This window comes from Rattus rattus, chromosome 4, assembly GCF_011064425.1.
Source record: "Rattus rattus isolate New Zealand chromosome 4, Rrattus_CSIRO_v1, whole genome shotgun sequence".
In the NCBI taxonomy this organism is placed as follows: Eukaryota; Metazoa; Chordata; class Mammalia; order Rodentia; family Muridae; genus Rattus; species Rattus rattus.
Window position 1 is genome coordinate 116,779,834 of NC_046157.1, and position 106,281 is coordinate 116,886,114.

General features: G+C 43.1%; 1 protein-coding gene and 1 long non-coding RNA gene across 3 annotated transcripts; both read left to right on the forward strand.

The window, feature by feature from the left end:
• Positions 1-18,078: 18,078 nt before the first annotated feature.
• Positions 18,079-71,484, forward strand: Slc9a4 (solute carrier family 9 member A4). Its single transcript, XM_032901018.1, has 12 exons — positions 18,079-18,860; positions 24,001-24,464; positions 41,008-41,267; positions 43,970-44,187; positions 48,814-49,016; positions 49,560-49,646; positions 52,144-52,214; positions 54,005-54,166; positions 61,017-61,113; positions 65,199-65,330; positions 66,005-66,092; positions 71,104-71,484. The coding sequence occupies exons 1-12, from the start codon at positions 18,605-18,607 to the stop codon at positions 71,457-71,459; spliced, it is 2,394 nt and encodes a 797-aa protein (XP_032756909.1). The 5' UTR covers positions 18,079-18,604; the 3' UTR covers positions 71,460-71,484.
• Positions 71,485-77,490: 6,006 nt separating this feature from the next.
• On the forward strand, positions 77,491-104,681 carry LOC116898153. Of its 2 annotated transcripts, XR_004387637.1 has the most exons (5): positions 77,491-77,597; positions 103,688-103,729; positions 103,912-104,091; positions 104,220-104,325; positions 104,574-104,681. It is a non-coding gene; the product is annotated as an uncharacterized LOC116898153 (long non-coding RNA). The 2 variants fall into 2 exon arrangements; XR_004387638.1 differs by lacking the exon at positions 103,688-103,729.
• Positions 104,682-106,281: the final 1,600 nt, after the last annotated feature.

Below are 106,281 nucleotides of genomic sequence, written 5' to 3' on the forward strand. Positions count from 1 at the left end.
GTAGTCAGATCAAGATGTAGAACTCTTGGCTTCTTTTCCAGCATAGTGTCTGCCTGGATGCTGCCATGCTTCCTGCCCTGATGATAATGGACTGAACCTCAGAAACTGTAAGCCAGTCCCAATTAAATGTTGTCCTTTATAAGAGTTCCTTTGGTCATAGTGTCTCTTTCCAATGATGGAAGCCTAACTAAGACAGTGGTATTAGTTAGTACATGGAAGCTGGTTTAAAATTCAAAGTCTTGGGGTTGGGGATTTAGCTCAGTGGTAGAGTGCTTGCCTAGGAAGCACAAGGCCCTGGGTTCGGTCCCCAGCTCCGAAAAAAAGAACCAAAAAAAAAAAAAATCCAAAGTCTTTCCATGGAACCCTCCACTGTAAGAAGAAAAATCCATGTGATCAAATTAAGCAATTCTAAAACGGTATTTGACAAAATTCCCAGCAATCCCTGTAGAACTTTCCAGGTATTGAATTAAACTTACTTATTATGAAAATAAGATCTAAACACAGAAAAGCAACCAATCAAAACCATTGCAGCTGTAGATGAGAGAGAATATGCTTTGTATATGTTATGATGGATTGAATGTGCTAAGCCCAGGGAGTGGTACTATTAGGAGGTGCGGCCTTGTTGGAGGAAGTGTGTCATTGTGGGTGTGGACTTGAAGACCCTCATCCTAGTTTCCTGGAAACCTCTCTTCTAGCTGTCTTCAGATCAGGATGTAGAACTCTCAGCTTCTCCAACCCCATGTCTGCCTGGATGCTGCCAAGCTCCCACCTTGATAATAATGAACTTAACTCTGAACCTGTAAGCCAGCCCCAGTTAAATGTTGTCCTTATGAGAGTTACCTTGGTCATGGTGTCTCTTCACAGCACTAAAACCTGGATTAAGACAGATGTATTTTGTTTTTCTTATCTTGTTGCCATGACAAACTGTTACAGTTGAAGACTGCAAACCATCCCAACAGGCATTTCCTTGATTCCCCTCTCAATAGCAGTTAGGACAAGCATGAGCAAAATAACATGTTAATGTCACTGAGTGGTAAGTATAAATACAGACTATACCAAAATAGTTGTCTGATTCTTTATAAAGTTCAACAACAACTTAATAACAGAGAAAACTCTAAGCACATAGTGTGAGATCAACAGGGTATCACCATGTATTACATACGATGTATTATATATTGTATCTGTAATATGCAAATGTGAAGTCTTTTATATGAAGAAATGAGTCATGCTTCTTACAAGACTGAACTCAACATGAAATAGAGATCTTTTTAAAAAACCTAACTGTATAAAGTTTAGAAGAAAAAACCCAACCCAAGTGTAAACATATAAAGTTTAGAAGAAACTCAGCCAGTATTGAGGCAAAGGCCTCTTAGGTATGACACTAAAGCATGTTTTATAAAAGAAAAGAGGGTGCACTGGAGTACTACAAAACTGAACATTTTATTCTGAACTAATTTTGAACAAGTGGAAATCTTCAAGAGTCCTATATTTAACAGAGGAATGTAGAGATCTCTTCAAATTAACTCTTATCATGAAAACAATTCTTCTTCTTCTTCTTCTTCTTCTTCTTCTTCTTCTTCTTCTTCTTCTTCTTCTTCTTCTTCTTCTTCTTCTTCTTCTTCTTCTCTTTCTTCTTCCTCTTCTCCTTCTGTAATTTTTTGTTTTTCTTCTTCTTCCTCCTCTTCTTGTTTTTCTTATTGTTATTGTTCTTCTATTACTACTATTGCTGCTGTTGCTGCTGCTGCTGCTACCACCACCACCACCACCACCACCACCACCACCACCACCACCACCACTACTACTACTACTACTACTACTACTACTACTACTATTACTATTTGTTTTTCTTGCTCCTCTTGTCATCTTCCTCCTTTTTCTTGCAGATACAAACCTTAAATGAACAATTAACTATAGGCAGTTTCCAAATGGAAAGAAACATATGAAAAAATATATAACACCACCAGGATAATGAAAAACCACCATGACAGAGAAATTCCCCCATGCAGATGCCTAACTTCATGAGATTCAGAAAGGCACCATGGGACAGGTGCCTGTCTTGCAAAACCCATGAGCAAATCTGCTACATACCACAGTCCTTAATATTTGCCCTGAGAAATAAAAACTATGTTTTCATAAAAACCACACACAGAGAGATATTTATGGCAGCTTTATTTATAATCATCAATACCTGAAATAAATTTCTTGGCTGTTATCTGGGATGTAGCCGCTTGTGTCCAGGCAAAGACAGTGCCCTAGTTTTAGTTCTGTGTCAACTTGACACAGGTTAGAGTCCAGCGAGAAGGGACTTAAGCTGAGAAAATATCTCCATCAGATTCATCTGTAGGCAAGTCTGGGAGGTATTTCCTTGATTGGTGGTTGTTGTAGGTTTGACCACCCCACTGGAAGTGGCACCATCTTATGGGTAGATGGCCTTGGCTCCTATAAAAAAGAATGAGTATCTTAGTTAGGTTTTTCACAGATATTGTGACCAAGGCAACTCTTGTAAGGGACATTTAATTGGTGCTGGTTTATACTTTCAGAGGTTTAGTCATCATCATGGGGGGAAGCATGGCAGCATCTAGATATATATGGGGCTGGAGGTGTTAGAAGTTCTACATCTTGATCCAAAGGCATCCTGAAGACTGGCAATGCTCAGGCAGATGGGAGGAAGCTCTCTTCTGAAATCTGTAGAGCATGAGTATAGGAGAGGACCTCCAAAGCCCACCACCAAGTAACACACTTCCTCCAACAAGGCCACACCTCCTATCAATTCCATTCCTTATGGATCAAGCACATTCCAACCATGAACAAGCCAAGAGGAGCAAGCCAGTGAGCCCCGCTCCTCCACAGCCTTCGCTTCAGTGCCTGCCTCCAGGTTCCTGTCTGAGTTTCAGCCCTGACCTCATGCAATGGTGGACTGTGACATGGAACCGTAAACTGAAATAAACCCTTTTCCCCTCAAGTTGCTTTTGGTTAAGGTGTTTTACCACAGCAACAGTAAGCAAACTAATACTTGTAGCAACTTAAAAATAGTACGTTTTAGTCTAAATAGATAGTAATTTCCCTGTGATGAGAGAACTCCAAGGAGACCCTCAGGACTGAGGAACGATACAAAGGCAAAAGACAAACTTAAAAAGAGTTCCTCTCCCCATACTGTACCTTCTACCCTGCCACTGTGTCCCTGGGGGCTGAGAGACCAGACCAACTCCATCTTGCGTTCAAACTCCATCTTAGAAAACGTGACCTAAGGTTGAACTTGAGTTAACCAATAAGCCTGCAGCTAGCACTAGTTTCCAGGTCACTCCCTAACAACCACCAATGAGGAGGAAAGCAGTTTATGGTTTTGCTCCCAGCACCAGCCAATCATTTTAAAGGGCAACAAATTCCAAAATAGTCCCCACCCCAACCAGATGTGTGCCAAGTTGGAAACCCCCTTGCTTGTTTGCTTGCCCCTATAAATGCTTGCTTGAAACTGGGCTCAAGGGTTGGGGATTTAGCTCAGTGGTAGAGTGCTTGCTAGGTGAGCACAAGGCCCTGGGTTCGGTCCCCAGCTCTGGAAAAAAAAAAAAGAAAAAAATGAAAAAAAGAAAAAGAAACTGGGCTCAAGGCTTCACCCTCCTGTTTTGCTGCATCAGTAATGACAGTGTAGCCCAAGCTTGAGCTTAAATAAAGACCCTCATATTATTGCATCAGAATCAGCTCCTTAGTGGTCTTTTGGGGTTCACAAAACATGCACAACAGGGGCCACATGGTGAAGAAGGGCATTCAAACCCACACTGGACTGTAAGGAATGAGAAACAAACTCTGAGTGCCATTGGCTGTGCTGTAGTCTAAACTGACTGGGCCCTCAAAAGATAGAAGTCTCTTCCTTCCTTTATATGCTGCATGCTCTCCCTGGGAAGTTGCCATTGGTTCTCAAGCATTTCAAATCAGGACTTTCATGTTGAAGCAGTTCGGTTTGGGTGCAGAGGGTCCTCAGTTCCCTCCATGTTATTCCAACTTCTTTCTCCTTTCTTTGTGTTCTGGACTACATGCCTGTGTCAGAGCAGCTCTTCAGTAAGCATTGAACTGGGCTGTGCTGTGTGAATGGTACATAGTGAAGATCTTCACAGAGAATCTGGCCACCACATGGTTCAAGGGGTTTTGACAACTTATTTCAGCCAGAGATCCTTCCAACACCTCTCCAGTTTTCTATCCCTTCTCTTTTAAAATTAAAATTAACTTAGTGTCTTCTTTTGGAGAGAGGGGTATAAACAGATATAATAGACATTTTTGAAGGGAATAGAGTGCACTAGAATATTGATAACTGTCTTAGTCAGGGTTTCTATTCCTGCACAAACATCATGACCAAGAAGCAAGTTGGGGAGGAAAGGGTTTACTCAGCTTACATTTCCACACTGCTGTTCATCACCAAAGGAAGTCAGGACAGGAACTCACACGGGGCAGGAACCTGGAGGCAGGAGCTGATGCAGAGGTCATGCAGTGCTGCTCACTGGATTGCTTCTTCCCCTGGCTTGCTCAGCTTTCTTATAGAGTCCAGGACAACCAGACCAGGGATGGCACCAAACACAATGGACTGGGCCCTCCTCCCTTGATCACTATTTGAGAAAATGCCATACAACTGGATCTCACAGAGGGTGGCATTTCCTCAAGAGAGGCTCCTTTCTCTATGTTAACTTCAGCTAGTTGACCTACAAAATCAACTAGTACAATAGCTTAGCATGTTTCTCAGTGGAATGAGATTTGGTGAGTGTGTGTGTGTGTGTGTGTGTGTGTGTGCCACTAGAAACTTTGTCTACCAGTGCCTTGTTTTTTGTCTTCTGGCATTGAGAAATGTGAAGAAAATAATTTTTTTTTTGATGTTTAAGTTACCTTGAGCTAAGATTTCAATGTGAGGCATGGTAGAGTGGAAGGAAGCCTTACTAGGGTGGACAGATTCACCTGAATTGCATCATGGGAAGTGGGAGGGGGCAATGATTCAGCACCAGACCAGCAGATGAATAGTTCCTTGAGATCAGACTGTGATTCTCACATCACATCAATATGTGATTCTCTCCAAGTTTGCCCTTGGAGATTGAGTAAGAGAGGACTAGAACTTTCCTCTGGGTCTCTACTATAGTTTGAATGTCTATCCTCTGATCCTCTTCCATAGCTGAAAATTGATTGCTCTTGTGACAGTATCAGTATGCCATCACACCAAGATTGGATTTAGTGTGATTGGTGTGTGTGTACATGTGTGTATGTGTGCATGCTTATATGTACATGTGCGTGTGTGTGTATGCATGCATGTGTGTGCGTATGTTGTATACTTGCATGCATATACAAGTGGGCATGGAGTGGATTAGAGACTAGAGATAGAGGTCAAGTACCTTCTTTTACTGTGGCACATAACATGGGCTTGCAGGCATGCTGTTGTACTTGACATTTTTCATGGGTTCTCGGGATTCGAACTCTGGTCATTATGCTTGCACAGCAGGCTTTTTACCACTGAGCCAAGCCTAGCCACTTGTTTTATTTCTTTCTGCTTTTCCTTTATCTCTGTCCTTCTGGGTCTACCACAAACTGCCTTCCATAGGTCTAATGCAGCAGGAAGGTCCTCATCAGATGACAGCACCTTGAAGGGGCAATTCATTGAATTTTGGCTCATAAATTGCTCAGGCAGTGATATTCTGATATAGCAACACAAGGTAGACTCAGATAACCACAGTATTTCTCTACACTTCCTTAGCCTATCGGTCACACTGATCCAAACATCAATACTTCTGGGCAAGCAAAGCCTCTTCCCTGTGCCAGGATTTGTTGTCTAACCTTAGGGGGATTCCATGGTCCTTGAACTCCAACATCATTATCACTTTGAGGGGATGGGATACTCCTTCAGGGCAGAAGCAGTAGAAGAAAACCTGCTTGACATTCTTAGCACAGGGGTCATGGTGAAGGGTGGAGTGAGAGGCGAAAGGTAAGGACAGCAACCCTGGGAGAGTAGTAGGAGAACAATTGTGAACTCAGCCATATTGCTGTGGGTGCCACTGTTCTTGTGACTCGATCTCTGAGTGAGGGTGACTGGGAAGAATGTGAGTGGATAGAGTAAAGGGACAGGCTGCATTTTACAACTTTTCTACGTGATGTTTAACTTCAACCACCCAATAGATTTTGGCTGCACTGGGGACAATTAAGGGTGGTGATATCAAGGGTTCTATGGCAGCCTTACGTATATGACATATATTGGACCATGCATATGATGTCTTGTTGTACTATGGACCAAGGATTTTCCTATATTCAGTTTTGCCACTTATCTTTGGCTAACCTTTAGGACAGGTGGCACCACCACCACCACCACCATCAAAAAATGTGACCAAACTACAGGAGGTTTAAAACATGCCTAAGATCACACAGCTTCAAGTTTCTCCTTCTTAATTAAAATAAATAAGTCTACTAGGGAGTTGTCACACAGGATTTGTAAGTTGTTACACAGGTGTTAGCCCTGGTGTAAGGTTGTGCTTTCTTTTCAAATCTCACATTCATGTCCTTCCCACTCACCTTAGTAGGTCCTCTTCTCTTGCTGTTGGAGCGTTTCTGGAGTTGGTTATATCCTTCACCAGGTCTGTGTCTCTCTGAACTGCAGAGGTAAGACTTTGGAATGCACAGACAGAGTTCAGATCTTCTGTCCTGAAGGCAAGGTCAAAGCTCTTGACTCCTCTCCAGTTTAGAACACAGGCTTTCAATTTAGGGAGATAATATGGCAGAAGTTGATCCAAGACCACACAGTTTAATTGCAAGCTGAGGACTTGGAAAGCAAATCAACCTCTGGACTCTGGACAGTGCCAACCGGTTCTCTATCACAGATCTTCCACCCCTCCCCCTTTTTCCTAAAAAAAAAAAAAGAAAGAAATGTTAGCCTTGACAAAGAAACAAGAGCTCAGGGGCAAACAACTGATGGCTTAGACGCAGATACACTGCAAATATTTTCTGATAAAGCCAGTTATGACTGTACATTGTGATGGGGTGCAAAGAGGCAGTGATGGTTGTGTTGAAAGCTATTATGAGAGATGTGCCTTCCTAATTCCTCACAGGGTCACAAAGAAGGTAATGTGAGGCTTCCTCATCTTTCTTTAGGAATATCTCTGGAACAAAGTCACCACCAGGGTTAACAGTTAAGGAAATAAAAAGGAAGACCTCCCCCCACCATAAAAAAAAAACAAAAAAAGCAAAACAAACCCCCAAACCCACTGCCTGTCACTGTATAGTGGAAGCCGTGAAGGATGGGAGTTTTCCTCAGAGTATCCCACCTTCAATTAGCCCCATGAGGGTAGACAGGATATGGTAACCTAAATTATAAGGCATCTAGCAGACAGGCAAGTCAAGTCATTTCTTCTTCACCGCTGGACGCAATGTTTGGACCAGTTTCTGAGAGTATATGGTGAGGACCACAGGGATTCTTAAGACTGGCTCCAAATGGGGTCAGGAAAGGGCAAGTGTGCATGTCTAAAAGAATCGGCTTGACGATTAGATCATAAGCTCTAGGTAGTTGCAAAGCAGATTAAGGTTCAGATATTTTATTTACTGGCTATGTAGATGGGTTGCTGCTGTTAGTTTTTGATTTTTTTTTAAATCGACTTCAGATAGCGGTCAACCCTCATCGCCAATTTAACTGGATTTGGAATCACCTAGGAGACACACTTGTCAATGTATGTGGGTGGGGGGTGTTTCCAGAGTGGGTTAAAGGAGGAACGAAGAAAAGATCCACCATGAATGTGAGTAGATTTATCCCGCAGGCTTGGATCCAGGCTGGGTGAAGAAGGGAAGAAAAGGAAAGGAAGAGAATCAGTATTTCCTCAGTTTATCTCCCTGACTTACAAGCACAAGGAGGCGGCTCTCATGCACCCACTGTGGTAGACGGTACTCTCATACCATTACAGGACATAACATTCAAAGACAGAGAAGAAGAAGGGGGGAGTTGTCCTTTCTGTTGCCAATATGAAAGACATGATTTCATTGTCAGATATTCAGATGTTGACTGATAATGAAGAGGAAAGAGTGAGTAATCGTTCCATGCATCTGCTGGAATTGCTTTATTCTGGGGACTTTCTTCCCACGTCAGCTGACAGTAATCACCTTATGTCTCCATTGAACGAGACAGAGAATCTATGGCTTTTGTTTTTGGACTCCTGAGAGTCACTAGACAGTCACTACACCCCAGGCTTTGCAAGTCTTTTAGTTCAGAGCCCCACCCCCACCCCCATTTCCATTCCAGCAACTGTTATTTGTCGAATGGCTTTGTCTTTCAGAATTCTGAGCCATTTGGATTATATAAGACATTCTAATTTCTTATTATATAAGACATTATTATAAGACATTCTGATTTCTTGGGGAGCATTGCTTCAAAAGCTTGGTGTCCAAAGAGAGTTATCTCTTTATAAAGTCTGCATTCCTGCCCAGACGGCTATGAGCTCATCAACGAGCTATCACTTATATTACTTCTATTACTGAGAAGCCTCATCTGGGGTGCCATGTGTTACAGGGGAGGTTGAGGTCCCCTCTCAATCTTCATAGTCTCATTTATAAAAAGAGACTCAGGAAGAGCTCGGAAAAACCACAGGACAGGCATGCTGACATCTCAGTATCTGTTGCAGGAGGTATGGAGAAGGAAGGCAAAAAGCTGTGTTTCCGAGTCAGACACGGCAGTTCAGCAAACACCCACCCACATGGAAGAAGGCACGCAGTTTTAGAGAAGAGTAAACAAGTCTCGGTCACAGAGGAAATACATGGATTGAGGCTCTGGCTAGTAGCTGAAGAAATAAAAAACAAAGGAAACGTTTTGTCTCTCTGAGTGAAGACTTGAGGAGGCTTGCCAGGGGGTAGGGGTTCATGACTTAAATTTCAAACTCCAGAGGCAGAGGCAGGCAGGTCTCTGAATTTGAGGTGAGCCTGATCTACAGAGTGAATTCCACAGCAGCCTAGGGTCACACAGAGAAGCTAAGCTAAGCTAAGCTAAACTAAACTAAACTAAAAATTAAAAAAGAAAGCCCAATACAACAAAAATAGGACTTGGGAAGGCAGACAGTTTCTAGGCAAGTCTATAATGACTACACCCAGGGTGGGGATGGTGGGAAGGAAAAGTATTTCATCTCATTAATGGGTAATCATTCCCATCTTTTTAGCATACCTGTAGGCAATGAGCCTCCCTGAGGCGTGGTGCATGGCTTGGTGATTGATAGAGCCAGATGGATTAACTCTTCTGTTTTCATGGATCTTGGTATATTAGGCCTCTGCCCAAGGCTGGGGACAGATCCCATTCTTCTAATGAGGATGAAATCATTTTTGCTTTAACAGGGCCTCAATAGAGCCCGATCAAGGGGGCAGTAACGTTTCTCTTTCAGAGGAGATAACCATAAAACCCTTTACAAAATTGACTGAACTTGGAGTAGATATAGAGCCCACGTTCAGGATGAAACCCTAAAGTTCTAATGCTGAAGCTGTTCAGCAGGAAGGATTAGTCTCTGGACTGGAGTCTCTGTCACACCTTAGCATAGCCTCCAGATGGGGGACACAAAATGAGAAAGAGGTCAGAGGCCAGAGAGCTCCCTCCTGGCATCACTTGTCCCAAGCAAGTATACTCCTGTAGCTGTTCCTTTTGGCCTCCTGGCCTTAAGATGCCCGTCAGCTAACGGCCAACATCCTTAGCACTACGCTGCTGTGGCACAGGCCCTATTATGTTTGATGACTCTTTTAACATTTGGTGTTCATCAGGTCCAAAGGAAACTCTCCAAATCTCAAAAGGCAGAAGGGATGAATGTCTACCACGGCACCTATTACCATAACAAAGCACATGCTGGCCTCTAGGCTCCCTCAGTATCATGAGAAACAATAGCATCCTAGTTTTTTTCATTCCCAATCTCCACCCCTTGCACCGCTTACCCTACATTCTCTCCATCTCTTTTGACTTCCCTCCCTGCCATTCTCCTTATAAACCTGCTATTTTTTAATTATGTTTTAACTCTCTTGATCTCCCTCTGTCTATGCCCTCTCCTCTCCTCTCCCCCTTCTCTCTCTCTCTCTCTCTCTCTCTCTCTCTCTCTCTCTCTCTCTCCATGTCTGTCTGTCTGGGTCTCTCTGTCTCTGTCTTACACTCTGCCTGTCTGTCTCTCTTTCTCTCTGTCTCTGTCACTCGGTCTGCCTGTCTACCTGCCTGCCTGTCTATCTCTCTGTTGGTCTCTGTCTTACACTCTGCCTGCCTGCCTGCCTGCCTGCCTGTCTGTCTGTCTGTCTGTGTGTCTGAGCTCTGCTCTTGCCTTTTTCCTGGCCAATTCCAGTGTGCTGGCCATGTTCGGCCTATTCTTCCAGATGCACCTGGCTGTTTCTCTCTCTTCAGTTAAAAACCATCCCCTTAACCATACATGGAGCAGCGATATTGCCATTTTAAACAGTGTTCTGTTGAACTACTTGGGTGAATGCCATAATAGGAAATGTTGAAGTGTTTCCCACTTCTTGTGGCTCTCTTGAGCCATTTGAGATAGAGAAACAAAGGTGTCCCAGAGAACTTTATTGTCATCTTGCTCACCAAGGAAAATAACTTCTTTTATCTTGGTACTTCCTAGGGAGAATGCTGGATAACCAGCCTCTTCCAAACATAACACAGCAAGATGTAAAACTTAATCTGCTTCTAGGAGCCCTGAGGGAAGAAACCTCAGTAGCAAATGTCTGGACACTTGATGTTTACATTTCTGTTTTGAACTTGCTGTGTACTAAAAATACCATTCGTGACATGAATAATTTCTTCAGGGGGAGAAGCAGACCATCTATGCCTTCTTCTAGCTTTCTGTGGGCACCTTCACTCGTCCACACATACCCCTACATACACACACACACACACACACACACACACACACACACACACACAAGAACAAAATAAATCTTAAGAAGAAAATAAGATGGGGGTGAGGATGAGCGCTTGCTGTGAGAATCAGGACCTGGCTCTGGTCCAGGGCACCCACATAAAAAGCAGCCAGGCATGCCTACATGCACTTAGGATCCCAGTATGGGGCCAGTGACAGACACAGGGGGATGGCTGGGACTCGCTGGGCAGTCAACCTAGCTGAAAACTAACAAGCTGCAGGTTCAGTGAATGACACTGTCTGGAAGGGGTTAAGCTGTGAGTGGTAGAGCTGACACTGGATGTGACCTTCTGGGTTCCAAGATGGCCTATGTTTGCACAGGTCCTCTCAGATAGGTCACATGTCCTGTGTGAATGTATGAACATAGTTAGGGATAATCTGGGTGCTATGCTCTTATATAGGAAGCTCTGTGTCTGTTATTTCTCTCTTCCTTTCATAAAGCTGTTTGCTAAAGTACAGATGTTTAATAATTGACTCTAAAATCTGGGATTGAGAGAAACCTGATGGTACAGGACATTGTCTTTGTCAGGCCTACCTGAAGTGTCAACTTGCTGAAGTGCCCCCTTCAAGGTTCTTGTCTGGTGGGATGGTTTAGTTCCAGAAACCTGAAAACAGAGGGTGAAAAGTGCTTGTTTAAGAGATACATGGGCTTCTAAAACCACTATTTTAGAGAGACAATAACATTTAAAATATTACCGAAAATACAGTTTGTTTATTTAAACTGCACATTGGAGTCATAAAATAAGTTTTTAAGTTATAAAATATATACTGACTACATAGAGTTTAAAAAATTGTCTTCTAAAATATTTTTCTAGAAAGAAATTAAATTGGATTTATTTATTGATAGAGTAACATAAAATAAGGACATAAAAATACTTTTGTTAAATGCTCAGAAAATTTGCTAGGCAAATTTAAAATGTAGATTTAAGAATCAATTGAACTGAAAGACTGTATGATTTCAAAGCTTTAGCCCATATAAAATATGTATATGCTTTATCAATGTTGAGATAAGCTGATTTTATTAGGATAATTGATCAAAGACAATTTAGTTGATTAGAAATGATGCTGACCTGTTGAAGGAATCAGAGAAAAGACTGGAAAGAGCTTGAAGGGCTTCAGACCCTAAGAACAACAATGCCAAGCAACCAGAGCTTCCAGGGACTAAGCCACTACCTAAAAGACTATACATGGACTGACCCTGGACTCCTGACCTCATAGGTAGCAATGAATATCCTAGTAAGAGCACCAGTGGAAGGGGAAGCCCTTGGTCCTGCAAGACTGAACCCCCAGTGAACGTGATTGTTGGGGGAGGGTGGTAATGGGGGTAGGATGGGAGGGAACACCCATATAGAAGGGAGGGGGAGGGGTTAGGGGGATGTTGGCCCAGAAACCAGGAAAGGGAATAACAATTGAAATGTAAGTAAGAAATACCCAAGTTAATAAAGATGGAGGAAAAAAAAAAAGAAATGATGCTGAGATCAGATATCTTGATACCTAACTTGGGGCATATGTGTATTGTAAAACTACATGTGTTTGCTTTAAAATAGTTTCCTAGTGATTTTTTTTGGTCTTATGGATGGAAAGATGGCTCAGCAGTTAGGAGCACTAACTGCTCTTCCAGAGGGCCTGGGTTCAGTTCCCAGCACCCTCTTATCCTAGTGGGTGGTTTACAACCTCCCATGGCTCCAGTTTCAGGAGAATCACATGCACCATTGTGACCTCCCTGGTAACCAGGCATGCTCTGGTGCACAGTCACACATGCAAGGAAACTGTCTTAACAGATAGAGGTTCATTTAAGTTTTTGTTTATGCTAAGGTCTTTCAAATGGCCAATTTTCAAGCAGCTATCTTAAAATGACTTTGTTAATATAATTATGCACCTGTGACTAAACATGTATAAAGCTCTCGAAACTCTATTATGTAATTTTATATTATATAAATGATGGACCATGTAAAGTCATCTAAGTTTGTTTGCTTGTTTTTGAGACAAGCCTAGAATTTGCTATGTAAATAAATCGGGTTGGCCTCAAACTCACAGAAATCCATTTACTCCTGCCAACCAAGTGCTGATATTATGCCCACTAGATCTATAATGTTAATGTATGCAAAATCGTCAATGAATGCTGTTTATTCAGGATGGATTACGTGTAGAGTGTCAACATATCAAATGGATGATACATTTCTTTTCGACAGTTCTGCTTAAAAAAAAAAAATCAGTACCATTCAGATGCCATTTGAACAATCTTGCTATTTATGACCTTAGGAACAACTTTGGAAATCCAACTAGGCATCTGGATTTTCACGGTGGAAGTGGGTTACATTTATCTTCCAGTTTCAACCCATCTCCTAAATGATGTTAGGGTTACTGTGGTGTCTGAACCCCTCTCCCCCTGCCCCAGCATGACTGTAGCCATTTGTCCCATGCGGGCCAGCTATTTCATATAACATGCCTGCGGGCCATTGACACAGAGAAGTGACTGGACTCAGAGCAAGGACATGCTGACCACTCACCTTGTTTTGTTCTGCATGTTCTGAGTGTTCTGTATGAGGTTTGCTAATCTCAAGAAATTCCACAAAGCTTTATGTAGGAATGTGTCAAATAAAAGGTCAATATGAGCTGTTATGGCTAGAATATCTTGAGTCAGAGCTGGCCACCAGGCAGCTCCTCCTGCACCTTCATATGAACTCATTGTGGGCTTTGTGGATTTTTCCTTTACAAGGTGACAGGGAAAAAAAAACCAGATATCCATTGTCATTGTTCAGATAATTCTGAGCTATGTCCCTGGTCTCACAATTATTAAGGTGTGCTTTCAATAAACCATTCTTGCTTAACTGAGATAAGTGTTCACATGGTTTGTTACCTCTTTATAGTGAAGAATGGTACTCTAGTCTTTGCAAAATTAACTTTTATTCATCAGATGTAACAGAGGTCTGTTCTAGTGAGACTTGGGTTTATCCTATCTCTGACTCATTCTGTCAGATCTTTCTCTGATTCATCACTTTGTCTGCCCCTCAGTTAAAAGTCACTTTTAAACATGGATGCTTCCATCTACAAACTGACTTTGCCTCCAATGTATGGGATTAAAGGTGTGTACTAAGGGTTTGTCTATATTCTGGGCAGAGGGATTAAAGGTGTGCAATCCAGCTGAATCACATAAACTTAGAAGGTCTTTGGATGTGATCCCTTGCCAGAGCAGCCATGTTGCTGGATTAACATTCCTCTACAGGTCTTGAAGGATATCAGGGCTCTGTTGAGGACTTTCGAGGTAAAGCTGTTTGCTCCTGCTCAGAAGAATGGAATCTGCCTCTGTCTCTGAGTTGAGACACCATTATCTCCTCCTTTGAGAGTTAATTTTGGGCTATGCTCAGGGGCTAATAGCACTTGCCTTAAAGCCTGAAAGACCTATGTAGCGCAGTAAAAGCAGAGAACAGACTCGCAAATGTGTTCTTTCCTCTCCACATGTGCGCTGTGGCAAATGCACATTAGCACCACTCCACACACAATAAATAAATAGTAAGTACATCAATAAATGTGATTCTTTCCTTTTCTTTTTTTTTCCTTTGGAGTTGGGGACCGAACTCAGGGCCTTGCGCTTGCTAGGCAAGCGCTCTACCACTGAGCTAAATCCCCAACCCCAATAAATGTGATTCTTAAGTGTTAATTTATCTGGGACTGTTAGTTAACTGACTGATCACCCACCAATGGGCCAGATCTCTGGAGGACTAATTCACCTGAACTCATGCTGAAGAGATGAGAGGAACGATTACTTTCACGAGATAGTGTTCTCTCCCCATTACAGAGATACTGAGTGGCTGAATGTGGATACATTTCTTCTGAATTCTGGGCTTCCTCCTTCTTTCTCAGAAGAAACTCCCCAGTCCCCTCCAGTTTAGCATGCAGCGGCTTGTCCACCATGTGGTTTTCTGCTGAACCTCCGTTGCTGAACGTACCATCCTAACTCCAAAGCATAGCGTCTCTTCCTCTTCTCCAACTCTTTTGTTCTGGGCAGCTGCCAAGGTTTCAGACTTAACTTTCCTGTTGTTTGTCTTTTAAACACTAATAACTTTTTTCTCAAGCTTCCTTCTAAATCTTTCCTTAAACGCTCTTATTAATGTGACTAAGAACCAGAAGAGAGAACCGCAATTTTCTTGGTAACATGGGGAGACCTAGATAGAATTTCCTAAACTTCCTGGTGACTCCAATTGTTGCTAGCTCTTTTTCTATGTATTTATGCCTCTTGTATCAAATAATTCTCCTGTCATATTTCCGAGGCAGTACATAAAGGCAGAAGGCAGAAAGAGACAAGAATCTGATCTTAACAGATGAAGCTGTTTATTTCAAACAGGAAAGGACAGTCTTCTATGGCACGTAGGCCCAATGTAGAGAAAAGGATAGTAAAGACCCTTTATGTGGGTATGGGGTGTCTTGGAAATGAGAACATTGATGCAGCTGCTACTTGTGGTCATCTTGGGAGAAAGGCAGTCTCTGCATACAGTCCTCTCTGGGTTGAGCAAGGTCAGCTGTAATCTCATAGGAACCCTGGTTTTACAAGGGTTTTAAACCATCACCTTCTATAATGCAGAGTGCTTGAGGACACCTAACTAAGCTGAAGCTTTCCCAGGCCTGTGTTTATGTGTTCCTGGTGGTATCATAGTTAATCACACTAAGCATATAGAGTCAGACATGGCCTAAACATTACGAACTCCAAATAGTGCCCCAGAAATAAATAATTAAAAGATACTAGACACTGGCCATCTGAGAACTCTATCTGTAAACAGGTGTGAAGGCATTCTATAGAGAAAATTAGTCCTCTTTCTTCAGCCACCAGCAATTGGAAGGCATTCTGAAGAGAAAATTAGTCCTCTTTCTTCAGCCACCAGCAATTGGAATTTCCCCCAGGAAGCTTGAACTTGGGGAATAAAATGGCCAAATCCTGCTTTCAGGAAAAGGAAGCACTTGCTTCTAGGAAAGAGAATTTCATATGTCAGGGCACCATCATGGAGAGCCTAGAGAGGAGACAACTGTCAGGTGAGGCAAAGGATACCTCGATGGAGACTGCTTAGTGATGCAGCCTTTGAGTCCTCTGTTAAAACCAAACATCATGTCAGAACCTCTGAAGATGGATGTGGTGGATGGTGGAGGTGGGTCGCTGGATCTCTGTTTTTTCCCCAACACGGCCACATTGAATCCATCTCCTCTCTCTGACATCGAATCTCCTCCCCTCTCTGTTTATCTCATTGGTATAGTGGGGCAGGTGTCTTGAGCTTAGCTTGTCTGGCCTGCCAGGGCCCAGGAACTGGTTCTGACTACTCTGGTAGCAAACTCCTTAAGTAGATCTAGCAGATTCTTAGTCAATTATTAATGATTTCCCATTAAAAAGATTATATCATATGCAGATAGAAAGAATTTTGCTTTCTCAAACCAACTGGAGTATCCTTTATTGCTTAACTGCCCCACCCTTCATGGGGGTGGTCAATAGAACAGCAAGATTGGGACAAAATGCCGACTTTTGACTAAAAAATAAGTTGTGGCCTGTGTTATATCAAGGAATCTCCCTCTTCTCCCGTTTTGGTGGCTGTTTTTTCCTATTTATTTATGAATTTATGTATTTATTTATTTTTATTTATTCACTTTGCATCCCACTTCCTGCCCCCTCCAAGTCACTCCCTCCCACAATCCTTTCCCCATTCCCCTCCTCTTCCCTCTGAGTGGGTAGGGCTTCTCCTGGGCATCCCCACCCCCTGTCACACCCTGGCACTTCAAGTCTCTGCAAGGCTAGGCACTTTCTCTCCCACTGAGGTCAGCCCAACTATTAAAACATATCCCATGAACAGGTAACAGCTTTGGGGGTAGTTGGTGGATGTTTCTGCAAAATGAAAGCATGTTGGTTTGGTCTGTTTCTTTTTCTCAGTTTACTTAAATGGTCTATATGACTTTGACTTTCATCCTATCACATTAAGTTATGTTGAAATTAATCCAACTTCTCTCCCTGGAGTTACTCTCATCTTGAAAATCCATGGTTGACACTGTTACCTGTCTGCTTGAATGACTGACACTTTCCTTTGTCTAAGATAGACCCTGTACGCCCAGTGAAATTCATTACATCAAATGCTACTTAGTGGTTATTTGTAAAACTACTCCATCTCTCTGTCCCGGCTGTTGGTGTGCTATATACTTTCCCAAGCTGTTACTTTCTACCTTCTGTCTTAAAGAATTTCCATTTGTAAATGGAATCAGAAGGTGGTTTTCACAAGAGAGGGGTGCTAACACAGTAAGGTTTGAAGTGATACTGTGGCCTCAAGCACAGCTCCTTTGTTGTTTTTAACATCCTTGCTTCAGTTGTCTTTAGAAAAATACATATTAAATCTGTAGGCAATTTCAGCCTTTTGAAGTTTTCCTCTCCATCCTCTTCCCCTCCTTCTTTCCTTCTTCCTCTTCTTCCTCTTCCTCTCCTCTTCTTCCATCCTCCTTCCCCCCCTCCCCCTCCCTCCCCCCTCCCCTCCTCCTCCTCTCCCTCCATCCTCCTTCCCCTCCCCCCCCCTCCTCCCCTCCCTCCTCCTTTTTTTTTTTCTTTTCGATTTTATTTACTGTTCTATCTGCTCCATGAGGTGAATGCAACTATCCACCTGCAGACGAAGAACCTTTGACAAAAACCCACTCTCGACCTCATAGACAGTCCTTGTAGATACACACTTCTTTTGTACAGCTGGACCACAGTGACAAAATGGTTAACTCTTGGGTTTGAGTATCTGAGAACATTTGAACAACTGGGTTTTCAGACACATTCATGAAGCTTCTCATTTTGGTTTCTTCCCTTTGCAGAAATTCTCTGTGGAACTTATAGACAGCAAGAGCCTTGTTCCTTCCATAATTTATTGACCAGGAAATCAAGTGTTCATTATCCTCCTTGCTTTGCTGCTTCCTCCTCCCTTGTCTGCGAAGACAGTCTTACGGGTCTTCCAGGACAGTCCTATTTCGTTATGGCCTGGCGCAATTCTTAACAGCTCTTCATTCCCCCAAAGTACTTTGGTTTGAGTGCTAACTGCAAGGTCAGCTACTTGTCCTTATGGACTCTCAAAGGCTGCTATGTTGCAGGTGTCCACTAGGTGTCAGTAGTGTAGCCTGCTAAGAACCTTTTGAGGCAGCATTTCATTACAGAAGTCAAATCAGAGCAAATAATTAAAGTGCAGTTCAAAAGGGCTACCTGCAGCTTTGACCGGTTCAAAACAGGTGAGGCAGAATCGGGAGATGAGGAGGCTCAGGTACAGGGCAGGAGGCTCCTTCCTGGGATCCAACAGGGCAGAAAGGATTCCTTTCCTTATTAAAGGACTTCGGTGTTTCACGGAATGAGTGCTCTTCCCAATCTACACTCACAAGATGAAACCAGTGTTCAGTGAATGAGGAAAACAGCTTCGAATGAGGAGGGATTTCTCTTCATAGATTTCTCTTCAATTCACAATCGGATGATGGTCCTACAGGTAGATCCCGCTGGAAGCCCACATCTGAGGCCAGAGCTAAGCTGTCTGAACACAGCAGGTTTTTAAGAAGATTTGAAAGGCTGCACCTGCACTCATCGCACTGGACCTCTTTGGCAATGACTTCTGGATTGCAAATAAACTACCCCTCGGTTGGGTAATGCAGCTGGAAACTCACCCTGCCGCAGAGGCGTGGCTCACATCAGGACCCAGGTGCATAGTGAGAGACGCACAGCCATGGGTCCTGCAATGTTGATAGCTTTTAGTTCGTGGAAATGCTTGCTATTGCTGATGGCCCTTACATGTTTGGAAGCATCATCTTATGTTAATGAGTCCTCCAGTCCCACTGGCCAGCAGGCACCCGATGCTCGGTTTGCTGCTTCCATCTCAGACCCCGATGAAAGGATATCTGTTTTTGAATTGGATTATGACTATGTTCAAATCCCTTATGAAGTCACCCTCTGGATACTCCTCGCATCTCTTGCAAAGATAGGTAAGTCCTCAAGCACATGCTTAGGGAGGATTGTTTCTTACCTGAGTTGTCATGTATGAAAGTCTCTCACATGACGGACAGCGATGAGTTAAGTAGACAGTAACTGTTACTTGTAGTGCACTAAGATTACATTCCCTGACGTCAAGAGAAACTGTGGCTGTTTAATGCTTCAGGATTGTGTTTAAAATTTAAATGCATCCTTCCGGGTCCCGAGTTGTTTTGATTTCATATTTCAAGAAGATAACCCCGTGCTTTCTCTGTCATGTACAAAAAATCATATGCTATATGTTTAAAATAATATAAAATGTAAAGTGTACAGAGTTCAGGAAATGCTGGAGACTGCATAGCATTTCCTTTGTAACAGAGTCTTCATTCATTCCTAGCCACAGAACTGTAATTTTTTTAATGGCTCTAATTATTTATTCTTTCTAAGAGGATCTTGCTTCTTGTTAATGACAGGAAGCAAGGGGGGAAATGAGCACAGGTAACTCTTACACCCAGCAATGACTTGTGGGGCCTACTGAGTCAGTATGCTTGTGATGTATGGCTCTCCTCCTGCCTTAAATGGAGATGCTGCCCACCTCTGCCTTCCTCTGTAGACCAAAGTGAGCTCAAGTGAGTGGATTGGGTTCTAGTCAGTTACTCTTCGCCTGGAAGCCCCAGAAGTGGCCCACATTTTACGACTAATCTTCTAGCCCTTGTCTCCTTAAAACATATTATTTCAAAGTAGAAAATGTATACAAGGTTGTCAGTTACTGCACATAATATTGTCTTTGCCTCCTCTATGATAAACTGTAGATCACTTGGGCACACTGATTGCCTGACTGATGTAAAAATCTTTCAAACATTCTTATTTTCATACACACACATATGACAGATATGAAGTGCAGATTGAGCCATGCGTAGTATAATGTTTAAAGCCGCATGTCTACCCGTGTAACTCCTTCCTTCCTGGGGCCATGGGTATATTCAGGTGTCTCTTTAAAGCAGTTATGTATTTTAAGCTACTAAAGTATATTACAATGGTAAGCTGGGAGACATCTATTGCAGTTTGCTAAATGGTTAGCTTACTCAGATAGTATAGAACAAAAACAATTAAAGTCACTTCTGACTTTGTGAGTTATTTTTCTTCTTGGAATATTATGGGAACTGTGCCTGGACCCATTTGGAAGAATGGCATTGAAATGACATCTCCCACTTCTGGGGACATTATTTCTTCGAGTTTCCCTTCAAGGCACTGGAATTACCCGAGTCACTGCCTCTGCGACTCTGCTGCCCTTCATGAAAGTGGGCAGAGGTTTCTAAATGTAAAACGCAGTAAGTCCTCCTTACTGCAGTGTGATGAACACATGGCCTGTTCCTGCCACGTCTCCACAGGCCTTGAGGCAGTTAGATCCTGGATCCATTTCGGGAACCCCGGTTCAAGGAAACAAGGCCAGAATGGTGAAAGCACGGGCCAGACAAAACACACTGCGGGCTCTTCTACTCCATGGCATAATTTAGACGTTAGTTTTGATGAAAATAAACACCAATTCAAAGATGAAAATAAGTCTGGCGGGGAAGAATAAAGGAGGCCAAGGAAGTTGTGATTAGAAAACGGAGGATCCAGGGCTTTAGGAGGCCTTGAGCTGGCCTTGACACCAGTGAAGTCTCACCGACAGTGACATCCTTTGATGATAATCATACTCGACTGCATCAACCTGCCTATGTACAGTAGATAAGTTCACAAGGGTGCTGAGGGAGGCCCGCATCTTCTTTTTATACAGCTAAATGTAAAGTTCTCCAAGGAGACATTCCACTGTTTTCCCCCTAGTCTACGGAAAGAAATCTACCTTAATTAATTTGGGAGTCAAGTTCTTCCCTCTATGGGACAAAATCATCTTCCAACCTCTACTTAATAATTTCCCCAGCCACTGTTTGCTAAAGCCAGGTGGATCATCTCTGAGTGAGGGAGAGAAGGGTCTGCCAGGACCGTTCCCACCCCAAGCGCCCCTCTCTACCATCCTTCTCATTCTATTACCTGATTCTGTGAGTCTTAGCATTTCCCAAGGCACCCAGATAATGTCCATATGGAAGCATCTCTGATGACCAGTTAGTTCATGCATCCAGTTGTGCACTCTTACAGCCAGCTGTCACACAGACAGAGCTGTGGATATTTGCTGAGCAGTGTAATGACATAAATCGTCTACTTAAGTTTGGGGGGATTTATAGACTAGTGCAGGCGAGCAGTGTACAAACGTTGTAGATTAGGATCATTGTTACTGAATAAACATTGTAGAGATAAATTGTCCTGGTAATTAGGAGAAGGACATTGAGTCCTCTGGTGGGGAATGGGAAAGGCTTAGCATCATGTTCTGAGTGGGACATAAAGCTAAATGAGGACAATTCAAGCAGGAAAAGCAGAGGAATAAGACAGGGAAAGGGAACCTAACTGCAAAGGGTTTTGATTGGCAGTATTGAAGGATGGACGCACTCCTGGCAGGAGCACCGAAGTGCCATGTTGCTTTGGGAGCCCTATGATGAACCATTGAGTTTGTGTCTTTCTATTTGTAGTGTGTTTCAGCTCTGTCTAAGCTGGGGTTTCTGTTGCTGCAATGAAACACCATGACCAAAGAGCAAGTTGAAGAAAAAAGGGTTTCTTTGACTTTTACTTCCATATTGTTGTTCATTATTGAAGGAAGTCAGGACAGGAACTCAAACAGGGCAGGAACCTGGAGGCAGGAGCTGATGCAGACGGTGGAGGGGTGCTGCTTACTGGCTTGCTCTTCATGGCTTGCTCAGCCTGCTTTTTTATAGAACCCAGGACCACCAGCTCAGGAATGGTTCCACCCACAATAGACTGAGCACACCCTTCTACCACCAATTGATCAATAATTGAGAATATGCCTTACAGTTGCATCCCGCGGAGGCATTTCCTCAACTGAGGCCCCTTCCTCTCTCATGACTTTTACTTGTGTCAGGTTGACACACCAAGCCAGCCAGTACAACGTCATAAGTCAAACTATTTCAATCTTCTCAATTGTTTATGTCTCACTGTTAAAACTTTGCCAAGAGTAGGAGCTGCAGCATATTCTACGTCTTTGGCTTTCCACCTCATTAAATCCAACAGCATGCTGGTCTTTACAATAGAATGCTCAATAAACACCTTCTGTTTAATCCATGGAGTGCTTTGAGTGTCTTCCGCACCTTAGGGGGAGCTAAGAATGAAATACACAGGATTGGAAAGCCTAGCTCCTTAAACCACGGCTCAGAACCTCACCCCGTGCTTGCCCAGTGGGATGTGGCGAGTTGTGGAGAATGTAGCAATAACGATAAAAAATGTTTTCTGAAAAGGTAACAAAATCAAGTTGTTTCTCTCTGCCCTTGAGCATGCTTCATCAGAGACTTCCCTGCAGCCTTGGTTGTGAGCACACAGCAGGGACAGAACTGTTTGCACACTGAATACTGCCTGAATGGTTGGCTCTTACTTGAGAAGGCTCTACTCTTTGAACCACGGTGTCCTGCCTTACCACAAGATTTCTCATCTTATCGAAGTGCAATTATTTAGTATAGAAAAGAGAGACGGGTGCTATTTCCCTACTGCCATTCCTTAACATGTCAAATTCCTGCCTTTGGATTGCATTGTGTTGGGTTGCTTGGCTCTAAAACCGCTGTTTGAGTTGCTCACATGAATTCTACATGTAAAGTAAAATTTATGTGCATTTTGGTTTGGGATTAAGGGAGAATTTATGATGATTTCTGAAATATCCTTAACCATATTTCTGCCACTTGGTACTCTGTATTTTGCAAAGTGATATGAGAATTGATGATTATCAATCTAAGTTTTCATTTTACTTATTTCCTACAAGCATATAATGCATTTTAAACATATTTACCTCCCCACTCACCTCTTCCAACTCAGATATCCCCAAAGCTCCAAAGACTGCTTCCCAATCTCTCTCTCTCTCTCTCTCTCTCTCTCTCTCTCTCTCTCTCTCTCTCTCTCTCTCTCTCTCTCTCTCCATGGAATTCAACTAAGTCCATAGGACTTGGCCACCTCCTAGTACATGGTCAATCCACTGGGGACTCCTAAAGAAAACTGACTCTTTCTCCTAGCATCCATCAGTTCTCGATAGCTCACGCTTAGGAGTGGCTCTGGTTTGTGTCTCTCACCCACACTAGGATGTCAATTGGCTTGATCTCTTGCATGTCTTGTGCCAGCAAGCATAGCTCCCATGACATTATAGGTGCAGTGTTCTTGTCAGTAAATGTGTTTTCTGTCTACCAGTAGCACATCCTCAGACACTAATAGATGGATAGGTTTTGGAGGATGTTTTAGATCCAAACCATAGCAGGAGTTAAAGAATGATCTGCAATCCATAGCAGGAGAAATATGAGGACTTCAGAGAAAGACCTGGCTATAGAAACGGAGAGGAAGGGATGGACTTCAGGGACAGATCATGAGAAGAGTGACTGAGGTGATTATGTAATTAGCAAAAGTGACAAGGGTGTTTTAGGAGAATAGGACCCTATTTCTTTCTTCAGTTGGACCAATTGGCAACATTATTAATTAAGTAGGGAAGACAAATAAAGATGCTTTATTTCTGTGACATATAATAAGTGAGACTCCCTGAGCTGTGCACTGGGCTTTTCATGGTGCACACACTTTTACCCACTTTTCCTTATGTGCCTCTGGGAACCGCCTCCCCCAGCCCCTTCCCCCCACCCAGGAAGCAGGAAGCAGGAAGTAGGGAAGAAGTGGGCTCACAGGCTGTGACTGTTGCTAGTGATGCTAACACGTTCTTATCTGAACCCCCCAAGTTCCTGCAGTAGAGGGGATGCATAACTCTTGTCCACCATTCCACATTTCTGTTTTTTTTTTTTTTTAAAAGACCAGTGGTTCTCAACCTGTGGGTCGCTGCCTCCTGACGAAACTTAATAACATTGCGATTTTAATGGATTTTAATGTTCCCATGTTACAATGACTAACAGTAGCGAAATTACAGTTATGGAGCAACACTGAAAATAATTTTATGATTAGGGTCGCCACCATGTGAGGAACTGCATTAAAGGGTAGCATTAGGAAGGGTGGGCTAGACCAATCGGGCTAGACCCAGCCCTGTTCATTGGCAGATTATGGTCCCACCCTCTGTGTTCCCAGGTTTTCATCTTTACCATAGGTTGCCGCACCTCATGCCAGAGAGCTGCCTCCTCATCATCGTGGGAGCCTTGGTGGGCAGCATCATTTTTGGCACCCACCACAAATCGCCTCCGGTCATGGATTCAAGCATTTACTTCCTCTACCTCCTCCCACCCATCGTGTTGGAGAGCGGCTACTTCATGCCCACCAGGCCCTTCTTTGAGAACATTGGCTCCATCCTGTGGTGGGCAGGCCTGGGGGCCCTGATCAATGCTTTTGGCATTGGGCTCTCTCTCTACTTCATTTGTCAGATCAAGGCGTTCGGCCTTGGTGACATCAACCTGCTACAGAATCTGCTATTTGGCAGCCTGATCTCGGCAGTGGACCCCGTGGCTGTGCTGGCTGTTTTTGAGGAGGCGCGTGTGAATGAGCAGCTTTACATGATGATCTTCGGGGAGGCCCTGCTCAATGATGGAATCAGCGTGGTGAGTCGCCCAGGTCATGTTTGCGGATGGGGTGGATCTGGGGTGGGGATTGGCCGGTGCCGTAGAGGCCAGGATTGCCTTGGATCTACTTGTATGGTTGTGGCCCGAATTCTGGTAACATTCTGAAGGATTCACCCATGTTCGTTAGTTGCTTTATGGAGAGAAAAGGAGTAGAAGATACATAATTCAATTTACATTCCAATTCAAGAACATGTTTGTATTTAGTATGGAGAAACTACTATTTATAACCATTCTGAGTATTCCTGTTGGCCAATGCAGTACTTTTGTTTCTAATAAATGAATATATGCACACACACATACAAACTTACAGACACATACATACATACATACATACATACATACATACACACACACACACACACACACACACACACACACTTACCTGAAGCTCTAGATGAAGTTGAAAAAATTCCACTGGTCATTGAGACATGACAGAGGAATTATGTGATGCTACGAAAAGATGGGAATGAGGGCTCTCTGCTCAGGAATTCTCTAGAGAATCTGAAGAGGAGGAACAGGCTAGAAAGAGCAAGATGTGGCACCAAGACCCAGGAAATGCCCATACCTGGACCCATATTCTGGACAAGCTAAGTTCATTGATCAAATTCACTTAAAATGACAGTATTTATCAGTGGTTGGCTCAGAAGGCATTTATACATACTTTGATGGCATTTCACTTTTAAAACTTAGATTCCTGCACATAAGCAACACTGGAATTCTTTTCAGTGTAAAAGAGTTGAATAGTATAAAATTATGAGGCAGAAACAGAAAGTTTCCACTTTAACCTGTTTGCCCTTTTCCCTTCCAGGCTTCATAGCATGCACATACACACCTGCATAGCTGTATAGCTGCATAACTACATAGCTGCCTAGCTATATAGCTGCATAGTTGCATAGCTGCATAGCTGTATAACTACATAGCTGCATAGCTGCATAGTTGCATAGCTACATAACTACACAGCTGCACAGCTGCATAACTACATAGCTGCATAGCTGCATAACTACATAGCTGCACATAGCTGTTGTATAGATTTAAAACTTGATACATGCAGCTATTTTAATCACTTCCTATTGACCCTATTGGTAATGAAAGGTTAACATTCTAGAGTTGTGGAGATGGGCAAAGATATGATACTTGCATCACAGTTTCTTTTCCATTGTCACGTAATAAGGTGTTGGGCTTGTGGTTTCGTAGGGTTAGAGTACATGAAGGCAGAGCAAAGGAAGTTGAGAGGTCACATCTTGTTCCTCAAGTAGGAGAGAGAGAATGTGCTGGGAATGGCACAAGTCTTTTTGAGACCCCAAAGTCCACCCCCAGTGACAAAGTTCCTCAGACAAGGCCTCACCTCTTAATCCTTACCAAACTGGTCCACCATCCAGAGAACAAGTATTCAAACCCATGACCCTACTGGGGCCATTTTCATCCAAACTACTACAATGGTACAGACAGGTACAAAGCCAGGTCATCAGAAAGCATACACATAGTCCAGGGGATTGGGACATCAAATAACACCCAAACCACATAGACTGCCCTAGGGAAAAAAACACAACGGCAGAGGTTAAAGGGGCAGACATAAGGCTCAGAGATTGAGGGGAACAGTTTAGGGAACTAAAGAGAGCAAGCAGAAGGCTGGAGTCACTCTGGTCCTCAGAGAAGATGTGTATGAACTGTGTGGAGAATTTACAGACTAGCACGGATATACAGGAGCCCCTCCTGCCATGCTTGCCCAGGGTAGCTATCTGGCTGGGGCTGTTAAAGGTGGACCAGCAGAAATAAGGGGAATTTGCAGCTAGGCTGGGCACTTTTGGATTTTTTTTCCAAGTGCCAAAGTAACACATGACATTGAACTTGGTGACCTTAGCCGCCAAGCTTTTCCAGAAAGACTTTATCAGCTTCAGCTACTACAGATAGGCTTGACTTCTTTAATTTACCTGGAACGCACGGCCTCTTTATCAGGAGCACAATCACGCAGTGTGCAGAAATTCTCGCTGAGAAGTCATCTGTGTTTATTACCAAAGCAAGTTCTTGCCTACTGCTGCTGAGAGAGGGTCAGATCTCACCTCGAGGTTTCTTTAGCTGTCTTGTCCAGAGCCAACCCCGGGTTGTTAATTCCATCATCGGTGACATTTGCTTGACTTTCTCAAGGCTAAAATTGCTTCCATATAGATGTTTCTAAAGGATGATCGTTTTAAAATAAGATTATAATTTCTGAGTGACTGTAGTGTCTGCTGTTGTGACCTCTGCTGGGCAACACTGCTGTTGTATTGGCTCTGGTGAGGTTGCCCACATGGTCATCTTTGGTCTCCCACAGCACAGTGAGTATTAAGTGTGTGTTGGAGCGCTGCTGGGTCCCTAAGTGAAACCAGAGAAGCCTAGGGCCAGATTTAGAAAGCAACTGAAAGCAACTGGTACTTTCCATCGTCCAATGGTATTTTGAGCCGAGGGCTTTGAGCTCACCCTTTCATTGAGCAAAAGGCCTTCCCAAGGGCAGCAGTCACAGTCACCCAGCAGTCTGAGTCACCTAGGCCTGTGGTCTAGGGCTCCATGTGATGTCAGTACAGATCTTACTTCCAGAACAATTGGATTTATTCATGAATCTGATTCACCAAGAATCAACCGTGTCAGGATTTCAGCTTGTGGGTTTTATTTCCTTTTGCTGAATTTTCAGGTTATAGCGTTGCTAACTAGGACACACCTTCCACATCTGACAAACAGAATAGAGGCACAAGCCGTGTAGGTCTGCACACCCAGAACTGCTGTGTACACTGGAAATGGTGCTGGGGACTCGTGGAGATTTACTATGAAGGTGGATTTCGAGAGAGAAAGGTGGAGGGAGGGAGGGAGAGAGCGGGAGAGAGAGGGAGAGAGAGAAATTCTTATTACCGAGTTATTCAACAAGAATCATTTTATCAGGATGTAGACACTGAGGTGTGATAGTGCATGACTTGAATATCAACAACTTTCTCTTAAAAAGTAATATATATATATATGTAATTTTATTATTATACTTTCATCTTTTTTGACAGTCCAGTTGTTATCTCCCTCCAGGTCCATGCTCAGGCAGTTTCTCATCCCATTCCTCCTCCCATGTCTCCAAGAGGATATCCCCATCCCCCACCCCAAAAGATCCCCCCACTCCTTGGGTACTCAAGTCTCTCTAGGGTTAGGTTCTTCTTCTCTGACTGAGGCCAGACCAGGCAGTCAGTCCTCTGCTGTCTATGTGTTGGGAGCCTCATATGTGCTGATGTGTGCTGCCTGGTTGGTGGCTGTATGTCCGAGAGATCTTGGGGGTGCAGGCTCATTGAGACTGCTAGTATTCCAATGGGGTTGCCCTCCTCCTCAGCTTCTTCCAGTTTTTCCCTAATTCAACCACAGGAGTCCCTGGCTCTGTCCATGGGTTGGGTGGGTCTGCATCTGACCCTTTCGGCTGCTCTTTGGCATTGCTAAAAACAATACCCCAAGATCTCCAGTGCAGTGTCATGGTTAAGATCTCAGAAGAAGCAGAGACAGAATTAGTCCAGGACCCATAATGGTCGGCTTTACACTTGCTACTTTATCGAATCTGTGGAGCTTATCATGAAACATGAAAAGATACCGTCCATTCGAAGATGAAGAGAGTCAGGCGTGAGAGTTTAGAACACCCCGGGTTACAGGGCAGACCTGGGTGCTCAGCTCTGTGCTTGGCTCTGTGTCTTCAGTTCGCTTTCCATTTTCTTTCTGCCAATTGAAATTTCAATTCTAAGCTGCAGGTGAAAGAAAAATTTAATCAAGGTCAGTGACGCAGCTGTCCTTTCCCTTGTATCGAAATGGCTGACTTAGTGATTGCCACACGAGGCTTTAGGCAAGCCTATTCACTCATGTCTCTTTTTGCTGTAGAATTGGAGTAAGGACATTCTTAAGCTCACAGGGTCTGGAGAAATCATAATCAGCCTTTAGTACAGTAAGTCCCTGGCCTGGAAAGGGTGTTGAATAGCTCCTGTCTGCAGCTTTCCCATCAGCTCATGGGCACTCTGGATCACCATGGCTAGGCACCGTATTTTAAATATAGACTCACCATATTGGCTGTAGGGCAATGTCTTCCTAGCTCTATCAATCTCTAATTGCTGTACATCAGCTTGCCCGATAAGCGACAGGTAATTATATTCCTATTCCTATCTACTCCACCTCTCCTCCTCATCTCTTATTTACTCTTCCTCATCTGGAAGGCTAAATGCCAGAGGACAGGGCTGAGCCTAGAACCCAGGCAACCTTCTTTTGCTTTCTGTGCCCCACCTCATCACATTGCTTCTCCCGCTCTGACCCTCCCTCCTTCCTCTGCCTTTTCCCCTGGTTCCCACCCCACTTCTCGAGGCACATCTCTAGGGCTTCTTGCTGCAAGTTTGCCATCCTATAGGGATGCTATGGTGGAAGGAGATGAGCTATATTTCTAAGCTTTGGTTTGAGTCAATCTCACTGATGAATGGGTTATCAACTTTTCCCACTTATGCCTCATGGAACATCATGGAGTGAGGAATTCCTATCCTGTCTTGCCTTATGAAGTAATAGTATATAGTAGTTTGTGGTAGAGTGCCCTTAGGTCCAACTCTTGAGGCCCCTGGTCCTATTCTTTTTTAAGACAAGCACTAAGTTGACTTAGCAGACCTCTATGTAGATACATTTCTTGGTTGTCATTTATGAAATGAAGATAAATTCCCAGCAAGACTGAGCCTGTATTAATTGAGTATAATCTAGTTTTGTGTGGTGTAATATCCAAAAGACAGAGTGGCCCTCTCCTTACTTTCTTGGAGAAGTCAGCCATTTCCTTCAGCTGAGGGGACCAATGAAAGTCTGTGGTAAAAACTTTTGCCTTCTCTTTCCCTCTGTGATTGTATCCTCTCTGTATACACAATCTTGTTTCTAGCACATCATCCTAAGTTCCCCACCCCCCATCTAGAGTTCATTGCCTCTCTGTTTCCTCGTCTGTCTCATATGTCTTCCTTTACTGAAGGGATTCCTGGAAGCCTTCTTGGTTTCTATTCCAGATTCCTTTTGGCATCTACACCACAGAAACCATCATTTGCTCTGAGCAATCAAAGGGTCCCCAAGGGTTCACCCCTTCATCATTACCATGTGGAAAAAGACACCGACAATGGATGCAGGCCTCAGGGGCTGATGCAGCGTGCTATGGTCCTGTTTCCGAATATTGAGGAGTAGCATGGAGCCACTTCCTCAGTCAGCCCCCTGTTCTTGAGAGGAAATTATGTTCTGCTGTGCACTGGGATGCTGAACTGGGGTAAGGGCTAGAAGAACTGAATTCTGTGCACCTTTGTCATGATCCTTCCAGCTTATCATGAGTTTATGGAGGTGTGTTTCACCAGTTCTTACAAGAAACCATATGAGGGTTGGTGTATGAGTGGATATAAACCTATAAAGTGATGGTTCGTGAGCAAAGATCTCAAGATAGTTTTCTTATATATGAGATGGGATGGACTTACCCAATCTGAGAAGATATCTGTGAGGTCACAAAAATGGACTTGTGGATATCTGGCACATGGTAGGTGATGGTCAAATATCTCTTCACCCTCATAATCCAGAGGAAGATCCGTAGAAGAAATATAACCTTCTTGGTGTGTCCAAGCCCCAAGTCCTTCCCAGAGCACTTCTAGTTCACTGGAGGCAAGGAAGGAGTCAGACCCACTTACAGGGTCCCAGCATTTACAAATGTGCTGTCAGCCAAACAATTAGAGGTTTATCTGGTAAGCTTGCCCTCTCACAAGACATGGGACTGGTGTGTGTGTGTGTGTGTGTGTGTGTTTGCACACTCATGCATGTGAAAAAGAGGCAGGGAGTAGCAACCAGCAGCCAGGCTGGGAAGGTAGCAGGAGCTACCATGAGTGCGGAAAGCCAGTCGAAGTCCCCAGGAGTGTGTTTCAGAGTTTTACTAACTTAGAGGAGACACTTCTAATCCTCATGCCCCCCACAACTGGGTAACAGATTGCCTCCAATATATCTATTGTCTGAGTTACAGACTCACCAACTTGCAACAGGAAAGACTTGAACCTAGCAAGGGACAGCCCCTTAATGGCATGCTAGAAAAAACATATTGTTAGATAGGGATCTTCAACCACAATTTTATGACAGTTTCCCAAATTTGACTACAAATGTTCATTTGGAGCATCTGTTTCTTCTTGAAGGAAGGGAGTAGCTGAGATTTGAATTTTATTCATTGGGTATTTCTTTAATCATAAGACACTTATGAGCCCTTTGGGGTAATGGGCACTCACTTTAGCCCCAAGGGTAGGACAAAGAGAATACATCCAGCTAGTCACCAAGATGCCCTTTCTCTGTTGGGAGGTGGAGTAGAGCATCTGTAGAAATTGATTTGGAGGGGAAGGAACACTAAGGAAGAGAGCGATGGCCCTTTAACTCTTCAGGGAATAATGAGAGCCACTCAGAAGCAATTCTGTCCATACTACTATGGGCCTGCATACTGTCCATACCTCCTACCTTGGATGGGAAAGCAAGCAATTCTGTATGCTGCCTTGAATCCCGACATTGTAAGCCTTCAAAGTTCTATAATCTACAACTATGTGCCTGCCTAGTCTGTACTTTCTTAGAACCTGTCCCAGACAGAAAGGTTCCCTAGATTATATAATAATTTCATAGAAATTCCTGCCTGGGGAGGACACCCTGGCATGCCAGGTATAGCCAAGCAGACTTCCTCCTCCTGTGGTTATTTGCCAGACCAACCTCTGCCAACACTTGTGCCAGTTGGGCGTGCTGGGCTGCAATATGAAATAACAAGCTCAGTGTCATGTGAAAAGCCCTGTGAGGTGGGTTATGGGAGGAGGCATTGCTGACGGATGAGTACTTACTTTCCCTATGGCTTCTGCGGTGGTTATGCAAATGGCCATCCCTTAGTAGAACTCGTTGTACAAGCCTGCAGGAAAGCAGTAAGCCTTTGATTCTGCCTCTAGGATATGGTAATCTATATATTCCTGAGAAGCTTTCAGTGAAAGTGAAAAGATTCCTCCAGGAAGACTGGGTATCCCTACCCAGGGTGCCCCTGTAGGCCTCATTCCCTTCTGAAAAGCCCTACTTCTTAAAGACTTCTTCATCTTCTCACTGTACCACAGTGGTACCAAGCTCTAGGACATGAGAACAGTGCAACCTACGCCACACCCAAGATAAACAGTGAGCAAGAGACTAACACTACAGAAAGAATCGAGGTATGACCAAAGGCAACTTCTTAAAACATTTTACCTAAAATTTTTGAGTTCATACATGAAAACTATATTTACTTCATCTCTACTTCCTCACTGCTACTATTCCTGTGTTCCCTCAGTTTCCTCTCAAATCCATAACCTCTTCCTCAGTAATTTTTGTTATATATGTACATATATATTATATTATATATAATAATATACATACACTCGTATATATGTATATAATATATACGAATGTAGATTCTATTATGTATATGATGTATACATATGTGTATTTGTATTGTGTATATTGTATGTGTATATGTGTACATATATGTATGCAACCCATTGAGAGTATTTAGTGTTGTTTAAATGTATTTGTGTGCAGGACTGAGCTTTTGGAATTGGATGATCCTTCAAGGGTCTTATCCCTGGAGAAACCGCATCCTCTCTCTTTGAGCAGCCATGAATTGTCTAAAGTTCTTAATCTAGTGGTGGAACCTTGTGAGAGCCCCTCCATCCTAGTCAACAGGTCAACAACTGTCATGGAGATAGTCTTGTTTAAGCAACCATGTCGTTGAGATTTCATGGGTGCAGCTTCCCCGGACATGTATAGAAGACACTATCTCTCAGCCAACGGGTCCTCTAGCTCTTAGAGTTTGTCTTATTCTTCTCTTGCAGTGTTCTTTAGGTCTTGGGTATTGGGGCTGTGCTGTGGAAGTGTCAGTTGAAGTTGGGTAGTTCATAGTTAGCTATGTTTCTTCAGCTATAGTTAGCTTCATTTTCACTTGTGTTGGATTTCAATAATGGTTATCACACCTGCTTCAAAAGGAAGTTGTTTTGATGAGGGGTGAGAGCTGTACTTTTCTGTGTAAGGATAGGAGTTTAGACTACAGTTAGACATTATTTTGGTTTAGGAAAGTAGCAGTAGTAAGTTTTCCTCTAGGGTCTATGCCTTTACTCGTCACAGGTAGTTGGTTTATGGTACTATGTGTAGATTTCTTTGAATCAAGCATGCCTTACATTCAATTAGGCAGCTGTTGGTTACCCCAAGTTATAAATACCCCTGTCTCATTCCTGTGAATATCTCCTCATGCAATCAGTATTGTGGCTCATAAAATTTACACGTGGGTAGGACTATTGGTTGCTTTTCTATCCTGGCATCTTGCACAGCAGTTTCAGATACCATCAGAGATAGTCCTTAGGGAGGAGACTTCCAGATCAGTTCCTGCTTGTGTTTTCCAAGTCCTGTGTCTGGAGTGTGTGCTGTCTTCAATGGTAGCATCTAAACTTCAGGTTCTAGCAGGCAATCAAGGGCTTCAGCAAGGCCATATTGTTTGGGGGAGGGGGCGTCGCTTGGACTCACCCAACCAAAAACTCAAAGGAAAGATTTCTATACACATGCATAGTGTCTTAGTCAGTGTTTGTATTCCTGTGCAAAACATCATGACCAAGAAGCAAGTTGGGGAGGGAAGGGTTTATTCAGCTTATTGCTGTTCATCACCAAAGGAAGTCAGGACTGGAACTCACACAAGGCAGGAAGCTGGAGGGGCTGATGCAGAGGCCATGGAGGGATGCTGCTTACTGGCTTGCTTCCCAGGCCTTGCTCAGCTTGCTCTCTTATAGAACCCAGACCACCAGCCCAGGGATGGCACCACCCACAAGGGGCTCTCCCACCCTTGATCACTAATTGAGAAAATGCTTTACAGCTGGATCTCATGGAGGCATTTCCTCAGTGGAGGCTCCTTTCTCTGTGATAACTCCTGCTTGTGTCAAGTTGACACAAAACCAGCTAGCACACATGGGGATTCCTGTACTAGGGATTTTGAGATAATGCCCTCCCCTCACCAAATTCATAGACTACACTTTGATTTTCAGAAAAAAAATAAAATAGGTTTAAATTATGTAGTCATATGTAGAAATATACGTGTGGCTGCAAGTACCTGCAAAAGCCAAAAGAGGCCACCATTCTGCGATGGTGGTTTGTACTCTTAAACCAGGAGCCATATCTTTAGCCTGCAACACTCTTATCTTAATGACGTAATTCACTTGTCTCAGGTGGAGTCAGACGTTCTGTGTCCCCCTCATCTACCTGTCCACCTGTCTATGTCCATCCATCTTCTCATCTACTTCCTCATATCCAGTCGTCTGTCTACTTATATAAAACCACCACTGAGCAGTCCCTTTTTCAGACACTACTCCTTCCAAGGTGTCAACAGTGGCATTTTCAGAAGAAAAAACCACAGACTCAGTCTTCAGTGAACTTAGATTGACTGGCCACTGTTGATGTTTGCTTTTACAGTTGAAGGCGCAGTGCAGGGTTTAAGTGACTCTGTATCATGAGATGAGGATGATACTAGTCACTAAAAGTATTTCTAAGCATTTGCTCCAAGTTGGTGCAGGAGCTCAGAATTCCATTCATTCCTTTTGAATGGAGAGGAGTTCCTTAAAGGACTCATTGGCAGTTCTTCAAGTGAACTAGCACCCAGTTTTCCCTCTTCCCTAATATAGCCTCTGACACCTTTGCATTTTGCTAGCTCGACCCTAGTTCTCTGAGCCTACGAACAAATGCTAAGGAATTCCAACCCCAGGAGATTAATAGATCCCATGTCCAGGTCTCTGCTACTAGGCTGCATGTCGGCCCCTTTGGGGGCAATAGGATTGTCTCTTTGTGGTAGTTATTCAAGGTCCTGGACCTTTTGACTGTGAAGTAGCTCCTTAGGAAACCATAGAGCATCTAGTGTATTGACTACTACTGGCCACTGCACTACAGGGAGGAGGGTAGTCTCATATCAGGAAGCAAGAGACCCATCCTGGAAATGAAACTCTCTTCTCCACTCAGAATGCCACTCTCAAAACATGACCAGTGAGGCTGTTGATGAGCAGTGTCAACAAGGCATGCAGTCCTAAAATGTGTCTATTAGAGGGGAAAACTCAGGGTAAATAGTACTGATGACTGTCACCCCAGAACTCCCCCAAGGAACATATTTTGGTCATTAATCTATACTCTACTGCAATAGATCTTTCCATTTCTCTTCCTCTTCTGATCAGCTTTACAACACTGAGCCATGAAAATGCTGGCACCTAGTGTGAGGATGCTGGTGCAGTCATAACAGTCACCAGAACAAATAGCTATAGCAATAGAAGCACAGCACATGTAAAGAAGATTATATCATTATGACGATAAAGAAGGTTATATCATCATGGTGGAAAAGGTACTTCATAAGGATACCCCATACTCATATGTGAGTAAGTATCTACTCATAGCGTCCACGAGGAGGCAATAACTGTTCTTCAAGCAGTGGAGGAGATTCTAGTAACTCAGTCTTGGGAGGCGATAGGACAAGCTAGAAAAATACTTGCAAGACATGGAGGGTCTGAACTCTACCAACCACCTTGGCCAAATTTTTGTTTATGAACACCACATCTGACCACCTCAAATCAGACATTCTATTTTTTTCTTTTCTTTTTTTCGGAGCTGGGGATCGAACCCAGGGCCTTGCGCTTGCTAGGCAAGCGCTCTACCGCTGAGCTAAATCCCCAACCCCCAGACATTCTATTTTAATACATATGGAAAGTTACCACCGTATTCACCCATAATAAAACCCTCATGAATTTAGAAACCTTCAGTCCTTCCAGAGTGCTTTCAGTGCCCACCCACACCAGATTAAAACAAAAATAAAAATTCCAATAATTAGAAATTAGATGATACATTTCTTCAAACTTTGTAGCCCAGAAAAAGAAACCATGAAGGAAATTAGGTAACATTTTGACAAAATAATAAAAACACAACATTTATAATTTATGTGATATGTGCTTTAAGGAACATTTACAGCTTTCAAACCTCTATATTAAAGAATTGAAAGATCAGAACCAATGATGTAAGGCTCTGCCTGTAACAAGAAGTTAGAATCAAGTGAAAGTAAGCAATAGTAAGACAATAATAGTAAGGATGGTAATAATTAATAACTTATTATTTTAAAATAATACCTTGTCTATACCTAAAAGGAGAAATAATGTCTATTCCTTATAAACTCTTTCAGATATAATGGAGAAAGGACCAGTTTCCCACCTTCTTATGAAGCCAACTTTGTCCCAACATCAAAACCAGGCAAATATATATTAAAGAAAGATACCTGCAGACCAATATTCATCATGAATACTGGTCAAGACCTTATTAGTAAAATATTATAAAATAAAATTTAACAACATATATAAAGCACAAAAATTATGACCACAGAGAAATACCTTTGTGAACTCAATTCATCTCACAAATAAAACACATGATTTCATTAACAAAATAGTCAATTATTTGGCAGATTCCATCACTCATTTTTGACAAATACTCATGACAATTTAGGAGGGATCAGTAACTTTTTAGGTCTTGATGTTTTTATTTTAAAAGATTTTTTCTAATTTGTATTTTATGTGTATGTATGTGTTGCCTGAGTATATCTGTGTACCATATACATGCGTGACATTCACAAATTGCTTGGAACTAGAGTTGCAGATGGCTGCAAGCCACCTTGAGGTGCTGGGAACTGAACCTAGGCCTTTGGAAGAGCAACAAATGCTCATAAACACTGAGCCATCTCCCAGACCCATTTCTTTTTCAGTCATATCAGATAGAGATGGAAAACTAGCACTTGCATCATGCTAAAGTTTAAGAATTGAACACTTCCCCTCAAGGAGGAAGATCAACCAGAAGATACCATTCTCAAAACTTCTGCTTATTAGACTATAGAGAAAAGCATGAATCTAAGATCACTAAGATTGTGTACAGTCACCATGTGGCATGGTGGCTTCTGACAATGCTTGGGAATCCATAGCCCTACTAGAATGGAGCACTCTTTTGTGAGCTCACCAAGGTCATGGCATAGGCGCCACTTTGCCCACCTACCCTGAGATGGTTAGTGCTAATGAGGGAAGATTCGTTCAAGCTCAAAGTATCAGTTCATGGTCTCTATATATTCATTAAAGTGGTAGTTTGTTTTATGAATGTGTAGCATGGGCCCAGAATCCACACATTTCAGTGGTGCATCATGTAGAAATTAGTCCTTAAGAAAAATTGATAAGACAGGAAGTAATATTTGTATTTGGAACCAACTCTCCACTTCAATGCCTCAGTGTGTCAGCTGAGGATTTTAGTCCTCATGTGAGGGTTTGTGTGTGGGGGTGGGGGTGAGGGAGAATGGACTTTATACATATTCATGGTGGCCTTGGTTGTAGTCATGGGAGGCTGGGAAGATTTGTCAAGAGTAACAAGGCCCTTTCCTTGAGGTAATGAGTCAAGAGGGACAAATGAGTCCCTCAGATATATATATTTGAAGTGAGTCCAGAGACAATCATCCTTTGTCTTTATAATGACAGCCAGAGACTGCCATTTTGAAACTTAAAGATTTTTTTCATGGAGTAGTACAGAGCGTGTATAAGCTCAGCTTTTTAGTTATGTGACCACTTAGCTTCCCTACACCTGCCACCACTGGAATCCAGGGGCAAAATAGGCCCAGGTGACTATGTAGCCACTGGTAGTCTGGAAAGCTATGTAAAAGAGCTTGTGTTTGAGGCCACAATATACAAATATTTGAGCTTCAATCATGCTCTCCAGATTTCTTCTGGATTTGAGAGTCAAATGAACACACTTTACCTCAACCAAACCTACTTCTTACGGGTTTCTGGAACCATCCTCTGATCCTGTTTCATCCCTTTGTGAATCCAGCCCCAAGGGCCAATAGCCAAAGGTCTGAAGACCCACGTGTGGATTGCTCCATGACCAGGTAGAAAGCGACACAAGGCTAACTGAATTCACAGGGTCAGAATATAACCTCACAGGTTTTTGTTTGCTTTTCTTTTTTTCTTTTTTGGGTTTACTCAGAAACCACATATGACATGCAACCTTCTAATGCTCAGCAAAGCTCCTCTCCAAACTTGCCTTAATAGATTTTGCATGCTTAATAAATTTTATAAATATATTACATATGGCTGGTGCATGCATGCAACTATCCATAGATATTGGTTAGCTCACCCACAGATCAAGAACACAGAAGGTATCGGATGTGTAGAGAATTTACTAGGGAGGCTCCCATGTCAGGAAGCCAGGGAGCAGGGAGGGATAGCCCTCGGGGCCAGATACAGAGTGATCAGAATGAAACAGAGAAGGCAGGAGGGAAACTGGCTGGAGCTGTCTTGCTGCCCAGCCCCTGGGGAGCATCAGACTGAGGACAGCCATCAGAAGAGTATTTGCTTCCTGGAAGTGGCATCCCTCAGTGCCATGTCACCTCAGTCCTCACTGGAGAACAACTGGTAGAGATTAAGTATGGGGTGGCTGGGGGTTTTCTCTCTCTGTAGCCTGAGATCTGAGGGACTCTGAATGCCATAGACACAGAAACTAAGGATCTGCATCACAGACAAAACAAGCAGGACCAAGAAAGAGAGATTTATAGTGTTGGCAGTGGTCTCTGTGGGAGGGGGTGTGAGCTCACAGGGAGGTCACCTGCTGCACTCTCTTTTTTCAACATTTCTAGATTTTAGTACACACACACACACACACACACACATACACACACACACACATACGCACACACACACACACATGCAAATCTGGCTTCAAAGTTCTTAGGCAAATCTTCCATTTTTTTTTAAATCTTCCATTTTTAAGTAATTTTCCTACTTCAGAAATTTGCTACATCCATCCAGGTGTATGTGCACATACAAATGTGCACGCATTACCTCCAGCAAATTTGCACAGTATTTCCTCTGCCTCCATAATCCTCAACCCTTTCCCTCCAAATGAGTTAAAACTTATCTTTGGGTAAAGGAAGAAAGCTTGCTACAATCTCTCAGTACTTCTACATCTTGCCGAACTTACTGGATACCATTTATGAGATTAGCAACAAACCAGTGATGCCCACACCCTGACGTGTGCCAGGCACTTCCCTTGTGTCTCTGTTCTTCTGTCAGCACTGTTCTGTCCATGAGGCATCTGGTGACAGACACCTGAGCTGCTTTGAAGAATCACCTGCTCTGCCAGCTCACATTCTAAATCTAAGGGCTATGCTGTAACGTTTTTTGGTATGACACAAGTGCAGGCAGCAGAATAAGTAAATACATGCACACACATATATAGATATGCATTCATACATAATACATACATTTATACATACATATATACATGCATGCATGCATAAAGGGATACCAGGAAACACAGCACATGGTGACTCCAAGGTCCTCAGAAAAGGCTTTCTACCCTTTCGAGTACTTGCTACTATTTCTGCCCATAGAGGAACCTCTTCTCAAAGTGAGGCTCTCCTTAGAGTGGGACTAGAAGAGAGCATGGTTTTCAGTGTAGTTATTCATAATTACCCATGTGGTCAGATAGCAGTCTAGAGGTGACGTTGGTGTGATTGATCAGAGATGACTCAGTGGTTAAGAGCACATAGTATTCTTGCAGAAGACCTGAATTAGCTTCCCAGCACCTCATCGAGCCCCGCCCCTCTTTCTCTCTCACTGCACATACACAGAGACACATATATGCATGCACACATGCACATCTGCAATGCACTCGTGCACACTCCACATGTAGTTGCACTCACATGTGCATAACCACACAGACAAATACCTGGATACGTAATTAATAATAAAATCATTTAAAAAAACCAATCATTGGTAAACGGTCATTAATTGTCAAGCTCTCGGTGTGGGAAATCAACATAGAAAAGATCTTGAGAGGTCAGAGTTGGGAAATTGGCCATGGAGGAATGGCTGATGTGGCCTGGGGACTGTGGCTGAGCTGTCAGGATCTGCAGAAGAAGCATGAAGTTCTGGCAAGCCCTGCAGGTAATGCCAAAGCCAGAACGCAAAAGCTGTTGGATTAGGATGAAGAATGGAGGTTCCCGGCCTGGTGGTGGATACTTGTATCCCCTGCTATGAGGGAAGTAGGTGTGGGAGGGCTTTAAGTTTAAAGCCTATGAATTAATTACTTTTCATTTTTCTGTGGTTCATTTCCTGACAAGAAACAAGGGAAGAGGGGTTATTCCAGTCAGAGGTCATACAGAGCATCAGAGTAGCAGGAGTGGGAGGCAGATGGCCACTCTACATCTGCCATCAGGAAGCTGAGAGAGATGCGTGCTGGTGCCAAAGTTCTTTTCTCCTTCTCATGAAGTCCAGGACTCACAGCTCAGTCACCTCAGTTAACTCAGTCTAGAAACTCCCTCTGACACACCTAGGTACTAGTTTCCATGGTGATTCCAAATCCCATGGGGTTGATGGTGAAGATTAACTATCACAGCCTGCTTTGACTATAGAGTTTCAAGGCCGAATTAGGCAGCTTATTAAGATCTATCTCAAAATAAAATAAACTAAAAAGTGGGATAGAGACATGCTAGCTAGATGCTCACTAGTGGATTGCACGCCTAGCATGTACAAAGCCTTAGTTTCCCCGAGTGTCTATGTAAGGAAGAATGCAAAAGTAGCAGCAAGCAGGAAGTCCACGCCTGGAGAGGCAGAGCAGTGTGTAAAAACCTGCCTGAGATTCTAATGAGATCCTGATGTACTGGGGAATATGTGGACTGACCAGTGATTAGCAGAGAAGTTGGCTGATTCAGTTACGCTAGACCTGGCCAAAAGGGACTGCACAAATTAAATGTCCCTTTCTGAAAGACAAGCCTGACCAGACTTGCTAAATCCTCAGTGCTGAAAGATCCTGGGCTCCAGCATGAGCAGAAGGTCGTCAGAATAGAGGATTGGACACAGGGAAGGAAGAGAATCTGCTGCTTGGGTTAGACCCAAGTGTGTCTCCTGCTGGGCCCTTTCCAGAAAGCACCTTCGCACTCTCTACTGAGGGAGCTTAACGTTGAGTTCACTTTAAAAGAAAAGCTGAAAGGCATTGTAGCGTTTATGACACAGCATCCTGAGAAAGGGTCAAAGCAGAAAACCAATATGATAACCGAAACAGGAAGCGTGGTAGAGAGAAGGACTTACAGGGAATCCTCACTTTTTATAAGCATTTTCCTTTGGTGGAAGAACTGTTCTTGTGCATGGGGTGAAATAATCATTCAATATGTATACAGTATGTAATAATCAAATTGAGACAGTTTGCATCCCTACCTCCTTAAACATTTGTCGTGTGCTCAATTATGAAATCCAACACTTCCTCTTTCTTCTGTGAATCTGGATATGTCTGAACAGGTCGTCTGTCTAAAACTTGGGTAGCTGTGTTAATATCTGTGCCATTGACTCCTGTATTCTGTATAATTGAATGTGAAGTCGAGCGAGTGCACGTGGTGCATGTAACACATTGTAACTTCTCCTTCATGTTTCTTTCATGTGTACTTCTCCAGGTCTTATACAACATTCTAATCGCCTTCACTAAGATGCATAAATTTGAGGACATAGAAGCGGTGGACATTTTGGCCGGATGTGCCAGATTCGTCATCGTGGGGTGCGGGGGAGTATTTTTCGGCATCATTTTTGGATTCATTTCCGCATTTATCACACGTTTCACTCAGAACATCTCTGCGATCGAGCCTCTCATCGTCTTCATGTTCAGCTATCTGTCTTACTTAGCAGCCGAGACGCTTTATCTCTCCGGAATCCTGGCGTGAGTGCAACCTACGGATGGAGTCACGTGGGAACGTGTGGATGCTTTAGGGGGAAGCTGGCCTGGGTATCTGGGAAAAGCCTGATGCTAGTCCCCTGAGGCGCTGGGGGGTTTAGGATTTCTTCACTTTCTGAAAGCTGGCTCTGGTCCTTTGCCAAACAAATGTTCTCTCCGACATTTGCCTGAGGAACGTCTAGCAATCAGGATGCCAATTAAAAATGTTCAGGAAAAGCTGGTGCGAAGCAGAGCTGGGGACGCTTCAACCTTAAAGTCCATCTGAGCAGTTTCTTCTCTTTCTGAATAAATGGAGAGCCATTCCTGGGGTGCATGCTTTTAATCCCAGGACTTAGTAGGCAGAGACAGGTGGAGATCTGTGAGTTCAAAGCCAGCCTGGCCTATGTAGGGAGTTCCAGGGCAGCCAGGGAGACGCTGTCTCAATAATAATAATAATAATAATAATAATAATAATAATAATAGTAATAATAATAGCAACAATAATATAATAGATTGTAAAATAGAAGGGAAGCAAACCACAAGGAACTTGCACTCTGGGCTCTGTCATTCTGCCACCAGGCCCATCACACCACACTTACCCCACACTGAGACCCCCGCACCCACACCCCACACCCCCTACCCCACACCCACACCCCACACCCCACACCTAGCAGGAGAGAGGAAAGCTACGCATGAACATCCAGTACTTTGTCCCAGTGAAGACATCTGTTTAGGTGTTAAATCCCCCTCCCCCTAACTGGAATGTTTTTCTTAGAATGAAGCTTCTCAGTTTGGCTCATTAGATCTGGTTTTGTTTTCTTCCAGACATTGTCCTAATATGCAACTATCTGGGCAGAAAGCTTTAATTGTACAGAATTTATTATATGGAAATTTTATTGTATAGAAATCCCGATGAAATACAATAGTATGGACTTTAAGTATCATTATTTTTTTTCTTACTGCGGGGGGTTTGTATGTGCTCGGCCCGGGGAGTGGCACTGTTAGGAGGTGTGGCCTTGTTGGGGTGGGTGTGGCCTCGTTGAATGGGTGTGGCCTTGTTGGAGAAGGTGTGCCACCGTGGGTGTGAGCTTAAGACCCTCATCCTTGCTGCCTGGAAGTCAGTCTTCCACTAGCAGCCTTCAGATGAAGATGTAGAACCCTCAGCTCCTCCTGCACCATTCTTGCCTGGATGCTGCCATGTTCCCACCTTGATGATAATGGACTGAACCTCTGAACCTGTAAGCCAGCCCCAATTATATATTGTCCTTATAAGAGTTGCCTTGGTCATGGTGTCTGCTCACAGCAGTAAAACTCTAACTAAGACACTCACCTTAAAATGACCAACCGCAGCTTCAAGGACAAAGAAAGGGGCTTTCTTCACTTTTTCCTAGGTAAATGGGTCCAGAAAAGGAAAAAGCTTGAAATAGTTGAATAACATTTATGTGAGAAATACTGCTTGGTAGCTGGATGGAGTAATGATGGACTCAGGACAGAGGAAGGAGATTTCTTTTTCTTTTAATTAAAAAGAGATCGAGCTGAGCACTCTATCCATGGAACTGAAGAATGTTTACTTGGCTTTAAGGCAGTCAAGTATTTCCTAGTCAGAGTTGGGGCTGACAAAGCTCTCAATATGGAAAGGGAGGTCCAGACACATGTTTGAAAGACCTGCCTGTGTGTGTATGTGTGTGTGTGTGTGTGTGTGTGTGTGGTGTGACTGTATGTGTGTGGTGCATGTATGGTATGTGTGTGTATGTGTGTATCTTAGTGTAAATGTGATGCGTATGTGTGGTTTGTGCTTGTATGTGTGTGCTATATGTGTGTGTAGTATGTGTACAGTATGTATAATATGTGGTATGTGGTGTGTGTGTATGGTGTGGAATGTATGGTGTGTATGTGATGTGTGGTGTGTGATGTGTGTTTGTTTATGAGTGTAGTGTGTGTATATAAGAGTGTGTGTGTGACTGTATGTGTGTTGAGTGTGATATGTGTATGTGTGTGAGTGTAGTGGGTGTGTATGGTATATGTTTGTATGAGGAGAGTGTGTGTGTGTGTGTGTGTGTGTGTGTGTGTGTTGTATGTGTGTTGTGTGTGTGTGTGTGTGAGTGTAGTGGGCATGTCGGTATATGTTTTATATGTGTGTGTGTGTGTGTGACTGTATGTGTGTTGAGTGTGATATGTGTATGTGTGTGAGTGTAGTGGGCATGTATGGTATATGTTTATATGAGAGTGTGTGTGTGTGTGACTGCATGTGTGTTGAGTGTGATATGTGTATGTGTGTGAGTGTAGTGGATGTGTATGGTATATGTTTGTATGAGAGTGTGTGTGTGTGTGACTGTATAGTGTGTGGTATGTGATATGTGTGTGTTATGAGTGTGGTGTATGTATGGTGTGTTTGGTATGTGTTCGTATGAGAGAGTATGGGTGTGACTGTATGTGTGTGGGGTGTGATATGTGTGTGTTTGTGAGAGTGGTGTGTGTGTTTATGAGTGGGGTATGCATGCGTGCATGTGTTATAAAAACCATGACACACGTACACTTGCTATTTTCATTCACCTGAAGAGGAAGGCAGCAGTCTGCAGTCCACAGACAGAGAAGGGAGTGAGGATACATAACTCCAGACAGAGACAGGTTCTGCACACAGCCTTGATTACCAGGTGCCTCTGGTGTGGCAAATGTTGTTTCTTTCTAAGCCTTTGCCCCTCTTGTAGCATCACAGCTTGTGCAGTGACAATGAAAAATGCGTGGAAGAGAAGCGTGTCCCAGGCGTCGTACCCGACCATCAAATACTTCATGAAGATGCTGAGCAGCGTGGGTGAGACCCTGATCTTCATCTTCATGGGCGTGTCCACCGTTGGGAAGAACCATGAGTGGAACTGGGCTTTCGTCTGCTTCACCCTGGCCTTCTGCCAGATCTGGAGAGCCATCAGTAAGCAACACCGGGGCCCCAACACGATGCTGCTTGGCTTCCTACCCACGTCTCTTTTCCCCTCAGTTTGACCACAAGCAGGGAGCTGATCTGTTTTCCCTGCATTTGGGGAGTGCATGCACCTTGTCCTTACTGACACTTGCTGTTGGCTTCCTCAGCAGGCTCAAAGTCACCGCAGAAGTTGTCCTCGGAGGCAAGGACCGAGCAGGGAGTCTTGTGTTTTGTTGAGAGAGAACACTTTTGCATCTACACATTTAAATATAACTCAGTAAATATATCGGTTGCTCTGCTTCCTTGCCAGTTTGTAGCCTCTTGTGTGTTAAGTCGGATGTAGATTATAAACTGTGGGCGTTTACACTTTTGATCCAGGATAAGTGAGATCTCACAAACTGTCTTCTATGTGAGACAAACATTGTCAGGAAACATTCCCATAAATAGTGCAGCCGCTCTAAGGGATGGATGGGTGGCGAGGATAAAGTCGGAGAAGGACCAAGGAGTGAGTTGTTGCTTTAAAGTGCTCGTTCCTGGGGACTGAGATTGCTCAGTCACTAAAGCGCGGGCTGCCCTAGAATGCGGGCCTGGGTTCAGATTCCAAGAATCCTCATAAAAACCAAGAATTACTGCCCATGCTGTGATTCCTGGGGAGAAATGGGCAGGAGGATTTCTGGGGCTTATGGTCAGCCCATCTGGCCAATCAGTGAGTTTCAGTTTCAGCAAAAGCCTCTCTCAAAATAAGGTGGAGAAGAGAGTAAGGAAGACATGCCCTCTGGCCTCTGCATGAGTGCTCACACACACACACACACACACACACACACACATGCTCACACTCACACACACACTCACACACACACACATGATCACACACACATGCTCACACACACACACACTCACACACACACACACACACCACACCACATGTCACACACACACACACACACCCACACACACACACACACCACACACCCACCCACCCCAACACACCCACCCACACCCCCAACACACACACACTCACACACAATGCTCACAACACACACTCACACACACTCACTCACATGCTCACACACACAGTCACTCACACACACTCACACACTCACACACATGCTCACAAACACTCACACACACTCACACACACATGCTCACACTCTCACACTCACACACATACACACACTCCCACAAACTCCTACACATATACACACTCTCTCATACACTCCCACACACTCACATACATACAACTTGCACACAGGAGAACACAAGAGATACTTTTGTGTGTGCCCACATACAGGTATAAACAGAAGGAAAGGGTGAGCACTGTTTTTCATTAATTTATTTATTTGTTCACCTTACATCCCTATCACAGCTCCCTCAACACCTCGCCACCTAGTCCCACTCCTACAAATCCTTGGGTACCACTCCACCCTGGGACTTCCAGTTCTGACAGGACTGAGCACATCCTCTCCAGAGCACATTTAATTATGATATTAATTAGTAAAGGCAGTTATACTATAAATAACCTGACTTCTGGAAAATAACTCCTGTTGTAAAGAATAAGACCCAGTGGCTGTTGTGCACTTCTATTTCATATGTGTTTGTTTGTGTGTTGTCTTTTAATTGATGAATATATATGATTCTACAAAAGGAGCAGAGGCTGAGAGAGAAGCAAGTATTTACTACATCACATGAAGTCCCCACCAATGGCAGGACTGTATGTATAGGTTTCTCTCTCTCTCTCTCTCTCTCTCTCTCTCTCTCTCTCTCTCTATATATATATATATATATATATATATATATATATATATATATATATATGACAGGATATTACTGTGAATTACGATATAACCCTGGCTAGCTTGACACTCACTATATAGATCTTGTTAGCTTCAAACTCACTGAGATTCACCCCCTAATATGTGCTGAGTGCTGGGGTTAAAGGAAGGTGCATGTACCACCATACCCCAAAGAAGTTGTGTGCACGCATGTATGTGTGTGTGTGTGTGTGTGTGTGAGAGAGAGATTAGTTTAGAAATTATATTTCTAGATAATTTTGTTATTTGTATTTGGCCAATTTTAATATATCAATTAAAATTAAGTTGTAATAGCCTTGGGGATGCATAAAAAGAATGACAAGAGGGACTGTTCAGAGAACTGTCTGCTCTTGCAAAGGACCTGGGTTCAAGTCCCAGCAACCACATGGTGGCTCACAGCCCTCTGCTGCTCTACTTCCAGGGGATCCGATGCTATGAGGGCACTGTACATATGTGTGGCACACACACACACACACACACACACACACACACACACACACACATATATTACCAGGACACAAAGCACCCCCCACACATATATAATATATATTATGTTATATATATTATATATATATAATTTTAAAGAACAAGAGTGTAGAAATATTAACATAGTAATAACAGTAGGTAAATATATGCCTATCCTTGTTGGTAAAAATACTATAAGGATTGTGATATAAATTTAAAATCCCACATCAAAATTTGGTGTGAGTTATGACTCACTATTTGAAGCTGTACACACATTTGTTTATTTAAAGTCCTGTTTGTCAGCCTAAAAATAACAGCTTTGACTAAAAATTACCAATCTCCTTCCGTTGTTATGATATTCTACAGATCTACAGGGAAGTAGTGCTGGAATCTAAAGAAGTGAAATGAAAGATTAGGCCAGCAAACAGGGAAATGAGCCATCTAGAGGGGGTGTGTCTGTTCTTAGCAATCATACAGCCCCTCACCACAGCCCTGTAATGGAGAGAATTGTTGAACTACTGCTGAGAGAATGGCTGGCTTGGGCAGGTCACCGTGACTCCACCAGCAAGTGTGACAGTCTAGATCATTGCCTACTCACTCTCTCTGTTCCACCTCATTATCTCTAACCGTAACTAATGACTAAGAAGGTTTTATGTATCCAAGGCCCTGTTTTCTGCTATTAATGAGAACAGTGTTTGCTTAACTTTTCATCTACCTACTCAAGTAAGTACATACACTTGACTCTCTATAGATCTGTGGGCTCTGTGTTCGTGAGTTTGACCAGTCACAGATCATTAATATTGAGGGGAAAACCATAATCTGCATTGCACATGTACAGACTTTATTTCTGGTTATCATTTCCCAAACAATACAGCACAGCAAACCTAGTATAAGCAATCTAGAGCCAGCTTCGCGTATCCACAAGAATGTGTACAGTCTACAGCCCGATACTTCATGCAGTAGAAGGGAGTTGGACATTCATGGTCATGATCATCTGAGAGAATTCTGGGCCCTGTCTCCTGTGGAAACTTAGAGCTGATTATGCTCTTGATATCTCTGATATCTGATGATATAAAATGATAAGGAACCCAGGTCACATGCCAGCAGGCGAAGAGAAGCTCAAATAGACCCACCAACCGAACCTGTGAATTCTGTTGTCCTTTCTAGTCTAATATTATTGATGTCAAACTGTGCTTTCTCTGAGATATGTAGGTGCAAGGGGACATAAAGCGAGAATGAGAGGAACTTTTGTTTAAAACCAAGGGCCAGTACGTCAGTAGTGGCTTTCATGGGAAGCACATCAAGAATCTGTACGGTGGAACACACTTCTATGCTTTGCACAAGCTTCCTTCACTTCCAACCTCCATTTATTACCACACTTACTCACAGTAAAAGTTTCCTGTCCCTGAAACCTTGTAAACTTTTCTGTTTGTTCACATGAACTCCCAGCACTAAGCCAGCCTGAGCGATCTGCCAGTCATGCACATAGTCATAAGGGAACTCCCTTCACATTCAAACTACAGACTTCCGGAAGGTATGCCCTGAGAACATGAGATAAGGGGTTTGTATTTCACAGACAACTTTTCCTTACCTGGTTTTAGAAGGCACCACAAGCGTTATGGATATAGATTAGACATTCACACCTCATTTTTTAATAAAGATTTTTGTTACTTTAAAAACACACAAATACATATATAACACACATACACACAGATACACAAGCACACAGATAAACATGTATACAGATACACACAGACACACACACAAACATATAAACACACACAAATATACAGGCACACATATAAACACACACACATACAAAGATATATAAATACACACATATATGAACACATACACACACACCTACACATATGAACAACACACATACATACAAACACACACCTGCAAACACACACACAACACACATACATACACACACACAAAAACCACATGCACAAGTGAATACACATAAAAACACATACACAAATGTCCACACATACAAATACATATATAAACATGCACACACACACACACACACACACACACACACACACACACACACACAACAGTTGGGCTAGGAAAACCAGAGAAGGGTTGGGGATTTAGCTCAGTGGTAGAGCGCTTGCCTAGCAAGTGCAAGGCCCTGGGTTAGGTCCCCAGCTCCGGAAAAAAAAAAAAAAAAAAAAAAAAAAAAAAAAGGAAAACCAGAGAAAACCTTTAACCTAAAGAAAACATCACCGAAATGCAGAGCCTTGAGAGAAGGTCTGTGTGCGCTGAGTGGTCCTCCCTGTGATGGGATCGGGCTGCCTTGTTTAGCTCTGCATTCCCCTCTGCTCTAATACCTGTCTCCCCTTTGCAGGCGTGTTTACCCTCTTCTATGTCAGTAACCAGTTTCGGACTTTCCCCTTCTCCATCAAGGACCAGCTCATAATTTTCTACAGCGGTGTGAGAGGAGCAGGAAGTTTCTCCCTTGCCTTTTTGCTTCCTCTGTCCCTTTTCCCTAGGAAGAAGTTGTTTGTTACTGCAACTTTAGTAGTTACGTACTTTACTGTATTTTTCCAGGTTGGTAGATTTCTTTCATATTTAAAATAAGTAGGTTCTTTCACAGCTATGTGTTAAACTCGTAGGGTGTATCTGGTTTTTTAGAATTCTGGTTGATCCTCTAAATAGATTCTAAGATACTTAGAGGCCTTAGTTCATAGTAAAATTTTAACTCCTGAAATTTACTGCCTTTGAGTTGATACAACATATTAATCAAAAACGTCCCCAGGTGAGGAGTGAATGATTATTACTCTGTTTACTATGTAAAACGAGGTGGCGCCTGATACTTGATAAAACAAAGTTCTGTTTTAGTGAAGTGAGTTCTTAATGAGCTAATGAAGATTTATTTATAAAGATACAAGATACTGTATTAAAATAGATCGTAACATCTATTTTGTTGACGTATATAGAAGAACTAAGAACTAAAGTGTGACACATCTAATCACATAGATGCTAGAAACAAATGCATATAAATTGGGCATTTTATAGCTTTGAGGATAGAATTTTACTCTACAGTAACAATGCTCCCCTCAGCAAACCTTTATTTTATTATCTATGATACAGGGGATCACAATTGGCCCACTGGTCAGGTACCTGGATGTCAGAAAGACCAATAAAAAAGAGTCCATCAATGAAGAGCTTCACATCCGTGTAAGTTAACTGCCCTTTCTGATAAATGGATACGATGTTTCTTTCCTGTGTTCCCCTGAGAGCCTGGAGGAGGCTGTAGCTGTCAGGAGACTCACTGATCCTGTTCCTTTTAGCTCCATTAAAAGGGACTGCACTTTTTTTTATTTTACACTATTGCTACTGCAAGGAATTAACCCAATTGTGGTGGCTTCTAAGATGCAAGTATGTTATCTTAGAGTTCTGGAATTAGTGGTATTTCAGTGCTATTCCTTCTGGAAGCTCTAGGGAAGAATCTATCTCTTTGTCTCTTTCGGTTTCTACAGGCTTCCTTTATTGTTGTGTTCTGAGGGTGAAAGATAGGGTCCCGCACATGGTAGACAAACACTGTGCCACTGAGTGGTGTACTCAGTCCAACAATTGGGATTTTTAACTGGAAAATTCCAAGGTAGCTCTGTTCTGAAGGTCTTCAGCTGATCTAATTAGCACCCCCAGATTGTCTAGGATCTTCCTCCTTGTTTAAAGCAACTGTTGGTGAGTTCTCTCAGTTCCTCAGAATACAGTCACAGCAAAATATATATTAGCATTTGATTAGATAACTAGAGATTTGCCTCATCGAGTTAACACCTAGAAGGATGTCACGCTGCTATTGTTCAATATGGTCCTAGTGGCTGCTGTAGACAATGTTTCTCACAAATATGACTCCTACTTTTGTCTGTTTGAGTTCAACATAGTATCAAAACCATGATGTTCAGGATGATGTCCATGAATAGACACAAAGACTAGTGTGTGCAAAGACATACCAGCACACAGATGTATGTACACATCCATGCATACATGCGTGAACACACTCTTATACATACAACCATGCCACATAAATACATCTGTGCAGATATGCACACACACATGCATATATGCATGTACATACTCTTGCACACATTCAGAAAACACACATGCATGCTCACATGTACACACACTCATACACACATGCAAGCACACACATGCACACATGTACATACAAAGTATTCACCAAACTGCTTGTATACAAACAATGGCTGGGAAGCCTTGTCATTGTAGCTGCTCCAGAGACTCAAGCTCAATAGGATAATTCAACTAGACCTTTTTCTTTGTGACTTTTACCCCATAGGGCCCTACTTCTGATAGTTTTAATACTGTACAGATGGGTGACATCTTCATGTGTTAGTCTTGAATATTATACCAATAGATACCTGAGGAAATAAAGTCATTTATTTGAATTCCAGGGAATCAAAATAACAAACTGTAAAGCTATTTGAGGATATTTAACAGATTAGGACAGAGAATGTTAAAAACTATGTTAATTCTTTAAACTGATTATACATTTTTCGTCTTTATTCTTATCTTGCTTAGAAAAATTAACAACCTGTCTTTTAGTGGAACTTCAACATTTTACCTCCTTATTTATTTATTTTTCTTATAAAGTTATGACTAAGGCCAACTCTAATGGTATAAGTCTTTAATCCACAACTTGAAGATCAGAGGTAAATGGACTTCTGTGAGATCAGGCTGCCCTGGTCTATACAGACCCTGCCTCAAAAAATAAATATTATGACTATTGTTAGAAGACAGTAGACCAATTAAGGGTTTAAATAATAATTTTTCATCTTTTCGGTTTTTTTTAATCAAAATGAAACAGAAGCCAACATAAACCTAGATACTTTTTTATTTGAATTATTTCTAGATCAATTTATAAGCATTTTAAAATTATACTTCTCCAAAATTCTTATAAATCATCATAAACAAAACAAATGGGGCATTGTGCATTGAATTGTAATTTCCTGGACTAAAGGATTGAATTTTTAAAATGAAGATGAAGATCTTATATTGGTTTATTAGTGTGTAGACTCCATATTTAGTCTTTCCCTTCCTTAGACTTATTATAAGGTTCACACATTACCTGTCTGATGTGAAAAAATGGAGAATGTAGACAAATGTACCCATTACAGCAGAACATCTGAAGAACTGTATTTTGGAAACTACGTAAACTAGAAATGTGATTTTCTTTTCACAGCAAAAGTAATAGGTAATCATTATACTTTTCCTCCACATGATTTCAGTAATGAGAAGTTTCTAGATCTTCTTAGAAAAGTATTATTCAAACCAAGTGCCAGGTATGATTTCATTGTATGTGATGCAAATTATCAAGAAGAAGTTTATCTGCACAATCTTTCAGTAAGAAAGAGGAATTGAATTCCTGTGAAAGAAGAGGTTATGTTTAAGTTAATTAAGGTCTTTCTTGGCCTTTAAAGCTTATAGTGTTTGTGTGTCTGTGTGTGTGTGTGTGTGTGTGTGTGTGTGTGTGTGTGTGTGTTTGCACTTGAGTAAATTAAAGCCTTTCTTAGCCTTCAAAAGCTTATAGGGTGTCTGTGGTGTGTGTGTGTGTGTGTGTGTGTGTGTGTGTGTGTGTGTGTGTGTGTGACTTTTAGAGCTCATATTTCTCTAGCATTTCATTGACTTCATCTTCTTATTTTTGGTTTGGCAGCTTATGGATCATCTGAAGGCTGGGATTGAAGATGTGTGTGGGCAGTGGAGTCACTACCAAGTGAGAGATAAGTAAGTAGGGTAAAGTTTCATTATCTAATAATGGATTCTTGAGGATGGCTCCTTGAGGAATAGTGGGCCTGGAAGATGAAGGACCTAGGAGTTATACTATACAGGAAACAGCTGGGCCTGCCCAACATGGAAAATCAGAGTGTCGGGGAAGAGCCATAGAGGTGGGTCAGGTCAGTTCCAATAGGAACAGCACAAGAAATGGTGGGAAGTAGAAAGTTTCCCTCCCCCACAAAAGTAGCTCAACTTTGTGACCAACCATGAAGTTGTAGAAGACTTTAGTGACTCACTAAGGGCCTAGAGAAACCATAGTTGGAGACCTCTAAGATTCAATTATACAGTGATTCTTCTGAGATGCCCAGAGGCTTTTTGCTTACCACATCCTACATTTCAAATGTCTTCTCAAGGAGGAAAAATATGGCTGGACACAGATGGTAAGTCATCAGCAGGTAGTGAGAAGCTACCTCTCGGGCATATATACAATTATTTTAAAGGTGAGGAGAGAAACAGACTGAACACAAGACTCAGAACTCCTTATGGAGCTGATGAGGAAGTGGGAGAGCAGAGGAAGCTTGGGAGAAGTGAACAGAGAGGATGGGAGGGGATCAGGAGGAGCCAACCTGACAGGAAGCATCTGGCATGTCAAGAGGTATGTGGCTGACAGGGTCGGGACAATGGCAGCCACAAGAGTTGGCAAGTACAAGATCAAGTCGGACTCTGCTAAAGAAATGTGAAGTATATTGTGACAACAGGTTTGGGAGAGTTGATTACAAAGGGCTGAGAAGGAGCCATAGCATCTCTCGAGAAAGGTCAGAAGGTCAAGGGGTGGCCTCTTCAAAAAGATCAGGTGACTTGAAAAGATGACAAAGCTCAGGAGGACTGCCTGCTGTATGCTGAGGACTTAACTGATGGCATCTGCGTACCTCATGATCCAGGGGAGCAAACAGTAGATAATAAGCCAACATTCCAGGAAGTTATGTGCCCCATTAAAAACTGAAGCAGGCAGAACAACTGCCCTTAGAAAATGAAATGAGTGGAAGCATTGAAAACAGGGACTCTGGAGAGGCTCTTAAGGTACCACTGCATGTGTGCGAGACTTAGGCCAATGGGTCGACCAGATGTTCGAGGTAACTGTCGTAGCTGCCAATAGAGTTGGGCCTATTCAGGTCAACCATTATTCAGGCTTTTGAGATGATTGGTGTGTGTGTGTGTGTGTGTGTGTGTGTGTGTGTATTGGAGTGTGGGATAGTTCTCTTCTTTAATTGACAGGATTCAAAGTGACCTGAAGTACGATGAGGCAAAACTACTCTCTAACTAGCAACCTTATTAAACTTAGAAAGTTCTCATTGAAAAGAGCAGCATTACTGTGAGTGCAGCCGCCGTTTCTCTTAGGAGCTCTTAAGAGGCAACACTTTTTCAAAAGCCTCACCCAACTCAATTGTTTTCTTGTAGTTGGAGCTCAGTGGGACTAGGCTACCCTGACTCCTTTTATGCACACTTTTGGCTCTGATTGTACCTTGTCTCTTTCTTTTCGTTTAGTTGATTTCACCGTGTTAGGGCCACTAGGCTTTGATTAGTTGATTTTATTGTATTCCAGCTACTAGGCCATTATTTTCTATTAAAAAAGAAAAAAAAATCCACAAATGCTTTGATTTTTTTTAAATGTGTTCAAATGTGGTAGGTTTCAGGCACTGCTTTGATAATTTTCAGAGTGGAGTTAAGTTGAAATTTGTTAAAGAAGAAAAAAATCCTATTTCTATAATATACATAAAGATGTTGGTTTTCGTGTTTAGGTTCAAGAAGTTTGACCATAGATATTTGCGGAAAATTCTAATCCGGAGGAACCAGCCAAAGTCAAGCATTGTTTCTTTGTATAAGAAGCTGGAGATGAAACAGGCCATCGAGATGGTAGAGACTGGGCTACTGAGCTCTGTGGCTTCTCCCACACCCTATCAGTGAGTTCCACCTGCCTTTTGATCTAGACTTTTAATATCTGAATTTCAGGGCTAAGTCATGGCTCCATTTGAAACATGTAGCAGACCAGAATGGGCTGAAAGATAGATGTGGCAGTTAACATTCTAGATTATAACAAATACCCGCGCTAAAAAATCTCATGGTATGGGGGTTCAGTAGCTGACTGGTTGGTGATTTGGGGCCTGTGGTCAGGTGACATATTGCAGTCACCATTACGGCAAAACCATTAATTTGATGGACGAGGAGATGGAGGGCCCAATGACTCATTCAACAACAGGCACCCAAAGGCCTGAGGCTCTCCCACTGGAAACCATAGCATAACGGTTCTTCATTTCTCAGGAGTGCTATGGACTGCACCAAAGAATTATGACATGGGCTTTAGCTATGAGAAAGGAATTATAAAATAATATTGTCTAAATGTTAATAGTTGGTGCTTTGCCTCAAGCATAGTTTCACGAGTTTGGGGGAATTACTTTTTAACGAAGTTTTCTCCTTTAAGTAAAGTCATAGATGGGCAGGATATTTTATAATGTTTCTTTCCTTTCCTCTTGATTAGAAAATTTTTTCCTACAAACTCTGTCCACATGGTTCTGTAGTTCTTCTGCTCCTTCCACTGTTGTATTTTGTGAAAACTTTCATCTTTTTTTTCTAACTTCCGTGGAGAGAGGTATTAGCTGTTTGGGATCCCGACTTGGATTTGGCGTATACATCTATCTTTCTGTGTCACTACAATGAAATATATGAAGCAGGTTACTTGTAAAAGGGCAGGGAGGGTAGTTTGGGCTCAGCGTTCTGGGGGTTCAAGTCTCAGGTCAAGTCTTTGGGTCTCGAGAGGTTGTTACTGGAGTCTCGGTACATACCCTTAATAAAGGGGAGTGGGGAAGGATTAAAGTGAGGTCCCTGTAACTCCTCTTTGAGACCACACTCCAATGACCTAAAAGCCTCTAACTAGGGGACACCATATAAAGGCCCACAGGAACCTCTCAATATTACCACCAGGGAGACCAAGCTTTTACACATGGACCTTTGAGAAAGACTTTGTCTAAACCACGGCAGGGAGGAGATGAGGTGGCATAAGAGGTGTGGTATACCACTTACAGGTTTTTAAAGTTGAAGAGGTGTCTGCAACAGGGAGAGCCTACATGAGATTGTAGGATTCGTCTTGAATCCACCAGGCCAGCTTGGAAGTGCTGTCTGGCTTCCAAGTGAGAAGAAGATGATATGACTCAGAATGGATGTGGAGGCAAGGCATAGGGAGAGGCCTTATTTGGTGTGTGTATCTTCCACCATCTGCTAACCAATTGTTCCCCAGAGCTGGATTATTTTTAAAAGCTGCTTTAATTCTCTGACATTTTACAACAGTTCCTTCAGTATTTCAAGACTTAACCCCTAAAGATGCTCAGCTTTCTTCTGAGCAACGATTTAAGGGTCGCAAATGTAAGCCACAGTATACATTTAGGGAAAGAATGCTGCATCCTCCCCCACCCCCTTTCATCTTCTTCAACTAATGACACCTGATCATGAGCTTCAATTATGTCCTCACATCAGGGCAGTGGATTGAGAACGGAGCTAAAAATAGATAGCAATAAAATTGTCAGAAACTGCCTGAGTGTTATTTCACAGGTAACACCTTCCCCCTCACCTGCTAATGAATCAGAAACACCAGTGTCTTCTCACAGGGCCAGGGAAAGAGGTAAACAAGTGTCCCCAAAGGCGCCCCGGTCTAAACGGAAAGTCTTCCACCTTATTTATCTGTGGGATTGTTTTCGGTGACTTGTTTGTTTGTTTTGTGCTGCCCGTTACGCAACTAAACGGAGATGCTTGATGCTAAAATGGGAATGTGCTACCAAATATTTATTGGCAATGTTGCCCAGAGCCACAGTGGAGCCAGAGGTGGCTGGAAAGACTGGGAGGGCAGATTCTGTTTTCATTCACTATGTTGCTATTTTATCCATCGAAGTCTCTGTCTCTTCGTCTTCTCTCTGTCTCTTCTCTGTCTCTATCTCTCTCTTTGTCTGTCTCTGTCTCTCTGCCCCCCACCCCCGTGTGTGTGTGTGTGTGTGTGTGTGTGTGTGTGTGTGTGTGTGTGTGTTTTACTTCACTTTTAAAGCCAATGCCCTCAAATCTTGCTTTTGACCAAGGTTTCTGGCTAACCCCTTACACTCATGGCCTATTAGGCACCTAGTATGTGTGTTAAACACCATGAAGACAGTCATAGATCCTGCCCTCAGACAAGGATAAGTCCTGCCCTTAACAGAAGAGACCACACAGAGCATTATAATAAAGAATAAAAATCAATGTTACTGTAGGAGCAGTGTGTGTCACATGACCTCCTGCTTTGTGGCCTACCCATCAAAGGATGAACTGTAGTTAATGTAGAGGCAGAGAAAGGCTGGACAGTTCCAGACAGACCAAACCACCAGGAACTTCCTCAAGCAGTTCACACCCTACTTATATGATCACTTGGTCTAGGAATGTAAGGGTGCTTATCTCTTATCTCTGGCCAGAATCTCATCTATGTTTCAGTCTATTGGGCTAAAACATATTTTGAACTTCTGTATAACATCACGATGTATTAGCCATAAGTAACTGCTTCAGTTCTGACCTCAAGGCTATTTTTAAGCCGGTTTTGCTTGGCACACTCCCCTCCTCTCTCTGAGTCCTCCAGACTGTGATTTAAGATTACCAGGAGTCTCGCAGGTAAGAGATTTTCCACCTCATATATCCCAATCGAGCAAGTTCACTGGAGTGAGAAAGGTTTTTGCTAGAGTCAGTGTTGAATACGGTTTTAGCCTTTAACTTATATTTATTTGATCTCAGTAGAAATCTGTAGGACACCAAGAGAAAAGGAAATCCTCTCTTGAGATCAAAGTAGCTGATTCCCAAACCAAAGTGGAACAAAACAAACAGAACCCAAACCAAGCCTTCATACAATCAGAGGAAAGAGCTGCGTACTCAGCCGCCTCTCGGGATCCAGGAGAGGAGAGGAGAGCAGCCAAATGCACACAGAGCTTTGCTCTACGCGTTTAAGCAGTTGTCAGGCAGCTGTTTAGTCTCTGAGTTCTGCAGCCTTTGGGGGAAGGCTGGTGCAGCGTGGAGGAGGTTGCCTCTGTGGAATCCCATTGCTGTTCCTCATGCCGTAATACCTTATAGTAGCACTTACTTGGATCCCCAAACTGCCCTATGGGAGAGCTGGACATGCATTTCTATTGTTATTTCAAACATGGAGCTGTGTATCTCACATGGGACCCTTAGAGATGACAAAGCAATAACAATGTGCTGAGTATTGAAGCTTATGGTCTTGTGTGGTGGCTCAGTGGGTAAAGGTTCAGGCTGCCAAGCCTCCTGATGACTTGAATTTGATCCTCCAGACCCGTAGGGTAACAAAAGAGAGCCCGACTCTTACAAATTGTCTCCTGACCTCTAAAGTGCACAGTTGGACATGTGTACCAGTGCACATGTTCACACATACACAGTAGATGAGTAAATGTAATGCAGTTTCCTTTTTATAGTTTGATTAGGGTTGGAAATACTGCTCCATGCTATAGCCCCTGCCTAGCATGGGTGGAGCCCTGAGTTTGATTCCTAGCACCACCTGGGTATAGCAGTGCAGCCCCCATAATCTCAGCACTTGGGAAGCTGAGGCAGGAAGAACAGAAGTTCAAAGCCAACCTGAGCTACACACAACCTTATCTCAGATATGTAGATTAATTTTATATAAATTAATATTATAAGCATTAAAATAGCCATAAATTATTGGGTAATTAGATACCTATATAATCTCAAATTATTTTATTTCTAAACTCTCATGAGCCTGAGCATGTCATGTTCTCTTTCTTTCTTAATTGTGTGTGTGTGTGTGTGTGAGTGTCTGTATGTGGGCAGTGCCCCTGGAGACCTGGTATTTACTCCTCCAGGAGCTGAAGTGCATGTTGGGAACTGAAGACAGGTCTTCTGAAAAAGTAGTATGTTCTCTTAATTGCCAAGTCCCCTCTCCAGCCCCCATCTGTGTGTTGGTTTTTGAAATAATTAGTCAAATTCATAGTAGTGTAAGAACTCTTTTAATCAATGTCATATTGATGGGATCAAGTTCTTATATCACCATTCTGACAGCCAACTATGTGTCGTAGTTTCTGATGTAAGTTCCACAATAAAATATCATGTCCTTGTAAGCCACACTTCACACATGCTAGAGTTGGACCTTGAAGTGGCCTTTGAAAGAGTTGCAAGACAGACGTGCAAACAGAGTAACTCATGAGGAACCCTGCAGGCAGCCATGCAGACAGAGTAACTTACAAGGAATGCTAACTGCAAATCAAAAGGGCCACCAGTCATTCCTTCGACCTCTAATCATGGACTTCATGACTAGACTATTGAAAGATTTATTCTTCTCAAGGAATTAGGCCCCAGTAGTTGATCTCTCGATATTCTTAACTATGGTGTGAACATAGTGTTTGTTGGGTCTCATAATTAACTTCAAGTCTCTTTACATTGGTGTAGCATCTCGTGAAAGGAAGGAAGGGAGAAAGGAAGCAGGAAGAAAAGAATTCATGACAAATGTGAATTCAGAGGCTATTGGATTTAGATTTCCTTGTTGTATATTAGCAACAGTGATCCTCTTTACCTAGAAGAAATGAGTGCTCCAGAGAAAAGAGATGCGCCATTTAAATTCTCAATTGCCGGCTCTTCAGGTCCCCGGAAATACTGTTTTCTAAGGGTGGGGTCTTTCTTGCACCTATGTTGTGAGAATTCCAGGGATGGCTGTGCCTCTGAAGGGACATGAAGATAACCCCAGGTATCACCTGGTTCAAGTGAGCCGGGGCTTTTACATCACCGTGGCTGCCACTTATTAATGTGAGTTAGAGGGAGGTGCAGCTGTGCGAGTTGGGTGTTACTCGCTTTAGCCAGCAACCCAGGAGGACTTTAATTAAGTCTGGTCCTTCCTGGAGTGGTCAATTACAAACTGGGGAAAATGCCAAATCTGCTGCTGTATCAAGTTTCACCTGCCATTTCCTTTATCGGTGGCTTTTTCCCTTTCTATTTATTTTATATAAATGTAGAACATAGAAATGTTTGACTAGCTGGTGTTTCTGTTTAGTAATCCACTTTACACACACACACACACACACACACACACACACACACACACACACACACCCATAATGGTGGAATGTATTGGTCATACCGTGTGAGCAGGTGTACCTAAGTCAGAATGAGTTTTTTTTGGAGGACATTTACACAGTTGCCAATAATGGTGCCTAAATTTCAGTCATTTTAAAGAAAGGGTATTGGAAATTGTGCAGACAGCAATTGAGAAAGCCCTTGCACACCACAGTACCCCATATAAAAGCACTTTATTTTATCAATTGCACATTACATCCACACTGCCTTTAATGTTAAATGGCTGCAAGGTTTGGGGGACAGTACTTAAAATATTGGCTGTATTGAAATTAATGATTCATCCCTGTGATTAATCATCCTGACAGCATGGGAGGGAGATATTGAAGCCACCATTGCCTTTATGCTTCCAAGAAATGAGCAGAGACTACTAAAGTAAAAGCTTCCCGGGCAACGGCAGCGTGTTAGAACGGCAGCTGCGTTGGAAGGAGAACTGAACTTTCAGCTCCCTTTTGTTAAGTGCCTATGTTCTAGAGTGAATGTATATTTCCAGTGTAGTAAAAGTTTTCTCGATTACCGATACTAGATTGTAATCAAATACATCTGTCACTTGAGAATTCTTTTTCATAGCTATGTCTTAGCTTTGAGATCCCAGAGGACAATCAGACATTGATTGCAAACCTGGCCCTGATGCTAAGTTTTAAAGTCTTTGGATGCCCAGTGCCTCATCTGGGTTGACCTTCAGGGTACAAATAGTTTGATTCCACAAATAGTAAAATGTGATTCCCCATTCTTAATTATTCTTTAACCAAAAGTAAGGCCCTGACCTGATGTAAAGCAATGTAGGGAGACATTGCTAGTTTAGTTCACAGTTCTACAACACAGTCCGTCATTTGGGAAAAGTCAGGCAGAAACCTGAAGCAACTAGTCACATGATAGCCAAATCAGCAGAGAGAAGGCAAGTGCGCATGCCCAGCATAAGCACGCATGCTCAGTGCTCAGCAATCTTTGCATACTTTTACAAGCTATACAGAGCCCTGGACCAGGAATGCTGCTGCACGTCCAGTCTGGGTCCTCGTCATCAGTTAAGACAGTTAAGACAATCTTCCTCAGGTTTTTCTACAGTAATGCTCTCCTCCCATGTGATTCTAGGTCATTTCAAACTGACAAATAAAACTACCCACGACAGACCCCTAATGTCACAATTCCCAGAGAACTTTATTCACGTAATAACCCGACGTTACCACTGAGTCTCAAAAGGCAGTGGTGTGGATGATGTTGGCTTCTGAACTGTCTATCCGAGCACAGAACTAACAAAAACGGCCACACGAACCTTTGATTGTTTTTTTTTTTTTTCTACTAAGTATCATGTTGGGATTAAATGTTGGGATTACATTTTATGGCACCATTTCCTAAAATTGACCTTTATTGTATTTTATAAATTAGATGGTGGTCATGACCTTGCTAAACCCCCTTTAGAAACTGCTCACAATAATAACAACACAGAAACTGTAAGGAAGCGATATTTTTAAATCTTTAAGTCAAAACATATGTTTGGACTTAATTGATTTGCTAAGGTGGCGGGAAGGATTATGCACACATAAAATCCTGGAATTTAGGAATTTCTCCGAGGCAGGGCAAGGCTTAACGTTTCTTCCTGGCACTTCTTGCCCAGACAGAAAAATAATGCCTTTTCTCCACTGTCGTCTCCAGGTCTGAGAGGATACAGGGAATCAAGCGACTTTCCCCCGAAGACGTGGAGTCCATGCGGGACATTCTGACGAGAAACATGTACCAAGTTCGGCAAAGAGTATGTGCGAGCCCTCTGCGCAGCCTCCTGCTCTACCCTGCCTTGCCCCTATCAGGTCTTCAGGCTGTGCCTTGTTCACACTGTCCTCCCTGTGCTGTGCTTGAAGAAGGGAAAGGTAGTTGTGGGCTGTGAGGCTGGCAACAGTGGCCTTAGAATGAATGCAAATCCAATTGCTGGCTCTAGGGGTCAGGCTGCCCCAGCCATGCGGCTAAAGCTTTCAGAGCCCACAGATCTGCCTATCCTCAAAGGGAAGACAGATGCAGCCATCCATCCTCCTGTCGCGTAGGATCCTGGCAGCCATCGGGTTGTCCAGTGGGGTCAACTATGCTAAAAGTTAACAAATAGAGCTTATTGGATCAGAGTCAGGATGCTATAATACTGAAAGCTGGACTGTAGGGAAATACTGGCGCCTTGGTGTTTTGGTCTGGAATTGGTATGGTCTCTTCATTAGTTTTTAGCCTGAGTCAATGACAGACAAATCAGTGTCACTCCTGCAGAAGCCTTTTCAAGTCTGATGGCTCATTTGTCCATCCTGTTTCTTGGCTATGATTAAGTATGTCTCTTGTGAGGGCTTTTGTTCGTGGTAATGCCCTAGGTCATTCTTTGGATGAGATTAAGAAACTGTCTAAGCTGTTCATTCTCAAGTAGAAGATGCTGGGGTTAGCAAACTTGGTGATCGGATTGAGTCAAGGTTATAAGATACATGTAAGTTAAGAGTTCTCTGCTGCGCTCCTGCCCAGTGTTCTCTCTGAGACTCCAGACTTACACAGTCAGGGAAGGTCAGTGGTCTGAAGTTTTGTGTCAGAAATGCTGATGACTAAGGGGCTGGTGTCAGAAAGGCTGAAGGAATACAATGGGTTTCAGATCATTCCAAGCGAAACTGTTCCAGCAGGACTATCACATTTCACCTCTACTAAGTAGATAAGAACTTCCTGGTGTGGAGCGTGGCTAGTTTAGTGAGAGCCAGGCCCAGTGAGTACCTGGCACTCACTGTTTTCTCCATCTTATTGATACAGGGAAGGAGGTTGGAGTTCTGAAACTCCAATACATTTTGAAATGGTCCACTGCCCACATCCTCTTTCATTCCTCAGATGTAGAGGACAAACAAGTAGGTGTGATGTTAGGTTTCTGTCAACCTGACACAAACTAGAGGCAGGAAAGAAGAGACCTTGGTTGTGGGTTTGCTTTCATCATACTACCTGTAATCAAGTTTTGGGGAGCATTTTCTTGATTGGTGATTGATATGGAGCCAGATAGCCACCGTCTTCTTTCGTCTGGTCTTCAGCATCCTTCTTCTAAGCTATGCAGCATCTCCCGTCCTTCCTTGAATATATTGTCCACATTCATTAAAGAGTTCATTGCTAAGCATCAAATGGAGTCAAAGCAGAGTAGGATTAGGGAGTGGGGTGCAGTGATAGGCTGCAGGTACTTTTTTGCCTCCATTTTTAGTTTGTTGAAAATATACCTCACCAATCCCCTTCCCTGTTAGTGCAGATTTACAAATGCCATTGAGGAAAAGCAACCCCAGAGGAAAGTGTTTACTTGGCTTACACTTTCAGTCACAGCCCATCACTGAGGGATGTCAGAGCAGGAACTTAAACAGGAGCATAGGCAGGAATCACTGGAAGGGGCACTGCTGCTTCCTAGCTCACTCCAGGAAGTGAGCCTGCTTGCTTATACCACCCAGGACCACTTGCATAGGGAATGGCACTGCCCACAGTGGGTTTGTCCTCCCACATCAACCATGAATTAATGAAATGCCCTAAAGACTGAGTTACAATGTGATAAAGACAGTCCTTCAACTGGGCTTTCCCCTTTCAGAGTGTCTCCAGTTTGTGTCAAGTTGACAAAACCATAGCCAACCAACCAGTCAACCACCCAACCAACCAACCAACCAAACAAACAAAAACTCTAACAACACACCCGTTTTTCCCACTACCTCAAAAGTCTTCTACTTTTTCATAGAAAAATCTTCTGGAAATGCTACCCTGAATAACTGAAAACAAACACACACACACACACACACACACACACACACATGTATATTATATAGTATATAGTATAGTATCTATTGCTTGAGGGATTGACAGGAAGACTGTGTAGAAGTCATCTGTTGTCTTCACATCTGGACAATAAGAGTAGGACTTGTAGATGGAAACATTTATCACTGGGCATAGCTAAGAGTCAGTCGTGGGGCTTAGCAGTCACTTCTAAGCAGGGCCAGAAAGAATATAGGGTCCGATTCTGGCCTATCCTAAGCTGTAGTTGACATGAAACTGTGCTGGTCCAACTCTGATTCTGGCCACATCTTTTTAAAAACACTTCCTTTTAGTGTGTCCAGGATAGCATGTACATAGGTGGGGAAGGTGAAGGACTAACTTCTAGAGATTCCCAGTGACACTGCAGAGACAGAGGGCCCCCCAACACAGCAAGATGGAAACAGAGAGGCATGCCCCAAACTTACCAAAGAATAAAGGTCAGCCCAGACTCTATGGCAGTGGTTCTAATGACGCAACCCTTTAATACAGTTCCTCATGGGGTGATGACCCCCAACCATAAAATTATTTTCATTGCTACGTCATAACTGTAATTTTGTTACCATTATGAGTCATGGTATAACTATTTAGTATTCGACCCCTGTGGAAGGGTTGTATGGAAGTATGTATTTCGACATTCATTTCTTATCTTTGGGAATGATTTTATGGCATCTGAGAGCATGTTTCCCCAACTGATGGATACCTGGCTGGGAGATAAGGTCTTGACTCCTGGCAGGTTGTGTGTGGCTTGTCATCCATCACTTCTCTTTGCCTGTGCTTACTGTCTTTGAATACTATGTCTCTCTCTCATAATAACAAACTCATGACTGGATCTTTTCTTGGGGTTCCTTCTACCTTCCCTCAGAGTTGGTTGGTCACTTCCGTCCCTCAGTTCTTATGGCCCTCCCTCCTGTGCAGAACCCACTTAGGGCTGCAGGCTCTGTCCGGCAAGCCTGCCCCATCCAAGCCTGAGTGAGTGCCCTGCTACATACCTCCTGGATGGTTCTAACATCTTATCTCAACTGAATGTAGAGGTGAAATTCCCTGTCTACTTAACTCCCGCAGATGACTGTAAGCCTTTGGAAGACCCACATTTATAATTATTCATTTTTAATTTCCTGCTTGTTATAGCACCTAATAGGCTACCCACCTTTTGTTATTGAAGTAATTATCTTTTTTTTTCAAGTCATGAACCAGTAAGGAGGACACAGGCAACAGTGACCCTCTTATAAAACAGAGATTTGCAGTTTATTGGCACATGCAATGTATCACTCACTGACTCCAGAAAATCAGACATTCACTGATGAACTTGGAGCAAGCATCAGTGGGGACAAGAAGTTCCACTTAATCAAACATACGTTTATGGATAGATATTGGCCTGTGGTCCATGATAGCTTCCATTGGTGAAAGGTGAAGGCAGGAGAGAAAAGTCATTTAAAGTTCGTCAAGCTGGTCTGGTCTTTAAATTAAGGAGTATTTTCACTGAGAAATCTCTCCCTCTCCCCTCTCCCCTCTCCCTCTCCCCTCTCCCTCTCCCCTCTCCCTCTCCCCTCTCCCCTCTCTCCCCTCTCCCCTCTCCCCTTCCCTCTCCCCTCTCCCTCTCCCCCTCCCCTCCTCCTCCTTCTCCCTTTTCCTTCTTCCCCCTTCCCTCCCTCTTCCCCCTCCCTCCCTCCCTCCCTCCCCCCTCTCATCTTTAATTTCAAGCAGAAACTTTGTGGAATTTTCAAAATTAGTTTTAATGTTTTTCTTACCCATCACATCTAAAGGCTTAGCACTGAAAATAATCTTGGAAAGAATGTGGGTGTGCAGGACAGCCACAGTCTGTGGGCACCATAGTGGTGTAAGGGTAGAGTTGCTTCACCATCCACAGTCGTAGCCAGGCCTGAGAGTCCTGAGTTTGCTTGCAGCCTTAACCCCACTGAGGCTTGCTCAGTCATGCCAGAGGCGAAGCTGAGCCCATGCTCTGGGTCTACCTACTCTAGCAGTCTATGATGCCACTGGAGGTAACACTGGCATTCTTACCTGAATATTATTATGCTTTACCTACAGACTCTGTCCTACAACAAATACAACCTCAAACCCCAAACAAGTGAGAAGCAGGCCAAAGAGATCCTGATCCGCCGCCAGAACACCTTGAGGGAGAGCCTGCGGAAAGGCCAGAGTCTGCCCTGGGGAAAGCCAGTATGTGGTGTGGATCTGTCACCAAATAACTGGGCCTGTCCTTGGGGCAGGGCCTCATCAGCTGAGGGCAAATCACTCACTACTTATTCCGACTTCACTTGCTACCAAAGAGATGGAAAAACTTTAGGGGGCAACAGACCAGAACAGCGCCCTCATCTGGATGGAGGAGTCCAGGGACTCAGGCATTTGTGAATGAAGTATAGTGAGGAGATGCTTTCCAAGGTAGACCAGTGACTCCAAGTGGTCCTGAGCCTAGTCTATCCCCAGGAGCCATGGTGGTCATGACTCCTCAGATGAAAGCTTCTAGGCCTCTCAGAAGCTTGTCTAGAATGATTTGCTTTTGCCTAGGCTACCTCTTTCCATCACCAGTGATCACCTGACATCTTACTAGCAGAGGCTGTATAATGCTTATCATATAGGAGCTCCTAGACAGAACAGCCTGGAAGGCTGATACTCAGTGGGGCTGCGACAGTAACTTTGGAAAGTTGACAAAGGTCCTTTCAACATGAGGGGTGGGGTTACGTATTGAGTTATGTGTCCTTTAGACACACATAATTAAATGCCAACAACCCTAGCAAACGGCTCAGCAGAGAGCTGCTCCCTTCCCTTTGTCTGTGTGTCAGTTGAAACTATAGTATCCTAATTCTGCATTTGTTTCTTCTTGCTACCCATAGGCAGGCACCAAGAACTTCCGATATCTCTCCTTCCCTTACAGCAATCCTCAGCCAGCAAGGAGAGGGGCAAGGGCTGCTGAATCCACAGGTAACCCATGCTATTGGCTGCTGCATTGCCTCCTGTGCAGGGCCAGGTGGAGAAGATTTGGGGACTTGGGGGCCAAGAGACACAGCCAAGGCTATTTTGTAGAAACTTGAAATAGAACAAAATGAAGGCATCTTTTATAAATAAATTCCACGATTTTATTTATGGGCACAGAAATGTAGATTTATTACAATTTTGCCATGCACTATTATCCTTTTCTAATTTTTCCGGCCTTTTCTGAGGGTAGGGATGATTAGTAGGTCACATGATTGCACGATCAATACCTCTTCCATGGTATGGTGCCTTAAAGAAAGATATGTGTGTAAAAGGCTCACTTCAGAACTGTTGAAACAGGCCAATGCAATTTAACTATGAGGTTAGATTTTATTGGAGGTATTTGGTCATATTTACTGATTAGTGGTTTCCCATGTAACACGCAAGTGAGATTCCTAGGTTTTGGAAATGTTCATTATTCTAATAAAAGCCAATTTAGCATGCTTTAAATATGTATCAAAATGCTTTCTATTAGAAAAGGGGAATATATAATATAATCCTATGCTATGTTGCCTGTTTGATTTTCTATGTAAACCTTAAAAGAAATCACATTGGGTAGTCAAATAAACTGAAGGCATAGGACCTTAAATTATGTTAAAGGCAATATAATTATTCTTTGAAATAAGGGTTTTTGTTTCTTTGTTTTTCTTGCTAAAACAGGCTTCATGTAAAACACACATCCACCACTGGAGTAAAAGCACAGGGGACGAGTTAAACAGACTTTAAAGATTGGGATGTAATCCCTATAGAACATTTTAGTCAGTGCCCTTCTGTTGTTCTCTCCACACTATTTCTTGACCTTCATAGAGCCCATATCCTGCTCAAAGAATTATAAAAGCACTGTAGCACCTTGTACAGAAAATCAAACACGAGTGATTGTTTTGTCTCCCCCATCCCCAAATTTCCTAGTTCACTTGACAGTGACCTAGAGAAGAGAGATTTCTCATCTCAACAGATATGAATTTAGTTGTCATTTTAAATGATAAAACACTAGTCAGTTGCATAGAGCAAAATCATCGTTTATTTACATTTCAACCCATCTGGAGCTTTTCCTTGGAAATAGAATAAGTCAGATATACTCTTAAAGTTACTTGCTATGATGGTGTTCCTTCCCAACACTATGTCTATAAAATGAAATGCCAACTTTGTGCTAAATTCCTTCCTTCTGAAGGGGTCTTTGGACTAGAAACTTTGTTTCATTCTTCTTGTTACTAAATTCCTTCCTTCTGAAGGGGCCTTTGGACTAGAAACTTTGTTTCATTCTTCTTGTTACTAAATTCCTTCCTTCTGAAGGGGCCTTTGGACTAGAAACTTTGTTTCATTCTTCTTGTTACTAAATACCTTCCTTCTGAAGGGGCCTTTGGACTAGTAACTTTGTTTCATTCATTTTTTTTTTCGTCTGTTCCTGATGACACGGTGGCATTTGATACTATGAGGGAGTTTCACAAAGAAAAGGAAATTAAGAAGAGAGACACAAGCACAGAACAGGAAACAGATTGATTTTAAAATGCCCTTTTTATTCTAATAACAAGTCTAATCTTGTTCTATAAGTGAAGAGAAAATGAGAGCTCCACAGCTATTTTCTGGGGCGATCATCACTACTGCAGGACTCTGACATGGAGTCAGCCTAGCACGTTCTTGGGGTGTGGATGTACAAATATAAACAAGCATTAGAGCAAACAGCCAGATGGTTACTCTAAATTCTAAACCATGAGGAGTGTGCTTTATTCTAGAAGGTAGAAATTGGTTAACAATTGGAAATGTGTTTAGGTATTCATTAGATTTAACCAGTGAAAGGACTCTAACATTTATCTGGTTATAACATCTTATCAATTCTTTATAAACCTCATGCAGTATATTTTGATAATATTTCCCCCAATTCCTCCCATAGCTTGTCCTGGATCTCCTTCCTTATACTGCCATCTACTCCCCAACCGAACATATGAATGAGACACCATTGGTTGGAGGAACCTACTAAAGGAGGAGGGTTGGCTAAAAACACATGAATTCCCTCAAGCTGTGGCTGCCTACACAATTTCAAGCCTTCTAGCATAGAGTGGGGCGTCCATGACCCCCACCCCAACTGATAAACTATAGACAGTTGATGGTTTCTGCTGGAGGAAGAGTTAATTTTCTTTAGGTTAGGTTAACTGTACTGCAGTAGATGGCCCTACAGTCAGAAGTATACGAGCAGGCACAAATTGGAGTTGGTTAATTGTTATTTTAAAATATATGTGAAAATGTATGCAACAAATGCAACAACAAGAAACAAACAAACAAACAAAAATAGCCTGCCCCTCAGAAAAATGGTATGGTAGAAATCAGAATGAGATGCAGAGAGTCCTCAATGTGTGGCTAAGAGTTTGATCATTTGAGAGTAACTCTCTTCAAGTGTCAGGAGAAGTGGGAAACTCTAGTTAGGAGAATTTGGGTGTCATGATTTCCTCAACTGTGTATCTCTGGCCAACCAATCTGAGTCTACAAAAACACTTCCTGGCTCTTTTCGGGCCCTCCAAAGTCTGAATGCTCCTGTTTGTGAATTACATGATGGTTTTAGAGACCTGTATACTCTTCTAAGGATCCTTTGCCTGTGGGGTTCATATTGTATTACAATTATGGCCCCCCCAACTTAAAATGTCTTGTATGTGTGAGGCAGATTTAAACCCATTAAATTTTAGAATATGCGAAAAGCTCTTGAGAGATTGAAGTTGGTGAAGGTTACATAGAAGCGTGAACATTCTTAGTGCCATTAAACTGTCCTTGGAAATGGTCGAGATGTTTACAATGTTAAGTGTGTGTGTGTGTGTGTGTGTGTGTGTGTGTGTGTGTGTGTGTGTGGTTTTATGTGCAGAAATACAAAAGTCCTGCTCTCTGGGTCTGCGGCCCTAGACAGTTCACACTGGATCAAGCGAATCCCCTGTGGGTTTGTCTCCACCCTGCCCTGGGCAGAAGCACCTTCCCTGTTTACCTGTTTCTCATTCAGCCTTAGTATTTATGTTTGTTTGGTAGGTGGAATGTCAACCTCACATACTGCTTGAGAGGTAACCACCATTCTTCCCTGGGATGCCAGGTCTGCATACTTACCCATAGACATGAAAGACGACCAGATATAGTCCACATCATTAACCTACAATGACAGAGACTTGCTCCATGCTGTCCACTGACAGGAAGCTCTTAGGACTGGCTAGAGTGAGAGCAGGGGCGGGATCTGTGGACACAACTCAGACAGACTTCCCAATGCAAAGGATCTGGGGGAACTGAGGATCAGGGTCCACTCCTGGCACAAATAAAAGGGGGATTTCAAGAAAGAAAAAAATTAGAGCAAATAGATGATACCATTATCTTTACCTCCAGTAGAGTATCCCTCTGTCAGTCTCCCAGCTGCTGGCCTATATGATTTGGCTGCATTTTGCAAGAAAAACAAAACAAGACAAACAAAATAATTTCTGAGTCGAGTATTTTAAGATTTTCTTGTGCCTTGTAACTTGTCCACATTTTTGTCAAGTACAAACCTTTGGGTAGACAGTACTAATTTTATGAGTGCTCTTCTAGCTTTGTCTCCTTTTGCTTCTTTAGGAGGGACTAGAAAGTGGAAGAAAGAACAGGATTTTCAGGTTTACAAATAAATGCCTAAGAATACTGAAACTCCCCGGAGAACATTCAAGGGCAAAATAAATTCATGAGCCTAAAACCTGGAGGAGACAAGAAATGATATTTGTAAAAAGTACTCCTTTGTTTACTGGTGAAAAGGACACTGTGTTTTAGGAATGGATAGAAATTTGGAAATTGGTTCAAAACAGAGCATCAAATGGCTACCTGCCGGATAGTAACACACATGCTATCTGCTCAGTTGTCATCCACACTTAAGTAGGCTTTTTCTTACCTCTTTTCTCCCTCCCACCCCCAGTACAATATAACAACTATTTGCACAACATTTTCAATGTATCGATTCCTATAAGTAGTTTAGAAACTACTCAAAAATTGTAGGATGTGCATAGGTTATATGCAAATACTGTGCCATTTTACGTGAGAGACTGGAGCACGTGTTTATCTTGGTATACTTACGTAGGACACAGAGGAATGGCTCCGATCCTGTTTGTACCAGCCATATCATGTTGAAAGTCACCTCATCCTGAACAGCTTCAGGTACTTTCCACATGATGTGAGGACTATAGTTTTACCCATCTCAGAGGCCACTCGGATGATTAAATATTGTAAAATATGCAAGTGACTGTCGCAGAGGTAGGTACCTAGTCGTTCCTCCAAGAGGGGAAGCACTCAGCCTCATCACATCTTCATGTTCCACTGCAATCTGCTCTTCCTCTACCACATTGACAGGGAGCATCTGTCACATACAGCCTGGATCTCCTGTGGCTCCCCAACCCTCCCATCTCTGTTTCTCCAAGATTCCATCTCCAAGGTCAAAGCAGTGGAACTCAGATGTAAAGCTTTCAGACAGCTACACACTGAACATCAAACCAGGCATGCGACTCACACCTGTGATCTCACTTTGGAAGCCAATGCAAGGGAACCACTGTAAATCCAAGGTCATCCATCCTACGTGACAGGATCAGACCTTGTCTCAACAAAACAGAAACAGGGTAAAAACCAACCACCTTAATGGAACCTTTAGCATAGCATTTGCCTTTTACAGGGTAGAGTATTTTAGTAGTAATTATTTTATGCTGCTATTAGTCCGTAACTGTGAAAAGATACTCTGCTACTCATCTAGGGAAGGCTGGCTGAATGTGCAGGTTTCTGTGAATCCCCACTTGTTTGCAGAACCAAGCATACAGCTCTGCCTTCTCAGTCCTGTGGGGTCGTCATGTTGAAAGGAAAAGTCAGGCTGGTACAATGCTGAATGCAGGAGCTGCAGTCGCACATATTCTTGCCATCTGGGCATGAAGCCTTAACTCCAATCTCAAGTGTTGTTTTCATTTCTGTCATGATGTCTTTTTAGATGATGATGGTGCTGACCCAGGATTCCAGCCCTTGATGCTCAGCGCACACTCGAGAGTAGGGTCCCTTCAGGAAAGGCGACCAACAGAATCAATGATTCCGATGAAGAGGCTGCAGAGAGGAGAGAAGGCGCTTAGCTTCAGTTACCGAAGCAACACCAGCCGGGAGGAACAGGCCAGTTGGCACAGGATGAATGTCCTCCGACCCAAGCCGCTGTTCTATGCAGTGGACGAGGAGTATGACTCTGGAGAGCAGACAGAGGAGGAGACCTCAGCAACCCTGTCCAGATGGACAGCTGAGCACAGACGCTGCAGAGAGCACCACAAGTCCCACAGTCCTTTGCTCCATAGGAAATAGCTCATCGTCCCACAGTCCTTTGCTCCATAGGAAATAGCTCATCATTCCCAGACGGCTGCTGGTTCTTTCCAGAGTCCCAAATCATATTTTATATAATGGAAATTCTCACAGTCAGGAACAGTTACTGAGTTTGCATTTTTTGTTTTTGTTTTTGTTTTTGAAACCTCCGGACACTTATCTATAAAAGCAGAGTGAGCATTCACAGTGAACTGGAAGGCCAAGCCACATTCTTGTCCTTTGTAGATGAATTCTGCATGCAGTCAAATGTCATTCCTTCTCAGAGTAACCAGCCGTCTTTGAAGGTTGCAGAAATCCATCAAGTACTCTTGGTTTTCTCCCAGATGTCAAGAAGGATGCTGGGATTTGGAGATACGTAATGGCGGAAGCCATTAGGAAAACCTACTGCTGAAAAAAGAAAAAAAAAACCCAAAGAACAAAGATATTTTCATCTAGAATTCATAGGAACCTCATATCTCAATCCTCTGATCCATGCCATTGTGATCAGAACTACACATGATTGGTCAGTAATTCCTATCAATTGTATGCAATTTATAATCAATTAGAACTGGCAGGGGTCTTTGAATTCAGCCCCTGGTGTTTTCAGATCAAGACATGTTGACGAAGATCCCATGGCATATTGGCCACCTTGCAAGTTGTATGCATTTGGCTTTAAATTTTTTTCTTGAAATGAACTTCTTTATTTTCAAGAATAACAATAATGTACCTCAAATGGGAGGTAAAACTTGTTGCACACCGTTATGTTTAATCGGTGATATTGATAGATGTGATCTGTACTATAGGGGCTGATCTTATGAATCTGTATACTATTTTTATAATTAGAGTGATAATTTAAAATAAATTTTAGCAATATAAGAGCTACAGTTTAATAGCAATGACAAGAATAATAGTATTTATCTGCTGTGTGTTTGTAGCTTGTGAAGTTTTGCTCTGGAGTTTAGTGACTCTTCTTCAGTTGTGTTTTTCATGGTGATTATTCCAAACCTGACCTTCGGCTTCACACTTTAGCTTGCCAGTTTTAGCAGCTGCTCTTTACCTCTCTCCCCGCCTTACACATCCCTTCTCTTCTATCTCTGCATCTACGTACAAATAAACATTTCTGAAACGTTACCTACTGTGTCAGATAACTAGACCTATGGCAGTCAATTCAATAAATAGCCTTTGCCATCATTGTTGTGTTCTATAAAAAGATAGAGGAAGGGATATGGTTGATGGAGGAGTGGTATGGTGTGGGGGAAGGCAGTGCCTCTGTGGGCCCATGCTGAGACATCCCTCTTCCTCCTGAGGTACCAGCCACAGGACGGTATAGTATAGAATAGACTTTATTCAGGGCATGGGGAGGTTGAGTTGAGAAAAGGAAGAGAAAAGAAGAGAGAGAGGGGTGGGGCAAGGGGAAGGGGAAGGGGAAGAGGGAGAGGGAGAGGGAGAGGGAGAGGGAGAGGGAGAAGGAGCCAGCCAGGAGCACTTGGAGAAAGGGGAAAATGGAATGGGGAGAGAGGGTAAGGAGCAGGAGCAAGAGGAGGAGAGAAGGGAGCAAGAGCAAGAGAATCAGGAGGGGGCAATCAGTCCCTTTTATAGTGAGTCGGGTATACCTGGCTGTTGCCAGGCAACTGTGGGGCAGAGCCTAGAAGAAATGCTAACAATCATGGCTTTATCCATCTCCACCATGCCCATATGACTTAATCAAGCACATCTTTCAAGGCCACCAACAAACACTCTTTGTTGCTAAGAACTGCCTTGACTCTCTAGATGCCCTGAGCTCCTTGGATGGGAGAGGAGACTTGCCTTGTCCTCTGGGCACATGTGTTTAGTCTTGTGGCCCAAAGGACAAGGGAGGACAGTTTGATTGATTGACCATTTGCCCATTTATCAGTTGCAACTTTTTCCTTGTTCACTTCTACCAACTTTCCTTTCATTACTATCATGGTGTCTTCTCCATGGAAGGATATGCAAAGATGTTGAACAGAAGACAACACAGTTGAGCTGGAAGGAATATTAGAGAAGGTGTCATCAGACATTTCTCTTTTCCAGGTATCAAAACTAATGTTCTGAAATTGGACCTGAAGCCAGCACAGGGTCTGCTTTCCCTGGGGGGGGGGGAGACTTGTCCTCTGTCCTGACCTTTAGCTATTAGCAGTGACCATGTGACCTCATGCCAGACCCATGTGGCACTGGTGATTTTCGCGCGGGTTCCTATGGTAGGAGTAGACATGAAAATCAAAGAAGGCGACCGTCCTTTGTTCTTCAGAATCGGAACTAGAATGTGTCTTCCAAACCATACAATATCTTTATTTTAATAAAATCCAGGCCCTGTCAAGTGACTGTAATAATCTCTGAGGGAGGAAGCACACGTAAAACTCAGGGAAGCAGTGATCAAAGGAAGAAAGACCTTTAGGTTTCACAGAGAGGTTGTGAGTCAGAGCCTTTAATTGGCAGCCAGAGGCAGAGAGTGGTCACCAGAATGCACCGGAGCAAAGCTCTGTGTGCAACCTGTTCTTCAGAGACAGAAGATACCACCTCCTTTTCAGGACTCCATCTATACAGCAATAGATATCCAAGTAACAAGGGCTCCTTCCCAGAGTAAGTCACATTTAAGGATTGTAGGAATATCTTGGGAGAAAATCTCCTGGTTTTCTGCCAGACACCAGTGGCATTCGAAAGAGGGGTCCTGGGATTTAGAGAGATATAATGGTGGAAGTTATTAGGAAAATTCACTGTGGAGAGGGGGTTGTTGGGGGAGGGGAACACCCTCATAGAAGAAGGGGAGGGGGATGGAATAGGGGACTTATGTACGGGAAACCAGGAAAGTGAATAACATTTGAAATGTAAGTAACAAAAAATCCAATAAAAAGAAAATTCAGTGCTGAGCGATGAGCCACCTTCCACAGGCAGAGAAGATCTTAGAGCAAAGAAGAGGAAGAGGCAGGGAGAATCCAGGCTGGTTGACAGGGAATCCACTCCGGAGACACTTACTTACCTCTGGCATACTACTGAGAATAAGAAGGCAGGGCTCACAGCTGCAGGGCGTGGTTGTCTAGCTTTGATTTGTAGAGTTGTCCTTCTGAGCTACAGGGGTCCCATATGGGACCCGGTGTGTATGACAATTCCCACCAACCACATGATGGCTCACAACTATCTGTAATGGGATCTGATGCCCTCTTCTGGTGTGTCTGGAGAGCGACAGTGTACTTGCATAATCAATCAATCAATCAATCAATCCATCAATCCATCAATCCATATCTTTAAAACAACTATTTAAAAATGTGAGAATTTCTCACTTCTGCAAACTTCCACTTAGTAGTTTGGGGTGGCATTTGATCATAGATGATTGGGATTGCAGAAATGGAACCTGGGACTAGGGAACCCCACTCTACCATGAAGAGCAGCTAAGGTAATGGAGAAATAAAAAACCAGCTCCGCTGTTGTGCTGAGCTGTCTGGCCGATTCCCTCACCCATCACTGCCCACATAAGAGGACAGGCTAGGCTCTCTGAATTCTGGTGAACATTCAGGGTGACTAGAGAAACTGATTCTCTGGCCACGTAGTCCTGTAGCCCAATAACCACACAAACAATCTATATTTTAGTAGGTGTTGACTTCCTGAGGCCATTTACAGTCTGGAGATGGCCCTCAAGCTCCTGAGTAAATGGCGACAGGTCAAGGACCCTGTGAAGCCGCTGGTGGCTCGATCAGTCTGGGAGGTTCATTTTGAAATGGGCTCATTGGATGCACAGCAGGGTTTGCGTGTGTGACTTAATATTGTTTCCTGCATTCTCCTCACTGGCAGCTCATGGTAGAAATGAGTTGGGGGTTAGCAAACATCTGAGAATGCTCTGGAGTGGGTTTCCCCTGTGAGTTTCTCCAGCAGGTGCCAGCCTGCACCCTGCAGGGCAGCATGTTCTCCTCCTGGGTGTGGTACCTGGGTGTGGAGGACCTTTCGACCTTTGCTCCTCATTCACTGGGAGGGAGGGAAATGACATTAGGATTCCTAGCTAGGGCCTGGCTTCTCAACCACAAACTGTCAACTTTGAACTTAACGTTTTATTTTAACAAGGGGGGGGAGGAGAGAGAGAGAGAGAGAGAGAGAGAGAGAGAGAGAGAGAGAGAAGAAAACCAGATGTACAACTTCCAAATTCTAGTCTCCTCCTCTGAATATTTGTTTTTAACTCTCTGAAAACAAGTTGCTAACATGAGGAGCGCTGGGTACCAGTGTATTCTAAGGTTCTGTGAAGGGTCCTTTCCTTTCCTTTCCTTTCCTTTCCTTTCCTTTCCTTTCCTTTCCTTTCCTTTCCTTTCCTTTCCTTCCCTTCCCTTCCCTTCCCTTCCCTTCCCTTCCTTCCCTTCCCTTCCCTTCCCTTCCTTTCCTTTTCTTTCCTTTCCTTTCCTTTTTCCTTTTCTTTCCTTTCCTTTCCTTTCCTTTCATTGTTCCTGTAGCTCATAGTCTCGAAAGATTTTTCTCTACATTTGGTAAACGTTCTTCATTCACATTTTCTCCTGTCATCTGACGTGGGGTCATAGGCCCTGCTCTGTCTTTCTTCGAAAAGAGAAGTGTTGGCTACAGAAAGGACTTTGCAAAGTGGGGATTCTGCACACTTAACTACCTTCCTACCCTTACTTCCTTTCTCCTGCAGGATGTTTGCTTCTGCACTTACCTTCTTGGACAAAACTTATGTGTTCTAGGAGGTGGAGTGAATGTCCCTTAATCCTGCGATGGGACTGCCATCCTTCCCTGAGGGACGCCTGTTCACACAGGTGTGCAGACAGAGCTCGAGTCTGCAGCAGCAGGGAACGCTGAATCCCGCAAGGAAGCCCCTTGAATGTCCTTTTCCTATTCAGAAGCTTGCTACCCTGGCCATTCTGATATCAAATGAATACAATTAAATCAGAACGTGGGCTTTGATGTCATACAGCAGGTACGCGCACCCATTCCTAAGCTGAAATTTGCCAATCGGGTGATTTTTTTTCTATTTATATATAAGTACACTGTGGCTGTCTTCAGACACACCAGAAGGAGAAGCCCACACAGGGCTAGTCACCCTGTGAGTGGGAGCAATGGGCCCTTTCATCTGTGAATAATTGCTTTAATAAATTCATTTTCCTCCTAGGACTCTGCTGCATTTCCAAGCCAGAGGTGCTTAAGTTACTGTAACAGGTCACAGATAGAAATTTCCTTTGCCCAATCTTCTTCAAGCTAGGGTTCCTTCAAGAAAGGACAGGACTTGGACAATCTCCACAGCTAACTTCAAGACAGAGACATGGATATTGTCCCCCCCCCTACCCTTCCCACAGTCTGCAGGCTGCTGAGCTGCTAATTGAAGCTGAGGGGAAGGCGAGCTCGGGCTAAATAAAGGGAAGGAAGGAAGGACACGCAGTCTTCTCACATCAGGTTTTTGCTTTCTGCGTTTTTAGTCTCATTGGGTTTTATCTTGAGCTCATGACAACACTAGAAGCAGAACCAATTAAAAACATTTAAAGCAGAGGGGTGTCCTGGTTAGTGTGGGTGCCACTGGCTTGAGGGAAGGAAGAGCCTGCAGTGCTACATTTATTTTGCTTCCTTGTAGGCGTTTTTTCTGAGTAAACTGGGAACAGGCGAGAGGAACTCCGGGTTTCACCAGTGTTCTGTTTCAAGCTGAAGCTAGGGTTGTTTTGAATTTGTGTTTCCCCTGGACTGCATTTCAGGAGGCCGTTATCTAACTATGTCATCTCTAAAGGGGTTGCGTGCACAGGGAAGGGGAGGGAACATGTCACCAGAGTCCTTAAAGCACAAATCAAACCACCATTCAGAAAGAGGGACACAGGATATATGTTCTGTCTTCCAAATAGAGCATATTCTTAGTAGGAGCGGAAGTTGCTGACCCCCATGGTACATGGAGCCACAGAGTCAGTCAGTACAGACCATCGGGGCTAAAAGCATGAAGTTTAATAAACAATATTTACCACACCCCACCCACAACCCTAGAGACGAAGTTCAAGTCTGAGTGTAGACAGGGCAGCTAGTGTTGCCGCAGTCTCTCTCCCCAGCATGTTGCATTTCCGGCAGGGCCCAGGCAATCACATTTTGACACTGTTTCCAAAAGGAAATTGAAAACTTAAGAAGAAACAGTATCTACCTCGACTACAGGTAATTAAATTCTCCCAGGGAGAAGGGACAGACAATGGGATATTGAGCACTGCCTAGCTGGGGTTAGTTTCATGATGACTTAGGGAGAAGGGGAGGAGCTGGGTGTGGGGGCTGGGAGGAGAAAGGAACCATTGTGATGCTGTCACGAAGTCAGGGTAGTAGGCCCAGGAGACTCAGAGTGGGAAGATGGTTTTCCATCTGAGAAGTTATCTGCAAGTCTTAGAGTACAGCCTGCTGTTCAGGCTCAGCACCACAGCACAAGTTCTGCAGGCTTCTGAATTCTCTCCATGATTATGGAGGTCACTTACCTTGCAGCAGGTGACTTCCTATCCTGAACCAACTGACACGGGCCTCTTAAAGCTTATGTTATAGATGCTACAGGCCCTTTCTCCCCCAACATGGCTACATAAAAGAATGTAGGAGCAGATGACATGAGCCTAGGCACTGGCTTCGTTGCTCTCTGTGGTATGGACAGATCCCATTAAATTCTCAAGTCAGTTCCATATCCCTGAATTGTGGTACTGGCATCCACCCCACCAACCTCTTGAAAAGGATGTGAGATTCCAGTGAGATCCACAGTGTAGTGAACTCTGGAGCCTAGAGTGATTTGAGTGGGTGGCTACCAAAAAACAGGAAATCCAAGAGTCAGTGGGATGAAGGGGAGTAAAATATGTCAGAACTTGAATCCTGCCCTTTGGTATTGCAAAACCTCACATAGGCAAGCACCATGCCTCACAGGTGAATAGTGTGTGGTGAATGTCTTAGTTAGGGGCTCTTTCTATTGCTGTGATGAAACCCTGTGACCAAAAGGCAACTTGAGGGAGGAAAGGGTTTATTTTGTTCACACTTGCACACCTCAGACTGTCATCACAGGAAGTAAGGGCTAGAAATTGAACAGAGGAGGAACGTGGAGTCAGGAGCTTGCACTGTGGTTTGGTCAGCCTGCATTCTCATGGATCGCAGGACCCCAAGGCCATAGTTCTCTAGGCCTTCCCACATCAACCATCAATCAAGAAAATGGACCACAGGTTTTCCCACAGACCAGTCTGGTGGAGGCATTTCCTTACCTAAGGCTCCCTCTCCCAAAATGACGATAGCTTGTGATATGTTGACAATAAACTGGTGAGTGTGCTAAAGGGGGAAAAAAGTATTCGGTGATCATTGCTGAAGCATGACAAAGAAGACTTTTAAGGACAGTTATAGCCTGTATAGAGGCTGTGGTGGGATGCTATGAGGGGAAACTGGACTGCACTCTGAATGTGGCCTAGGCAAGTGAGAATCTGTAGGACTGGTCAGGTAGGTCAGGGGTCACCAAGGGAAGCCTCCAGAGTCAATTGGATTCTGGCTAAACTGACCTAGCAGGATTCTTGTTGAAAAAGAGTCAGGTGACCAACTATTTTGTGGAGGATGTTTGGCATGGAGCTGGGTGAGATGTGAAAACTGACTGGATGTCAGCACTGTGGGTTCCTTCATACTAAACTCTGAGCAGGGTTCTTTTCCAAGGCAGATACCTCATGAAAGCTCATAAATTGATCTTGGAGGAGGTTCATGTTTAATCAAGGAAAGAAACTTTGCCATGTGTGGGCTTTGGGGGTAGAATATCCAGCCAGAAGATAGGAAAATATAAAAGAAAAAAACATGAAGCTCAAGTGTAAGTGAACTTTTGTCAAAGGATAGGTAACCAATGAGCTCATCGATTAATGAATGAACCAATATTATGTCCAACCAGTTTGAAGGAAAATTTAAAATGCTGTACATTTAGGCATTTGGGATATGGCTATAGATTTAGAAGTAGACAAAAAAATGTGTTTAGATTGGGAAGCAAAGGAATGAGATCTCTTTTCCTGAAATAAACCATTGTTGATCTTCAGACAAAACATATTTATAATGTACAATTTACAGAACTGTTGTTAATGGAAAGACAACAGTGCCTTTTTTAAAAAAAAAGTGAAATACCTAAACAACAATGGTTGAAGAAGTTTAGAATAATCTAGAAAACTGAGACAGTGAAGAAGTGTAATGGGAACCGAAGTTTTATATTTGCTAAAACTAACAGGAACAACTTCCATCCCAGAAGTCTGGCTTCTCTGGCCACACATTGCTTACTGTTCAAGTCTGCCTCTCTTTCAAATCTCTCCTTTGTCTTATGTTCTTAGTAGGCTTGACTTTAAAGAACCTTGCTACTGTGCAGATACAGCTGGTTCTCGGGAGTGCCTTCCATTCAGTCACTGTTAGCTTTGTCAGTGGATGACTTTGGAATACACCCCCCCCCAGTGGATTGCCATTATATTGATTTGTAAGCTCCACCAATGTTTGAAAGTCTGCCTTAGAAGTCAACCTACAAAGCCTTTCGCTTTCATTGTGCCAGCTGTTCATTTTGATGCATTACAAACAATGGTTTAGGAGGAAATTGGCAAGGTATCAGATTATAGTTTTCAGATAATGTTAAATCTGAGATAGTTGACAAGTTGTGGTAACCATTGCAGCAACTTGTGTAGGAAATTGTGTAGCAATTTCCTCTGAATTGAGGCTAAGTTAGATGTTCTATCCTAAAGGGAGCTCACTAAGACTCAGAAGTTCTAAAGATTATCTCTTTAAGACTCGGGAGCAAACAACTCACAAGGTTCAGGCAGATCCTGAACCTTACCAGATTCACAGGGTCCCTTATTTTCCAAAAGTATATAAGCTGTAAGCATAAATGAGGAAAGGAAACTAGATGTTTATAAGACTGCATCTGTATTTGAGTCATTCTGCTCTTGTAAGAAACCATAATAAACTCATTGGTTCACCAAGTGGGACTTGGATGGTATTGTTACTTTGATCTGTTGTTTCTTTATCTGTGGTGAATATATGTGTTCACCCTTCTCCAAAAATAGTGCCACCCAATACAAATGGTGCCTACACAGGGACAAACAGTACCAAAGGTGAGTCATGGAGGAGTGGCTAAATGACCTTTGAAGTGGGTGCTGTGAATGGGACAGTGGCTGATCTGTGTGACAGTGGGAGTGTCCAGGGCAGGGGTAGGGGGAGATCACAATATAGCTAGCTGCCTTTCCCAGTATGGTGTGCCTTCTTGATGTAGTAGTGGTTGCTCCTTGTAGTGGGTAATTGGGTATGCAACCACATCTGACCTGTCCAAGAATGAGATTTCCACCCAGGAGAATCCTAAGATGGCCACCTTCATCTTCTTGACAAGGGTTCACATGTTTCCTTAGTGAGTGGAGTCCACTCCGTAAGTTGGCAGTGCTTTCCACAAGAGCTGATGAACTAAAGAATACCACAAAAGTAGCATGCACAAGGCATGATCATAATCAAGTTGTAGTGTAGATTCCACTGTGTTCTCAAAAAGAACTCACATTCTTTCTCTCTCCCTCTCCCTCTCCCCCTCCCCTTCCCTTCCCTCTCCATCTTCCTCTCCCTATTGCCACCCCTCTTTTCTCTCTGGAGAATGTGTTTTTGAGTACACCACACTTAATATCCATTTCTCTTCATCCCTCCAATGCTTGCCATGTCCCACATCCCTTCTTCTTTTTTATAATGTGTGTGTGTGTGTGTGTGTGTGTGTGTGTGTGTGTGTGTGTATATATATATATATATATATATTCTTTTGAGATGATTAGTGTTGTATGTAAGTCCATGTTTATGACTGATCACTTAAGATTGGGAGCTCTTCCTGAAGAACTTTCTTGCTTAAGGGAGGAACAACAGTGGAAAGAGGACATGTGGTTGATGGCCTCTACATTAGCCTGTCAGAGCTACTTTACTATTGCTGTGATAAAATACCATATCCAAAAGCAGATTGAGGAAGACAGGGTTTATTATAGCTTATAGTCCACTCAAAACAGGAGCTTAAGGCAGGAACCTGGAGGCAGGAACTGATGCAGAGGCCATAAGAAGTGATGTTTCCAGGCTTGCTTCTCATGGTTTGCTCAGTTTACTTTCCTATATACCCTAGGGCAACCTTCAAATAGATGGCATGGCCTACTGTAAGGTAGGCCCCTCCCATTTTATTATTAATTGAGAAAATGCTCTACAGACTTGGCTGCAGGCAATCTGGTACAGACATCTTCTCAGGTAGAGTTGTCTCTTCCTAGATACATTTAAGTTAATGTCACATTGACAAAAACAACAACAAAACAGAACAAAATAATTCAGGAAGCCTTATTTGGAAAGCGAAGTAGAAGGAAGAAACACGAGATCAACCCACGCTTCATGGCTGGAATGGGGGCTAAGGTAAAGAAAACATAACACAGCCAGGTTTTGGTTAAAGAGCCCTTCTTAAGATCCAGAGAGTTGGTGCCACAGGAAAAGTCAGAAAACAGGACAAATAAAAGTTGATAAAAGATGCCCTCTGGTCTTACTTGTTTACACAGAGGAACCATCCATGGTTCAGCATGCACATGGGGACCTTAAAAATTCCCCAATGCAGAATAATAATATAACCAGTGAGTGTCCTGCCTCTCAGATATTTAAAGTAGGGGGAAAAAGCTTTTAATCAAGCAATAAAAGTTCCCATGGCAGCCTTACTTACATGGCTGTGGGTGTGGGGGAAGCTGTTATCAGTCTGAGGGCTGTAGACGTGGAGAAACTGAATACCACAGCAACTCTTTTCTCCTTGGGAGAAAACCTACATCATGAGAGAGAAATAAGTCCTTTGCAGATTGGCTTTTCAGAGCTACCCGAGACACTTGTTTATTACCAGCATGGCCACCATGAATATTAGAAACTGGAAGACTACATGGAAGGACAAGTGTCACAGGAGGAACACAGGGTATGATTCACAGTTCATTGGACTTGATGGAGCTGTGATTCAACATGGACCTGGGATGGTAGGGGTCTTAATGGCTTTTCTGAGTCATGGGAGGACATGATCTTCATGACCTAAGAAGAGCTGTGCAAGTCTAAATGGCATAGACCAATGTATAAATTGGATTTGTAAAATATAAATGAAATACAGAAGCTGTAAAAAAGTCAACAGACATACAGAAGGGTCTGTATGGGCCACTCTAGGGGGTGTGGCAAGATCTGTGTTGAGCCAGAGTTGTTGGAGCGAAAAGAAAGATAGATATTGTTCTGTAAGCTTTTGGAGGACTTTAAGGCCCAGCATTGGTAATCAGTAATCCCTATACTTGGAAGGTTGAAGCAGGGGGATTGCAAGTTTAAGGAAAAACTGGCCTATATACCAATACCCTGTCTCAAGAAAAAAAAATCAAGAGGATTTAGAACAAAAATAAGTTGAAAATGAAACCCAGAAGTGTCTGCAATTCACGGGGAAACTCACAGTCCATTCCTCTTATAAGGACAGCAAATCACTGTTTCTTTTATAGCGGCAGTCTGAGACTGAGCTGGCCAGCTCAGGAATGAGGGCTGTATCCTGGTCACATCTGAAGCATGTTAAATGCTCATCTCTGATTAACAAAAGAAAAAAAAAACAGTTTTTATGAAGGAAACTATGACGGAGAACTCACACACAACTCTAGTTTCTGCTTTCATGACTTTTAATTTCGTTTTAATTTTATGACTGAACATGGCATGGGAAAGAGGCTAGATGTGTAGGTTGATGTCAGTATGCAGTTTAAGGCAGGTGTAGGATAGAAGGAGGCCTGTCATTGGATCAGAAGGAAGGATGGGCGGGAGAAAAGTTTTAGAGACACAGGAGAGAGGAGACCGGAGCGAGGAGGGAGAGAGAACATGGTGGCAGATGTAAAGATTTCTCTCTGCACATGTTACAGGCTGTTATGGCTATTCTTAAAGGATAGTTACATACAGGATTTTGTGCTGTCTAGATGGGCAATTGGTTGTAAGTTTACTGTGTGGATGTATTGTGGATTGAGAATTTAACATATACATCTGAAAGTTGGGTTATAGCTTGTTGAGTCTTGATTGTACCCAGTAGTTGGGAGTTTATACTTTAAATAACAGGGGGCAGTTGCTGGGAGTGTGGACAGAATCTGTGTCAGGGAGCTGCGATAGGCCAGCTGTTGCCTGACTTCTAGAACCATGATTTTACTGGGTATCTAGAACCAGAGACTTCGAGGCTAGCAGAGAGTCGCCAGGAGAGATACTAATCTGAGATAAATTAGCACTAATTCCAATGGCCTGTTGGAGTTGGAGCTAGTGACTGCCAGGGTATGTGCCAGAACCAGTCCTACTTCTTTTTTATTTTTACTGCAACATAGATGGATATATTAAATTTCAAGTGATTACTAAGAGGATCCTAGCTGAGGAATCTTCCTGAGTATTTTGTTCCCCCAGCCTGACAGATCCATCTATATCCCTTTGTTTTCTATCTAGCTGAGAAAGAATCTGCCAGATCCCTCAATACCTGTACATCAGATATATAAGCCATAAATGAGTCACTGACCTTGCTTGTAGTATAGTCGATTGGGCAATCTAGTCTTCCAAACAAAAATGACAAGATGGCTAAGGTCAGGTCTATGTATATCAGCAGCTGCAATGCTAAACGACTTCACTCTCCAATCCTGCCAATCTGGTGCAGATCTGCTTGTCTAGACGTTCAACTGGCCTAGAGAGTTTTGGCTTTTGAGGTGGTTTCTCATGTAGCCCAGCCTAGCTACAAACTCCCTGTGTAGCAAAAGTTGATCAGGACCTTCTGGTCCTTCTGCCTCCATCTCCTTGGTGCTAGGATACCAAGCTGTATTTATGTGATGCCGGGAGTTGACTTTATGACTGTGTGTGTGATTGGTAAATACTCTACCAACAGAGCTACTTCCAAGCCCAGTTAGAAATGTTTTATCAACGGAGTGAGCAAGACGTAGATATTGAGTGTGTACTTCATGTGCTTGTGTATTTCGCCATTTAAATAAGTTTCTAACAGAAGCTCAGTATACACAGGCTGAAGAAGACGGCTTCTCTGTTAGGTGGGCTGAATTATAACTCCACATTTATGCCTCTCCCAATATTCTATATCCCAATCCTAGAAATCTGTCAATGCATTCCAGTGAGAGTTGAGTAATCTACTGTCTCTTGTTCTCTGATCACTGCTCAGTCATTGGTCCCTGGGTTAATCACAGTCTGCTGCAAATAGAAGCTTCTCAGGTGAGGGCTGAGAGAAGCATTGGACCTGTGAGATAACAACAAGCCATTAGAAATTAGTTAGATCTATGTCAATTTACCAATATAATAGCAGTAGGTCCTCCCTTAATGTTTATGATCTATCTAGCCATAGATTCTTGGACCAATCATGGTTTCAAGTTCCTTCTTACAACCTTGGGCTTAAATCTAATTAGAAAGTGTGTTGGTTACATCTGTGATGAGCATACCATTATAGCTCCCATGCACAAAGCTTGCCAGGCCAGTGTTTGTTGTAGCCCACAGAATTCACAGCTGGGTGTGAATGAGGAATAGAATACATTTCTCCTCCAGTAGCTTCCATAACACATTCCAACACTATGAGAGCTTGGAAGTAAGGATGAAGCTTTCAAGTAGGTACCGGCTTGATTGATTTCTCCATGTTTTATAACTCAAGTATATGGTGGTGTCTCCAGCAATGGGGTCTTACCATTCAGATGAGTATCATAAGGAATAGCAAACTACATAGAAAGTGGACTCTAATCATTAGAGTTCCAGAACAGCTACAGAGTGAGGTACACCACAGTCATCTTTCTCCTGTCAATATAATCTCATAGGTGCTGCTTCTAGATATGATCAGCTTATTGTCCATCAGTGGTACAAAGATCAGGATGCATTGGGTTCTGTAGAGAACCACACATCCTTCAGTTTGTGGACGGTCATCCTCTTACCTTCCAGGAGTATTGCCTATTGACAGATAGGTCTTTCTTCTCTTCACAGATTGCCCTCTGGGAAGACAAGGGTTTTCCTAGCACCCTTTCCTCCTTCATGGTGGCAATATGAATCTAGAAACATATCCAAACACCAAAAGGACAGTGTCTCCTACCACAGTTAAGACCTTTATGAGTTTTTCTGCTTCAGAACATTTTGTGGGGGTGGTTGTGTCTCTATGCCAGTCTGTTACATTTTAACTTCTCTGAAAGGCTACAATTGCTTTCTTCAGAACTCATAAGTGTTGTTCTTGAAAAACTATCACATTGAATTTCTGCATACAAGCTTTCATATTAGAGACTGTACTCTAGGGAATCTAAGCAAACATTTATAGATCTGATAAATGAGGTCTAATATATTAATGTAAACTCTGGTATTGAGTAGCAGCTATTGAATTAAAAACACTTTCTTTTATCTCTTCCAATAAGAAGGGAACACTGATGTCAGTTTTCTTTTACTTGAAAGGGATGGTACCATACTTTTGCTATTTTGTCTCCGGGTGTCTAAATCACTATTTTCTATATATTTGCTGCAAGAACATTGGTTATTCTGCCATGCCATCAATTCATTAGGTGATTCCATTGATGCATCAGGTTATCAATTGGTCTATTAGGTCATTTCTTTGATGTATTAGGTCATTCCTTTGATGTATTAGGTCATTCCATTGATGTATTAGGTCACACATTGGTGATATGTGTTCTAGTTTCTTTCTATTACTGTGATAAACACCAAGGCTAAAGCGGCTCCAGCAGAAGAAGGGTTGTTTCGCCTTACACTTCGTGTGCCTTATGAAGGGAACTCAAGGCAGGAACAGAAGCAGAGGACTGTTGTTCACTGTGTGTTCTCTAGACATGCGTTTCATCTACTTCTTATACCTGCCAGAATCATGAGCCTAGGGTTAGCAGTGCTCATGTTGGTCTTGGCCTTCCCACATCAATTCACACTCAAGAAAATCTTCATAGATTTGCTTATAGGCCAATCTCATGAACTGATTTCTCAACCGAGGTTCTCTTTTCTCAGAGGACCTTGGTTTTTATCTTGTAGACAAAATAAAGAGAGGATAGGATAGGGAGTTTCCAGAGGGGAAACCAGGAAAGGGGATAACATTTGAAATGTAAATAAAATATTCCAAAATAAAAAAAAATACCTAATATATTGAAAGGGGTTCAGTGGTCAGAAAACAGCAAGGAGTATCGAAGCTTTGGCAAGACGTATGTTTTAGTTGTGTCTATCTCTGATAGAAATTGTCTCTTTCCATTCTGAACACAGGGAACCTGGCCTGTCTCTCATGTTGTAGTCATTAATATTCACTTCTGGCATCAAGGCAGGTGCTGTTGAAAATAACAACAGCAAGGACCAGAAGGGGACATGATTGTTGAATGCCTGGTGGGACAGTTCTTCAGCTATTAGCAAAGGACCTCGGTAGTTTATCACCCAGGTATGTTCCAATGAGTCATACTCAAATAGATCTCTGGTCGGCCCAGTACTTTCATTGACGAAATCTCAACCTTAGCAGAGTAGCTGGGAAAGTTGGGCTCAAGTACTCAGGTAAAGAGGGGAGCCATTATTTAAGAAAACAACATTATCAGTAATGAAGAAACTACTTAAAAACTTCACCCAAAATTTGTTTTTTTTTTAAGACTTTTATTATCACGTATTAATTACACAGAGTAATGTGTTTCTGAATAACATCTTCATACTAATAACTAACTGGCTTTGGTCATATTCACTGCTTATTACCCTCTCTTGTTCTTACTCCATTCTTTCCAAACAGCTCTCCCCCCTTTTTCTTTACTTGATTACTTTTTAAAAATCTAGACTCTTGTATTTGTGAAGATAGCTTATTTTGCTTAACATGATCTCCAGCTCCATCTGTTTCCCGTAACATAATGAGTTTGTCTTCTTTATGCCTGACCAGTACCCTTGTGGGTGTACAGATCTTTTACTAACTCAACTCTTTTACTAACTAATTACTTTTGCTGGGCACTGTGATTAATTCCATAGTTTGGTTGTCATGAATAGTCAAGTGAGAAATATGGTTGTACGGGTGTCTCTGTGGTGCATGACACTGATTTATTCCTTTAGATGGGTGCACAGAACTGAAATGACTAGATCATATGGTAATTCTGTGTTTACCTTTTGGGGAGCTTCAGTCATGAATTCCATGTGGCTAGACTAATGGAGGTGACTTTGCTTCCACACTAAAAGTGTAATAGGTGCCATGTTCCCAGCATTTGTTTTGTCTTGTTGTTTGCTTTTCTAAAATGTGGGCATCACTCTTTGACTATTTCAAGCATGCACACACTATATTTTGGTCATTTTCAGCCCAATTAAACTCTCTCATCCCCTTACACCACCGTTGAGCCTCCTCTTTTTAACAATTCTCCCCCTAATGTTCATGTGTCTTGACCAGGTTGAAAGAACCAAACGTGGATTCTGCTCCTTAGAGCAGGCCTCAAATCCAGTCAGAAAACAATTGGGTAACTCCATAACAATCATGCCACTGTCTTGCAAGTAGTTTAATACCACCTCCCAGCTTGGTATTATGGCTTGTAGAATCCACAGCTTGGACATTTTGTTGATAGCCATATTGACTGTGATGACATGGACACTTACTTTCATATCCCCTATGGGTAAACATGTTGGACACTGATGGTTACTTTTAAATGTCAACTTGCCCAATTACCTGAGAAGAAAGCCTCTACTGAGGAATTATTAATATCAGGTTGGCCAAAGGCTGTGTCAAGGGGGGGTTATCTTGATTGCTAACTTAGTCGGGAAGACCCAGCCTTTTGTGAGCAGTACTATCTTGGGGGCTAGGCCCTGGACAGTATAGGAGTTGAGAAAATTAGATGAACATTAAAAAAGCAAATAAACAAGAATCCACATATGTATCCCATCTCCACTCTAATCTGGTTGTGATGCTTAAATTCCTGCCTTGTCTTTCCCCCAAACAATGAACTTCACCTGGAAGTATAAACCCAAGGAATCCCGTCTCCCCAGAGTTGCCTGTAGTCAGGGTATTTAATAATAACAGAAATGAAACTGGAATAAATGTCTCCTCTGTGAATTTATTGAGCATTTATAGTACATCTTTGAGAACTGTCTATTCATTTCCTTTGTCCATTTATCCACTGAGTTACTTTTCATGCTGTGCTTGCTTTTTTATTTCTCTATATATTCTGGATGTGTCTCTTGTTGGATCACTAGCTAGTAAAGACATTCTCCCATTATCTAAAATGCCTTCTCATTCTAGAAATGGCTTCCATTACTGTGCAGAAGCTTTTTAATTTCATGTAATCTCATCTGCCAGTTCTCAATATGATAATAACATGCATTATTAGAGTCTAAAAAGCCATCGACTATGCCTGTGCTTTGAAGTGTGTCCATTTTCCTCTAATAGGTTCAAATTTTCACATCTTACATTAAGATCTTTGATTCATTTCAGTAACTTTTGTTCAATGTGAGAGTCAGGGAGACAAGAAAGCTGGTTCATAAAATAGAGTGGTAAATAAAACTAGAATAAGAAGAGGCAAGGAAAATAATTTCTTCTTAAATAATGTGAAATAGGAAGAATTCTAAAATAGAGGTTAAAAAACAAAACAGTAAGCTGATCTTTTAAAAGGCCATGAACTGGAAGTTTCTTGCACTAGCCCCTGGTATTGGAACCTTTCAAGCAAGGAGGAGTGCCAGCTAAAGTTTACTGCAGTTCCTCTAGTTGGTGCTGTAGGTGTATTGAGCATTGAAAAGGCCAGGGTTATTTTGTCACAATGAGCATTACATTTGCTATAGAACAACCTTCCTAATGCTGTGACCCTGTCGAAAGGTTTCGAGCCACATATTGAGAACTGTTGCTATAGAAACTTCCCCTCTCTGTGCATGCAGGACCACTGACTTGGTGGGCTTTGTTGTCTGTGGGTTGAGCAGGTTGCTAGTCTCTTCAGAAGCACCCAGCTTATACACCCAAGAGCAGCAAATGTCTAAGCTAAGAGTATCCCTCAAGTGCACTGGAGAGCAGCTAACATAAACAGAACTTCTTACATGGCAAGAGGAAGCCTAAAGACAATGGGCATTCTGGCCAATCGTCTTGGTACTTCCAGACCCAGCCATACTATGAACCATCCAGGAGAGGGAGGAGGCGAAGGACAAAGAGACACCCACTGACCATGACTCTGGAACTCTTAGTTCTTACAGCACTCCACAGGCAACGTAGCTCCCTCCGCCCAACAGAGGGTGAGGCTGCTCATCACCATATCCTCCACAATCCAAGCTTCTCACTGCCAAGACCTCTCAGCAGGTCTCCATCTGCCTCTCCCTTTCTCTGTGCTTGCCTTGCTTAGCTATCTCCACCCCTAGGAACTACAGCACGGTAGTCCTGGGCTGGCTGAATTGTAGCTGCCCCTCTCTAGAGCATCTGTCTCTGTTGAAATAGTAGGCCCTCTCTCAAGGTAGCGCCTGGCTCTACCATTCTGAGACACTTTCTCTGATGCTTTAAAAGCAGCTGTGGACTTCTCCTGGTGCTAGGTTGAGCAGTATGTTGTCAAGTCACGGCGGCTGTCTGGGTGATTGGGGGTTAAGGTTGCCCTCCCTCTGGACAATCTGGCCTAGACTGGTACTTTTTTATGAGTTGACTTAATACCTCCCTCTGTTTCAGTGACTCTGCTGCATTCTTCCTGATTTCCAGTCTCCTTCTCTTCCTTCTTCTAGCTTCGCTTACTGCTCTATTGCCTTGACGCTCCTCTTCCCCAGAGCTCCCTAGAGCATACTTCTTAGCCGCCATCCTGTACTGGAGGTCCCAAAGTTCTTTAACAGTAGGAAAATAAGTTTTAAGGATCCTTACCTTCAAAAGAGAGTCAAGGAAAAACAAAGAAAATTAAATCTCTGATGCAGATACTTCCCGTGCAATTAGTCTTAAACACTAGTGAGTCCAAGACTGTCTGATAAAATTCTCTCAATAAAACTTCATTGAAAAGTAAGCCCAAACATATGGGACACCGTCACCATTTCCTTAATGAATAAATGCCTTTCAGGAGCTGGATGATTTTAAAGCAAATAAGCAAATATTTGAGAGAACCATGGAGTGGCATTAATAGCTTCGAAACAAGAAGTCTACCCAGGATTGCTCCTTTGTGTTTCCAAATGACTTGACATTTTCAACAGAGACAAGAGATTGCCCAGAAATCCCAATTCAAGGTAAGCATTCAAGATAATGAAATAGACCCATGATTTTTAAAGATTGGTTTTACTCCATTGTTTGCCTACATGTATGCGTGCACACAACATGGTTCATATGGAAAGTAGAAGAGGTCAGCAGATCCCCCAGAACTGGAGTTATCAGTGGTTGTGAACCAGGTGCTTGGAATCAACACCCCTCCCCCAGTCCCACTCCTGACTCCAGAGTCTCCTGGAAGAGCATAAAGTACTCCAAATTGCTGGGTCCATCTCTCCAGCTCCAGACCCATGACTTTTTAAGTAGCTACTTTAGTAGGTTAACAGCAGCAATAGGAACTTTAGGAAGTGTTTAGTTTACCAATGTTTGACAGATCAGACATTTCAAGATTTTGGTTATATATACTAATCTCTAAAAATCGGTTTTGAAATGTTAGGAGAAGTTTTTCTTCCCACGAAATGTTCATCCACTTATGAAGTAAACTGTTGCTTTGCTTTTGTAAGCTAGTGTTGCCATGTAGCCCAGGTTGGCCTCAAGTTCACAACCCTGCTGATTTTGCCTCCCAAATCTAGAGCACACACAGCCATGTGCTACCCTGTGCGCTAACGAACTAGTTTGTAACTTTATGGCAGACAGTGCAAAGTCATTCACATAAAGTAGAAAGAGGCCATTTCAAATTTTCAGTTTGGAGCTTTTCTGAGGCTAGAAATACTTGGCACATAGCTATGGAAGGAGGAGAGACTAGAAGGCTGCTATCCCAACACAGCTACATCCTGTAATAATTTCAATGCCGTAAGGGTGGGCTTTGTTTAAGATGACTTTGCCTAGCTCAAGCAAGTACTCTGGGTATATTTAATATAGGAAGGCTGAGCTATGATGCTTACATGTTAACTTTGCATGATGTTTTCAACTGAACACAGTGTTTATTGAGATATAACCTCATTACAAGCCAAGGATCATCTGTGGACAAGACAATTAAAATGATTTTTAAGAATGAAGGACAAACTGTGCTAGAACTGAACTGAGCTAGAACTATGAGCTATTTTGAAGTTAGGCTGAAAACTTTATAGGATGAACAGGGTGTTGGATGGTGTAGCTTCAGTCAGTGTTCCTGACTTTTTCAAGGCATAGAAAATGCCTCCAAAATATATTTTCCCCATATACTAGCCAGCCCTCTGAAAGACGAGTATCTAAGGGGAGCCAATCTCATGCTAAGTTTGTCTGTGTGACTTTTCTGTTTGACCCTTTCAAATTCTCCTAGACTATGCCTTCAGACCTGGTGATGGTCACATGGGAGTTTGGATAGAATAACTTGTTACATGTGTCTAAAGCCCACAAAGGGAGCTGTAACTTGGTGTGTGCTGGTAACAGCAGACTCAGGGCAATCCAGAGCCGTCTTTGGGAGCATCAGACAACCTTGGAGAGACAAGTGGCCCGCCGATAACTTGAAGCACACCAACTGTATATTTAAGCACACAATTCACCTTTCTAGCTGAGGGATTTGGAGCCCAGTGTTTGGTCTTGTTATCGTCCGTGATATGGAATTAGGGCTCAGGGCATGTTTGTCTCTGTAAGCCAGTATGACTAGTGTTTCGGAGATTAACTTTGTGTGTGTGTGTGTGTGTGTGTGTGTGTGTGTGTGTGTGTGTGTGTGTGTATCCTTGCTCTTGGGGTTTTGTCTTTCCCTAAGGGCAAATTCCCTGGCACAGTGCGCTGCTCCTGTCCCACGTGACGCTTCAGCTGGCACAAGAACTGAGGTTGAAATTCTAGATTGGCTTTATGGGTGAGGTTCCTGTTTGTTCAAAGCCACCTCCTATCTTTCCCCTCTGAAGCCACCAAAGAAAACTCTGGAAATCCCGAAGTGACCCTTAATTAGCTCAGAGCAGGAGGAGGTACGGAACAGCAAGAATAGAATGCCTTGCTCGGAGTTCTTCTCTGCAGAGCACAGAGACGTGTCACATGAGCAGGAAAAAGGCTCTATGGACAAATCAGCTTGCTGGTCTTCATCTAGTGGGCCAGGGGTTGAGCACAGGGTTCCTTTAGCTGTAGTCCCTTGGTTCTCAGAGTACACAGCCATCAGCTTCAAATGGCTCTTTTCTTCCTGTCGGGGTGCAGAGTCCAATAGCAGAGGTGGGCCTGGGGAAATTATAGGAGAATTGAGGTTGTCTGACGTGATACAATCCTTCCTCCTCCATGTACCTCTCTCTAGACCCCTCTGCCCCTTACTCTATCAAAAACACATCATTAGGGATGTTCGGAATAAGCACTTGGGTCCCTAGAAGTTCTTCAAGCACTAGAATTTGAACACTTTCTTTTTTATTTTGAGAAAATGTTTTTCAGCCATCAAAGTGGTGGAAGCAGCTTGTAGCTGGGAGAGGGACCCTCCTGCCATCCCAGGGGGGAAATTCCTAAATGGAAATGGGAAATGTACACAGATCGGTGTACAGATATAAACTGAAACAAGGCCTGGCCAGAACTGTAGCTGAACTTGAACTGAAAGAGAACAAGCAGTTGGAGTATGAAGTGGAAGGGAAACTCATCTCACCACATGAGTCTCCAGAATCAACCCGAGAGTGACTTTCAAAGATAGAGGAAATATGCACTCGTGATTTTTTTTCTACACAATTTTAAGCTGCCCCTCTCCTTGGAGGGCTTCCAGTAGAATCAGTTGGATAGGGAGAAAGGATTATACGAATGGAGAATGTAGGGTCCTGATATATGTGTATATTATGTAGAATTTATATCGAGATAAAATATTTATTTCTCCAGACTATCATCTGTTGTCAAAACAAACAGACAGGTCCTCTCCCCAATTAAAACAAACAAACAAAAAAAAAAACCAACAGAGGAAAGAAAAACACCTTCCAAATGATAGCTTTTCAATGTGTTCAGCATATTATGCTGCAAGTCATGGCGCCATTGCCCATATGGTGCTTGCTGCTGCCCCGTGACCTGGGATCCACTGACCCACCTCTTCCCTTACGCCGGCCCTGCCACCCCTAGCATTCATCCCTGGTCTCTAGTAATCACAGTGGTTTCTCAGAGTCTGTGGAATTGAAGAATATTTATGGGATCTCATGTCTGTTGCACCCCTGAGGAAATTAAGAAAAATTAAGTATATGAATTGGCGCCTAGGTTGGAAGGAAGCAAGGACAGTCTTTTCCAGCGGGGTTTACTTTTCGTTACCTGTTTCTGCCTCCACTGCCTTCAGTGCAAGCTGACTAGCACCACACATTACTACTAGAACACACATGTAACTAGAAACCTAAGCATATCTGTAAGCATTGGGTGTGGTGACTGGAATGGAGCATTCTTGGAGCGATGAGGAGAATGGAGCATTCTGGGAGCTTTTGGTATACACGGGAGACAAAAGCTTGTCTATAGATGCTGCAGGAGAGCTGGCGGTGGGCTGTGTTTGGGAGACAGTGTCAAACTCCCTAAGGGGTGGAATCCGCAAGTAAATCTCTAGTAAAGGTTGGCACTCAATTCACACAGCCTAAAGGTTTGTGTCTAGATTCCCTTTCTTTCTTTCTTTCTTTCTTTCTTTCTTTCTTTCTTTCTTTCTTTCTTTCTTTCTTTCTTTCTTTCTTCTTCCTTTCTCTCCCCCCACCCCCTCACAGCTCTCTCTCCATTTTTATTTCCTGTTTTTTTATTGGGTTTTCTTATGTGACTTAGGTTGACCTCCAACTCACTTCAGTCCTATTAAAGACTGGGGTTACAAATGTGTGTCACCATGCCAGGCTCACATAATCCAGCTGTGCCTCAATCCTTCAGACACAATAGCTACTCCATATGGTTATTAGACCTTGTATCGTGTATGGCACCCCAGAAGAAGTTAGTAGACATTGGGGTGCAAGCCAAGGGTTCTTCATTAAACAAAGCGGCTTACTTTGAATGGGGGAGGTAGGGTGTGTTGAGATGGGATTTTTATTCTAAATCTCTGATCCTGGGTATAAACCAAGACAGAACGGAGGGCAACAGTGCAGAGAGTAAAAGGCTGGGGTTAAAACACTTCTTCAGTGCAGCGTCCATTTTCTCCGCGGATGGTCATTTCCCTTCTCATAGCTTCTCTCCGCAGTGACTAGTTTAGATGCTGTCACAATTGTCTCTTACTTTACAGAGGCTTGGCACAACACTTACATGTCATAAAGCTGTCGCTGTCATTAAACCCAGCAACAAGCACTTGGGGACATTATCCTTCCAAGCTAATTCTCGGCACAGCTCGCCCATCAGTCTGGCTTTTATTTCTTTTCTCATCCACGTTCTGTGCCCATAAACACAGCATAGTTGCATGATATTAAAGTGTATGCCTGGGAGGGAGGGTCAGGGCGGCTGTCGAGCAGACGCTGGCTAATTTGAATAAGTGTGGAATCAGCTCTGTGATGTCACAGCGTGCATTCCTAGCCTAGGAAGTTTCTCGTCTTTCTTCCTGAACTCCAATCTCTTTTTTTTTTTTTTTCAGAGCTGGGGACCGAACCCAGGGCCTTGCGCTTGCCAGGCAAGCGCTCTACTGTTGAGCTAAATCCCCAACCCCAACTCCAATCTCTTTATGCTGCTGCAGAGATAAACTTCGAATCATGGAAATAATGGATTTAGCCTGCAGGATATGATAATGTGTACAGTGCGATCATTTGCACTGTGTATAATTTGTCATGCAGATTTAATTACATTCTGGGTAACTTTGTTGATGGTTAAATAACTGTATACCTTCCCCTGCTTTCAGATTTGAACAGAATGTTATAATGTTTCATGGATGTCTTAGGCTTTCTATCCCTGTGATGAAATAAATGCCGTCACCAAAAGCAAGTTGGGGAGGACAGGGTTTATTCAGCTTACACTTCCTCAGCACCTTTCCTCATCGACGGAAGTCAGGACAGGAATTCAAACAGGGCAGGAACCTGGAGGCAGAAACTGATGCAGAGGCCATGGAGGGGTGCTGCTTACTGGCTTGCTCCCCTGGCTTGCTCAAGCCTGCTTCCTTATAGAACCCAGGACTACCAGCCCAGGGATGGCACCAAACATGATGGGCTGGGCCCTCCCTCCTCGATCACTAATTGAGAAAATGCCTTACACCTGGATCTCATGGAGGCGTTCCCTCGTGAGCGTCTCCTTCCTCTCCGATGACTCTAGCTTGTATTGAGTTGACACAGAAAACCAGACAGTACAGTGGATTTACTCTGAAATTACAAATAGTTCTGGTTTTGTTTTTCTGAGATAGGATTCTGTTTTGTAGTGTAGGTTGGCCTAGAACTCACTCTACAACACGGTCTAGTCTTGAACTCTAGGCAAATGCTCTGATTAAAGGCAGGGATACCACATCTGCCCTAGTTCTATAATTTTATAGAAATGTTTCCCTCTCACTAAGTAGACTCAGATATTAAAAGCACGTCAGACTAACATCCCATCACCAGTTGCTGCTACTTAAGGTTTGAGTTCCTTATGGCTGCTGTAACTACTGTCATATTGATTTCTCAACCAGTTTCTGCCCGTTTCTGTGGTCCTAAACAGCAGCAGGAAGTAGAGGTTCTGTGTATGTGTTCACCAGCGCTAGCCGCTTTGAGCTTAAAAGTAATTCGCTAGAAGAAACGGATTCGTTTTCCATCGGCATCATTTACTATGAATAAGGATGGACCCTTTTCCCCTTGCTTACACATTTTTATTTTCATATGTGTATGTTGGCATAAGTGTGTGCATACATGTGTGTGTGTGTGTGTGTATCTGTGTGTGTGGTATATGTGTATTATATGTTCCTATGTTCTTGTGTGTGCACATGTACATGAAGGTATGTGTACATACATGGAGACTAAGTGTCTATATAGGGCGTGTGATCAATCATTCTGTACTCTTTTTTCTTTCTTTCTTTCTCTTTCTTTCTTTCTTCCTTTCTTTCTTTCTTTCTTTCTCTCTTGTTTTTCAATGACAGGGTTTCCTTATGTTGTTGCTTTGGTTGGCCTGACACCTACTATGTAGAGCACAATGGTCTGGAGCTCTTTCTTACTTTTTATTTATTTTATTTATTTGTCTTTATTATTATTTGTTTGTCTGCTCCACCTTGTGATTTTGAGATGGGATCTCTCACTGAACCTGTGAGCCTAGAGCTCACTGGCTGACCAGCCCTGTCTGGAGATATCCTATGTGTACTCCCAAGTACTGGGGTCTCCGATGGGTGTTACCACACCTAGCTATTTATGTGAGTGCTGCAGATCTGAGCACAGGTCCGCATCATTCATGATAGTGAGCGTTTTACCCACTAAGCCTTCTCCCCAGGCTGACCCTTGTGAAGAGGTGCCATTTCCTCTGAGAACGAAGTCATAAAGCAAGGTCATTCACCTACCCTTGTAATGAGAACCAAGACTGTGCTGGATAGCCACTTCCCTGCCACAATCAGGGCTTGTTATCAATTGTAAACCAGGGTGGGGAGGTAGAGACAATTTCTGTTCTGGACCAAACCTCTGAGAGGGAGGCCATTTATCTCAGTGGAACCCAAAGCTAATCAAACTACCTTTCGTTCCGTTTGCTTAGTTAATCGGGCGAAAGAAGTTAGCCACTGAAAGAGTACCTTCAACTCTATTGACATTAAGCTGGTTCTTGTTCTCACGACCCACAGATAATGGCTGGCAGTGTTCTAAAGGGTAGAAGCTGGAAACGACTCCATTTCCTTAAAGGGAAGTGCCAAAGGGCTCTTCCTATGTACTCAGCCTATGTAATCTGTTTCCAACTAAATGATGCCACCACTTCCCTGACATAGTTTCAAAGGCCATTCATCAAACTCCCTTTTCAATGTTGGTATCCAAGTGATGATCCTAACTGAAGACATTGGAGGGAAAAGTTCCTTTATCGTGGCTGTCAACCTGGCTCTGTGGGAGAACCAAACGATTTCAACAGCTCTCCAAGCATTGGGTGGCACTGATTTGAGACAGGCATTTTCAACATATCCCCAAATGTGGCTGAGAAACTTGATGGCTGCAGGGCAACCCCCTTCATGAAGATTAATAACAACATGTTGGTTTATTTCTCAAAATTGAGATTCCTGGTGATTTGTTCTTTTAATGTGATTCTTTGAAATTGTCCTTCGATGTATGTATTCAGTGTATGGAGACTGAGAAGGCTATTGATGCGTTTGCCAATGGTCTCACCTGTACTTTTGTTTCAGTATGTTTAACCCTCTCTTCTTTTTTCTCTTCCTCCTCTTTTCAGTATGTCCAGACTGCCTGCTTCTCATACCTTCTTATCCCTACTGCCTGGTAGTGTTGTTTCATGCCATGCAATAGATGGTTGTTGACTGACTGAATGCAGGATCCCATTGTTCGGCAGGCTGGGTGGACCTTTACTAGTAATAGTGCCACAGCGACCCCTGTTGATGAAACCAGAAAGTGCAGTGTGCAGACAGATTCTAATGACAGTGATGTTCACATTGAAATATGAGCTCTGGCCAATCTAGAGCTCAATAGCCAAGGACATTTGGAAAGGAGAAGGATCCGCACCACTGGTGTCTGTGTGAAAGCACAGCTCAGCCTGTCTCCTTGTCTGAGCTTTTCTTTCTGTGACTATATTCAGGGACCAGGCATCGCTACCTTAAATGATTTTACTTGTTTGCCATTATTCAAATAATTGAAAGTTTTGTGTTGCACATCAGCCTGTATTGTGGTATCTAACATGCTCTCTATCCTGGTTACTTATTTTGCATGTGGATACCTTTAGTTGTGTGCTCCTGTGTGTGATGTGTGTGTGTGTGTGTGTGTGTGTGTGTGTGCGCGCGCGCGCGCGTGCGCGCGCATGTTTTTTTGAGTTGAGAGGCCCGAGCTTGATATGAGGTGTTCTCTATAGCTCTCCACATTTGGAGACAGAGTCTCCCATTGAACCTAGAGCTCACCCACTGGGGATCCTAATTGTTTCTGCCACTTCAGGGGAAGGATTACAGGCACACATCCATTTTTTTTTGCATGGGTCTCAGAGAATCTGAGCTCAGGTCCTTTCAAGTTTACTTTAGCAAGCAAACCATCACTTCAGCCCTTGACTCCATATGTGAGCAGAAAAGGGTACTTTAGCTTTCTAAGCTGTTCTTAGTGCTTTTATTTTTATTACCATTTGTTACTAGTTGTGGATGGACGGATGTTGCCGTTGCTGGGGTTCCCACCTCTCCAACTTTCTCTGTTCTCTTTGTGAAGTTAGGCGAAATGAATGAGACTGTCTTTGATTACATATTTTAAGTGACAGTTATTTTTAAAGTTAGGTGCAAGAACACTCGATCCTAGAAAGGAAGAGAGGGATATATCACCACCACTCCATAAACCCTGATGCTAGAGATGACTGAACAACTGGGAGCCTTGAGATGCTTCAAACAGCACTCCGCCTTCAGCCTTCGCACTGGCTGAACTGGTTAACTTTCTGCACAATTAACTTCATTCCCAGGGCTGCGCTGCACATAAGAGATCCCACATGGGCTGTGATCGTGTTTCCCCATTGAACAAGGAAGTGCGGATTTGCTTATCTGAGAACCAATAAAGGTTAAAAGAGAAGGGGGAAGAACCCCAGGAGACGAGATATTTATTTGAATGTAGAGGTCACATTAATACTGATACTGTTTTAAAGGACTGAGGATGACTTTAGAGGTGGCAATAGGGCTTGTAGAAAAGGAAGCACCGGGAAGTATCAATAACAGAATTGGCATACTCTTTCCTCTGAGAGGGCGAGGAATGAAAACATACTCACCCTTGCTTCCCAGTCCTTGGTGGGGCTTTGTTTCCGAGAACACCGTCAGACTAGGCTGTGCTCCTTCAAGCAGCAAGATGAAGACCTGGAGCTGCAAACCATTGTCCGTGGAATTCAAAACAACAGCTTCCATATCAAATTACAAGGCTATTTTCGTAAGGCTGCAGGCTTTGCCTGTTTATTTTTCTTGCACACCTCCTCCCCCAGTCTTTTAAAGAGTGCTAAAAATGATACAGAACCAAAGAAGATAACAATAATAAAGCAGAATCCACAGGAGGAAGGGAAACAAAGAAAAATAGAGCCCACGGAGAGGTAAAGAATACGCAGAACCACAGTATCGTGTGCAACCCGCCCTCACTGGCCTCACCTGTGGCCTTAAACTGAGACGTTAACAATCTGATGAAGCGCTGGACAGACTCATACAAAGCTGGTTGAGTCATACACTTCTGACAAACACTTCCAGAATTAAGGCTGGATATTTTGTGGAGAGGATAGAGTATCTTAGCACAACGTTTACTAAGAATCTCTTTTCAGTTGTTTTTCCTGATGAGGTTCCCAGGTAAAATCAAATCTCAGCTCAACAAAGGACACGTACTCGTGCTTTACTCTGAACAGCAGTCCCTTGATTCAGATAACTGTGTTTGTATTTGCTAGGCTTGTAACCCCGAGGAAAGCACTGTGGAGCATGCCAGCTCTTCAGTATGTACATGATTTCAACTCTGGTCGAAGTGAGGGACACTGTGCAAGGACAGCTATGGAAAAGGGTACAGCTTAGTATTTTCCATACTTACAGCCTAAAAAAAAACCCCAAACAAACATGAAACTTCAAGTGCAGTCAGAAATAGATGCATTTGGGAAGAGTTAAAATCTAGAGATATTGCTGAACATGGTATGTGCGTCGACCATTGACCTACACGGGTAGGTCTTGCCCATCGACTACACACTTAGTCGGGGAAATAATGGTTTGCTTGCCCGCTCGTTCTGTTTTCAATGTCAAATAAGTGGTTGGTACCAGACATGGATTAATATCTGAAAATGGAATTCCTAGGGTCTGTGGAAAAGCACAGTGGGAAAGGTGCTCTCTGTACAAGTCTGAGGACTGAGTTCATGCCCCTAGAACTAATATAAAGTCAGACAGGGGCCAGAGGCTTGATGGCCAGCTAGTCCAGCCAACCAATGGCTCTGTACCAAAAGCTCTATAGCAGAAAGAAGACGGAGAAGTGATTGGAAGACAACCTCTGACCTGCATTCACACAGACATAGGTGAGGACACACACACACACACACACACACACACACACACACACACACACACACACACACATACACCCCTGAGTGTGTATAGCCAGGAGTAAATATGTACAAATGAAGTCCAGCCATACCACTCTGCTGCTTAACATTCCCAGCATATTCTGAAGCCACCATCCCTCCAGGAGATTGGTGTCCCTCAGATACCAAAATTGGAAGCTTAGGAATCGAAAACCTGGCCAGACATGTTTGGCTCCCCTTCCCATCTAGATGAGTCCTTTCTGTCTGGTTAACTGCTGACACAGAAAAATAACATATTTGCATTTATTAGTGTTGAACTATTAACTTTAGGATAAGATAACTGCTTAAACACGGAGTTAATACAGTGACTAAGTTTTCCCTTTCCTCACATTCAACTCAACATTTTTCCTGTGTGGCTCAACAGATCTGAGCCAGGTGGTCACCCCATGTTCCCGTATGTAGTGAGTCTGTGCCCTGTCACTGAGTTACATACCCAGCACTCGATCAAACTGATTGTTCTAACTTAGCATCGGCAACAATGAAGTCAATCTCTAGTGTATTCGAATTCAAGATTCCTCTTGACTTTGTAGCCAAATATATATAATTCACAACAGAAAACTCATGCATAAAATTCTTATATTATGAATCATAACCACAACTGATCTGGTAATGTCTCTACTGGTTTTTGTCATCTTGTGTACAGACAGTACTGTCCAGATCGTCTCTGCAAGTCTGTTGGAAAGGAGTCATTGTGAAAATTATAGGTAGAATCCTGGAAGGTCAGTTATGGGCTCAAAGAGGTTCTTCGGGGTTGTGGGTGTTGTGGAGGGGTGGGGAGGAGAGTGAGAGAGAGAGAGAGAGAGAGAGAGAGAGAGAGAGAGAGAGAGAGAGAGAGAGAGAGATTCAATATGTAGTCTCAGCTGACCTGGATCTTATCCCCCTCCTCCTCCTCCTCTTCCTCCTCCTCCTCTTCCTTCCTCCTCCTCTTCCTCCTTTTCCTACTCTTTCTCCTCTTCCTCCTCCTCCTCCTCTTCCTTCTCCTCCTCTTCTTCCTTTTCCTCCTCCTCTTTCTCCCCTTCCTCCTCCTCCTTCAGCCTCTCCAAGTCCATTTTAAGCTTAAAAGTAATTACCACATTGTCTCTCAAATAAGTCATATCATTTATATGTCAAGTCGTAGAGTAGAGACTTTCCCAATACCCCTTAACGACAATTACTATGCATACAGTTACTATGTATTTTATGGACAAAATAAGCAAACAGAAATTATGTCTGTCTTAATTAGAAACTTGCCGGTATAGGAAGGAATAGCGTTCTGTGGCACATTGATCCCCTGCTTAGCTCCTTCTCCCAGGACTCTCATGCTGCTCCTGATCGGCTCCTCTGTGTGCCTCAGGAAAAGAGGTACAGTCTAAATTCCTCTAATGCAACCTTGAGAGTTCAAGCTGTCCCACTCCCACTTTGGCAAAACAAGGGACCCGACGTGGCTTACCTTGTGGCCTTTAGAGCCTCCTGTGATCTGTGACCTCGGAGAGTGGTCCAAGGAGAGGCCTTGAGCTGGGGTCACAGCTGCAGCAGTAGCAGCTTTGGGAGGCGCCGCTAGGGTGGCAAAGCTTGGTGGCCAGTCTGGCTTGGAGTGTAAACAGTTAATGTTCCGAAGCTCAGTTAACTTCTCACGTGTTCAGTCAGGATGGTTTGAGAAAGTGGACGCGTTCCTTCTGCCTTCACTGCTTGCAAGCATGGACACTGTGCAATTAAGTAAGGGATTGGTATGATATGCCCGTAAACAGTGAAATACATCAAACGTGAGTTCTTCTAGAACATAAAAGCAATCTGATAACTAAGTGCTCAGGTTTTGTGGGGTCAGCTGGGCTGGACTGAACTAAACTCAGCATGGAGTTAGGGGGCTATACCCCTGACACTCTCATCCTCATTTGTTCCTGTCTTTTATTAATCTGAAATTCGTCGGTTAGGAAGGACTTGTATGCCGCAGTGTACCTACCCACATGAAAAGGGGTACATACAGTTCAGGATGGCTGGTCAGTCCAGGTATGGTCTTTACATGGTGTGGATGGGGCTCCAGAGAGGCCTGGCAAATAATGCTGTCAGTCAAGTCCTAGAGTCAGACTGATGACCGTGCTTTCCTCCACTGACCTCACGATCAAAACCAGAATCACAAGGTAGGAGAGCATGTGCTGCCACGGTCAGGGACCTTTGCAGAAAGACTTGACCAGCGGCTCGGATAGAAGGGGGGAGGGTGAAGAAAGGGGGGAGGGGGCTGATTATAGAAATGACTTTTATAAATGCGTTTTCAAAAAGTTTAGGGTAGACAGAGATTCAATGACCATGTATCTTAGCACTTAATACTTAGTACATAGTACTTAGTAAAGTACCTTCCAGTACTGTACTGAGTGACATACCTTTCGCTACTCAGTTAAAATTCACATTTTTGTCTTAAAATGCTTCATTTATTTATGGATGGATTAATTTATGCAACAACTATTTAGACAGGTTGGAGTGCAGCTAAGTGGCAAAGGCCTTGGCTGGTGGGATTGACGGCTTCGCTTTGATCCCACCAGTTCAGCGGCGACAAAACCATCGATCCAGAGGATTTGCTACAAGGTCAACGTTCTGATAAGATTTAGAGCTACAGCAGTGACCAAGAGAGGCAGCGTTTCTGCAACAAAGACATGGACTCGGGCAAATAAACAGGCAATGTCAACCACTGAGGTGCTAGGCAAGACCCTCGGAAGGACATTTTACCAAACTTGAGGAAAAGGAAGATTGTATGAGGAAATGTCAGCTGGCTGTGAGCTAAGAGAGCAAATGAATGGGCACTGAAAAGAGGGAAAGAAGAAGAACACTGTCACACATAGGACAGGAAGGAAACATGGCGACCTAGAAGATAAAATCCCACATGAAGCACGGACTTTGAGTCTACCGATCACTCAGGCCACGGAGGGAAGACTGAGAGGTAGGCGTGCGGGGCAGAGATGGGACTGAATGTGCAGAGGCAGACACTGTGGAGAGGGGAGGTGGAAGCAGCATCCCCAGACAGCATCACAGGACGGCTTGGGGTCTGAATTTATGTGTGTGACAGCACAATGTCAGGTTTTTTATTTCGTTTTTGTTTTTTGAGGTGTGGTCCATGCCCTGACAGTGAAGGGGGTGATGGCAGCAGGTAAGGGGAGCCTGGAAATGTTGAACAGCCTGGGTTGCTTTGTTTTCTCTCTCCATCTAAATACTTGGAAACAGCCTCTGCCCCCCAGCACACAAAAATGGTGACTTGCCCATTCATTTGTTTCACAAATCTTCCAAAAATATTTGTGGAGGCCAACATTTTTCATTATTGCATCTAACTAGGAATCTACCTTTTCAATGGGCCATTGTCTTGCTCATGACCTTCTGGGTCAACCCAGAAGCCCAAGGCAGCAGTTTCCAAGTTCCCGGAGTATGACTTCATCGCAGGAGAAGACACCAAGGTGCCCAGGAGAACACCAGATGACATCAGACTCTCAAATTATGAGGAAGAGGCTGTGAATGGTAAGTGATTGAGATGGCTACGAGGTAGAGACCAGGTACCCAGAGAAGAATGTGGGCCTGCTTCCTGAGGGACTTGCATGATCCAATAAAACATTTATTAGAAGTAGGCTCCTGTTTTCCCATTGCAGCCTAAGAGGAGAACTGGTTTTACGGCTTTGTTTGATGTCAGTGATGCAAGGGACTGATTCTTACTGGGCAGGGACCATGCTGTACTACACACAGGCTTCTCAAAAGGTAAGCAAGCCCGTATCGCAAGCAAGACATACACAAAGTTTTTTAAGCAAAAATATTCCACCTATCGTGGCTGTCTTCACAGACAAAGTGACTCTGATTAAGTCAGGCAGCAATCCACATCAGCCCATAAAAGGACTTAAAGGTAGCCACACAATTTGTTCTTGTGAGCACAGACTGACATCCACTGTGAAGTAGACACCTCCTTCTATCTCTGTCAAGGTTCCCTATCCCAAATCTCTGCTCTCCAGGACTGTAGCAATGGCATCCATGGTACAGAGAATCTAAGAAGAACTGGAGTTTTGGGCCCAGCTGGGCGTGGAGCGAAACTGTCGGATTAGCCTGAGTTTAGGTTACAAAGAAAAGTAAGCACACTTCCTTGTTTGGGTGTGGGAAGGCTGTGTCAATGCAAATATTTATGTCAATAACTAAAACAAGTAGACGGGACTAGATATATATTAACATTGGGTAGATATTAAACACATTTTTAAAGACATTCGTGGGTTCAAAGTGAGTGTGTAAGAGAAAGGAGGAGAGAGAGGGGAGAGGGGAGAGGGGAGAAGAGAGAGGGGGGAGAGGGGAGAGGGGGGAGAGGGGAGAAGAGAGAGGGGGGAGAGGGGAGAGAGATGCCCAGAGAAGGAAGAGGAAGAGAAAGAGAAAACAGGACAAGGAAGCCTGAGAATGAAGAGCAGAAGGAGCTGATCACTGTAAAAAGAAACATTTCTGAAAGTCAGTGACAGTGTCTTTGGCTAGTCAAGGGATCTTCTGAATTTCCACTCCCTCTTTTACAAAAACGAAAATAGGAAGGTTTAGGAGCACACCTCAATTATTTCGGTGGTACTATGCATGTAGATCCCTGTGTTCAGAGTCCTTAATTCACACACACACACACACACACACACACACACACACAGAGAGAGAGAGAGAGAGAGATATTTGACAAAGAAATAGGTATATAGATCTAAATGTGACTGGTAGGATCTTAAACCAAATCGGAGTCTTCGGAATGAGAGTCACTGGATTTATTGACAGCTTACCAGATATGGAGTCTCCATCAGAAAAAGCAAAGTGGGGAGAGAGAGCTAGCTGATTTTCTAGTAATTTATGGGGAATAAAAAGAATTTGAGTAACCATTCCATTTGCATTCATGTGTCAGCAGGCAGGTAACTTCATTGTTTAGCAAGGGACTCAGTCAGACGCTAGAGAACAGAGCGGCCAGGCTGGGATCGCTTGAGTTTCGCTGCTTTCTTACTGTGCCTGCTGGAGATTCATATCACAGCTGACCTTTGTTGTTGGGCCTTTTCTCTGGAACTGAGCTGGGTCAACCTGCTTACTGTGGCCGCTTTCCCTAAAAGGGCCTGCAGGGTGTGGGTGCCTCAGACTGAATGAAGGTCAGCAGGCAGGTGCTGGTGTCAGTAGAAACTAGAAACTCTCTGCCCTGCTGCCCTGCTGGGAATGCAGGCCTTCACTGAGAGCAGGGGGTGCTCTCTCATGGAGGCTCTCTCTCTCTCTCTCTCTCTCTCTCTCTCTCTCTCTCTCTCTCTCTCTCTCTGTGTGTGTGTGTGTGTGTGAGTGTTTGTCTGTGTTTCAGTGTGCCTCTCTTTGTGTGTATTCCAGTCATGCTTCTTGCCTTGATTTGATGTCGGCTGCCGAGTGAGCTGGAATATTCATGGAAAATGGCCAATAACCTTTCACAGCTCTGACTTTTCTGAAATCATAAGGGTAGACCAGGCTATCCCCCTATTCCTTGGCTTCAGGGGAAAAAAATCATTTGAGCGTTTCTGATTTCCTTCGCTAGTTCTCTCTACATCTCACTCAGTCTGATTTAAGTTTAATGCCGAGGTCCCTTCATACCTGTGGGGAACTCTCAGGACCAGCTCCAGGGATAACAGAATCCCATGATGCTCAGTTTACGCTTGTACATAACCCATGCGCCATCCTGTGTAGCATAAATCATTG

Excerpts from the sequence above, each read along its gene's own strand:
- Slc9a4 (XM_032901018.1), top strand. The coding sequence starts at position 18,605 with ATGGGTCCTGCAATGTTGATAGCTTTTAGTTCGTGGAAATGCTTGCTA. Across the intron at positions 49,017-49,559 it reads ACTTTACTGTATTTTTCCAG|GGGATCACAATTGGCCCACT; the intron begins GTTGGTAGATTT and ends TCTATGATACAG. Across the intron at positions 61,114-65,198 it reads TGTACCAAGTTCGGCAAAGA|ACTCTGTCCTACAACAAATA; the intron begins GTATGTGCGAGC and ends CTTTACCTACAG.